General features: G+C 43.7%; 6 protein-coding genes across 8 annotated transcripts; 3 read left to right on the top strand and 3 right to left on the bottom strand.

Moving 5' to 3' along the window:
• Positions 1 to 251: 251 nt before the first annotated feature.
• Positions 252 to 19,297, bottom strand: TFAP2A (transcription factor AP-2 alpha). Of its 3 annotated transcripts, none has more exons than XM_041413193.1 (7): positions 15,993 to 16,054; positions 10,790 to 11,224; positions 7,865 to 7,916; positions 5,986 to 6,217; positions 4,955 to 5,073; positions 2,505 to 2,646; positions 252 to 954 (listed from the first exon to the last, which is right to left on the bottom strand). In XM_041413193.1, the coding sequence occupies exons 1-7, from the start codon at positions 16,041 to 16,043 to the stop codon at positions 666 to 668; spliced, it is 1,320 nt and encodes a 439-aa protein (XP_041269127.1). In that variant the 5' UTR covers positions 16,044 to 16,054; the 3' UTR covers positions 252 to 665. The 3 variants fall into 3 exon arrangements, with proteins under 3 accessions (XP_041269127.1, XP_041269129.1, XP_041269128.1); XM_041413195.1 differs by lacking the exon at positions 15,993 to 16,054 and adding an exon at positions 19,265 to 19,297 and having other exon boundaries at positions 666 to 954; XM_041413194.1 differs by lacking the exon at positions 15,993 to 16,054 and adding an exon at positions 12,519 to 12,545 and having other exon boundaries at positions 666 to 954.
• A 22,608-nt stretch (positions 19,298 to 41,905) lies between these two features.
• GCNT2 (glucosaminyl (N-acetyl) transferase 2 (I blood group)) lies at positions 41,906 to 42,766 on the top strand. Its single transcript, XM_041413142.1, is given in 5 exon segments — positions 41,906 to 42,096; positions 42,098 to 42,306; positions 42,309 to 42,524; positions 42,527 to 42,629; positions 42,631 to 42,766. Coding segments are annotated over 5 exon segments (855 nt in total).
• Positions 42,767 to 59,715: 16,949 nt separating this feature from the next.
• On the top strand, positions 59,716 to 63,506 carry LOC121340489 (transmembrane protein 14C-like). Its single transcript, XM_041413294.1, has 4 exons — positions 59,716 to 59,879; positions 60,183 to 60,284; positions 62,411 to 62,495; positions 62,717 to 63,506. The coding sequence occupies exons 1-4, from the start codon at positions 59,804 to 59,806 to the stop codon at positions 62,772 to 62,774; spliced, it is 321 nt and encodes a 106-aa protein (XP_041269228.1). The 5' UTR covers positions 59,716 to 59,803; the 3' UTR covers positions 62,775 to 63,506.
• A 2,471-nt stretch (positions 63,507 to 65,977) lies between these two features.
• On the bottom strand, positions 65,978 to 95,638 carry MAK (male germ cell associated kinase). The gene is made up of 15 exons (XM_041413183.1): positions 95,517 to 95,638; positions 90,317 to 90,655; positions 88,609 to 88,663; positions 87,556 to 87,677; positions 86,444 to 86,523; positions 84,503 to 84,635; positions 84,239 to 84,410; positions 79,830 to 79,997; positions 77,780 to 78,094; positions 76,571 to 76,761; positions 75,908 to 76,038; positions 73,837 to 73,965; positions 71,909 to 71,983; positions 70,225 to 70,353; positions 65,978 to 67,480 (listed from the first exon to the last, which is right to left on the bottom strand). The coding sequence occupies exons 2-15, from the start codon at positions 90,415 to 90,417 to the stop codon at positions 67,332 to 67,334; spliced, it is 1,950 nt and encodes a 649-aa protein (XP_041269117.1). The 5' UTR covers positions 90,418 to 90,655; positions 95,517 to 95,638; the 3' UTR covers positions 65,978 to 67,331.
• Positions 95,639 to 103,541: 7,903 nt separating this feature from the next.
• GCM2 (glial cells missing transcription factor 2) lies at positions 103,542 to 108,292 on the bottom strand. Its single transcript, XM_041413141.1, has 5 exons — positions 108,251 to 108,292; positions 106,742 to 106,994; positions 106,261 to 106,373; positions 104,677 to 104,802; positions 103,542 to 104,423 (listed from the first exon to the last, which is right to left on the bottom strand). The coding sequence occupies exons 1-5, from the start codon at positions 108,290 to 108,292 to the stop codon at positions 103,542 to 103,544; spliced, it is 1,416 nt and encodes a 471-aa protein (XP_041269075.1).
• Positions 108,293 to 112,187: 3,895 nt separating this feature from the next.
• Positions 112,188 to 137,168, top strand: SYCP2L (synaptonemal complex protein 2 like). The gene is made up of 32 exons (XM_041413296.1): positions 112,188 to 112,223; positions 113,514 to 113,538; positions 114,547 to 114,632; positions 114,766 to 114,854; positions 114,956 to 114,990; positions 115,694 to 115,836; positions 116,330 to 116,382; positions 116,742 to 116,787; positions 117,558 to 117,650; positions 117,740 to 117,800; positions 118,210 to 118,358; positions 119,191 to 119,251; positions 121,541 to 121,659; positions 122,048 to 122,117; positions 122,277 to 122,322; positions 122,974 to 123,019; positions 123,984 to 124,045; positions 125,569 to 125,617; positions 126,728 to 126,783; positions 127,400 to 127,454; positions 127,999 to 128,155; positions 129,221 to 129,270; positions 129,898 to 129,994; positions 130,430 to 130,521; positions 130,680 to 130,743; positions 132,328 to 132,459; positions 133,168 to 133,292; positions 133,781 to 133,875; positions 135,162 to 135,261; positions 135,341 to 135,399; positions 135,886 to 135,955; positions 137,112 to 137,168. Exons 1-32 carry the CDS (start codon positions 112,188 to 112,190, stop codon positions 137,166 to 137,168), a joined length of 2,478 nt encoding a protein of 825 aa, XP_041269230.1.
• Positions 137,169 to 141,877: the final 4,709 nt, after the last annotated feature.

The raw sequence follows: 141,877 nt of genomic DNA, 5'->3' as shown, positions 1-141,877 counted from the left end.
GAAGATATGACATGGAACTGCTTGTGTTTTGTGTTCAAGTTTATTCACAATACTGATAAAATGTCATCAGTCCTCTTTGCCTTTTGTCTGTCTGTCTGCTGCTGTTGTACTTTTTCACTTTTTTTTTTCATTTTTAGTATGGCTACAATCTTAACTGAAGTTTATGTAAGGGAAGGTGGTGATTCAGTCCGGTGAAGCTCATAGAATTTTAAAGTATTATTTCTTTCTTTTTGTTTGGTTTTTTTTTTTAATTTTTTAATATATTTTTAGAAAAAAAAGTCCTTTTTTGTTTTATTTTTGTTGGGTTTTTTTTTCTCCTTTTGTTTTATTTAAAAAAAAGTTCACAAACTCAAGACAGAACTTTTTTTTCTTTGCTGGCTCCGTCCCCCTGTTCTGTTCTCTTAGGCTCCAAACTGGGGTAGAACGATGGTGGCAGTGGGAAGAGGGGGGAATTTAAGCAGGAGCAAATGGAATTGTGGATGCTGGGAAGGGGTGTGGAGAGAGGGCAGAGCAGTCCTGCAGAGTCAGAGAACAGGACTGGCAGAAGGACGCTCATTCTGTTGCTGTAGCCTGGGGTGCTGGGTGCCGGGGAGAGGGAGGAGGGAGATGAATGGATCGATGGGCTATGAGGGGGAAGGGAGAGGAGCGTGTGTAGGGGGGGATCCTCACTTTCGGTGCTTCTCCTCTTTGTCGCCGCTTTTGGTGCTGTTGTCTGTGTGGCTGTTGGGGTTGTTGCTGAGGTACATTTTGTCCATGGCCTTAAGCGCCTCGGTGAGATAGTTCTGCAGGGCGGTGACGGCAGCACACACCGCCGGGCTCCCAAAGCCGTGCGAGATGAGGTTGAAGTGGGTCAGGCAGCTCTGGATGCCCGGCTCCAAAATGGGGTTGGGCCGCGAGTTCCCCAGGGGAGATCGGTCCTGAGCCAGCAGGTCGGTGAACTCTTTACAGATCTGTCTGTAGCACAAATGGAGCAGAGAGACACAGGGAGGGAGGGAGGGAAGGGAAGAGAGAGGGAGAGAAATGAACCATCACTGGCGGCAGCAAAGCCCATGCATTCTCCCTGCTAGATTGCACAAGCCCCTGGATCAAGGAGGCTCCTGCTCCTGAGCACACACACTCTCCTTTCTTCCTCTCCTCTCTATGCAGCCTTCCCCAATTCTCACACTTTCCCAGCATGCACAAACCTCTTCCCTTCACCTTGCGTGCACACATGACAGCACACTACACATCACACCCCAGCCCCATCCGACACAATGGCAGGCAACAGGAACATGGAGACACATGCCTCTTGCCCCACTGCTCTCTTTCTCAGCCCCCAATGCTCTCCACAAACACACATCCCTGCCCAGCTGGGATTTGGAGCACAGACACAGTTTAAAGTTCCTGAGCATGCTTAATAGACAGGCTATGATATTCCAAAGGTAAGCTAAAGGATTTATCCATATCTTAGAAGATTCCTTTTTTGGGGGGAACCAGAGAGAGATATGGGCCTCTTCCTTCACAAGGCAAAAACACACACCTGTGTGTCAGGAAGAATGAGTGAGGGCAGATCTGGCAACTGAGGATTTAAATTGGGGTATTCTGAAACACTCATATGTGAATCTCTGTCTCCAAATCCAAAGGGACCTTTCCACAGAGGGGAAGGCTGACGCTAACCAGCGCCTGGAAATTTCCTTCCAGGGAGGTGAGAAGGGAGGATACGAGGGCATGGTGCAGAAGATAGGTTATATCACCCACTCACTGCACAAATGGTTGCAGAAACAACACACCTTACAGCCAGAGAGCTCAGAGGCGTGTGGAAACAGTTTGTATTCTAAAACCCACGTTAATGTCTTCCAGCCATAAAGCAGCTCCCATCTCCTGCTTGTGTCCTCTGGCACTGTGCCCTTTGGTGACACCTCCATTGGTAATTAAGGGCTACTAAACAACCCTTTTAATTTCCAGCAAACATACCAAAACAATAATTTTCTTTTCACACATCACCTGGAAGCCTAGGCAGCCTCACCAACGATAAACTCTGCTAGCATTTTAACTGCATACAGATTGTCATTTAAAATATATTTTTAATATCCCTGTATTAGCTAAGTAACAGAACTGCTTAGGCAGGAAGAACCATTCCCGATTTTAATGAACTGAAATCGGTTTAATGTGCCAGTTTTATTTTACTGTCAATGGGAACACTTCCCCTTCTACTTAAATTGATAAGCTAAGTGAATAGGCCCAGAAGATGTTTTGCTTTGAAGAATTACTGCTTTTGCTGTAACTAACCATCCACTCTCAATTTGCACAATTCGCATTCAAGGTAATCTGCACAAACTAATTTGGAGGAAACCAAGCTGGTCTGTAGAGTTCTCCTATACCAGGAGGGCCAACACTCACAACCTACAAAGCCAGCAGCCACTGGTTATGCAGCAAACAGATATCTTCACAAATAAAAGCCCCAAACTCGAGTTTGTCCCCCTCCCTTATTTCTAAGCAACATGCCAGAAAGTTAAATGTCTTACTTTGTAGCTAGGAGCATGTTTTTTCTTGTGACTTGCTCATTTGGATCGGAATGTTGTCGGTTGAGAAATTCAGCTACTGCTTTGGCAGGAAATTCTGTTTCACAAACGTACCCAAAATCTCTAGCTAGATGTACTGCTTCTCCTGAATAGGGAGGCATGGGTGGGGATGGAAAGAAACACAGCTCATCAGTACACATCAAACAGAGGTAAAAATCCATTTTAAAAAATCAAAAAAACCCACTACATTCTACTTGAACTTTTCTTCTCAAAAGCTTGGACATTTCCTCTTTGAAAAAGTTAGGGCCAGAAATGTTAATTACATGTTATCTTGCAGTTTTTTTGCTTCAGTTGAAGGTAATGCAAATGCGTATTTTCATAACAACTGTTGTGAGTGAAATCTCACATAAGAATTTTTAAAAGTCCACATTGACTAAGAGACGCTTTTAGATAGGCAGGTTCCATTCACCTAGAATGTGTGCTTCGATTTACATCTCCATACCTATAGAGAGCCATTTATGTACATTTTATTCACAGCTATTTACTCTGAAAATGTGTTTGCCTCAGCCACATTTCTATATTCTTTTGCAATGCATCAATGATTAATATTGATCATAATTACTCCTAGAGCTCTTCTAAATAAAATGCATTAAACAGCTAAGTGTTTAAAATTTAACTTGATCGCATATAATTATATGTTCACCCCCAAACGATTAACCATGAGAATTTTAGGGTCATTCCACCGAGTCTGTCTGTTTTGTTGATTTTCAAATCTTTGGTTTTAATTTCCTGAACCAGTTGGTTTTTACTGCAGGGCTTCCTGCCATTAGCTCTAGCTCCGGAAGAACGCATGCGCCAATTAGAGCTTCAAAGCCTCAGTCCAGTGAGCTTGTTTCCATAAAATGGAGCGGATCATAAACAATAACAGTACTCTAGAAACTGCCTCATCGCTACGGGACTCAAAGCCCCAGCAATGTTTATACTATCATCTCCCCAAAATTAGCCACCATCACTAAGTTATCTGAAGATCAGACCTCTGGTTTTGTTTTTTTAAAAAATCATTCTTTTCAAAGCCATTGTACGTGAAAGCCAAACAGAACAATGGATTACCATAAAACCTTCTCCATATTCATTAACATCACAAATAATGTTAAGCGTCTACCAAATCTAGACTTTTTACAAGTTTTCCCCTTGTGATTTTTTTTTACCACAGCATGTCGATGCAAGTGCAAAGCCTTTTCAGAAACATGAAGACGCGGTAATTTTCACGCAGTATAAATAGTTTTTTCACTAATCCTGATGTTTAAAAAAATGACACCGCTCATCATCGCACAGCGCTTCTTTCCCCGTCTCTTTCAACATGAAACATTTCTCGCAGAATGTGAAGCGACAACAAAACAAATTCCCGCCTACACAACCAAACTTAAGCTGAACCTGGACAGCTCAGGCTGAGTTTAAAAGCACTTTACAAACGGAACCAGTCTAAAACGCAGCCAAACTCTTAAGTAAGGGGAAAGGAGAGGGGTCTATCTGCAGGCCTCAGACATACTTTGTGTCAGCCAGCGTGACACAGCCACTGCTTCAAAACTAAATGACTGCAAACTCTTGAGCTTTCCACCTCCCCATACAGACAGCATAGGACATCCCAAGGCATTAAAGCAAGTTGCACCTTTTCCAGCCAAAGCAGAGGAGACTCATATAGCCAAGGGAACATGTGTTCTGAAAATGAGAACCAAAAGGGAGTGGGGGCTGGCAGTGGTGCAACTTTGAGGCTTTCAGGACACCATTAATTCATGGCTGAGGTCAAGGATTCCCAAATTAATTCAGGAAGTAATGGTCACGCATTTCTCAAATGCAGATGTCAGAAAAGTTAAATGATTTACTGTTATGTGGCTGCAGGCTGGGAGGGAGAACAAACTTAAAGTAGCTGCAGCTTCTGACATTTACAATTGCTTGGTTGTCCACCTGTGGCAGAAGAACAACAATGAAGTATTAGAGGCTCTGCTACCCCTAACTTTCAACTCCATACCCATGGGTCTCTTATGGGGCTCATAAGTCCACAATCCCCCTTCACAGGGATCCTTCCCGTGCTGCTCCCAATGAGATCTCCTTACCCCACAGAGGGATTACTCATTTGAATGAGCGAGCAAGATGGGGCCCTGAAAACGTCTAGCTCAGAAACTTAAAAGCAAATAAATAATAGAACGCTTTGCTGAGTCTGCAGGACTCGCACAAACCCGTTTCAGGTTATAACAAAAAGCAAAGGCACACAATTAGCCTGATCTTTTTTTAAGACACAGAAAATAACGCCCTTCCAAAATGCCAATGACCAGCACCAACTCTGGGAAAGAAGAAAGAAAACCCAAGTGACCCAACAGCAAGTCTTCTCCCATTTGGCAAAAGCAACAGGCACATTTTCCAAACGAGCCCTCACAGCTCTTTGAGTCACTTACCCTCCACGAGCGATGTGAGCAAGGTAACGTTAGCAGCTTTACGCCTCCCGGCTGGCAGGTTTAGTCCTATTTTGTCCAGTTTCTCCCTCAGGGATCTCCCTCCGTTTTTAGACTTTGCCCTGCTCCACAGAGAAAGGCGTTGAGAAATGGGGCTTGGAGGAACATCTGCTCCTACTTTGGCCCCCACCCACACATGCCCCCAACACATCCTTTTCCAGGGAAGGGAATAAAGGGTTTAGGCAGAAGGGATGGATACACGGCTGTGGGAGGTTCAAGACCAACTGTTGCTGAAAGCTGAATCCCGCATATAGGAGTGGTGCTTTGGATGTTTCCACATCTAGAGGACAGCAGCTCTCGCTAAGGTCTAGATCAGCCTCAGAGCTGATGTGGAGCTCTGAGGTGTCTCCCTGAGCTCCCAAGGTGCCAAGGACATGGGGGCAGCTTCTCCCAGGCGTGGAGAGGAGGTCGATTTGCAAGGCCGGCAGCCCCAGAGCATCACTGCCCTCACACCAAACTCTACGTGGCCCATCTGTGGCTTCACAGCAGAGCTGGGCTAAGCAGGGCTGCAGAGATGGAAGCTGCCTTAATTAATCCTGGATGTTATTCCCTGCCTAGGCACTGCCTAATTGCCTGGGTGAGGCGATCATGGGGTGGGAGCCCATGGCAGGGTGCCCGCCACTAAGCCGGTCCTGGGGGTGTGTATATGTGTGCCCGCGGGGGTGTTCATGGCCACGAGAGGGGCAGGGACACGCAGGGGCCCCCACGGCGGGGCTTCGGGGGTGGCGCAAGGCCGCGCGTTGCCATGGCGACAGCGCCCGGGGCCCCCTCCCGCCGCCCGGCCGCGCTGCCCGCCAGCCGCGCGCGCCCCGCCCCCTAGCGGCGGCCGCCGCACTCCCCCCGCACCGCCGCCCCGCGTGGGCGCTCGTCCTCCTCCTTGCCTGCCTCCATCCCTCCCTCCCTGCCTGCCTGCCTGCCTCCCGCCCGCACGGCACGGCCCGGCACCCCGCCTCCCGCGTCCCCCCGCCCCTCACCTCCGGAGCACTCCGCCCAGCAGGGAGGCGTTGAGGCACTCGGGCGGCGACAGGCGTCTCTGCACTTCCGCCACCGTGACCTTGTACTTGGAGGTGGAGCTGAGCAGCGAGAGGCGGCCCGGCACCGAGCAGAAGACCTCGTTGGGGTTCACCACCCCGCCGAAGAGCGCATCCTTGTTGATGGGGATGGAGGAGACGGCGTTGTTGTTAGACTTGGAGAGGGACACGGGGCCTGCAGGGAGGGAGGAGCAGGGAGGTGAGGGTGAGGAGCGGGCGGGGAGCCGGGGAGGGAGGTTCCGGGAAGCACCCGAGCCGCTCTCTGCGGCCAGCCCCGGCCCCGCACCGCCTGCGGGGCAGCGGGGACGCAGCGAGGGCACCCCTCCCCTTTCTCGCCGGGAGGCGCAGGGAGAGAGCCGGACATCCCGCAGCGGGGAAATCGAAACGACCCCGCAGCCCCTGTCGGGCGCCGAGGCCGCCGGGTGCCGCACGTCGGTACCGCCGTGTCGGGCGGGCAGTGCCCGGGCAGCGGCGCGGCCGGCAGGATGTGTGGCAGCCCCGGGGCCCCGCCAGCGCACAAATCTAGGCGTGGAAAACCCGTAACGCGGCGGAGGACCGGCACCCCAAAATACAGCGTGGTGCCTGCCCGGCGGCGGGGAGGTGCCGGGCCGTGCCGCCGTTCGGTGCCTCGGGTCCCGGCCGCCTTCCCTTTCTCCTCTGCCTTAGCCCGCTCCGCTTGGCGGGCGCAGTCCAACCAGGCGGGGGGCTCTCTCCGTTTTGGATAGATCACTTGTGACATTAATAGCTCTGGGAAGGCTAATAGATACAACAGGAGTTAAACGAACTCTTGAGATTACTAATAAAAGAGCCAATTATCATGTCGACTTGGAAAGAGCATCTCTTAAGATTTATCCCTTGCACATCTAATTTGACGTGACAAAGGCTTTACAGGCGGGGGGTGGGGGGGGGATGAAACTTCAGGTTCGCTGGCTGTACAGCAATTAGGGTTAGAGAGGAGAGTGCCTCTGCTCAGCCCCTCTCTCCTGTGGTGGCCTGGGTACCCAAATTCCCGGTGGCCATGCAGCCATAGCACCCCTCAGAGAAGGCAGGAGCTAGCTGCGCCTTCCACCCTGCCAGTTTTACTCCAACAGTGTTCTCACTACACAGCATCCAAACACAAAACCCATCACTTTCCACCAATAACCTGATTTGCAAAATGCCCAGTGCCAACCTTTCCCAATCCTTTGGTTGTCCAAAGAATGACGGGAAATGAAAATCGAGCGAAAATTTGCAATAAATATTTAGCACGATTTGGGTACCAGCTTCCAAGCAATTCAGTTCAATTCCAAGTGAAGCAAGGGCACAAAGTCAACGAAAACCAAACCACCCTAACCACCGACAGACATCACTTTCCAGAAACTCGCTCCTTGTTCTCCACCAGTCCACTTCATCACCGGCGTGATTTAAATAAGAAAACCCGAAGAAGGGGGAACAACGATTTCACATTCACAGCTCCAGTTTACCAACAACTATTCAAGCCCTCCGCTCAGCCAGATGCATGGGGCAAACCATGAAACCCAATTGTTCGCTAATGCACTAAAAGACCGGCTCGGATTTTCTAGATCATCTGCTAACATTTTTCCTCGTTAACGACAATAATAATTAAAATACCCGGCAAACGTGGCCATTTAAGAGGGCGGATTTCAACCCACATCGCCCGTCTTTCTTTGCTTCCAACCTTTCTCGGCCAACAGTACATGCCAGAGGAAGGAGCCCGGGGCCGGGGGACTAGGGGGGAGAGGGGGGAGGCCGGGTAAGTCCTCCCAGCGAGCAGTCCCCAGCCTGTGACGACATGTTTGGTATGCGCAAGGAAACAGCTTACCTTTCTTAATTACAGTTTGATCTGGGATGTTAATACCGGGGTCTTCTACGTGCTGCAACAAAAGGGACAAGCAGGGATGTCAGTACACGACCACAACAAAAGGCAGGGAGGGCCGATGTGGGATGGGGTGAAGGAGAAGTTTTGTGCTCCCCCCATTCCTGGGCATGTTATGGGGAGGGAAAAAACAGATCCTCCACGGAAAGGGGTGATGGGGGGAGCAGGGAGGAGGTTTGGGGGAGGTTTCCTTTATCGAGAGGAATCCTGCATCCCTCCCAGCTCTTCCCCCGATCCCCAAGAAAAATATAATAAATCACTCACACACCCCCGGGGCCCGAGTGGCCTTAAGCTTCTGAGGGTTCCCTCCTCCCCGTCCCTTCCCTCCTCCCCGGGAAGCAGCCCCGGCCCGGCCCAACCCTCCCCGCCGCTGCTCTCCCGCGCCCGCGGGAGGGAAAGCACAAAGGAGCGCGGAGCGGCGCGGGCCGGGGGGCCCCGCACCCCCGGGCTCCCCACTATTGTCCCCTCGCAGGTTCCGCGGTCGCGGCTACAGCTGGGGTTCGCGCGGCGGAGTCACGACGTGATTAGAAAGTCAAATGAAATCATGTTTTCTAATTCCAAAAACTGACAGGCAATATAATGTCTGGCTGTGTTTACAAATTAACACCAGTGCTGCTGAGATAGAAGATTTCGCAATCGTTACAAAACCCAGGCATTACCATTTAAAAAACTATTACTTCCTTCTCTAGTCTTTGTCCAACAATAATACTGATTCTAACATTTTCCATTCTGTCTTGGATTTATGCTCCTGTTAATTGTGCCTGATCTCAATGATTCCGGGTGGATGGTACTAAGTTGCTTTATTACAGGTTTTATTATACTCAATGCTCTCATTTGTAACTTGCCTAAAGTGCTTCTGGATTTAAGTATAATTAAATTGAGAAATGTTCAGAAATGACTACTGCTGCAGTTCTTGTGTTTTAACTATATGGGGAAATATGATCCCTTTATGCATGCACCCTAAACCCATAAAGTAAATGTAGTGTGGCATAATACTTTTATTTGTGTTATTTCTACACATATTCCGTACAGGGAGGACTGTTAAGTTTAAAATCCCACAGAGATATTTATGGTTAAATAATTTTAACCATCTACTTTACTTTCTTAAATATTTAGCAGTCGTTTTTATTAAAGATTAACTGTTGCAGCAACAGAAAAATTCAAAAATTAGCCTCCCAACTCAAATTTCTGTAACAGATTTTTTTTTTTTTAACCAGATAAAATACACCTAAAAGATGCACCCTCTTATTTTATACTCTCCTTCATGAAGCCTGCTGATTCAGCCTTACAGAGAAAAAAAATGGCCAGACTGGCTCAAGGATTTAAACCAGATGGCATTTGGTTTTCACGAAGTATAGCAATGCTATTAATTCATAGATCTGAAGAGGAGGCTTCCTGAATCAGCCCACTGCCATGAAGCAAAACTGAGGAGAGGGAGAATTCAAGAGAACATTTTAGGTCATGTTTTCCTACAGCAATCAGGGGCTTGCAGTCAACAAATTAGTTTATTCATACGATTGCCTCCATGTTATTTTATATCAAGTTTAAAGAGTCGACCTGCTTTTAACGGATCCAAATTGCTTACTAAATCCTCCACTTTGGAAAACGTATGCGTTTATTGCAAAACTGCTAAACACAAGCAGCAATTTTCTGTGGCTAATTTAGCCAGATGAGGGCTGTAATAAATTCACTATTTTCTCTGAGTATAATTTACAAAAGATTTCAAAATGACCCCCAAAAATAGGTAAGTTCATCTGAACATTATCCTTGCAACACGAAACTGTACTCATTAAACTGTCAGCGAATATATTGTTGTAATATTTGATCCTGTAATTTGGGATGGCATTTCAGCAAAAATCACATCCAGATACCACAGGTCCCTCCTCCTTTTTCCTCCTGCAAGTCGAGCAGCTTCAGTCCCTCAGCATGAGCTCTGTGGGTTTTAATAAATTTATTGCCATGTTCTAATTCCATTTTCAGGGAGAAACCCAGAAAGATGAACTTTGATCACAACCTATCATGTTGCATAAGGCCACTTTCCTAACTGAAAAATAGCCCTGGCTTGCTTTGTAAGTAGCCTGTGCACTAATGTCATGCTTAATCAGAAATAATTTTTAAGGACTGTACTCATCGATAATAGAATTAGGTCCCCCAAATAATGCATCCTCCAATAGGCTCCCAACATTTGATTTAATATAGGGTGTAGCAGGTCTGACTCAAATTCGATAACCTATAGGTAATGATTTATGAGGTCATCCCTTTGCACCGCTACTAAAAGAAGGCGGCAGCATTTTAGTATACCTCTTCCCTGATTTGTCAATTAATTCCTTTAGAGAAGAGGATCTGCCCATACCCTCTTATAACTTCGGATGTGGTTATTACATATGCCAATCCTGTAATCATAGGAAAACAATTTTTCCTTCTTAGGCCACTTTCACCTACTTCCCCCACCCCCCCTTTACATTTTTGAGATCTCGTTAAATGTCCTCACAGGCATTTCAGACTCGTGTCTTTCCCAAGGCAGTAAGAAATCCCCAAATGCACGGCCCTGTGGTGATATTATATATTCTTCCAATCGTAACAGCTTATTGTCATTGAGAAGGAAAGATATTGTTAACGATGACAGTAATTTGATTTATTTATATTTTAGTGGGCAAGTTAGCGGGGAGACGCCGCTCAGGGACGAGCTGCGAGAACCTTTTGTTCTAGGTCCGGGGGGGGGGGGGGGGGGGGGGAGCAGTTCTCTTCTTCCCTTCCCTTTTTTTTCGGGGGAGGGGGCGGGGGGTTCCCCTCGCTCCCTCCCTCTCCCCCCGACTTTGAGCTCCCTCGGTAAAAGGGACGAGTGGGCCCCGGGGCGACCCCTTGGCTTACCGGCACGTCCTCGATGGCGTGGGGGATGGAGTGGAGGGGCAGGTCGGCCAGCCCCGAGCCCAGCCCGTGCGGGGCGTGCAGCAGGTCGTCGTGCCGCCGGTAGTCCCTGCGCGGGTCGAGCCCCGAGAGCTGGTGGGGCAAACCCCGGTGCGTGTGGAGCAGCCCCGTCTCCTGGCTCTGCCTCTGTCCCGGCCATCCTGGGTGCTGGGGCTGTGGCTGGGCATGGAGGGGGTTGAGGCTGTACGGGTCGTTCACGTGGGAGTAGGGGTCCTGAGACTGGGGGTAGATGGGCTGGTAAGGGGGGGGGAAGTAAGGGGGCTGGAAGTCGGCGTTGGGGGTGTGGGAGAGCGGTGGGGCGCTGGTGTAGGGAGACTGACCCACGGTCCCCAACTGGGGTAACCGGGCTGTCCCGTTGCTGGTACTGTCGTGGCGCTCCTGAGATGGGGAGCGGGAATGTGGGGAGGGGGCACAGGAGGGGGAGGAGGGGGAGGGGAAAGGAGAAAAGAAAAACAAAGATAATATCAAACTGATTTTCCTCAAAATCGCCTTGAAAATTTCATCTACAGGGCAATGAGGGGCAAATCATCGCCTCCGAGGCGGAGAAAAGCAGATCTGGAGATCTCTCTGCCTCTGATTTCCCTTCCCAAATTATCAAGAGGCAGTCTCGCTTTTTTAAAAACCAATAATAACGGCAATAATGATAACAGCAATAATAGCAATAATTACAACAGGACAGCTTATAATAATTAATAAAACATTGCGGCGATACAGCGTGGAATCACAACAGATCGTGCCCCGGCATTTCAGGAGTAGGTATTTCCCACAAATAAAAATAATAATTCACAAGCTAGCATTATTGAAATAATAATTCTGCCACAATCCAAAATCCTTCCTCCGGCCCTTAACAGAGCCGAGATAAATACTGTCGCTGACATTACCGATCGCGTCCCAAGAAAACCCTGGAAAATCCAAGCCCACTGCCATTTTGTTACCAGAAAACGCCGAAATAGGCTCCAAACAAAACGGTAGTTCCCCCTTAGAGTTTCAGAAATATTTCGGGGGGAAAGCACTGCCATGGTCCCCCACCTACGGGGAGAGCCAAACCCCGGGTGCCCGGCCGAACCCCGGGCTCGCCAGGGAGCGATTTGGGAGCGGAGCGGGCAGCGGCGGCCCGGCCGCCGGGGAAGCGGAGGAATGCGGCAGGCAGCCGGGGGAAGCGCCGCCGCCCCGACGGGCGAGCGGCACCGAAAGGAGCCCGGACGCTTCGGCACGGCTCTGCCGGCTCTCGAAACAGGGCAGATGAGCCCGCATGAATGTCTGGGGCAAAAGGAATGGCCTCCACGGAGGAGGATTCGAAGGAAAGAACCACGGTTGCGAAACAGAGAAACGAGAAAGCGAAAATACTACGTTTGCAGGTGGCAAGGTTAAGGAATCGAAGCGGTAAGGTCCAAGCAAAGCCTTTTGCCGTTCTCTCGAAGCAGACCAAAAAAAAAAAAAAAAAAAAAAAAAAAAAAAAAAAAAAAAGGGGGGGGGAGGGAGGGGGAGGGAAGAAAAGAAAAATAAAGAGAGAAGGGGCAAAATATAAACCACCGAATTTATAAAAATGCAGAAAAGGAAAAAAAGCCCTCTTCGGAAAGCTGGGTGCGAAACCCCCACTGCCACCACCGACAACAATAGCAACACCCAGCGCGCACCGAACCCCCTCCGAGAGAAACGTGAAGCAACTCACCATAGCCGAAAAACTGTGCACTAACATCTGCGAAGAGTCGGGGGGTTACAAGTCAAGGTAGAAAAAAATAACAAAAAGGCAGAGGAAAGGGACCGGCGAAGCGCGCAGCCCCCGGCGGAGCCCCGCGGGTGCGGGCGCGGCGCGGGCGCGGAGGGAGCGCGGCCGGAGCCCGGCGCTAGGCGCGGGCGGCAGGACCGGGGCGCCGGGGCTGCTCCTGCACCGCGGGCGCGCCACGATAATCCATCAGAACTTGCACCGATCTCTGCTGCCCTTCATCGGGTGTTCCCAAGGCGAGCTCTCTATCCTGGCGCGGTGTGAGGAGTCAAAGTTGGTTGCTTTTTTTCTTTTTTTTTTTTTTTTTTTTGGTTTTTTTTTTTTTTTTTTTTAGCGTGTGTGTTTGTTTCTTAATCCTTTTTTTTTCCTCTGACTCTTTCTTTTTCTCCTTTGACTTAGCTGCTGCTTCACTTGAGCTCCTAATAACAGATCTGCTGCCTTCCTGGAGACTCCTAATAGCAGATATTCATGACTATTAATATTACACGAACACTTAATAAGGGAAGAATGGCTGGAAATCGAGCGTGAAGCGAGAAGGCAACTCAAGGCAGAGCCTGTTCTAAATGACGTCCATTGAATGAAGAATCAGTGTATCTAATCAGAGATGGGGGAGAGGGAGAGAGAGACAAAAAGGGAGAGAGAGGGAGCGGGAGAGAGAGAGGGGGCACATGCTGCTGCGTCTGACGAATCACAGGAAAGGGGCAACATTTTAAAAGGTTGCAGGGCATGCAAAAGTGAAAGAGAAAGAGATCCGGAGAGAGGGAGAGAGGGTGGGAGCCAGGAGGGGGGTGCAGAAAGAGGGGGGGGCGGGGAGGGAGTGGGAGAGACGGGCAGGAGGAGAGAGGGGAGGGGGCGCGGGATCCCCCCCTCATCCTTCCTCACCTTCGCTTCGCTTCCCTTCCCTTCCCCCCGGCTGCCGCTTCCCCATGTCCCCAGCCCCGCAGTCCTCCGCGGGCGCACCTCGGGCTGCGGCTGCTGCGCGTAGCCGGCCTCAAAGCCCAGGGAGAAGAGCGGCTGCTCGCTTCCCGCTTGGTTCTTGCTGCCCTCGGCCGCACCGCCGCCGCCTTTGCGCGGGGTGGGCTCCGCGGGACCGCCCGCCGCCGCCGCCCCGTCCATGCCTCGACGGCGCCCCGCCGAGGGGCTCCCCTCGCCGCTGCCCCCGCGGCGGCCGCCCCGCGCCGCTGAGCAGGCTCGCCTCCGTGCCCCACGTCCCGGAAACCGGCTGGGAAAGTTTTTTTGGGTGTCTCCCCCTCTGGGTGTCAGCCCTCCTCCTCCTTCTCCTCCTCTTCCTCCGGTTCGAGCCCAACGCCGAGACCAGCGGGCGCCCGGGGCGGGGGGGGCGCCGGCGCCCGGCCCCACGCTCCGCCCGCCCGCCACGACCCCCCGGCGCTCCGGCCGCCCCGGGCGCTGAGCGAGGCTCCTCCTCCTTCTCCTCCTCTTCCTCCGGTTCGAGCCCAACGCCGAGACCAGCGGGCGCCCGGGGCGGGGGGGGGCTGGGGAGCCCAAGGAGCATCCGCCGGGCTCCCCGCGGCCCCCCTCTCGGAGGATCCGGGAAGAGACGGAGGAAAAAGGCAGGAGGCAGCAAGGCGGGGAGGGAAGGAGGGCGGGAGGGACGTGGGGGGGAGCGGGAGCCGAGAAAAGAGGCAAGGCGAGCGCTTCTCCCGGCCCAGACAAGCCGGGGCTCCGGCGCAACCCGTCGGACTGGCTGTGCAACTCCCAAACAACTCCCTTAAAACAGGCACCGCTCCGCTCGCCGCCGCCGCTGCCCCGTTTTTTCTTTTTTCTTTTTTTTCTTTTTAATTTTAAGGCAGGTTCTATTCCCGGCAGGGTACAGCCACTCTCTTTTCTATCCTCTCTTAAAAGTGTTCTCGCACCCGCTCCCGAGGTAAACACGGAGAGCCAACCGCACAAGTACGCACAAGATCCGGCCGGTTCGCGGAGCGGCTTGCTGCTCCCTCCGTGTTTGGTAACACCTCGGTGCGAAGTCCCATTAACGCAAGGCAACAAAAGCCATTTGCGATGAAATCCACACGCTCGCACGTGTGCAAACTGGAAGACCGCTCCTGAGGGGAAGGAGGGGGAAGAGGCACGCTTTCCGCCCGAAATGCAGCTGCGGAGTATGTGTCTTTTTTTTCCGGGTTGAAAAAAAATTTTTAAAATCCAAACCACCAAAAAAAAACCAACTCAGCCAACTAAAAAAATAATTAAAAAAACATTACACAACCCACAAACCCCAACACCCGACGCCTCATTCATAGAAATCAAACACCCGCCAACGAGTGGATCTAAAGCTCAGCTCCCGCATCGGGAGACAGCTTCATCCCAAGCTCCTCGATCACCAAATCACTTAGTCGGCGCTGAGCCTGCCGAATCCTCGGTCCCTTTCCTAAACTACAACATCGCCCAAAACAGCGTCAGGGTCGGATGGGAGAGTGCCCCCTTCGACCCAGAGATGCATGTCGGCAAGGCTCCGCCGAGGCTGAGGAGATCTTCCCGCGTGGGTCACGACCAAAAAACAGCGTTCACTTGCAAAGTAGACTCTTTTATTGAGCGGTTTGTACCCACTGCACAGGCAACTTTTCGAAACGGGTGACAATAGTATTCGTTGGTTTGAGACTAGGCATGGGTTCTGGGCATCACTCTTCTTTTTCCTCTTCTTCTCCTTTTTGTCAGATTAAAAGACACTCGCCTCTTTGTAAAAATATGGATGCACATAGAGGCACAGAGAGAGATGCACGCACACAATCTGTGCTGAACGGCTCCAAAACCGAATGAGGTGGATTTTATTTCTTTTTTTCTCAAGCGGTTAAATTGCTATGTCTCAAACCCGTGGGAATGTGGCCCTGAAAATTAGGAGGCTGGGGGAACACTGCTCCCAAAACTCGTGATTTCATTTAGGCAGCTGACCCCTGTAAATTTGTGCAGCTCGGTATAATGAACCCGCAGATATATCGAAAAAGCTGCATTTAAGCGTCGGTCCTGAGCCAATTTATTTGGATGCCTCGGGTACCTAGAGTGCAAGAATAATTTTCTTCCCTTTGTCTCTTGGCCCTCTCATTCATTCATCTGTCCATTCATTCAGCCAGCCGCCTATCCATCCATCCATCTATCCATCCATCCATCCATATGGATGAGTGTAGCATCCTACAAGAGCCTTATCTACGGAAGATCTACCTATAGACCAGGCTGCTTCTGGATCCTGTTTGCCTTTCCTCATACACTTCCGACAAAGCCGTGTTTCCACAAGCCCCGAAGTTCCTGGGGAAGGACCCCAGCCCCTCTCCGGCTGCAGGACCGCAAGGAAGCCTGACGACGGAGCAGAAGTTTTCCTAAACGAAATTGAGAGACGGAGGGATCCTGAAGGCTCCCGCTTGTAGCTGCGGGGCCGGGGCTCTGCCCGGGCCCGGGGGAAGAGCTTACCTCACATTCCTCATACTTGATATTATCCGTCAGTTTCCAAAGCATTTTCATGGATTGGCGTGAGAGAGAGGATTTGGTTCTCCCTGCCTTGCCTCTCCCTACGGTGGCGGTGCCGGGCGGCGTGGGGAGCGCGGCTGGCGGAGGCTCGGCAGCGCTCCCGTCCGCGCTCGGAGATCTCCCTCTAATGGTGGAAACTTTTCCCTTTTCCAGCTCTTTACCCACAGCCTAATCGCCTCATTAGCATATCAACAACAGCCCAATTGCTCGCCAGCACAACAACCTGCAGCGATGGACACAGGTAGAAGGGACCCACGAGCAAGAAAAAAAAAAAAAAAAAAAAAAAAAAAAATTAACGACAAAAAAAAGCTTTCTTCGACTTGCCGAACCCCGGCGCGGGGGGGGCAGTGGGCCCTGCCTGTCTGCCTGCGGGCCGCTGCTGGCCCCCGTGCCTCTCTCTGCCTGCCAGCGGGGAGGAAAGTGGCCAGTGAAATCAAAGAGGCTGCCGTCCGATCCGCTGAAAGTTTGGGGCTAGCCATGAAGCCACCCCATGGGATTTATCTCTCCCCCTACCCACTTTTTTTTTTTTTATTTTTTTTTCCTACAGAGGCTAAAGGAAGCAAAGCGAGGTGAAAGGAGACTCGTGTCCTGCTCCAACGAGGTTATTGTCTGCGGAGGTTTCTGTTGCCCTCTGAATTTGGTCTTTTTTGGTGGATATTTTAAAAGCTTCTTTGCTTCGCAAACTACTCTTTTTTTTTTTTTTTCCCTCGGCTCTGTTGGCTATTGGTCTTCAAAAAAAAACACCACCCCAAACAAATCCAACATTATCTCCCAAATAGAAGTGGGCGAGTGGTAAATTGACTGTAGTAGGAGCCAAAGTCTTTTGCAAGTACTTGAGAAAAAGGACAAAACAATGACCACAATAAAACTTTGGTACTTTCTTAGGTGGAGCGCTTCGTTTGCTTAACAATGTGCCGCTAAGGGAGCGCTCAGGCTGCCCTCCTCGGGGGCTTGCTTCTCCACCCTTCTCCTCTTTTATTTCCCCGGGTGCCCAGCCTTGATACATCCACCGCAAGGCTTGGTTTTTCCCGTTTTTCTTCTTCTTTTTTTTTTTTTTTTTTTTTTTCTCCCATCTCTGGGTGATCCCTCGCTTCACCGAAGGGCAAGGCATTCCCCTCTCCTCGGGGCTGGCGTGTCGGGCCTGGCGCAGCTCGCCACGCTAGCCATGTCCCCAGGCGTCCCCAGGAGCCGGGCATCCCCACGGCTGCCCGTGCACCTGGCTGCCCTGCTGCTCACCGAAACTTCCTTTTGCCGACGGCAAAACCTGCCTTGTCGGCCTGGAAGACCCTCCCGGGGCCACCCACCCCCCGCCCTCGACTTCGGAGGAAAATTTACTGCCTCTAGGAGCAAATGGCCCCTGCGCTCCGATGGGGAGCCGCAGTGGGCCCTCGGGGGCCTGGCCCACGTGTCGCCACGCCGGGTAGGGTGGCAAAGCCTCCGGGCTCCCGGGACTGCTCCTTCACACACACAAACATCCATGTCCCCTAAAAGGATTTTTTTTTTTTCTTTCCCCTTCCCCCCTCCTCCACCATACTCCCACCCCCGATGCTCTTTTTCACCAGCGCTTTTGTCTACCACTGGCAGGAGAGTAAATTGTTGTTTTTACTCCCATTGAGGTTCAAATGGAGCTGGCAGATTAAGCCTAGTTAATGCCCCGGGGGGGTGCTGGAGATGAGAAAAAGAGGAGGGAAGGGGGTTGACGAAGGGGCCCATCGCCCCTTAGCGCCGTCCTGTCTGAACCGGGGCGGTCGGGAAAGCCTCCCACCCGGGACAGCATCCCATCTGCGGCTGCTCGAGACTCCCGTGGGCCAAAGGCCTGACCCTTTTGCCTTCTCTCCCCGCGCCGGCGGAGCGCAGGGCTGCGAGGGGAGGGGGCGGTTTTCCCCGAAAGATCCACACGGGGCAGCGGGAGGCGAGTCCGCGCGGCCCTGCCCCTCCGGCCAGGCGGGGCGAGGGGGACCCCGCAGCGCCGGGGAGAAGGAGCAAGGAAGGCCGGGGTGCAAGTCAAAGTCGGGAATAGATTTCAAGGCAGATAAGCCGTAAATAAGATTGCGCAAGAATTGATTTCAGTGAAAGAAAAGAAAAATCTTCTTTTGATCGCTTTTTTGCACCGGTCTGATAAAAAGATGTTAGCCGATGTAAAAATAATTTAAATAACTTTTGTTTAGTTATTTTTATCCCTCACACTTATGGTTTTTGTGTTTTGTTTTTTTTTTTTTTCTTTTCTTTTGTAGAAGACTTGCTGCTACCCTAAATAAATAAAAAATAATTAAGGTCGTCTAAGGAAAGACTTAGTCGAGAGATTCTAAAAGTTGGGAGCAGAAAAAGAAATTAGGCTTCCACCTGGAACTGGACTGTCCTGGGGAAGAAATAAATTCTTAAAAAATCCTTTTCTCTAAGAAAATCCCGTGTGCTTGAACAGGACGGTGCATCTTCCCTTTCAGTAGTCAGCGAAATGCTGTCATCCGGCCCGAGCGGACGGTCATCAAGGCGCTCCAGGGTTTTTCCAAGAGTCTCCCGGTTCGTGAGCCTCCGTAACTCTCTCTACACGTGTAGTCTCGCCCGTGGTGCGTGCGGGTCCCCTCGGGTCCGTGGCGCCGGCCGAGGCCCCGCGGGCCGCGTGTTGCCGGCCCGGCCTCTTTCGCCCATGGGTTCTGCTTTTCCCTTCAGCTCATCCCGCGGGAGTGCTTTCCACGGGCGCCCCCGGCGCATCTACTACCGGGTGGGACCCGGCAGCGTTATTTTTCCATGGGACAGGCGGGGTGGGAGCTCGTGGGGAGGTTTCAGCTCCCGCGGCACGTCCCCGATGCGCGGCGGCTCACGCCGGCGGCTGCGGGCCCTGCCCCGCGTGGGTCCCGCCGCGTCCCGGGGCAGCCCCAGGGCTCCGCGGCGGGCCGGCCGCCGCCAGCCCCGGGCACAGGGACGCCGGGCGGGCACTCGCCGCCCTCGGCCAGCCCACGCTGCCGGGATCGTGCCACTCGCGGCGGCGGCGGAGCAGCCCTCGCCCCTGTCGACCCCAGTCCACCGCTCTCTACCTGTTGCACTCGGGCCTCACGAGTGGCCGCGGGCAGCCCCAGCGCCGAGGGCCGCAAAACACCCAACCCCAGCGTCAGGCTCGCCCCCAGCTCCCTCCGGGCCCGTCGCCTTTCTCGCTCCAGCCCTGCCTCCCGTCCCAAAGTAACAATAAACCCCCCCAGGGCAGAGGGTCACCTTACCTGCCAGTCCCCCATCTTGGCAAGGATAGACATCCTGGCTGCGGGCTCCGAGTCCCCAGGTCCCTGCTGGTCATGGACTGCGAGGGCAAGCCACTCGCCTGGGACGCCTGTGGGTAAATCCTCCCCTTACCTGAGCCGGGACTCTCTCACCTGGCCATAAAGAGCTGGCTGCTCCCTGCCCGCGCCTGCGCGCTGCCTCCGCGCTGCCTGCGCGCTGCCCCCCGCCACCGCGCTCCCACCGCGCCCGCCCGGCCCCGCCGCTCCCGGGGCACCGGCCGCGCTGCCCCCCGGGATGCTCCCGAGCGTGCCCCGGGCGTCCTGCAGCCGCCGGACCCCTGCCCGCTTCGCCACGGTGTCGCGTCCCGGCCCTCCCCCAGCCGGGTGAGCGTCCCGGTGTTCCCGGGCAGCTCTGTCCGCCCGGGTGCCCGCCCGCGGCCGGGGTTGGGGCGGGAGAGCCCCCCAGGCTTCACCTTCCCCCGGGGGGCCGGTGGAAGGTTATCTCGGGGGGCAAGTTGTCAAGGACTACATGGACGCAGTAGTAATAATAATAACAATAATAATAATAACAACAACAAGATCAGTAGCCCAGAAAGGCAAAGCACCGGGATGGTTGAACTAGTCCAGATGGGTGACGGAAGCACTGCAAATTGCCTGGGGAGTTCAGGGAAAAACAAAGACATCCCCCCCAGTACAGACAGCCTTTCCAGCCCCTGGTACGGGGGCCAGGAGGGGGCGGGCGGCAGCAGCCGGCGCACCAGGCTGGCCGGGGTCTGTCCCGCCGGGCTGCGCGGGAGCGCCGTGCCGTGAGGGATGCTGCCTTCCCCCGGGGGAAGCTGGCCTGCGACAGCCTGTGGCACTTGGGCCTCTCCACGTCCGTACCCCTTGTCCCCGCCCACGTTTTGTTGTTGTTTTTTTCCCCTCGGGGATTCAAGTGCCGAAGTGCCCTGGAAGCTCGCCAGTGCGTCGCGCAGCCCTGATTTCACACCCCGAAAAAGCGAGGAAGCACGGACTCTGCCTCATTTCTAGGGGTAGGGCACTGGGGGCGTGGGGAGAAGCAGTACTCCAGCTGCAGGATTTTGGGGAGGGATGCAAACAACTTCCACTTCTCAGTTGCACAGCAAGCCCTTTCACATTTCAGAGACAGGTGAATGGGGCATCATGTCCCAGGTATGGGACAGTTTGAGGCTTCCTGGATGTCGGGGTGCATTGTCACCCACCAGTGAGGCTGTGTTGGGTTGGGTCCTGGGCTGACCCCAGTCTCCAGTAGCAGGAAGGGGATCACTCCCTCGCCCCACCATAAGGGCTTGGATACGATGACCTTACAGAAAGGAGTTCCTGCCCTGTCTCCAGGCAGGTGGGAAGAGGGAAGCAAGAGCTGGCACCCGCAGCCATTGGATCCCGGCGGAACGCCGGGGCCGCGGGCAGTCGAATCGTCGGCTCCTGCGGGGCTTCGCTTCTCATCCCAGCGAGCCGGGGTCGGCGGAGACCGGGCACCCTCGGCCGGGACCGGCGGCTCCTGCGCGTCGGCGGGGCGGGGCGCGGTCAATGGGCCGTGCGAGGCGCGCTCCGCACCGCCGCTCCCAGCGCCGGCCCGCGGTGTACAGTTAGCGTCAAATTACAGCAATTAACCGGGCACCGGAATTTAATTACACAGCCCTGCCCCTTTCCCACCCCCCTCGGTCCTGGGGAACCTCCTGCTCGGGGACGACGCGGAGCAAGGACGGCCCCGTGCAAAACGGGAAAGGGATGGGGAAGGTGCACAGAGATTTCGTGATTCCGGAACCCTGCCGCCTCTCCTTTCTCCGCTTGCTACTCGCCCTGCCCTCTCGAATCCTCTCCAGGGGGCGGCAATTTTGGCTCCGTAACGATTATTTAAAATGCCAGTTTTCATTACTGTTTTGCCGAGAGGGTTGGGGAGTTAATTCGATTTTAAGTTGGTCTTCCCAGTAAACTTTGGTGCCACACTTATCCCGATAGGATCTTTCCCTTCTGCCTAACTCCAGCGCTCCCCACACAGGGTTAAATCTCCGGGCTCAGGACCCGGCTCCCGCAGCCCGGCTCTGCCCCGCGGCACTTGGCAGCGAGGCGGCCCGAACGCAGCCGGCCCGCGGGGCTATGGGCAGCCCTGGCTCGCACCGGGCTCACCCGTGCTCTTTTTTTTTTTTTAGCCTAGGGGAAGAGGGCACGGGCTTGGCGTGCAGCAGAGCCCGGTGTTGTGGGGTGCTCCTTTTCCCCTCCCTGGGGCATTTGGTGACCGCACTTCGGGGGTGAATTCGACTTTCCTGGCCCGGGCATTTAGAGGACGCCTTTCTCTCGCAGCCTTGAGGGCACACCCGACCCGTGTAGGGGACTGAAATCGCCGCACCCTGAACTACTGTCATCCCTGAAGTGCCAGCTCTGTCTCGCCCTGCCGCCTGCCTCTTCCCTGTGCAAAGGGAAGCTGAAGCTGAGGCACCTCCTCTCCTCAGACAAAACTGTCTTCTAGCGCAAAGACGTGTCCTCGCTCCTCTGTGTCACACAGTCTGGTTCACAGCTCGGTAGTGATTTTGGCAGGTGGCTTCGAGGGAGTCATCGCGGAGCCCTGTGCGCCCTGAATTATTTCCGATGGACGCGCCGAGTCCCTCCCCGTGTGTCACAGCGCGGGTAGCACACGGGGCAAAGCCCTACCCGCTCTCCTTTCCCTCCACCGGCAGCTTTCTTATGGCTAAACCTCGCCACGGATCTCTTCCCAACGAGAAAATAGGGAAGAGATGGTCCTGGGGGTCATTCACCTTCCCGGCGTCGAGGTTTCCCAGCCGGTCTGAGTTACCGAGCTCATCCCTGAGTGTCCCCTCCAGCCCGGCTCCCAGATGCCTGACGGATCTTTCCTACTCCCTCCTGCCTGTTCTGCCGTCCCGCAAGGCGAGCCGCAAGAACATTTAGATAAATCCGGCTTCTGATTCTCTGCGGGGAGTTTAGGCTTGGTTATTCTTCTCACTGCTGCTTTCCAGTTCTCCCTGCCCAAGTGCCGCCCGGCTGGGGAGAAGCTCAACGCGGCTGATTTCTGCCGACTCACTGACACATAAATAGCTTTTTTTTTTTTTTTTTTTTTTTTTTTCTTTCCCTTCTTTCTTTAAAGTAATTTTTGGCAGTGGCCGGCCTGGGCCCGTGGGGCCACTTGCAGCTCAGGCGCCCCAGCAGGGCCGGCAGAGGCGGCGCTCCGCGCCGTCCGGGACAGACACGCCGCGGAGGACGCGCGGGATGGGAGGAAGCGCCCCCCGCCCCGTCCTCTGCCCGGGCTGAACTGCCGGAATCGGTATTTTCAGAAGGAGAAAGGAGAGATTCAGGTTGGTGTGGGTCCCACCTCGGCTTTTACGAGCTGAGGGGAAGCGCGATGGCCGCTGTCCCCGGGATAAGGGCTGACTTCACGATGCGCACGGGGTGTCTTCCTGGGCCCTCCTTACAGCCAGAGGGGGGCAGAAAGAAAGAGGCAAAACGCGGCAGGACATAAAAATACCCCAAACACCGCAAACCCTACAAAACAGAGACAAAAAAGGAGAAAAAAAAAAAATACAGATACTCCCCGCCCTTTTTCACTCGCACTTTGCGGTCCAACATGATTCAATTACTTTTGGGAGGCCGGTGCCGGAGAAGGGGAGGTGCTGTGCCTCCGATGTTAGCGGAGAGGTTTTTCCTCTGTTGATTTTGGGGGTTGTGTTTTGTTTTTATGCCCTGTTGTGGGGGAGACGGGTCCCGGAGCAGAGCAGTCTCAACCCTCCAGCCAGTGGATCCGGGAGAACCATTCCGACCAGCGGTTTGGGATGTTGCAAAGGAGAGAAAAGAAAGGATAAGAGAAGAAATCCATATGTGACCGCCTTGTCCACTGTGCTGTCTCCCAGCTATTCAGTCTGGCAGAGTCTGGGTTTTTTCCAAGCCCGCTTCCCACAGGAGAGAAGCTCACCGAGTGCAACAGGTCGCTTCAGCTGCTCCCGGGACCTCATGAAACCAAGTGCCCTTTCCCTGTCCTTCCTCCTCCGGCTCCCCGCGTCGCGACTTTGCTCTGGGATATGGTTTGAAGGGAGATGCGGGACGTCCCGCTTGGACAAGACGCGGAGCCGTCGCCCCTGTGCAGCCTCTGCAGAGGAGCAGGAGGAGAAGGATGAGGATGCTGTGTCCCTGAGTTACGGCTCTGTGGTACCTTTCGGCGCGTCTCTGCCATTCCCCCTCAAACCCCACACCCCCTTCTGAGACCCCTTTGCCCCCGGCCCGGTGTGTGAATCCCGAAATCCCGAGTGTTGTCAGGAGGCTGATCAGTTTGGAAGTCAGCAAATAAATACTTAAAAATGCATACAAATAGCAACTTTTTTCAATGCCCAATGACGGTGTGGGAGAGGTGGTTGAGTGCAATTTTTTGGAAGCGAGTTGAAAACTTTTTTTTGGAGGGGGGAGAAAAGAGAAATTTTTTCCAAGGAGCACGTGGGTCTCACCTGCTTCTTTAATATTTATTTGCCAAACTAACTGCACTAAACCAACAAAACAAGCAAAACCGGCAAGAGATCAGGAGTTAATACTGAGCACACGCTGCAGTGCCAATGCAATCCAGTTACCGACGACTGGCCGGTGTTTGCATGAGCAGACACCACCAGGACAAATTCCCATGCTCTGGACCTCGTAGGGAAAGGTAACCGGTACATTCTGCTTCACCTTTGTCAACCTAGGCCCTTAGGGGCTAGCTACTGTCATTGCTACATCCAGAAAATGAGCTCGGAAAAAGATTATCCCTATGAGAAAAGCATCGGTGGAGTAAAACTCCGGGCTTCGTCTTTTTTTGGATTCCCCAGGGAGTAGTTGCATGGTCTCGAGTACAAATGTGGTGAGGGTGGTGTGGGTTTTTTTTTTTTTTCCCCTTGCAAAGCACAATAAATTTATGCTAGAGATACCAAGCACTTTTGTCTTTAGAAAAATAGATCTATCCACTATATGCAGGTCAAGACCTGGTTATTTGTTCATTCCAAACTGGATGCTTTCTTCTGTTGTACATTTCATTTTCTAAATGGACAAAACCCATTTGGTTTTAAGAAAAACATTGCATTTGCAGCTAGGATATAAAATTGGAGTATTTTCTGGGCAATTCTGGCTGCTCACGTGTCCTTCAAAAAGCTTTGCATTTGAAACACAGGCAACTATTTTGCCAACAACCTCATAGCTGCAGTAGATTGCAGTTTTACTGATCATGCAACCCCTAAATAATTGCAAATAAGTTCTATTTTACATTTACTTTCAATTTTTCATCAATAACATTGTCAGATGAAATCCAGAAAAGGATATGCTGCCTAAGGTCCTTCAACACGTTGTGTTTGATGAAAGGGTTATTGCTAATTATAAATATTCCAGGAAGGGCTGCTTTTCTCTAGGCAAAGCTTCACTGCCTTTGTTATCCCCTTGCCCTAAAATCCACTGATGCAACAGCACATATCCTGAGTACAAAACACAGTTACACTCCAGCATTAAGTCTCCACATGGGGAGTTTTGCTTGGATTAAGATTTCGAAACTGAGCCCATAATAAGATATGCTATAAAACCTCAAACAACCCTCCTCCCCCAGGGATATTTATCTTACACATTTAATTGCCCAGTAAAATAAATTCTGTATGTGTACACTTATATGGGAAGGATTTTGATCTGGTAATTTCAGTGTATCTTCTGATCTGTAGCAGCTTAGAATGACATCCTTGAAAACTGTGGAGAAGCAGAAACTGTGCCCTGCTAAATAATGCCTATTCAGCTGCTAAATATTTACACATAGGCAGGAATGAGCTTTCCTTGTAACGCTATCTCTTAACTCTATATTAGCATTCAAGAAGAAAAACAAATGCAAGTTATTTAAGCACAGGCCAAATCCCTGCTTCTGCTAAAGCAAATAACAGAGCTCCACTGACTTGCACAGAGCAGAATGGGGCTCCTTCATGTTACCTGCATGTCATATTAGCACTGTCATTTTTGTAATGACTTCCCTCTTACAGTTCTCACTGCTGTATAATAAGCTTCAACAAACCCTCGAGAAGTGCAGTGTTATTAGTTTATCTGCTTTACAGATAAGTAAACTGATGCAAGGGGAAGATAAGGAATTTCCCCAAGGTCTTGCAGCTGGTTTGCTTGAGATCAAGGAAAGGAAAAGAAACCAAGAACAGGGACGGAACTAACCACCAGAACGTGTCCCATAGCCAGGAAAGCTATATGAAGAGGAGGGGCAGGCAACTGGAAACTCCATAAAACAGGCCATTTCCAGTCTGATAGCTCACTACTCTTTGGTGGCTAAGCTTGGGCACTCATGTTTGAAACTCAGCTTCTCCAATGACACTTTGGTGTTGCATTCATCCTGGCATGGCATGATATAATGGAAGTGGAATTTCATTTTCAGAGCATTGAATAAAACACCCTAATAAGACATGTTTAGAAAACAAAGCTTGGTATTTCCCACAGCAGAGTTTTAATAAAATCTACTTTGATATTTCTATGCTAACCCTGGAACTGCTGTCTGCAAGGCATATATTTTAAAGTGTCAAATAATTACAATAAGACATGTTACTGGAAAATGACTGTTGGAGGCTCTGACGTCCAAACCAAAATTATTCTGCACAAAAAAAAAAAATCTCTTAAATGACTTTTTTTTTAAACAAGAAACTTCCAGAGCTCTAGTCTTTAATTTAACCCGGCTTGTATGCAGCTGCAATACATTTAGCCTTTAACATTAGTTCTAGCCATTGTCCTAGGACATGTCTACACCCCATGACACTTTATGGTATTAAAAGAATTGCTGTGTGGCTACAGCAACTTGTCATTAAGATATATCACTCAGTGGAGAGCAAGACAAAAAAAACCTAGTGAACAACATGGCTTTTTTTTTTTTTTTTCCATGGCAGCTTATGCTATGATTATAGTTTTCTTGGCTCAGTTGGGTTTATGTGGTGTTTCATACCAAAATGTCCTGCCTGCCTGAAAACTATGGAGTAAAACTTGTGGAGGTGAGTGAAAGAGCAGGCTGTGCACTGGACAATCTGGTGTAATTGTTCCATATAGCCATTGAAGGGATACCAACCCGCTACATGTACAGTCTGATTGCAGCCAGGAGCTGATGAAATAGCTCTTGCGCCAGCCTCCTCCCTCTGTCAAAGGGAAAGGAGGGTGCGGTTGGAGGTTATGGCTGAGGAGCACCCACGTTACAGCTCTCCTGGGGATTTTCACCTCGGTCTCCACTCCAGCAGCTGCAGGCACTACCACACCAGGTTCAGCTCATGGGGACAAACTGACCAGACAGAGGTTTAGACCATCATCTTCACACCCAGGAACGCAAACACTTGGACCCTGGACAAACAAACTTTTTATTGTCCCAAGCGTGGTATTACTATACTGGTGCAACGGCAGTTTTCCAAATTCATCTGGCAACTTTGTCCAGAACAAATTTGAGGCCATGCTTGCAAGAGTGCCGTGCCAGAAGGACGAAGAGATGCTCCAGCCTCCCACGGGAATCAGACCCACCCCCCACACCTGGGCGCATCCCATCTCTCCCCAGGACTGCCCTTGGGAGAGGCACAGCGCTGTTAGCAGCCAGCAGCCTGTTTGCACCTCGCAAGTGTGAGCGATTGCGAAGCCCCGGTGCGTTTGCAAGTGAAATCAGTCTAGAGCCGATGAGCTGCTCCCTTAACGCTGCTCTCTCCGGAGCGGGAGCGCAGCCCTCCGACCGCACCGGCTGAGGAGCCTGCCAGAGAAGCGATAAAGGAAAAAGGCTAAAGCTTGGGTTTCTTTTCCTAAGACTTTGGCGCCCCTGTGCGTCTTCTTTTTGGGAAATTCAGCTGAAGAACAACCCCAAGGTTTTCTCCCTTTAACCCAGCACCAGAAACACTGCACTCGAAACTAGGAGAGCTCTGCCAGGACAGTCTGGATAATGCTACCCAGGGCCTGACTCTAATTTGAGCTGCGCCATTTCCGCTCCTTACCTCTCGTTTTTTAGATGCTGGAGGATTGCTGGAGTTGCCTTCTTTGGCAACTTTATCCGAAGTGACTAATGTCCTTAGAACACCACTTCCTGGAGTCAAGACATTTATCATTCGCTTTTCTACATCCCTTTATCTCCCAGTATGTCTGAGGTCCAGACTGGAAAGAGCCTTAAAGACAACAGGTTAAAAAGAAAGTATATAATGTTTCTTAAATGATCAAAGTGTCACATTTACAAACTACGTGGACAATACATGCAAAATACTTGCCTATATCTCTGCATCACAATTGCACTACAATCAATTTTTGTTCAAAGGTGAAGGCAGAGGTAGAAGAAATTTGACACAAAAATTTAGCAAAATCCTAAGATGAACTGTAAATATTTTATTTTTTTCCTGTGAGGTAGTTGGCATTATTTACTCATTCCATATCTTCAAAATAACTGTGACACAGAGGAAAGAAGTGAGTGGCCTAAGGGTACAGGAATGCGACAGGCAGCTGGACATAGAGGAAGGAAATCCAGCCAGCCTGAGTCCTGGCAAGATTTACTCTGTTGGAGGTCCTGGTACAAATGGGCTCTGCAGAAATGAGTCTCATAAGTCTTTGTCCCCTTTCCTGCCTTCCAGCTGTCAGTCCTTATTTCAAAACAAGTAAGAGATGGGCATGTCTGAGGGGTGTGGTGTTTATTTGGGGCTATTTAGAAAACACACAGACACACACTCTGCAAAGTGTCACTGGAAAAAATATGGCATGCAAACACAGGCAGGCTATCACTTGCCCCAGAGTCGGCATCACCTGTTTCACACCCAACCTCGCTAACCTGGAAAAGGCCCTCCTTTCCTGACACCCGTGCCTGCCTTTAGACAGATGGCCCCAGCTGAAGGCAATGTAGATGTAGGCCTACCCTGCCTATATTTATGGGTGGGTGGTTATCCTGCCTTCCTTTCCCACCTGGAGAGCTTATTACTCCTTTCACCAGCTCTTCCACTGTAGCCTTCCTTGTCAGAGGTAAATCTGCTCCCTAAGGCAATCACACCAGGGGAAATTATCCCAAAAGGCTTCTCCCACCTGCTTTCCCCACCCCATTTCTTTTTTTGTTTCTGCCCTTTCTTCGTGCAGTATCAAGTTGCCCTGCCAAAGTTTTTGGTAATGCACACTGCTGAATTCAGGTAGCCAGCCTAAAAATAACCCTGAAGGAAAAATTAAGGCACTGCTTAATTCAGGGGACTTGTCCTGTATTAGGACTTAGGTCATCTACCTTGATGCCTGCTCCCCTGCTGGATATTGGTATGCCTTATCTGGTCTTGCATGTTGTGGGCTGAATTTCAAAACCCAAGAACAAGCTGCTCTTTAATCTTCTTTTAAACCCATTAAAGAACCCAAGCTTTACTAACAGTCTAGTCTTTATGTGGAACCTTCCCAAAAGTAAAAGCCTTCCCCTGTGTTCCTGGGAATCCTGCTCCTGGCAACACAACCAGTGGGGTGATACTCCTTTTCTTGCCTCAATTTTCTGCTCTCCCCTCACAGAGGTGTGTGGTGCTTCTTTATTTTGCAAAGCCGGCAGCATTGGTCACAAAAGTTGCTAGGTGAGTGTGAGGTCAAACTCATCCTGGGATTGTATGGAATTGATTTCCAGGGCAGGAAAAGAGTTTCTATGTTTTTCCCCTATGACGGGGCCCATTGACTAAATAGAAGTTATATCCCACTTGTGAGGGAGCACAGCACAAACACTGCTCCTAAGGGCTTAAGCCCCAAATGCCTGCACTAATGGGCAACAACTAATGTGTTGGTTTGACCAGGTTTACAGGCTGTTGATTGTGCATAAGAATTTAGAGAACGAACAAAAAATTGTCCCATAAATGGGCTGGCTGCATTTTAAACTAAATTATCCCCACAGTGAATGGCCTCCTCTACTGTGTTACAGCATGGCTGAGCCTGCACTGGGGATTGAAAGGGATCCATGTGGCTGGTTAAGAGCAACGTTATTAAGATTATTATTGGGGGCTGGACCAGCCCCAATAGGAATGCAATTATTCAGGACCTTTGAGCTACAATTATGTGTGACAGAAGAAACCTAAGTATGATGGCAGAGAGTATTTGGGCCCTTATGGCTAAGTAACTCACGAGCAGACAGTGCTTAGGGCTCTGACAGACAGGTTGTGGCGAAGCTTGCTGTACTGGTTGAAGATGTTTCCATCTCCAGCCACTCACTCCAATAAAAAAGCTGGCACAAGGGAATTGGTTCCTCAGCCTCAGTTGCTCTTGGTAGGATCTCAGCACCTCAGGCTGTGGTTTCACACCACGGAGAGTTCAATGACAATAGCAGCCTTAAGGGATTCACACCCTCTTCCTCAGACTCTTGACAACTTTTTGCCGACCTGCTGGACTGATTCAGATTGTTACAGGAAAAGAAAAAGGAAAAAGAAAGAGGGAAGGACTACTGTTCCCTTCAAATTTAGGCAGACCAAGGCCTGAAACTACTTACACTCTGCTCCAATCTCTCCAGGCAGCTGAAGGCATAGAATGGGAACAGTCACCAGTTTGGAAAACAGGGCCTTACCTTAAACTGTTGCCGAGGATAATTTTTTCCTGCCTCCCTTTCATTCCTGTGCCCTGAAAGTGGCTTTCTTGCAGCCTCTGGGAGGACGGGAGCGCCAGTCCTTACAGGCAATCTCTCCTGGCTGGACTGTGCCCTGCCAGCAAGGAGACAGAAGGTATGTATGATATTGGAATGGAAGCAGTGTTTGGGACAGCACGAAATTTTACTGATGTGTTCCTCTCCGGGTTCGTCCCAGCCGGTTTACACGCGGCAGGAAAAAACTATCCCTTTGTAATGGGTGACTACCTACAATTTATTGGAACAGAGCTGTTGCTAAACACATGGAGTAGCGATGTATTAACACATTGTAAAAGGCTGTTTGATCACCATGGGATTCCAGATGAGCTAACAACAGAAAATAAGCCATGATTCACAAATGACTCATTTCAGCATTTCTCTTTGATGCAGCAGTTCAAGCAAGCCCTGTCTATGCACATTCAAATGAGTTCACTGAATAGTCATTGAGCCCAGCCATGCCGTGCTTGCAAAGTCTTTTTTTTTTTTTTTTTTTTTTTTTTTTTTTTTTTTACAAAGTGTAAGTAGAGTTTTTAAGTATAAAAATTGGGCAATTTCTAGCAAGCCGCGCCAATGCATGACTCCAGTCACTCCTCCCGACAGCCCCTTCCGACGCTTAAAAACTCATCACCAAATATTAGTTTTCCGTGATTCGAGCCTTCCTTCCAAGTGCGGGGCTCCTCAGAAATCACGCCCCGAGGTTCGGCCATCTCTTTTCAGGCTGAAAATTACAGCCAAGGGTGTGCGATCCCAGCGGGACGCTCTTCCCACGGGCTCGCCACGGCAGTGCCAGCTCCTGCCCTGCGTTGTCCATACCCCGTCCGTCTGCCGGCGCTGCGAGCCCTCCTCCTGCTGCTGCTCCTCCTGCTCTCCCCGCTGCGGGCTGCGATGCTTTATCCAGCATTGCCATCCAGTGGCACCGGCGACAAACGACAGCGCAGCCTGCGGATGGCAGCGGGGACCTTCCGCACTCGAAGCGCTCCCTCCGGCGGGGAGGCGGCTGGGCAGGCTGGCCCCACTCGGGCAGCAACTTCTGGCTGGATGGAGCAAGCCATTGATTTACTGCCAGCCTGCAGCGCCGCTGCTCGGAGCCAGCCGGCTGTAACCGGGATGTCGCGGAAAAGCCGGCGAGCATTTCATGTAGGCAGGGAGGGAATGGAATACTGAGTCAAAGGTACTCGGCCCCTTTCAGAGAATGCCTGCCAGTGGATCCTGCTTTTAGTTGACGTTTTCTGTTGTGCTCTGGTTTGTTTGGTACTATTATTATTATTATTATTATTATTATTATTATTATTGTTTTATTTCTGGTTTGGTTTTTTTCCCCCCCCTGCTGTATATTCGTAGTGCTTTAACAGTCAGAAGTCTGCTTTAGTATTCCCCTATGGATTGCAGAACGTAGTAGATCTTAGCAGATTATAAATGGTCACTCTAATGCACGCATCTAGCCATGTTTCTTTTTCTTTTCTCTGAGATGTTGCTAGCCAGGTTGCTCCCCAAAACCTCAAGCATTACATAACAGGCCCAGAAGACTACTTGTAAAAATTATCTGCAAAAATACGGGATCATTTTTTTCCCCAAGAAGACTTGCAATATTTATATTGATCTAGTCTTTGGAACACATCTATCACCAACCCACTCTTCAGGGCATAGCCAGGTGCCATTTCTTGCTGCCCAGAGAGAAATCCTCTGAATCAGAAGGGTTGCAAAGGACCAAAGCCCAACCCAAAGGAGACACTGACAGCCATTTTTCACTACTCTTTGAATGGCAAAAAACTGAAACCCAACTGCTTGTGTTTAAATTATAACATTTATCATTAGTCCTGGCAAATTGGGGAGGTACAAGAGACTGGAGGTTAGTCAATGAAAAGCCCATCCCCAAGAAGGGTTGGAAGGAGGATCAGAGGACATACAGGCCTGTCAGCCTGTCCTTGGTGCTGGGAAATGTTATGGAACAGATCATCTTGGGTGCAATCACATGGTACACACAGGACAATCAGGAAGGGAATCAGGCCTAGCTAGCATGGGTTTATGAAAGGCAGGTCCAGCTCAACCAACCTGATCTCCTTTTATGGCCAGGTGGATGAGGGAAACATTGAGGATGTTTTCTACCTGGACTTCTACGGCACAGTTCTGGACAAGCTGGCAGCCCACAGCGTGCTTAGGGGCACTCTCTGCTGGGTTAAAACCTGTCTGGATGGTCACCCACTGTGGTGGTGGATGGTGCCACATCCCCTTGATGGCCTGTCACTAGCAGGGTTTCCCCCAGCTCAGTAGTGGGGACAGTTCTGTTCAATATCTTTATCCACAACCTGGATGAGGGGATGGAGTGTACCCTCAGTAAATTCATGGATGACACTTAGTTCAGCAGGAGCATTGATCTGCTGAGAGGCAGGAAGGCTTTGCAGAAGATCTGGACAGGCTGGACTGAAGGGTCAAGGCCAATGAAATGAAATTCAGCATGACCAGGTGCTAGGTCTTGCACTTTGGCCACAGCCCCGTGCAGCTCTACAGGATGGGGAACAGAAGTGGCTGGAAAGCTGCCCACTGGAAAAGGACCTGGGGATGCAGATCGACAGTGCCTGGGTGTGAGACAGCATGTGCCCCTGTGGCCAGGAAGGCCAAGGGCATCCTGACCTGTATCAGGGACAATGTGGCCAGCAGGAGCAGAGCAGTGATTGTCCTGCTGGACTTGGCACTGGTGAGGCTACACCTGGAATCCTGCATTCAGCTGTGGGCCCTTCACCACAAGGACACAGAGGGGCTGGAGCTTGTCCAGACAAGGGCAGTGGAGATTAGAGAGTAGCATGAGGAGCAGCTGAGGGATCTGTGGATGCTTAGCCTGGGGAAAAGGAGTGCCAGGGATGACTCTATCACTCTTTACAGCCACCTGAATGGAGGCTGCAATCAGGTGGAGGTTGACCTCTTCTCCCAGTTAACAAGTGAAGGCTCAAGAGGAAATGACCTTAACTTAGATAGGGTAGGTTCAGGTCGAACATCAGGAAGAATTTTTCCCCTGAAGAGGTGGTAAAGCATTGGAATAGGCTGCCCAGGGAAGTGGTGGAGTCACCATCCCTAAAGTGTTCAAGAACTGACTGGATGTGGCATTTAGGGCTATGGTTTAGTTGGCATGGTAGTGTTTGGTCAAAGGTTGGACTTGATCCTGGAGGACTTTTCCAACTGATTCTTTGAATATATGATTCTATGGTAAGTAGTGGCACAAGAGGAGTCCAAAGGGCTGTTTACCTTTTGCAAAAGCTGGGTAAAAGGGACAGCACAGAGGTTACTCTGCAAGTCCCAATGCAGCTGCTGGCCCCCATCACAAGGCAGGTCCTGCAGCAGAGAGTATCCCTGCAGATCAGAAGGTGCTGGTTGGTGAACACCAGGGGCAGACTGCTTGGGGACACCATGGTGGCCTGCAACAGATTTGCCACAGAGCTGATAAAAACCCTGTCTGTCTATGCAACTGAAACCAGGGTGGACTATGTGATACTCAAGCCCAGGCAGCCAGCAGGGAGAAGACCACACTCCTGGTGTTCCCATGAAAGCAGTCAGGTCCCAGAAGAACCTGGGAACAAGCAGAAGCTTCAGCTAGCTCCCCATAAGGCTATGTAGTTTTTCATGTTAGGTGGCAACAGTAGGGCTGGCTGGAGGAAAAGAGAGTAAGAAGCCACCTTTGAAAGAGAAAGGTAAGGCAGGGGGGCATCAACAGACATGATGCGCTTTAAGACTCAATCAAATAGGATGTAAAACACCACAAATTTCATTCTGTACACACAGCAGCATCACCAGAGCTTAGTCCCCGAGCAGGTTGGATATTAAATTGATCAAACTGGTAATGAAAGTGGGAATTGTTCCATCTCAGCTGACACAAGGCAGGTGACCTTATTAAAAAATATGCCAGTGTATTTAATGGGGTAGGGCAGTTTCTTGGGGAATTAATGATTAATGTGGCTATAACTCTGTAGATCCCACAGCTAATGCCCCTGGAAAAAGTCTTACTTCCGCTATGAGATGGCCCAGCTGAAATTTTTAATATGGTACGGTACAAATACAGGCACATAAATCCACCAGTGTTTTCTGTCAGAGATGCCAAGTTACTCCAGAACTGCTGTATTGATTAGAGGACATGATGGCCTCATGCTGGACACAGCCAGCTGGTGTGCAAGAAACCTCAGAGCCTGCTCTGAGGGGTGCAGTGTCTCTCTGTGGTCTGCTCAGGCTGACCACCAGGAGCAACTCAGACTCTTGCACTGTTTAGTCACAACAGAAGCCACCATCTAGGACACTGAGCTCATGGAATGTCCTGAGCAAGACCTGACCTGGAGAAATCTCAGAAGCTACTGACAGCCAATGGCTGGAGCAGGGCAGTGGTTGCAGCTGAGCTCTGTGTGTGTGTGTGAAAAGGGTCTGAGAGTGAGAAAAGCAATCTTTTGTGCATCCCTGAGATGGAGCAGGCACTCAGGAGGGTCATAACATCCCAGATGGGTATTTTGTCCCCAGTAGGTGCTGAGGCCTTTGGAAGAGCAAAGAAGATGTGCAAGCAAATGTGGCACTTTTCTGCCACTCTTCCAGCCTACAACCATTTATAGACCAGGATCTTCTGAGAAGGACGTAACTGCCAAGCATCCAAAAATGGTTCTCTGTCATGAACCTGCCCAGAAGCGTAACAGAGCCCACAGAGATGGAATAAGCAGGGGCTTAGGGATAAAGCTGCCTGTTTTCTTCTGATTGCTGTAGGTACAGGGGAAAGTGTACATTCTTTGCAAATAAAAAGTAGTATAGCAAAACCTAAACCTAAATAAAGGCTTGGGATTCAGGCCAAGGAGCATTCTCAGTGTGAGCGACAGCCAAGAAGCTGTAAGTAGTTCCCAAACTGAAATTGAGCTGAACTGGAAGAAAAGAAACAAACACTTGCAGAATTTTGACTGCAGAGTACAATTGTAATTCAAAGCAGGATCCAGATGTGCTGCAAAAGAAAGGTTCCAGAAAGCACCATGAAATAACCTGTCTCAGGACAGAAAACAGATGTTAGGATACCAGCTGCCAGGTGTGTATAGTAACTGGGCAATCCAGTAAGAAAACCTCGGCCTGGGAAAAGCTGCTTAGCAGGAAAGGACCAGACAAGACAAGGCTGCAGGAGCTGAGGAATGCGATGTTGTGCAAGGCAGGAAATTTCCAGTAGTTTTCTGGCCTCTTTGCCCCTTTGTAACTGTCTTGGCGACTTTCCAATATGGGAAGACAAGATTGTCCCAGCTTCACTAATGCTATCAGGGTCTATCTTCAGCCCCATGAGGAAAGGTGATTGCAGCCACTCCCCTTCCCATAAGACAGCCATAAAAGGTTTTTGTGTAAGCAGTTGAACAAGGGACCAAAACATAAACATGAGCCTCCACCCTAAGCAAAAGCAAACAGGAAGGTGCTTGGCAATTTGAAACACTCAGGAGTGAAGTTTGAGACTTTTGCTGAGCAGTTTTGGGTGTAAGCTCATCAACAACTCCAGAAGATAACCAGGAAAAAGATGTGGAGAAGATGTGAAAACTTGATAGAGCCTAAAGCAGGGCTCCTTCTAATAAGGGTGATACAGGCTTCCATATGTCTGTGGATAGCAAAGACAGGGGGAAAAAATCCCGTCTTCACATTAGAACTGTGGTAACTTTTAGTGCAAGTTTGGGGCTCACACAGTGAGGTGGAGGGCTCAGCAGCACAGCCTGCTTTGCCCAGACTCCTGGTTATGCACTGAGGAGACCCTGGCACACAGTAAAGCCTCCAAAGGGAAAACAAGGCAACAGAAGTCGAAAATCTTAGGCTAAATCTTAAGAAAAAACTTTGGGCTACAAATGGTGGCGTTTCCCCTGGTGGGAAGAAAACTGCAGCTGTGCAGCACGGGTCAGCTTCCTTCCCAGACAGCCGGGGTTTGTACTGCTGCCAGTGGGTTCTCAAAGCCACAAAGAACCTGGCAGGCTCCAGCAGCCAAGGATGTCTAACACCCTCTCCCCAGCAGACTTGCAGTGCAGTGTGATGGGGTTGCTTTCAATCCTAGAGCTCTCTGGGAGATTCCAGAGTCCCAAAAGCCAGATGGCACCCCACAGAAGCTGATGGTGAGGAGAAAAATGCTTTTCCAAAGCAAGTCCTGGCTTGGTTCTACCTAAATCTACTGAAAAATCTCTCCTAGGTAGGAAGGTGTTAATGACAGCAGACACCTACTACAGCCCTCTGAAAAAGAATCCTGAGAATTCAGTGAAGGAAAAGAAAAAAAAATGGAACAGTGATCAAGCTAATTTGTGTTAGGATGAGAAAACATATGAGACGTGAAATACCTGTCAATAGGTAAACTGTTAGACTTAGCATTTATTAAGTTATTTTTCTTTATGCTTCGGATGAATCGCAAAATATCACAAATGTTTTTTCTTCATGAATGGTCCACGACTATCCTGATTTTAACCAAACTGCAATGTTAATAGCAATTAGCAGAGATCATGAGCATATTTCCAAATGATGACAAACTCCTCTTGTTACCTTTGCTGAGTGTAACAAGATCCCCAGCCCAGCTACAGCTAAGTTATGGTACTGTAATATAGACCATCAGAGGAAAGAAGCTGGAAAAGACCTAGAAAATTACCAGGTCTGAACCAGTATGACCCGTAAAACTGTTGAAAAAGCTATGCCTAACCTGCCAATGAAAACCATCATTAGGAAAATTCCAGCCTCTCCAGACAATCTAATCCACATTTAACTGTTTATCACTACAAAGCTTCCACTGTGTCTGATCTTCACCTCTTCTGATGCTATCTAAGTTGATTAGTTCTTGTCCTATGCACTGAGAACAGAGAGAATCAGCTACTCCCTTCCGTTTGAACCAGAATTTGCTTCTGGTTTACCTTTTTTACATATTTGAAGACTTCCTTTTTAACTTCTTCCCCCCCCCCCCCCCCTTTTTTTTTTTTTTTTTTTTTTCTAATGCCATAATAAACACTTATATTTTTCAGTCATTCTTGACAGTAGGTGTTTTCTAGATCCCTACGAGTTCTCTGCTCATGTTGTACCTGGCAACAAGTTATATTGTCAGAATAAAGAGCATGATAAAGCTACATGTTTAGTGGAGGCATTGAAAATAACAACAGTGATCTGATCCATATACCTGTTCCCTCTGACACAGCCAGTCACCTGTACCAGCAGTGGTACAGAGCTGTCAGACTTGCTTGGCAGAGCAGGTGACTCCCAACCTGCAAATGGAGCTGCTTTGCTCCTCTATCTGCTCACACACCTGCAGCTGGGAGCAGACCCTTGGCCATGCAGACACCGGGCTGCAGGGACGCTGCCCTGCCCTGACACCTCCCTGAGGGTCTAACACCCTCTGCCTCTCTTCACACACCGAGGGGAACACCTTGAGTTCATGCTCATAAAGCTGTCAAGTGCCCAAATGTTTGCAAAACCCATTGTAAGTTGCCTTCGGACACTCCTCCATGGCAAATGGTAGCTGCACATGTACAATTTTACTTTACTGTACACTCATGTGGATTTTAATCTGCAGGGAGAAAACAGATCTCTATCTGTGCCTTGACTACACCAGTGTCAGCTATAAAATCTAGTCATATTTACAGGAGAAAACCAGCTTCACCACCACAGCCTGCCTGTCCTCTATTAGGAGGTGTTTAATTATGTCTTGCTTTCCCTGTGCAGGAGGATAAATGAGCAGGGAAGAGGATGCCGTGCTGTTGCTCCTGAGCAGGTGATGAGGAGCAGTTTGCACAGAGGTGAATACATGTCCCTGTTGGAAATTAATTGGAGGAGGGAGCTGTCGAGTGCTCTGCTTTGGAGCAGAGTAAGTCTGACTTGCAAAATGCGCTCTGCTAAGAGGCTAGGCAGCTTACCTATTCCCAAAACCTTTGTACTGAGAGTCTGCTGCAAATGCAGGCAAGCGGTGAAGCTGCTGCAGGGTAGGAGGCTCTGTGTCTGCAGCTCCAGACGGCAGCAAGACAAAGGCAGATGAGATGGATGCATTGTCTGGCCCCTGCTGTTTGTGCAGCCAGATGTGCTCACTGACTGGGTGCAATTAGATTACTCGATGGTTTTTCTGGCCCGTGTGAGCTGAGCTGGCACTTGCCTCAATGTGTCATTCCATCTCTCCTCCGGTTTGCTGCCTGTGCTGCTGCGTTGTGACCGTCCGGTGCCAGTGTGCCTGCCTGGGATCTCCTGCTCCAGGTAGGTTTGAATTTTCTTCTCTTTCTACAGTCAGATTTTGGTGGCTTGGAAAGTGCAGGAATGGCAGGGACTGCTATGAACAAGGAAAAAGGGAAGGCAGAGGAGAGATAGGAATAAAGTTTGACTGCTTTTGTGCTCAGAGTCTGCTTTCACTTCCCCTGTGCTGATAGCGTCCAGCTCAGACAGGGCATGTGAGTAAGGCATGTGTTAGAGAAGACCCTTGCCAGGCAGGGCTGCTTCAAGGGGAGAGTTTTAGAGAGGCCATGCACACTGTAGGGCATCCCAAACCAACACAAGACCAAAGCAGTTTCATCTCATTGAGTTCAGAAGGCATGAAGGATGAAGAGATCCTTTACTTGGGCATGAAACAGCAAACTGTGGCTACGTGCTCTTCCAAACCAGAAAAACCACACTGAGGAAAAATTGTTTGCTCCCTACAGGCTCACTGTGAGTTTAACAGTGGTGCCAGTTCAAACTGACAGCTTTGCGTGAAAGGGCCAGGAAAAGGAATAACATGATGGTTTTGTCCTAACAACAGAATAAAAAAAGCCAAGGGACTCCAAATGAACATGAAATGCATCACATTTGTCGCTACTGACTGAGGCCAAACAGGAACTCAAAACCAATGTGCAAAACTTGTGCATCTTGCTTTTTAAATTAGCTAACAAATTAGCTGAAACCAAGTACCTATATTTGTTAAGGCCAAGAGCAGTTGACTGAGTACTAACCCTATTCCTAAGATAATATCCTCACTGTCTGGAAAGGTCTATTCCCATTCATCCACATAGAAGACATTTCAGTCCCCAATCCTACTGGGGAGTATGTTTCTACTACAAGAGCCACACCAAAAACTCTTCTCAGGGTAATGAAAATTGCTTCAGTGCAGGTCCAGGGAACAATAGGAAGGAGTGGCACTGCAAATCTCAGTCAGCAGCAGTTTTAGTTCCACCAGCACAGAACCATTTTACACAGCCTATTTGTTAAATTGCATGGTAAATTCAATAATCTTTTTTTTTTTTTTTTGTCCCATAACTCTGTTCTTGCACCCAGGATATGCAGAGGTCCAATACAATGTTCAACAGAAGAAGCCAGGACTCTCATGATGTTTCCTCACACCTTGCTGATGACAGGTTCTGTAATATGGTTCAGATGTACATCTAGATTTGGCCGCTTCTTGCATCTGAACTTTGGATGAGTCTGTAAATCAGCAACACCAATATGTAAAAAATACTTTTTCCATTGAGGCCACTCATGTGACTTGTATTTTTTTGTTTGTTTGTTTGGCTGGCTTTGGTTTGTTTTTTTTTGTTTGGTTTTTTGGTTTGTGTGTTGGCTTTTTTTTTTTTTTTTCCTGGGGTGGGGGCGGGTGGTTAGTTTTGTTTGGTGAATATTGCCTATAATTCAAGCATGGGCCTATTTCACACAGAGCAGCAAAAGGCAGAACCAGAGCTAAAAAAGAAACCCAAAAAAGTCGCTCAAAACCCCAAAGGTTTTGACAGCTTGATTTCCCACAGCAATTATTTATATGCATGTTTTCAGGTATCTAAATATTAACTGTGCCAGCCAATGAAGGCACTGAGATTAAGAAGCAGCACCAAGCATGCAGCCTTCTTTCACCCAAGGTTATTGGTACCAAAGGATCACAGTGACTCTGGATTTCTGCAAAGGTTCTGCACCAATGTCTGTGCAAGAAAAAACCTCAAACCAACAACAAAAGACACCAAGGAAAAATTAAATCTTGCATTGCACTCCTGTGAAGAGCAGACTCATCTCATTTTCTGCATGTAGCTTTACTTGTTTCATATGGACCATGCTAGTAATACAGGCTTCAACAACTAAGAATCTCCTTTCATATATATATATATATAATGTATGTATTTTGAGATCCTAGAGGCTTTCCTACCTGTGTAGCAGATTACACTGTTTTGAAATATTACTGCAGTTTTAAAAATCTGACACTTTCCAAGGCATCCAAATGCCTTGAAAGATCTCAGCCTTTGTACTTCAGAAAAGCTACCTGTGCTCTCTACCCCCAGCTGAGACCCCCCTTAATGAAACCCTGACTCCTGCAAGAATGCTACCATCTTTCCCCTGCTTTTCTCCTTCCACACCCTCCTAACTCCAGCTGGATGGAGATCTTATGTTAAGATTATGGCAGAAGGGGAGATATGGTATTGCAGCCAGCTGATGCAGTGAGGAGGTGGGAAGGCTGAACTCCACAGTCTGTGGAATGCACAGAGGACAGCGAGAGGCTGCTGGCCTTATAGTCACCAGCTGCCATGGCAATTTGCCTTTCTGAGGTGTCACACAGGGGAGTGGGTATAATACAGCCTAACAATCAAATTAGGAATGAGTTGGAAGCACTCTGGGCAGGTCTGTATTCCCTTGGACAGCATTCACCAGTGCCTGAGCTAGGACATGTTTTCCCTCATGGTGGTGTTTGCTGTGCATTTCTTTGCTAGACTTGGATAGTAGTGTCAGCTCAGGATCTGTGCAGCTTTAACAAGCTGTACTGTTGGCCTGCAGCAGCATTTCTCCCTCTGTAGCACAATGCACTGCCCACTCAGAACATTTACTGGCAAAATCTCAGATCAACAGGTTTTGCCTCAGCATTGCTTTACATTGGAGCAAAAGAATGTGATGTTGAGAAAAGTTTGCATGCCCCAAACTTGCTCTGTCATGGCAGGAGATCCACATGAACAGATTCACAGCTCAACAAGGAGACTTACCAAGGATTTCACTTTAGTCAGAGCTATGTCAAGCTCTCATTGCATAAGCATGTTATACCAGATGCATACACAGCTCTTAGAAATACAAATGTCTTATCAGAAAGCTAGGGTTAATTTAAATAGTTTAAATAGCACATTTTGCTAACCTAGTCCCTTGTGATGGATGTAAGCCTGGAACTCATCACAACACATCCATGACTCTTAGTAGAAACTGTTTGTCAGATTTCAAATGTGCAAATGAAAATATTGCTGAAAAAAACTGATACTGTGACATAGTTTGACACAGGGGCAAAAATTCTCCTGCTTCTTATATGTGAATGTTGGTGGCCTTACATGAGAAATGAAGAATAGTGAAGACAGGAATATAGAGGTAGAGGGTGGATGAGTGGTTCTTCTTCAGCCTGTGCTCTTTCGCTGGGAAATGGTATGTATTGAACTGGGTTTCTGATTATTGCCTTCTATAAATTGTATTTATCTGGAATATCAAAGAGCAGAAAGGACAAAATAGCTTACATATATGTTGATCTAGTAGTGTAATTGTCACTGAGACATGTTGAATTAGTATTTATTTCATGTCAAAAGTCTTTCACAATTCAGAAGCACCCCAAAGTGTGACTGATGACTGACACATTGGGGTGGTTAAAAAAATCCTTTAAGTGAAAAAAAAAAAAAAAAAAAAAAAAAGAAAAAAAAAAGAAAAAAAAAAAGAATGGCATAAGATAAATATGAGGTTTTCCTGTCAGGCTACATGGACAGAAATTTTAACAGCTATATGATACATGCAGGGAGAGTGGGGAGGAAGCAGTTGAGAACATATCCATACATTGAATTTGGGGACACTCTGAAATATGTGCCAGCTGCTCATTGGCACAACAGTAATTATGCAATATGCCTGTTTAATCTTCAGGGTGCTGTGGAGCAGCTTGCATCTGCAAGTTGTTCTTCACTTACGCTGCTTCTACATCAGTGACTGTGCAACTATTAATATTGAAAGTAAGGGCAGCAGCTGCATGCTCTGCATCAGATGGATTCACAAGTTCTCCAGCAGGAAGCAAGGACAGCCATCAAAACAAGCTGTTGGTGGTGTCTGATGTTGTATTTCAAGACTTTTTCTGAGGAGCAATGAATCACAACATCAGATATTGCCTTTTTGCAGTTCTGCGTCACAGTGTTTCACTTCCATTTGTTTTCTACGCTGTTAATTTGCAAGCACAAAAACCTCTTTGGAGGTTGAACTTCTCAGCGAGTTTGATTTTAGCAGAAGCCTGTAAAGCATTTATTGAAGACAAGGCGTCTTTCTGAAGGAAGAGAACCCAACTGCAGGGGGTATGTCACACAGAACCACCGCATCACCTGTGCCCTCGCAGCCGAGGAGGCTGCCTGCACCCTCGCCTACCTCATGACATTGCACAAAGAGTTAGAGCCCTTTGAGCTTTTCTTCAGGGAGCTGTTCGTGCTCCAGAATGTCTACTGTGCTCATGTGGATGTCATTCAAGGAGCCATTTCCCTTCCAGCAGGCAGAGCTTCTTTCTCGGCGCCTCCCTCATTTCCTGGGCAAAGAGGGTGGTCTAGGGCAGCACCTCCCATCTGTGGGCTGACCTCCACTGCATGAGAGACCTGCTTGGCCTTGGCCATGCCCTGGTGCTCCTACTCAACACCTGTGGCCAGGACCTCTCCTTGAAGCACAACAGGGAGATCATCCAGCTGCTGAAGGGCCTTGGGGGCAAGAACATCACACCAGGGAGCTGCCACCTCCCCAGGTCACCACCTGCACCAAATATATGCACAGGGAGAAATTTTAGTCTTCCTTTTCTTTCACGCTGTGGACATTTGTGTGCAAATGGCCATCTGACCATCTGTTTTGGCTCTGTGTCCATGGCCATCACCTGGCCCTTTGTGGGGTTCTTGCTGTAGGACCAGCGTGCTCTCCATCTGCTGGCATGATCCTAGGACACCAACAGCCCTGAGGGCACTCCTGGGTGATGCCCTCCAGGATCCCAGGTGAGCATGCTTTCTTTAACTTGTTTTTCTTGTAGATACACACACCTGTGCTTGTTTCACTCATGGGCAAAGCTGGAGAGGGACTTCTTACAAGAGTACACAGTGATAGGATGGGGAGAATGGCCTTAAATTTAAGAAGGGTGGGTTTGAATTATATGTAAGGAAGAAATTTTTTGCTGTGGTGGTGATGAGGCAAAGGAACAGGCTACCCAGGGAAGTGGTGAATGGCTCATCCCTGTAAGTGTTCAAGGCCAGGCTGGATGGGGCTTTGAGGTCCCTGGTCTAGTGGCAAGTGTCCCTGCCTGTAGAAAGTGGTTTGGAACCACAAAATCTTTAAGATCTTTTTCCAACCCAAACCATTTTATAATTCTATTTCATAGGTGCGTATGCACATGTAGAAACATTATCTGAAGTTGATTTTGTCAAAATCTAGATGAAAAATTGAATTGTAATATAAGGCTGATCTATCAAATAATCTTACTGACCCTTTTTGAGCATTGAAGGAAAGGTGACTGTGCTGTCCAGAATGCGCACTGCTGTTCCATGTCTGAGCAGAAAGATGCCTGGGGGTCTAAGTCCAAACAGAAATCCTAGGACATTTAAGCTGCTTCACCTGTAAAATCCAAGATGATGAAAAGAAAAGTAATAAAGATTAAAATATGCAATCTATGCAAGCATTGTAGTGAAGAAATTTTATACAAGATATTCATTTTGGTGTGAGAAATTCTGTTTTTCAACAAATTGAAGTCAGCTCCCCCCAGAAAATCTGTATTCAGGCTGGAGTTGACTTCTAGTCTTCACATGTTTTTCTATGGGATCACATACATCAGCTGTCCCATAGCAATTGCAAAAAATCCATGTAACTCATAAGTACTGCCTAAACTCTGTTGCACAAGGTCAAGAATTTATGCAGAGAAACAGAATGAGTATTTTCATCTTTACTATGTGTATTTACTATTGCTTTCAACTTGTTTGCATCCTGGGAAAGGACTGGAAGATGACCAGGATTTCACCCTTGTACATGCTGCTTTTACAAGCACCTGCTAGGGCTCTACTACTCCCAACTGCCTGGAGCTTCCCAGCAGCCCAAAGCAGGAATATCAGCCCAAAGCAGGGATACGAGGAATGGAAGTACAGGTAAATTTTTCCTCTGTCTTTTTCTTTCTCTTCACCTCTTCCCTACTGTAACTTGTGGGGAATAAACACAGGGAGCAGTAACAGAGGCAGAACATGTTTACTTTAACTTTCAAATTATCACATAACTTTATGAGCACAGTGCTTGCTCTTCTGTTAACTGTATTTTACAGCTAGCCTGCACAAGAAGCACAAGTGACTACTGATTGAGATATTTGTAGTATAATTATGAGCATGTATTATTTGTAGCTAGATCACTTTTCCAGGAAGCTGGTTGCTGTGATCTTATTACAGTCCGTTGCCTCAGAAGCCATAAACCTGGGACTAGATATGTTCTCCACAGTCAGAAAGCTTTAGGTGGTTGACATATGTTGACTGCACTGTGTAGCTCACATAGCCTGCATATTTCATTGCTATTTCTATGATAACCACTGTATGTTTTCCAGTATGGGCATAACATTTTTCTGTGATTGTTCTTTTTGCATCTGAAAGATGTAACACTTCTACAGTACATTTGTTTCTTTTCCTCTTCCTTTTTTTCCTTGCCATCACATTAGATTGCCTGTCCAAAAGTGGCCATGTGGCTCTGACAGATGTGCTCAGAGGCTGTGGTTGTACAGGATGTTGAACCCAAACTTACAAGGATAACACTCCGTCAGACACTCACCTGAATGTGTTCAAGTCAGATCCAAGAGTGCTGGGCAGCTCTGGGCTGAGAACTCATCCCTCTCAACGTGTGGGATGTTAGCCTTCGACTCAGTTCCAGGTTCTAACAAAAAACTCCTGTCCAAGTTTGACCAAGCCACTTCCTTTAAGTTTCCAGGTACATCACAGGGAGATAATGATTTCAGGACGTGGTCCAGCTGTTAGAACAAAAAGTTGCAGGCCTCCAGGCAAGCAGAGGAGTCATTTAAGGACCAGTTTGGATGGATAGCATACCATGAAACCACTAAACCTAACAGTTATTTGCAGTATCAGTATCAGCCATGATAATCTCAGTCCAGATAAAAGATAAAACAAGACTTGCCCACAAATCTTAAAATAGCATGCTTGTTGCCTAGAGTAATGTAATGAAGACCAAGACTTTTTCTTACCCCCTTAAAGGCTAAAGACTTTCAATCCTATTCAGCTGGTTTTCAGATAACAGCTTTAACTTATCTTTGGTATTTATCTCAGGTATTTATCTCTGCTTATCTTGCACATGACTCCTGCATGACAAAATTCTTGAAAGTCACCTTTCAGATATGAAAGAGAAGCATGGAGGAATTAAGAGAAAGTATTTCCAAGGTATGTAGGTCTGAAATGGCCCTTAATGACTTTCCCCAGGACTGTGGAGACACACACACTGCCACAGTGCAGGTCAGTGGCCACGTCACAGGCCAGCCATGGTACCACTGGGACACCTTTCCTCCCTCTGCTCATATAAAGCAGAAAGTGAGTTCTTGCCGGGGTACCTGTTGCCCATTCTCTGGCTTCTGGGTCACAGGCTGGGCCCTCCCAGGAGGCTCCCCTTTCGGGGGAGACCGTCCTGGAGTGGTTTTGTGTCAGGAGAGATGCACTGGATTTTTTTGGTCTTCAGGTTCTTGTTTATTATTATCTTATCTAAAGTCTTGCAAGCTGTCCACACCAGGCTCAGCGGACTGGAAAAGCACCGCAAAAATGGCTAACAATCTCTTGTTACAAGGTCTTTCAAAACTAAACTATGCAATTAAGAACTGGCACCTAGATTATTTCCCCTTTTAACACAATAACTGATCCCAAAGAGTCTGCAATGCAGATTTTTCCACCCAATTACAAAATGCCACCCAAACCCATGAAGAAGGAGGAAGAAGAAGCACGAAGAAGAAAGCCAGGATGATACCCTGTGCCCTCCATCTTGCTTCCACCCACAACATACTAAAAATCCCAAAACCTAAATTTCTCACCTAAGTGATACACCTACACTACTCGCTAAGATCTACTTCACAATTTAGTGGATCCTAGTCTATCTTGAAGTTTAGGAAACTTCTCCATGAATGAGGGTCAAAGTCAGTGCTCCCCCAGAGGTCAGAGCACCCCAGGGTAGACAAAGAAATATTCCTGGTGCCCTGGATTTCCACAGGTGCTGATGGCCATGGGAGAGGTGTACATCCCCAGGCCACACTATTGAGCCCCCTTAGTTCTTCCAGACCAAATTCCTGCCCTCATTTCATGCAATATCACCACAGCATGTGAATAAATTGTGACACAAGGAGTCTCAGTGCAAACAGTTGCTCGGGGTCTGCAGGGATGTGTCCACTGACATACATCTCTGCTGGTCACCAGCAATTTGCACCTTGTTCAGTAAATAAATAAATAAAGGGAAAATAAAGGTCATTCTTGCTATTACAAGAAAGTAATAGCAGCACTTTTCATTCAGAAACACCAGCATGCTTTTACAAGGGAGATCAGTGCTTTTATTATCCATTCACAGAAGTGGGCAGAAAATGGTGAAATTATATTCTCATTTCTGCTTTCCAGAACTGGTTCACCTCTGGAATAACAGAATGTTGTTCCACTGTCACCTCTGTTCTCTTTGCTAAGGGTGAGTGTGCACAAGATGCCTGAGAACCAGAAGCTCTTTGTTGCCAAAATAACCCTTCCTGCACTCCCTCTTGACAGCTTCTGGGCAAGTTGGCCTCTGTCCTCTCTGCACTGTTAGAAAGACACCAGAGCTGTTACTGCAGCCTGGGAAACATATCAGAGGCACTGTCTCCTACCTACTTTAATAGGATGTGTGCAACAGCTGCTGCTGCTGTGGGGACCAGTGCTCTCCTTTCCTGTTGCTTTCCTTCCCTGATGACAATGTAAGGGACAGCAGGGTCTGGCACTTGTCCATGTTCTTTGTTCCTGATTACCACAAAAAACCCCCCAAAAATCCTGCATGAGAACATTCACACCCAGGCATTGATTTTCCCATCTCACCCTAAGCCCAGCATCAATAACCTCATCCCACTACTCATATCTCCTCGGATGCACTTATTGCAGGAGGTGTGGGAACACACTAAGCTGCTGTGGCAGTTCAGTGAGTATTACCAATCGAAATATAAGAGCTGCTAAATGCTTAGCAATCCCCTCAGGCTGCAAGAGAAGGTTTGCCTGTAACAACTGGCTGGCACAGCAATCACCCATTCACTCCCTTCCCTGGGGGAGTGCCCAGCTCTGTCCTGGCTACTGAACATGGCTCCAGGCCCATCCCGACATGCTGGAGCAGCCCTTCCGAGCTTCCAGGCAAGAAAAGACACTCATGTGTGGTTGCTCTCTCTTCCCCAAAATGTGGGGCGTCTGTCCCAGGGAAAGGGGGTGGGAAAGGAGCACCGTGTCATGGCTGCTCTTGTGCCAGCTCAAAAGGGGCATGGGGAACACAGCATGCCATCGCTGCCTGCTGCAAGCCTGACAAACTTTTGCATCAGTGTGAATAGGAGGTTGATTACTAGAGCAGGTATCCCACAGTGTCCTGTGCAAGCCCACAAGCCCAGACCCAGATTCACAACCTGAAAGGGTAGGTCACATTAACACAGGGCTGCTTTCCATCAGATAGAGACATCTGAGAAATCAGTAGTCTAAACCTGCAATCTTTCAGTGTATTTTTTGTTGCTGTTAATGTGACACCAAAACTGGGAATCAATGGAAGATGATGTTGCATTCTACCTTGTGCTTACTTTTCCAAGGATTCACACAGCTATGTGCCAGCCACAATTCCAAGTGGCTTTGACGCAGTTGCTTATTGTGTCTGTCTAAACTCAAAGAATCAGCTCTCTCCAGGAAGGAAGAAGGTTGCTAATATAGCCATAAATTTTGTCTATTATTGCAAAGGAATGAAAATGGTGGATAGTTCTGTTTGTGGGTGGAGTGTTCAATCACTCCTAGACTTTGAAAGCACATCTGCATCATCCTGGTGTCAATTCCTCAGTTGGGAGCTGAATGGTATACAGAAAAACAAGAAAACTAAGAAAAATGGCCACAGGAATGTCTCCAGTAGCGGCAGTAGGATCACAGGGGAGATGGGAGTTGTCCTTCACTGCAGTTTTTCTGATGCAGTAGCCTTACTGCCCAAATAGAGCTGTTAGCTGTCAAAGAACACCTCATTCACCTCATGGATGTGAGTGTGAGATGAAAGAAATACCAGAAGTTTCTGAGTAGCACTGTTTGTATGCTAATCTACCACGTTAGCCATTTCATTGTTTTAAAGTTTTTACGTGGCCAGTTGCTTGAACAGACAGATCTGCGGGTTTTTTTTTCAGATGCTTTAGCTTGCACTGAACTTTTCACCACGGCAACTTAATAATTCAAAATCATTTTGGTACCTCTCCATTCCACTGTCATTTGTAGATGGGCTCTTGGAAAACAACCTTCCCTGCAACGTACACGTCATACTAATATACACTAATGTGGCTCTCTTCTGCCTGGTATAATTGCTAATTTTCCTTAGCTTAGTCCCCACCCTTCAAAAGTCAGACAGACAGAGACATACAGGTTTTTTTAAATATGATTCCAGACAATGATGCTGGCTGAATAAGCCATGCTCTAGAAAAAAGGTATTTTGTACCTATGTCTTCATCATTACTCATATAACTAATCCTCATTCTTTTGTTCCTCTTCTCCATTATTTTAATGAGACTTCCTGATTGAGCAAGAACTTCTCATAGAAATAAAGTATTAAAAAAAATAGGGATTTTCCTGTGACTGTTTTTGAGTCTCATGCCCACAAAGTTGTTGTAATCTCACCATCAAAACCTTCCTCTTTTGAAAAACCTGCTCAAGGGAAAGTGTTGCAACACCATTGCAGCAATCACAAAAACACCTTGATTGCAGAAATTCTGAAAAATTATTACTGTCCTCTAGCCCCCATGCAGATATTATAGTTCACCTGAGAAGATATAACTTAAAGCAGGTTTTGGTCAATATGCAATTCACAGTCGTTGGCATTTAAGTACTGGAAAGGAATAATCCTTTTTTTTCACAACCAACTGTTTGCTTCTCACTGAAACAGCACTTAGTGATGATGGGATAAGGATGGGTATGTCTTCAGTAAGACTTGCTGGAAAAGCACAGCTACTCACTGGGCTTGTGCTCCCTCACCTTGTTCTCCTTTACCTTTTCAACTATCAGACATCGGTGTAAGAGGCTTCAAAGAACACAGCTCCTTGAAGAGCAGAATTAGATGAGAGTGATTTAAGGAAGATTTGTTTTTCTCTCTAAACACTAGCATCAGGTAATGTGTGTGATAACTCATGCATGTAACTAAAGAAACTTCAGTCCAGCAGTAACAGAGACTTTTCTTCACATTCCCAGATGCTGAGTTGCCAACAGCCCTGGGTTTTTTTTAGGGTGAAGATCCAGCCAGTCCAACTGAGCCTATCCCCTCCTTTCACCTATGAGCAAATTCATCTGACCACACCTAAAGCAGTGTTGCACACATTGAAGTACAAACCCTGATGCCAGCACACAGCCAGGGTGGAAATTGGCAGAACCATGCCTAAATGGGCACTGGGGTGGGCACTGGCAATTCCTGCAGAGCAGCTCTCCTGTGCCTGCCTTTGCATGTCCCCACAAGTCCAGCTCACTCCCACTGGGAGAAGCAAGTGTTTCCTGAACCACCCTCTAGAATTCAGCTCCTCAAAACCAGGACTGCAACACTCCCATATACACTAGAATTAATTTATGGGTCAAAAACAGCACAGAAAAGCTTTCTCCAAAACATATCAGATGAAGGTACTAGAACTGAGACCTTTTCCTTATTATCCATCAGATGTTTAAACACAGGAGGTGCAGCTTAGTGCTTATGACTGTCAGCAGCCTAACAGCTCAAGAAGATGACATGCATTGCCTTAAATCAGAACACTTTTTAAAAAATAAGCTTTTTGTCTTCTTCTGAGTTCAATTCTTTCTTTCCAGCTTCTGAGGTCTGCTTTGAAGCTCAACTATCTTGAGTTTATTTTAGTTAAACCTTCACCCTGCCATACACACACTTTTGTTTTTGCATACCCCACTGAAATGAAAATTTCTGGCGGCAAAATATGAAATTGAGCCTTTGGACATATTTAAGGAGGGGTGTTGGTTTTCTTTTTCCTCCATTGTTGCAAACTCATCTTGAAAGAAAATATTTTCTTCTGAGGACTGCCCCCCCATCTTTACCAGCTACCTCCCTTCCCTGGTCAGGTGAGATTACTTGTCAAACAAGAAGACAGACAAACCAGAATTCCAGAGCAAATCATTCTTGCATGCCATCTTAAGCACCTGGTCAGACAAATTCTTATTGCTGTACAGGGTTAAGAGGTCACCCTTTTCATCCTACCCACAACTGCTCATCAGCTTCTCTCCACCTTCCTAAACACTGGATCGGGGCTGGATTGTGGATGGTGGGGAGACTGCCCTTCCCTGTAGTGGGAGGTGGCTCCTGGCATTGGTTTCAGGAACGGGATCATGCAGGAGGTGCTGGCCAGCCCAGGGCTGTGCCAAGGCTGGTAGTGTGGCACAGTGGACGGAGGTGGGTGAAGGGGCTGGTGGTGGCCACCTTGGTGCTGCTGGTCACCGCTGTGCTGCTGAGGCACACTGGGGATGAGTGGTGGCAGTGGGGGCTCTCTGAAAGCCACGGGGCTGGAGTGGGCATGTGGCACGCTGCTGGCAAGGCAGGCACCCTGCCTGAGGGGCAGGCAGCACTGGGGCACGGGCCTGCCAATTGTAAGTGTCCTGCAGCCCACTCATATGTGACCCAACTCAAGCCCTGCACGTTTCCCAGACATAAATATATAGCTCCAGTGTCCAACAAAAGTTACTGTTGATTTCAGTCATGTCTTGCAGAATAACATTCCCAAGGATGGGAAGAGTTCAGGCAGATTTCTAAAGGGCAAACTCCCGTGCCTCAGCTTGTGAAGTGCAGGAGAAAAGCTCAGATCAGTTGGTGGTATAGGAGTGTAAAGAAATTGTCCCTTTGCCTAGAGAAAAATGCTGAAGGAGAAGCACAGGCTGTTTCAGGGGGCTGCTGGAGATTAGCCTGTTGGTAGATAGGTTTGATCCTGGAATCACTAGTATGGCATTTGGAAAGTCAAGGCAAATCAGGCAGCCTTTTATGCTGCAAGATTTCCAGCCTAATGTTGGTTTAAGTGTGCATGTTACAGAAAGGGGGGTGCAGTGGCTCATGTTGTGTAAGCTGCCTGCGTTTGTCTTCATAATCTGTGGTGGTGATGCAAGGAGGAAAGGGAAGGGAAGGTGCCAGGCTGCCTCTTGGAGTCAACACATGCAGAACAGCTCACACTGGAATTGTAATGGCAAAAAAGCTGAAGGGAAGGGCTTAGAGGGGATGTTGCCTTTGGGGTTGTGTTGTCTTTGTCCTGTGAGAGAGGTCCAGGCTCTGAAGCAATGCTTTTCCTTCCTCCAAACTTCCACCACTAAGAAGAAGCATGAAATTAAATGCATCAGAGGGACTGACCCATCTCTCTCGTGGCTGTCTCCATACCTGAGCAGTGCAGTGCTGCTGGGGGCTGCTCTTAAGGCCTGGTGGCACCAAACTTGTTTCCAGAGCAGTGCTCAGTATTGCTGCCCACGAAGTGACTCTTTGCTGTTCCTGGTTTTCAAGGACAAAACTCTCCTAACCATGATGGAATGGGAGAAAAGAGGTGAACAAAAGTAGAGTGAGCAGCTCATGACAAAATTTATTTTAACTTTTATAAGCAGCACCACTTCTCAGACAAACTGTCCTTTTAAGAACAGCACCCCAGGAAAATTCTGAATCTGAAATCAGTCGCTCAACCAACTATTTAAAGAAAAATATGATAAATTATTTTTTCCCCATATTGAGCTACACTTTACCCTACTTTTTAATTAACTTACAAAGATGCCTAGTTTCCTCAATTTGGGAGATGGTGAATAATGTGAAGTCAGTAGTTTTGTATTCCTGGAAGGCAGTGCCTTCCAGTATTTTTGTGGATGTCCTGGGGTCATTCCTGTTTTGTCAGATATCTTCCTGCTTTGCTATTGTATCAGCATTTTCCAAAACTTCCCCCACACTACATTTATTGCCATCTGTTATGAACAGATTTTTAATTGGGATGGTAATGCACATCCCAGGCTATTTACAGCATTTATTCCCTGCCATCACTTTCTCTTTTTCATAAAGTGTTATCTTTACCTTAATGCTTTCTGTGAAAAAGTAATATTTTAATGATTTTTCCCTGGGACAAAACCATACTTTTTGGCATGTTGCTTTGTTTGATAAATGCAATATACAGAAGGGGAAAAATAAAGTTATTAAGTTCTGGTTATAGCTGACACACACTGCTATTTATGGCAAAGTGCTATGGTAGTTCTGCAGTTGGATCATACAGCTGTTTTTCATTTGTTTTAAAAGTCATGAGTCAGTTTTTGTGGCATGGCACTTGATATGAGTGGCATTCCCCAGGGGCTGGTATTGGGACTGGCACTGTTTAACATCTCTGTCAGCAACATGGACAGTGGGATTGCATGTACCCCAGCAAGTTTGCTGGTGACACCAAGCTGTGTGGTGCAGTCAGCACGCTGGAGGGAAGGGATGGCATCCAGGGGGACCTGCACAGGCTGGAGAGATGGAAACCTCATGGAGTTCAACAAGGTCAACTGCAAGGTCTTGCGTGTGGGTTGCAAGGACAAAAACAGGCTTGGGGGAAAATGGATTGAGAGCAGCCCTGAGGAGAAGGACTTGGGAGGGTTGGTTGCTCAGCATGACCCAGCAGTGTGTGCCTGCAGCCCAGAAACACAAATGTATCCTGGGCTACACCTAAAGCAGCGTGGCCAGCAGGCTGGGAGAGGTGGTACTTCTCTCTACTCTACCCTCATGAGAACCTGCTGGGACTGCTGCATCCAGCTCTAGGTCCCCCAGCATGAGGAGGACATGGATCTGCTGGAGCAAGGCCAGAAGAGGACTATAAAGATGATCAAAGTCTGGAGCGCCTCTCCTATGAAGACAGGCTGAGAGAGCTGGGGCTGTTCAGCCTGGAGGAAAGAAGGCTCTCAGCTGACCTTAGAGCATCTTTCCAGTACCTAAAGAGAGCCTGTAAGAAAGCTGGAGAGGGACCTTCTACATGGGCACGTAGGGATAAGACATGGGGGTGTGGATTGACACTGTAAGAAGATGGTTTTAGATTGGATATATGGAAGAAATTCTTTACTGTGATGGTGGTGAGGCACTGGACAGGTTTTCAAGAGGAGTTGTGGATACCCCTTCCCTGGGACATGGAAGTGTTAAAGACCAGGTTGGATGGGACTTTGAGAAACCTGGGCTAGTAGAAGGTGTTTTTAGAGACAAGTAGAAGGTGATAATTAGTGACAAGCACAGGATAAACTGTAACCTGTTTATATCCTGGGTAGATCCTGTGATCTGCCTAAATCTATATATTATATAACATCATGGGCTATAATTGAGTTTCAATTACTCCTTCCAATTATATCATGCTTGAATTTGTTCTGTTAGTCTCTTTCCTTAAACCAACCAACCAACAAACAAACAACAAAAACCAAAGCAAAAATCCAGTACTTACCACTAAATTCATGTGAAGGTTCTGTGTGTTAATGGTCCAGTGTTCAAATAGCACTTGGAGGGCAGTGCTGGTTGGGAAGGTTACATGAATGATCACGTGCAGTATCATACTGAGGCTGCTGCAGAAGAGGGATTTTATTTCTCAAATGAAATATTTAGGTCTTTTGTGCTGACATCTTGTCTGTGTCATGAAAGCTGCTCTCAGTGAAGAAACTCAACAACCGTGTTAGCAGCCAGGCATCTGTTGATGTGCATTCCAAAGCATTTTACCCTTGTTCTGTAGAGAAAGGTCCCAGAGAGTGCAAATAAACCTGAACACAAAGCTCTTAAAAGGACTAACTAACTATTTGATTTTCTGTTACCAGGTTTCACATGTCCCAGGATCCATGGCCAGCACAAGATGGGGAGGTGGAAGTGGTGAAGTGGATTTATATGGAAGCAAGCCATAGAGGTTGTCATGGTAATGTGTCTGTTTTTCTCCATTTTTTCTTCCTGTGCTAGCAACAAATATTTGATTTCAAGAATCGTAATCCATAACATAGTTATGTGTACTGATGAGAAAAATAAATTGAGAACTTCAGTCAGCTTCAATGACAGCAATTTCACATCAACATAACTATATTAAAATGAGTGAAAATACCCAAATAGCACCCAGAATTAGTTTGTGGAATATTTTGTGTGGGTAAAAGTATTGGTTTCTCTTCACTGACAGAGGAAATTCAACTGGTATTTTCAGGTGACAATAACCCAGCCTACAACATCACTAAAAGCACTCAGGAGAACAGTAGTAGCAATTTTAATTTCTGCTGTGTCAGAGCATAAACTTATGAGACAGGATTTTTAGGGATGTTCTGTAAATGCAGCTTGGGTTGGGTTGTCTCATACTGCCTGCTAATCACTTAACACTTGGAGACCAAAGTATGAGAGATCCAAAAGGAGACACAAGGGCAAAGCTCCTCTTGCAGCTGCAGGAGCTTTTAATTTTTGTCATTTTTAATGGGATATTTTCTAGCTCCAATTTTTGTCTTGCTACCCTGTCATTGCTATCTTTTTCTACAAAAATACAAACACAGCATTCCTGGCACTTTTTGTGTCTAAAAGACAAGTGTTAACAAATCCCAATCAGCAAGATCTTAAACACAGGAATACAACTCCTGGCTATACATTTTCAAACACAGCATTCCTGGCACTTTTTGTGTCTAAAAGACAAGTGTAACAAATCCCAACCAGCAAGATCTTAAACACAGGAATACAGCTCCTGGCTATACATTTCGATATGGTTTTGTCAAATATACTGATATTTGCTACAGAAAATAATAGAAAACTACTGGAAATGGAATAAAGACACTGCATTTCCCAGATCATACCTGTTCTTTAAATATCTGTTGGGACAAGGTTTGTAATAGCAAACAGGATCTTTCACTAGACCAATGTGCCTGGTTAGAAAAATAAGATAGCCTTTCAGGCACAGGAGTCCATGTGTGAAAAACAGGGGCTTGCATCTTTGTCTTACTTGGCTGATTAACTGAACTAGAAAAAAAATTTTTAAAATTATTTCCATGCAGATTTTGGTTCATCAGTGTCCTTAGACTGTCCTGTGTAAGGACACAGAGGGAGAGATGGACAGTGGGGAAGATAAGTATTTTCAGGACTGAAAAAGCAGAAAAAAAGCTTTGGCAATAGCATAGTGGTTTTGTTTTGTATCTTGATGTGGCATAAGACTTCTTCCCAAGTTTATTCACTTTCGTGGCATAGAGTGGTTGATGCAAACACAGCTTTGGGCTCGGTAGATCACAGCCCTATTTTAATTCCACAGTAGCAGCCACTAGAGGGAGGCCATCCAACGTCTGAGCAGATTTTCCCTTCAAACTCTTTGTAAAGTACACAAAATCTCAACCGACCAAGTGTGCTGCAGAGGAAAAAAAAAAAAACAAACCGAAAAAAACCCGGGGCTTGGTAATATTTTAGTGTGGCAAACAGAAGACAAAAGTCATGGTTATCAGACATCACGTCCTAAAAAACAAAGCAAGGAAGCAAACCTATGGATGCTTATTCCTCTAGCTGTTTTAGTTGTATTCACATGGCATGTTAGCACCACTGTTGAGTGACCCAGTCAGCTGCACAAAAGTGGTAAAAATTAGGATGCCTGAATCTAGGGAATCTAGACTGTGTGCTGCTCTCCTGCCTTTCTTCTGAGCAAGCAGTGATGGCTCAAAGAATAACTCTAGAATAACAGCAGTTTACCACCAACTTTATGAAAATATTGCTAATTTCAGGGTCTTTTAGCAAACTGGATTGAAAACTGCAGCAGTTCTGTAACAGGAACACAAGACATTTAGATGTCCTGGAGGGTGGCTGGTAACCTGCAGGGAAGGTTCTGAACAGACAGGATCTGCCTCAGTCAGCTTATTCTGCTTTTAGAGCTGCCAACACCTAATGATGCAGATTCCGGCAGAGAGGCACCAAAAGTTTACCTTCAGAGAAGAAATTCTGTTTAGCATTTTGAAGAGGGGAGAAGAAAGCTTTGCTATCTTGCTGTCATGGAGGAAGCTGAAGAGAGAAGTATTGCAGAGTTGGTAATTATTTAAATAGGGAGTTTTAGGAAGGTCTAGAGACTAAAGAACTTAAGAGAGGTCTAGGACCAGCCCATCCCCTCCTTGGTCTGACAAGCTGAATATCACCAAAAAATCCCAAATAAAATAAAGCTGTGCTCACCATGTTGTGTGAGTATTTAAAATAGCCAAGTGTACAAAAAGCATCACATTTCATTGTTCAGACTCCAGAGGTGAATAGCAAAATGTCACTCAGCAGCAGAAGCAATGAGCTTGGCAGTTTGAAATTTATAGACATAATGGCATGTAGCACTCTGAACCTGAAGAAAAACAGATATTTTATGGGTATACAGATACATTATGGGTTATATTACCTGTTCCAGTAAGAATCCAGAAAAACATCACAGATTTCTCTCCATATGTTATTTAAGGAGGCTTTAAAAATTTTGTTTTGTTTTGCTTTGCTTTGTTTTCATGAATGCTACTCCAGGTTATGCTTATTTGTAAGTAAGTAAATTAATCTGCTTTCACTGTGTGACTGATTTTTGAGTGCAACACCTAAAAAAAAAAAACCTCTTCTTTTTTTTCTTTTTTTTTTTTTTTTTTTTTTTTTTGTGGAAAGAACAATACAGTTATTCACTGTAGAAGAGATAAATCGATGATTGCTGGCAGCCAAACTGAAGAACTGCATCAAAACCAGTGAGACCTCACCATACTGGTGTTACTTTGAAATGCAGTACAAGACAGGGAAAGATGGAAAACTGGAGGGATGTCTGGTAGGAAGGATGCTGAGGAAGGTTAGACTCCGCTGCACAACAGTGACAGCAGGGATTCAGTTCAGCAGCTGTGGTGCACTTCCCCAGAGAGAGCTTGGGCTCCTGTATCTGTACCTCCTTGTCTTTCAACTTCACTTAAGTCATGAAAGCAATGTGTATGTGGAATCATAGTATTATAGAATTGTTTAGGTTGGAAGGGACCTTAAAGATCACCTAGTTTCAAAATCCCTGTCATGGGCAGGAATTTCATTCACTAGATCAGGCCCCCACCCAGCCTGACCTGGAACACTTCCAGGGGCACCCACAGATGCAGAACAAAGAAAAATTCAAGCACACTTTAATGAACCTGTTGTCTGCTTTGGTTTTCTCTCTTGCATATCCCATTCCTCTGTTGGCTGCATCAATTCCTCTGCCTTATCCTTCAGACCTTGTCTCACTTAATTTGTGAGCACACAGCTACCACAAACCCATCATGTTGAAAGCCACAAATGCAAGGCTGACGCATTGGCACCCATGAATAAATCATAGCATAGCCACAAGAGGCATAAAACTGAACTAGCCAGAAGGATTGTCTGCTCACTGGCTTCTGAGTCCATCACTGCCTTCTAATTCAGTTAAAGCATCAAAGATTCTGACTTCTGTGAGCTGTGAGGTCAGCAGTGACATCAGCAGCACAAAACGATGAATGAAAGTGCTGCAAACAAAATGAAGGATGGTCTCAAAATCAACCCATTAGGACACATGGATTCAGAGGTCACAATAAAGTGTTACATTGTGATGTGCAAGAATAGATCAACACCCTCAGCTTTCACCAGGAACCAGCCTGTGATCACACAAACATGTAATTAACAGCTTGACATAATGCTTAAAAAAAGTTTTACTGGCATTACTCTGGGGGGGGGGGGGGGGGTTTAGAATATAAGAAAATAAAAATAGTGCAGAAAGTAATCCTACCCCTAAGGAGTTGCAGCTGGGCCAATTACCAAATATTAGGAACAGGCCTGACTTTAACAGGCCACAGCTGTGACCAGTGAGAAGAAGAGTGCTATAAAAGAGTGGGTTGGGTGGTAGAGATGGGGTTGCTTGGTGAGGAGGAAGGAGTTAGTGCTCTGAAGAGCTGCCCAGAAGTAAAACACCAAGAAGGGATGAAGCTTTTGTGATAAGGAGACTACAGCATGGAACTTCTGCAATATGATGACAACAGCACTCCACAGTAGCGTGGGACTTTTGAAGACCCTCTGCAAATCCTTCTCAATGGATTTAAACAAAGACTAATTTTCGTTGCTCCAGATTCGCAGTGCCACCCTCTAGCTATGGCTTTGCTTTCCATCTCCATCCTCTCCTCACACTAGGAATCCAGGGAAGATTCAGTCCTTTGGTAACAGAGGGTCATCCAAGAAAAGGTCTTTGCCTAGCAAATCCTGCTGCCTCTTGGCTGGTGACCGCCAGCACGGTGGTGGTTTGCTATGTGGGCATGGGGGCTCACTAGTAAGGATGACTAACAATTGGCTGGTGTGTGAATGTCATTCTTGTGAGGGGCACGTGAAGAGGCTGGAAAGAGGCATTAAAAATAGGCCTAGAAATAAGCGCTCAAGGCAAAACAATGGTATTGAGTAGGTAACACCAAATTTTCTATATGATTTGATTAGGTACTTAAACAAAAATGGAGAGAACTGCACCTGTGGACTGATTAGCATGAGAAGCAAGAGCTATAACTAGCAAATAAGACAGGGGATGAAGTACCAATTATAGAAAAGTTATGTTACCAATGAATTCTTCTGCCTTAGTTTGTTAAAAAGTATAAACAGTGCAATCAGTTTGTTAAAATGTATACATAGTGTAAAGTATTGGCAATTAAGCGAGCGGCCCAAACGCTCTACTTCATGCAAGCTAGGATGAAAAATGGAATTTTTCAGTGAGTGAATTGGCACTGGGCAAGCTTGCCTTCAGGACAAAGACCTGCATCCAGTGCAGTGTTGGGCAGATTGCTCCACGTGGTGCTGGGGATTGTGCCCTGGGGTAGAACACCACCATTGTTCCACACGTGTGTGGCATCCTCAGCAGAGCTGCCAAGGAATCCAGATGCCTTCTTTTGACATCTGGTTTGGGCTTCCAGGGCAAGGTGGGTTTCTGAGAGGAGTCACCAGGACCTACCCTCATGATGGGCAGTCAGCCAGCTCCAGGACAGACCCGCTGCTGGCCAAGGCTGAACTCATGAGACAGTGGTGGCATCTCTGTGATAAGGTATTTAAGAAGCGGAAAGAACTTACTGCACAACACCATCAGCAGCTGGAGAGAAGAATGAGAACCTTTTGGGAGGAACAGCCCTGCAGACAGCAAGGTCAGTGAAGAAGGAGGACAGGAGGTGTTCCAGGTGCACGAGCAGAGGTTCCCGTGCAGCCCACGGAGCAGAGATCCTCCTGCGGCCCGAGGAGGACCCCACACTGCAGTAGGTGGACGTGCCCCGGGGGAAGCCGAAGCTGCAGCCCACGGAGAGAGGAGCCCACCCCAGAGCAAGTGTGCTGGCAGGGCTTGCGGCCACGCAGAAGATCCACGGTGGAGCAGCCTGTTCCCAAAGGACTGCACCCCATGGAACGACCTACGCTGTGGCAGGTTGTGCAGAACTGTCTCCCGTGGGAGGGAGCCCACGCTAGGGCACGGCAGGAGTGCGCGGAGGGAGCAGCAGCGCGGAAAAGGCGCTATGGACCGACCGCAACCTCCCTTCCTGCCCCCGGCAGTGCGGGGCGATGTCGAGCCTGGGGAGAAGAGGGGAGGCGGCTGTTTTCTGCTTCATTTCTGACTTCCCAACTGCGTTACTGATGCGCAGCCAAACTAGCAAATCCGCCCGGAGCCGAGGCAGCCAGGGCACCGCGCTGCCGCCGGCGCGGCCCTCCCCGGGCGCCGTCACGGGCGGCGGGCGGGACCTCCGGGAGGCGGCCCCGGGGAGGGAGGGAGGGACGGACGGAGGGCGGCAGGGCGGCCCAAGGTCGGCGCTGCCTGCGCGGCTCTCCGCGGCTGCCCGCAGATGGAGTACGACTGGCTGGGCTTCGGCTACGCGGCGCTGGTGGCGGCGGGCGGTGTGGTGGGCTACGCCAAGGCAGGTGGGTGCTGCTCGCCCTGGCTGTCCCTGTCCCGGTCGTGCCCGCAGGCAGCCCCCGCTCAGCTCCCTTCCGCCCCGGGGCCGCTGCCGGCGGTGACACCGCAAGTCCCGCTCAGTCCTTGCTGCCACCAAACAAGTGCAACGAAACGGTGCTCGCGGAGGTCTGCGAAGTGTGTTAAAAAAGCTCCCCAAAGCCCTCAGCCTAATGCTGTGGTTAGATTGGCTTGGTGGATTTGCTAGTACGGGAAAGTGCGGGCTGGCGCTGTGTGTGTTCTTCCGCTGACTGCTTTATTTTCTATTCAAGGCAGCGTCCCGTCGCTAGCTGCCGGTCTTCTCTTCGGCGGCTTAGCGGGACTAGGCGCGTACCAGCAATCCAAAGATCCAAAGAATGTGTGGCTTTCCCTCGGTAAGTTTGCTCGGCAGCCGAGTACTGAGTGTTACTGCTAGCGGGGGGAACAGTGACTTTTTTTTTTTTTTTTTCCCCTCGGATGTTTCAGCTGCCCTGTGCCGTTGTACCTATAAAAATGTTGCAAGTGGTGGCAGGACCCCCTGCCCACAGCCAGGAGATGTTTGTGTAAGAGCATGACACCTGGGTCAAAGACCTGGATTGTCCTGTGTGAATCCAGAGTTGGTGAGAAATACCTGTCTCCTCTGCCAGATTAGATAATGTGTTGCACCAACACATTAGGTGCAGGAAACATAGGTGGAAAACGTTTGGTTGTGAAGCAGCGTTTTTAGCCTGTGGTGGTGGAATAAGCACTATTTTTGCAATAGTGACAGCAGTGTGACAGGTGGTATGTGGCCTTAGGGAACCCTGGTTTGCACAAGCATCTCAGAGGAGCAGTACATGTACTAATGCTAATCATACACTCTGGAAGAAACAGTATGATAAAGAAAAGAGGCAGTGATCTATTCTGCTTGCTTTCAGTAGAGCTTACAAGAAGTTGTGGGTGTTAAGCTTGCAGTTAAATCTTCAGGGGAAGAAGAAGGATGAAATCACTGTGATAAGTATTATGAAGCAGTCAGGTGAACCTCAGCGAGTTCCTTTGCTGCAGGAGTGTAATATCTGGTTAAACCACTATCAGGAACTGATTGTGCCTTTAGGCACTAGGGTGTCCTAGATGACTTCCTGAGGATCCTGCTAGTTCTGTAACTACTCCATAGTGTTACTAGTGCTATGATACTTTAGCTTTACAGTGATTTAAGACTATTTTAAACCAATAGGACTAATGTGCTGAAAGGCTCTATCAAGCCACTGTAGAGGACCAACCTTGTCAGTAAGGAATGAAATGTAAAATGCAGCTCAATGTAAAGCACAATTTCCATTTGTGAACTGTCCTTCCACTCTGGCATGCTATGGGAGTGGCTGTGCATCTCTGGCACAGGTTTTAGGCAGTGTCATGGAAGAGTGATGAGCAGCTTTTGTATATTCTGATGTGGTGCATAGAGTGTTTTCATATGGACCTCGTGGATCTCTTGAATGTGTCACAGACTAGTAGAGTTCATCCATCCATCCATTCATCCCTCTCTCTCTCCCTCCCTCCTCAGCCGTCCTTGCAGTGGTGCATAGAGTGTTTTCATATGGACCTCGTGGATCTCTTGAATGTGTCACAGACTAGTAGAGTTCATCCATCATCCATCCATCCATTCGTCCCTCTCTCCCTCCCTCCCTCCTCAGCCGTCCTTGCGGTGTGCAGCTGTGGCTCCTGCAGAGCTGTCAATTGGTCCCAGAACATCAGGGGTAGAAATGCAGAAATAGAACCTTGACAGATTATCTCTAGAATACCTTTTACCCTCTCTGATACTAACAAACTTGAGGCTTTGGAAAAAGGTATACCACACTTTCACCTGCCTTTCTTCTTCGAAGAAACACAATGGCCCTGTAAATTTCATGTGAATGTTGATGGGATTCCTTTTCTACGTTTAGAGATAAAATAATTTGTAGTAATGTCTAAGATTGTGGGTTATATTGTTTCAAAAGTTAATTGCTCTTTCAGTTTGAGCCTTTGGATTGTTTTCTGTTTTCTAATAATATTTTCAAGTGGAGTTGTTTTCTTTCCACTTTTAGTATTTACTGCCACTTTCCAGTTCAGAATGTCACAGAGAAATGGGAAGTGTAAATAATGTTTACCTCCCACATAGTGAATACTATCCACACCCCAGCTTTCTGGAAGTTTTGAGCCTGCCTGTGTTTGAGGGAATAATCATTCATCATCCTTTTGCAAGTAAGGGTTGAGGGAGAGCTAGTGACCTGTTCAGGGGATTAGAGTTTGTGGGTGATCGGACCGTGGTCTCAGCAGCGCTGAGATCTCCTCGCTTCTGCTGAGCAGTGGAGTGTGCTCCCCAAAGCTGCTGAGAAGCTTGTAATGACAGCTTTGATGCTGAAGAGAATCAAGTTGTTTACTCGCAGAGGGAGGCATTCCTGTCTGTACGTGTAGGTCTGTTTGGTTGGTGCTGCTCAGTGTCCAAGTGTGGCAGTACTGCAGTGGCATTTCTGTATCAAATGGTTCTGACTGGGCTTCTTTTCAACAGTGGCATCTGGCACCTTGTCTGCTGTTATGGGAATGAGATTTTACAACTCCAAAAAGGCGATGCCCGGGATAATTGCCGGTGCCAGGTAACCACAGTCCTGTGTTCTTGTCTATGTTATTGAATAAACATGTTATTTAGCTTATTTGTGGGTTATATTGTTTCAAAAGTGTAACATGGTAAATTCTGTGAAAAATGAAATTTTGTGGTGGTACTCAGCTAAATGAAATTATGTCAGTGTTTTTTTCCTTCTTTATGGGATTTTTGCCTCCACCTCCCTCTTTTTATAACAACTGTTCTGTTCCACAGTTTATTGATGGTCGGCCGGCTTGGATTGCAGATGATGGAAAAACCTATTCAGCCATAACTCTGCATCAAGTGACTTGAAGACACATGACTGAGAAGCCCAAAAATGCAACTGCCTAAATGAGCTACACATAAGTGGAAAAGGCACTGCTACTTGTGCGTTGTATTTTTCATATCCTAATGCACATGGGTTGTGTTTTTAAAGGACCGACACAGAGAGCCCTTGTCATGGTATTTGTCTTAACGTTTTCTGCACTAAAAGCAAGCAAGAAAAGATGAGTGTAACATTAGTTTAGCTTCTGGTCCTGCAGCTTAGTGTCAGCAAAGACTTCCTGGCCCTTGCATTCAGATAGTTGCAGGATTGAAGCTTAAATGCACATCTGACTTGTCCTTCTAAAATCATGTGTACCTCTAAAACCAGGGGAGAGGAGTTGCCAATTTGTTACTAGTAATTAATACAATAAACATGCTCATGATGTTCCATCTCCCTTTCCATGCCAGTTTATCTGTTCACAGTGTTTCTCAGTCAGGGAGTTTGTTCTCCCAGCATTGCATGTTAGAACCTGGTCCCACAAAACACAATCACGGAGCCAGCTGTCGAGGCTCTGCTGTAATGCAATAAATGCATACCCATGCCTTGCAATCACTTGTAAGTGCAGCTGTATGTAATTCGTTTCACTTTTACAGATTACTACTAATAAACCAAAAATATGCTTTATTAGGTAATGCCGAATTGTAGGCACAGCTTTATTAAAATGTTATTTTAAATAAACTAAGGAATTATTATTGCAAACCTTTGTGTTCTACACAGCTTATTTTGTCTCTAATTGTTCATCTGGATTGATACAGTTTGGTACCTTTCCTGCAGGGTGTCAAGATATATTTGTGAGCATGAATTGTATAAATAATCTATCCCTGAATCTAGTAACTTGTAAATATAAAAATCTGTACTGAGAGAGAGGTGGAGAGAACAAAATCATACAGACCACATAATGAGACAAGTATTATATTGAAGTTTTTTAGTTTGGGGTTTTGGGTTTTTTTTTTTTTGGTTTGTTGTTGTTTTGTTTTTTGTTATTGGTTTTTTTTTTTTTCTGAGGGGATAATCTATTTTAGATTTAGAAAGTACTGTATGAAAGTTTATTTAAAGACTGAAGGGCTTATTTGATCAGTCTTTGTCCTCAGTTGATTCTCTTAATGCCTGAAATCATTCTAAATATAAACCTTCCATAGAGAAATATCCTGGGAGATACACATGGATGGTTATGTATCCCTCTTCTGGTCCCATTTAACTTACGTCCCTTTTTGCACAGATCCTGAGCTTTGGTTTCTTCAACTTTTTTTCCTTGGTGCCTGGTACTGAGAGAGATGGAAGGAAGAGGGCTGGTCCATTAGACTGGTGAGACTCTGGGGTTGCTCAGAATTCTCTGAGTATCAGAGTAGTACCTTGGCAGGAGGGTCACATCCTGTGGTTTTCCTTCCCTCCTCCCTTGTCGCAGCAGAACAGGTAGGGCAGTGACCTTGTGCTGTGTGAGCCGGAGGCGCAGAGCTGGGCCAGTGGCCACAGCCAGGCTCTGCCAGCAGGGATGTGGTTTGCCAGGCAAGTCACAGGGATGAGGCAGGGCTGAGGTCAAACCAGGATGCCAGGTCAGTCAGACTGGGTTCCAGATCTGCAGGAACGTGGCCAGGAATGGGTGCAGCTCCAGCAAGAGTTGCAGCAGCCTGGTCCCAGCCAGCTTGGGTCAGAGCTGGCTTGAGCAGAGACAGATCTGCATGGAGAACTGTGCTCAGAGCATCTTCTTAGAACCCTTATTCGTCATCCTGCAGAGTTCAGCTTCAGGTGTTCACCTGTATTTACATTTCTTTCCTACCTCCCTGCACAGAAATAAGGGGTGTGCAGGACAGCAGATGGTTTGTTAACATGTCATCCTTTTAAGTGCCTAATTCCAGCCCAGGACCCAGCACTGGTAGGCAGGTGTCCCCATATCTTTGATCTTATCTGAAAAAGTTACTAAGCCAGACATTAGTATTTAAGACACTTCTCCCTAAACTGCTTTATGGGTGGGGTTTTTTGCCTCTTCATATTATTGCTGAAGCAGTTTTCTTCCGTAGGAGTAGGATGAAAACATAAATGCATCTCCTGCAATAAACTGACAACAGCCATGACCCAGCAGTTTTGTAATTGTATAATCTGGTCTCAAGGTAACTTGTGAATTTGAATTGCAGTTGTCTTTACCAGAATAAAGACAATAGAAACCAAAAACCTGGACTGGCAAGCTTTTATACTTTTAGATCAAAGTGTGAACCCCGGCTGCTGTTTCCTGAGCTTTGGAAAGCAATAGGTGGAATTGAGAACTGCTGGTAGAAGTCATTTAGGACTTGTGGTAGAATTCTCATCCTCAGGATAAACAGCAGTAATACAGGCAAAGGGACATGAGAAAAGTTTTGGCCTTACATACTTTTTATCCCTTTGAAATTTTATTAGCATATAATTATTTTTTTAAGCATTTCTGCACTAGCAGTCCAATGTGAACCAATGGATCAGTTAAATGACTGTACAAAGCCTGTTGGCCTTTGCTTGCTGCTTGCAAAAAGAATTCTTCAACACTTGTCATACTTTGCTTGTGGACAAGTAAAGACTGGTCTGCTTATGTCAAAGCCCTTTAAAGGTTCATTAGCATGTGATAAGGACAGTATGTTTCTTCTAACCATATTTAGTGCCATAAACAGTAGCTGTTTTATTTTTCTGCTCTAAGGTGACTGACTCACTGACACGTGAGCTATTGGCACATTATTAGTTAATTCCTTGACTAGGCTGTGATTTTAACTGTCATTGGCATTTGTATGAGAGAAGAGTAATTAATTTTGGTTTTTTAATTATAAAATAATAGCCTTTATGGCTGTTACAAACTGTCTGAGGGTGTCCTTCATTGCCATAACAAGTTACAGGTATGTTCTACAGTTAAATTAAGATGCATTTAAGTAGCACAGGGACATCTCTTAGTACTAAGGGAATGGCAAATACTTAATCCTAGGCCAGTGGCAATTGAATTAAACTTGCTAATGCATTACTAACCAGACAGCCCTATCCTTGCATAGCTCTGACAGTATTAAAAAAAAGCAGCATCTTCTGTAGGTGCAATTTTCCTAACAAAATATTTGACTTTTTGGTACAACCGTTTTAGATTAAATTGCTTTCCAGGAAGTTAATGTAACCCATATATTATGACACATTGGGTCAACAAAAGGAGTTTAAATTTAATATCCATTTATAAAAGCCATATGAATAAATTTATTTTTAAAAAATGCTTGAAGTCATCATTAACAACTTTACATCTTTAAAGAGCATACTCAGTTTTTACTTTGAAAGGGCAAGTTTAATGTTACTATAAAGTCTAAAGCATTTATTCTAAATGTGGTTATTAATAGAAGTAGCCCAGCTCAAGATCCTAATAAAAATTCACTCTCTATTGCAAAGTCCTTTGGGCAATATTATTATAAAATTTAGCATAAAAACTGGAGAAAGTACTGAATGAACATATAAACATTGACATACTGAATTACTAAGTTTTGTCTGTGTTGTCAGGTACCTAAGTTGGCCTTTAAAATCTAAAACAGAAAGCAATATCTTTGAAGAACAGTCTTACTCATGCAGCCTATTCAAACTCTGTAGTTTAGTCTGATCACCCAATAAAGACATGTAGGAACATGAGTTTAGTGATAATTTAGGAATTTTGGCTAATTCACTCTTAAAATGACTGACAGACTGCAGTGATTTAGGCTCTTTAAAAGATCACTGTGACACTTCCTTGACAGGACAGAGATAAATCTCTGCAGATCTTTGACCAAAAATGGCAATAAGTTAATTAAAACAGCAGAATCTGATTGTTAGGCTTCACTTGGTGAGTAGTATTGGTAAGCTTGGTAAGTAGTATTCAGTACTTGTTTAGCTATTTTCCAATATTGCTGTATTATTCAACAGCCCTCTGTCAGCTAGACTTCTAGACCTTCCTTGTGTATCTATGAGTGGATTGCCTATGTCCTACTACAAGGGTTTCAGTTCTCATTGCTACATGAATATTTGTACCTTACAGACCCTGAGTAACTCTTAGTTATAAGTGAGTTCTGAAATCCTTGAAATCCTGAAGCAGGAGACTGATGCTCTTCACAAAGCCAGATCTATGTTTTCACTCTTGCCTTCCTGCTAAGGAACCAGCCTAACATCTGGAAGCCTGGTGCTGCTCTGCTTCAGCCCTTCTTTGTGCTGCCTGCGTGCTTCAAGCACAGCCCAGCAGCAGATGTTGCACTGGATGAACAATCCTAACCCTAGTTGTTCCAAAAAATATGAGAACAGGAGATCTTTCTATAGAAAACATCAGGTGAAATCTACATCTCAGTTTTGGCAATATGTGTTGTACAATACTTCATTACACCCTACTTTACGGCCAGTATTTTACATGGTGTTATAGTACTATACAAACAATAGAACACAAAGTCTTTTTTTCCTTCTTTACTGTTGCATAGTCTTAGGAGAAGCTGGAGCAAATAGGCTTTTCACGTTCTCAAGAGCAGGAGAACTGAACACAGAGCATGTAATATCCACACAGGATGGTATTTTCTATCTGTTTCCTCCATATTTGGCCACCCAGTCTGTTCTCCCATGTACTCGCTGAATTGTTGCAGGGTGAGTAAAGATACTCATGTTTTTTGCATTGAAAGTAGGACCTGGTAATGGAGGACGAGCAGCTTTGTTTTTCCAGGAATAATCTGAAAGGAATAAGAACTCAGAATTAATTATGACTAAAAAGGTATTTTACTCCTCTACAGAGAAGAGAATGAGAGCTTACAGAGAACTTATGGTCTTCAAGGATGCTAATGTAGCAGGATGCTTTGGTCTCCTCTATGACATAAAACATCCCGAGTTGGAAGGGAACCACTAGGATTATAGAGTCCAGCTCCTGGCCCCACACAGGACAACCCCAAGAATCACACCATGTGCCTAAGACCATGCTGGCTATGCTTGTTTTCAGATAAGATTATTTTTTCCAATAGTTTGTGTGTATTATCCTCACCTACTAAATAGTTGTTTTGCAGCAATCCCTCAAGAAAACGCTGAGAATTCAACGGGAAAAATTGATGCAAATACCTTCAACTCTGTATCTCCTATTACAAAACTATCTGCTATTACAAAACAGTATGGCAGTGTTCTCTCTTCTATCTCAAATATTTTAAAAAGCCTGTAATTATAATACTGGTAAACTGATTAAGATTGAAATAGCTGAGCCTGAAGAACAGCTTCTGGAGGCTCCCTTGTTCCTTTTGAGATTTTATGCCTTTTACTCCCCTCTTGCTTAGCTCAGAACTCCTGGTGTACTTGGTGGCAAGTCTTCTTTGCTCCATTTCCCATTTCTCTATTGATTTCATAGGATTTTTTCCATGTTTGAAGGCTTTCTTTCTCTCTTAATATTGGCACCCACCTGATCTCAGGCACTAGCAGTAGCACACTGCTGTATTCCTGGCCTTCCTATTCAGATTTCCCTTTTTGACATTTCAGGTAGTGGCTACTTCCTCGAGTTTTATGTGATTAAAGCAATTGCCCTGCTGCAGGGGCTGACATTTCTTCATGTTCTTGACCAATTCAACCATTTTCCCAAGTCTTTAACATCAGCTAGCCAGGACTCTTTTATCCAGACTCTTGCTATACCTTATCCTTGTTTTCTTAGCATTACTAAGGTAGTTCCTACCCCTTCCATTCCTACTTTTCTATTTTAGTCTTATTATGTACTGATACTCTTTAAAACAAAACTTAAAATTTAACTTGAATGGGGGTTTTGGTGCCTAGGTATCATTCTGCTTCTTAGAGAAAACCACCTAGTTTTGGTAGCATTTTCCAGCAGTGGATTGAACCTGTTAAGAAACAGGTGAGGATCAAGACATTTAAAAAAGAGGAACATCAAGGAGCTGAAATTTGGGGTCAGGTCTCCACCTCTTTGAAAACAGTTTCTTTTTACTGTACGCTGCCATTCCCTGTCTTTCATCAGCAGTATGATTCCAGTCTATACTATCTTGGCAATAAAGGCCACTTTTCCTGGTATTTTCCTCAGAAAAATGGATCTTGTATACTATATTATTTAAATTATGGCATAAAAAAATGTAACCAAAAAATTAAAAGAGCAAAAAACAATTGAGAGCATAACTTACTACATTTTGGATAATATAAAGCAAAGGGTCACCAAAAAATGTTAATGTTCAAATACTGACATCTAGGAGATAAAACCTGCCATTTGCTTTGTCCTTATCTCTCTTCCCTTACAACTCTGAAGACTTTAAGCTAAATATGAGTAGTTTAAGTGATAGGATTCTTGTTCTTCTCCAGGACATGTAAGAGTATCTTAACTGACCTCCATCTGCCAGCCATTCTGACGTCTACTACTCATATTCCATTTCATATTCCAATTACAGATAACAGTAAATTTTATTTTCTTTGGGACACCACATGTGCACATGTGGTGTCACATGGGACACCACATGTGATTTTTTTTTCACTATTTACAGCAATGTAGAGAGAATTGCAGACTTTGTCCTCCTGTGAACCTCCTGATCCGTGCATTGGGACAAATCAACTCTTGCAGTTTTGTTTCAGCAGTGGATCAGTAAGATAATGAAGTGAAGCTTCAGCCTTTCTTGGTGGGTTCTGATCAAGTCAGACACATTATATGCATACATCCAAGCATATTTTATATAAATATATGTGTGTGTGTGCACCATCTCCTTCCTTCCATCCTCCTCCAGTTCTCTGAAGCCAGTTGCAAGTTCTTAAGGAGAAGAGGTAACTCAAAGGAGCATGTCAGCAAAAAGACAACATTATCAAGCAGAACTGTATGAGATTGGTCTGCCATGGACCCTTTGGTTAAACAATTCACCATTGGTTTAAGGCCTTGCTATTTCCTCTGAAGTAACCAGAGAAGTGGGCTGCTGGGTGTGGACAACAGCTCTAAATCTTCACTCGCAAACCAGTTTCTCCTGCATCCTGAGCACTGCTGTTCATCTTCTCTGCATCAGAAACATGACAATAAAGAACGTGCTCAGAATGTCACCAACACTGCAGGGGATCCAAGGCAACAGTTACATTCAGAAGAGATTTTGCATTGTTTTTAACAAATTAATGTTAAAAACATGACCCTTTACTATAGAGTTGTGGAGTTACATGTTTTTACAATTCTGCTTAGCCCATCAACACTAATGAACAGTAGTTTAACAAATGGTCTAAATCTTTTTTGCACCTTTTGTAATTATTTTCTCTTTTATGTAACAAATACTAGTAGCAGTAGTTTAACTATCAGGACAGTCTCTAGGCACCTACATGCAGTTCACTTGTATAAAGAATTTATGTCCTACAATTTTATTTACAAAACTTGAGGAAAACCACGGGCTAACACATCCCTTAGGAAGCACGGAAAATGAACATTTCTCTTTGTCTTGGATATGAGTAGTAAAAGAATATTTCTTACCTGATACAGGTGCACCAAGAGGTGCTAGCTGTATCCGTTGTCCAGCTGATCCAACTTCTTTTTTATGGAAGGAAGAGGTGTATAGTCCCAATGGGTTGTAAGCACCACTACTTACAAAGCCAGGATTTCCTGTTAACATTACAGAATTTTAGAATTTTCAGCTGCATTCAGAAAACTCTGCCTACTTTTTATACCTGCTTCAAATTATATTTGCAGTACTACAAGAGTACCAAGTATGAGTGTTGTTTAAAAACTCCCTAGTGCTCATTTCTTGATAAACAAACATTCTTTCATTGAATTCATTCTTTGGTTTGTATATTAGCACTTTTCAGCATTAGCAGACAGAAATTCAGCAGGAATAAAGACAAAGAGCAGGATGAATACTTCATTAGTACTTCCACTAAACTTAAGACCATATAGAAGGGTTTGCACTGAGTTCCAGAGAAATGTAGGATCTTACCTTTTGTTTACATCTACTTGCTTTACTGGAAGCTGATTTAACTAGTGCTCAGTATTATTCTTGTGCTCAACGTGTTTGGCCTAAATCTATTGAAAATAATGGAATCCAAGGTCTCTTGTGCAAAGTGGTACACCCTTTGAAGTTGACTTTGACAGTTCCCACAGTTAAAGGCCTGCTATAAAAGTCAGACCCAATTATCCTCTCTCTTTAACCCTGGTTATAATTCTGTTTATGCCTAGTTTTAGTCCATATCTTTCTTTAACCAGCACTACCCTGGGAAGGCTGACATAACCATCCTCATTTGGAAGCTAGGAAGCATTGTGCATGTACACACAAAATTAGTACTGGAATTAGTGACCAGTGGAAGAGTGATCTGTTAAAATACTTACTCCCTGATCCAAGAAAAACCCTGACCATCTTCATGTCTGTCATCACTTGGGACAATGTTAAGACTGTGCTGGCACAATGTCCAGAGTGAAATGCTTTGCTCTAGTGGTAAGGCTCTGTGTTCAGTAGTATTAAGTTTATTTTGACCTTTATCATGTGTGAGCATATTCATCACGGCTTCAGTGGTAGTTACAGTAAAACACAGTATCTGCATTGCCAGTTTTTCTGTATCCTAAATCTTTGGCCTTGGGCAATCCCATAATGTTCCTCTTCACACAAATACTCCCAGACCTCTGTGATAATTTCAGAGCAGTGGAACTATAAAGCAGAAACTAGGCAGCCTGGAATCCTGAGTTTCCTCCCTTTTAGTCTAAGGTAACTCCACTAAAACCTGTGCAAGCACAGCATGGTAAGAGCAGTGTAATGAGCAGAGAACCCAAATGCACAAAAAGGTGCAAGTCCTGAGTGCTGTCAGGAACAAGCCATCCCTGAGGGGACATATATGTGCTACATCAGGATCACTTTCTCACCATCATCCAGTGACCTGCTGTGGGTTATGATTAGGGTAATAAAAAATTCACTGCCTTTTAAAGCACAGTAAGAAAAAGAAGAATCCAGAAGAAGCCTTTACATCACTTTTATAAAAGCCTCACATGCAAAACCACCACACTGCCATAATGATGAAAGCAAAGTTTGACAAAACAGATTGCAACTGAAAATGAGAATATACAATCATCAGGAACCTGCATTACCAGTGTAATTTTTTTTTTTTACAAGAAACTGTAAAACATAAATAGGAAATGTACAAAGAACCAGGTTATAATTGCTATAAATTACCTTTTGGATCTTCTAATTTTTCATTCAACCTTTCTTTGCATGATAGCTTTTCAATAGGTGTAATTAAGTTCTCATCTGTAGACAAGGAAAATTAAAGGAAGAAAAAGATAGAACAGAACTTCAGAAGAAGGGTATGAAGAACCAATTTAGGTGATGTACAAGAAACGAGGAAGGAAAAAAGCAAGTGAGAATGAGGCTCTGACACATTAGTAACTATAATGTCTTATCCTTGTTTTCTTAAGCAGAAAGTGTTACTCCAAAAGGTTACTTTACAAGGTCCATTCTAATTATGTACTAACAATAAGATTTACCAACAATGCAATTACATTCCATTTACAATTTTAAAGACTTGGTCATACCTTCAGAGTTGATTGATCATAAACTTACAATCCTTCATAAATAAAACATTTGGAACTATTTGCTCTTATCTTATTTTGCCTTAGAGCAATGTTGTGGCTGATTTAAAAAAAAAAAGCCCACTTAAATAAACTGTAAATAGTTATTTAAACACAGCAGTGTTGACTTTCAGACTGTCAACATGAAAAGATAAGAGATATAGTTTATTTTCTGTGATCCATCTATCCTGATTCCATGTGTGTCTTAAATGTTGCCCTCTTCCCAGTATATCCAACATCACATGCAATTTAAGATACTGATGGAAATAATACCAAGTATTTTCAAACAAAAAATAATCAGTTTTAGTGTTTATTTTCTTTAAATTCTTGGTAGTAAGACAAATGCAGGATTTCTACCATTAGCATTCATCCAAATTTTATCTTCACTGCAATTCAGTAGGTAGATGTTCTAGGTGTTGATGAAAACTTTTGGAAGCAGGTATTTACTTTTCTGTGCCTGATTCCCCTGCAAGATTATTTATAAATAATTTATTTCTGAGGAACATAGATACTCTGTTTCAGAAAACAAAAAATATCTATAAGATGATACAAAAAACCTCTTCTATTCCACAAAAAGAAACTCTGATAGGTGCTGTTGTTTTTCCACTTTCTAAAATCTTGCACCTTAATTCAAATGAAAAACTTCAGCTTGTCTGACTTTCAGAGGGGAAAATGAGGTTTGTTGACACTGCAGAATGGCTATCAAAGTTCTATTAAAAAGGGATGCAGCATCTGCATGTAAACAAATCTTCTGAAGTTCTTGCTGTACAAACATGTAAAGCTGGGTGGTTTATTGGCACTAAAGTATTTGGAGAGTGACTCTTGCCAGCTGGACAATGGCTGCAGAGTTGTTAACCAGGTAACCTCCCATAACAGGGACAGTGTACCTGAGGTACAGGGCTTGGGGGTGAGAAGACAGATTTCAGTCCAGATTCTGATGCTTTTCTCAGTGAAATCTTAGATAAAGTGTTTACTAGTGTTGGACTTCACTCTACAGAATGCTGATAATAGTGTTCTTCACGAAACATAGTCTCACTGGAAGTTCCTTCCTGAAAATAAGGGGACTTTTCTTGCAGCAAAGGATTTAGGACAAGTAAATTGATAAAAGACATGTCTAAAATATTAGGCAGCACTTCTCACATGAGCACATCACCCACCCTTTTGTTTTCATGGGTGAGATTGCTGTTTGATAGTGTTCTATAGCATAGGGAGTAGGCAGTAATGAGGCCAAACTACTCGCTTAAATACAGTAAAATAATGGTCTCAGTGGATTATATACAAAATTTATTTTGACAGAACTTTATAAATAGGGGCTGCTCTATATCTTCTTAATGTTCTGAAAGCAAAATACATCATACCACATATGAAAAAGTTGTTTTTTTAAGAGTCTTTCACTAAAACAAGAGAAAAAAAAAGAGTCTAGAACCTAATTGCAGAAGTTAAACTAACTGCAGAAGTTAAACCAGATGGTCTTAACTAAATTAATTAAAGTATGAGAAGGTATAATGTGACCATTTTCAATTACACTTTTACCTGTAGTATTTCTGCTGTAAGTCAATCCTCCCCCAGCATTTGCCAGTGATTTAGCAAACAATTGGTTGTTCCAGGTCCCATGTGATCCTTTATTAACTGCTGCTAATGAGACGTTCTTTGGATTTACACCTTAGAAAAGAAATGACAGAAAATGTTATAAGTACTAAATTTCAAACTTAATTCAGCCAATAAATGACATTTCTAGAACAGAAAATCAACACCGAATCATTTGTCTTATAATGCAAAACAGCACTAATGTAAATTAATGATGTCTATTGATTAGATTTTTAAGCCAAACCATGAAAACCAGTGACGCTAATTTAAGAACAATTCTCTTCATGCTTTCAAGAGAACTTTTAAAAGACTTTTCAGAATAGGTACTTGGTTTCTATAAGACCATAAACTCATAATTGATATTTTTGTCTGTCAAAAAAGGAACACACAAATTAAAAATACCTATCAAAAACTGGAGTTCCTGAGGCTGAAAATAAACTATTTATTAGAGGGTTAACTTAAAAAGTAGGACAAAGAGTCTTGTGACTTCAGCATGTTAGAAGCATTTACAAGAGTTAATGGGATTACAATACATGAAAGCAGCTCCCAGATTTAGTGGTTGTAGAACTAAAGCAATATGGATAAATAACAACTATGTTCCTTGGACCTATTATTCCTCTAAATGTTGAAATTAATTATTTTTTACATCTATCCTTTCTCATTGGAAACCATGAATACATTAGAACTGTGCTTAACAAAATATAAGAAATACAGATGACTCTTCCATTTGTGTTACCTTTAGATAGGGAGGTTCCTTGCTCTTTATTTTTCTTTTTTTCTTTTTGGACTTACTTAAACTGTTGATTCTCTGAGCATCCTATTTAAAATTCTAGAATTGATTTCATATTCAGAAGTCATCACTGCCCTAATGAGTTCCTGACAAATTAATCATATGTTGTATCAAAACAACTTGCCTGAAAATGGGGAATTTCTCTGTGAGCCACCTAAATTCTCAAACCTGGATTACAGAAGTCATGGCATGATTACTGTAATTGTACAAACCACCATAGTAACAAAAGATACTGAGGCACCAAGAAAATAATTTGATTGTAGAATATACTCAGAATACTAACTAAAGGAAACATTCTCTTTGCTTTCTCCTTTCCATTCTCATTCCCAGTAATTAAATAATATCATAGTGTTTTCCTGACAAAATCACCCAGATTTAGACTAAGATATCTATTTCTAAAGAAAGATGACTGCCTTGAGAAAGGAAGTGAGTGTGTGAATTCCTACCAATGCCAGTAGATGGATATTTCTAAACACTTTGTACAAGGAAGGGGATTATGTTTATCAGAACTTGTATGTTCAGAAAACCCCAAACATCCTGACAATGCAAAATTGGTAAATACTCACTATATAAACTCATAGAATGGTTTGGGTTGGAAGAGACCTTAAAGATCATCTGGTTCCAATTGCCCTGCCACGGGCAGGGACACCTTCCACTAGACCAGGTTGCTCAGTGTTCCATCAAACCTGGCCTTGAACACTGCCAGGGATGGAGCATCCACAGGTCCTCTGGACAATCTGTCCAGTGCCTCACAACTCTCACAGTAAAGAATTTCTTCTGTATATCCTTTCTAAATTTCTCTTCTTTCCATTTGAATCCATTACTCCTAGTCCTATCACTACAGTCCTGATGAAAAACGTGTACATGTTTTTACATGTAGTTCTTTAGTCCTCACATACACCTGCTTATAGATTAATCAAGATATATTCCAAGTAATTCAAGAGATGTTGGATTTATATTACTGAGGATTTTTTATGTTACAGGTCATAAGAGGGCCCATGAACTTTTATAGTGTACAAGCAGTATTGAGATCCTGCCATGTTTATATAGCCAGGAATTGCTGCATCAATTGTGATATCTTCTGGAAAAAGCATTTAGTCCAAAACATGAAAATTTCGTTTGGTTAAGAAAGATAAAATTATCCCCTAAGAAATCTGAAGCTTAAATGTATTGTATGTAGATTGTGCACAGCTTGTATTTTCCATATGTATTGACTTTTAACCTTACCAGGCAGATATCTTGATTGGTTTATATAGTAATCTTTTGCTGATGTATTTGATCTTTCAGAATCATTTCTCACCAGACTCTTGTTTTCCCCTCCTGGCTGGATACAGCATGAAGCTTTTGATTCTGGCACACTGAAAAATCAAAATTTTCAAACCACGTGACCAACAACTCCAGCTCAGAATACCACAAGCTGACCTTAGCCTGAAGAATACAGTGCTCTTTGCTTATCCTACTTTTCACAGTAGAGCCTGTTTCCACAAAGTAACAGTCAAACCTAACACCTCATCAGAGCCTGACCTGTGATTTGAAGAAAGAAATGTATCCAACACTATGGAATAAAAGCAAATGTGGCCAAATGGCAGAACATAGTACCATTTTACTGACAAATGAAGTAATGCTAGTATGTCAATTTTTAGTAAAACAGTTTCTTAAATACACAACAAACACCTGAACCATATAGTGCCTGAAAACAAATTTCATTCTGTTTGGATATTACTGGCACTATAACAACATAACACACAAAGCTGATCTCATGCAATTCTTGGCGTTCTTGCAGAATTTTGATGACTTGAATTTTAATAGACTTGTCTTAATCACTCTATAAATCTACTTCTGGACACTGTTTACTAAAAGAAATTGTGATTTTATAATCGCAGGACCTACCTAAAAAGAAATTCCTTGTTTTTCTTTTCTTTTAACAGTGCAATGCTAGGCTTCTTTGAAGATGACATTCCAAATTCAGGGTCATCCAAGTCATCCCAGCTATCCACAGCTTTTACCAAAGTCTGACCCCACCGTCTTCTGCAGTTTTTAGGACCTAGTACACCATTCAGAGGGCCACTAGCTGCTTGTTTCTATTTTAAATTAAAAAAATATTAAAATAATAAAAATTTAAAATAATAATAAAAAGCACTTCAATTCTAAAATTTTGTATTTTGTATCTAGTATAACTCCTGACTACTGCTTACAGACTTTGAGGGAATTTTTCCCAGTGTGTTGTATCTGTTTTGGTCATGGTCTCATTATGACTTTAAGTACAAAACATAATGATGCCAGCATGTATTTGAAGTGTAGCTCTTTTGGACTGCCATCCTTGAATTGCTCAAGTCTACCTGAACTAGTGAGGGTAACATTCTGTTTGCAAATCCAGTTCAGTGCTCAACCACTATTTCCGGCATCTTGCTGAACTCATGCTCTAAACGGTGCTAGGTGAGCTGTCAAGAAAATAGAGCACAGGGGTGCAGAACACTGCTGTGCCCCCAAAGTAAATACAGCAAATAAAAGAAACTATTCTTTAACATTCTGTTCCAATGAAATGACTAAGTTTTAAAACTGTCCTTCTATCTGACTATCATTTGCTTTCCAGTATTCTCTGAATACCTGTTATTTTTAACATATTTTGTATTGCAGTTCAGTGAGTCCAAGCAGAAAGCAAAATGGAAGTTACAAACCAAAGTTTAATAGTAAACTTCCTAAAAATCACAATTGCTAATTTCTTACGAGGTTAGGAGGTGGATAAACCTTTTTTTGGATATTTTCCTGCATGAGGCAAGTGAAGTTCTCCCATTTCACTTCTCTGTTGTGTACTGACAGTATTGTTTCTCAAAGGTCAATAAGTAACAGTTGTTTCAACTCCATTACTGCATAAGCACGTCACTGAGGGCTATTATAATGAACATTGTTGTTACAAGCAATCTATTCTTCCGACTTGCTAGAAAATTTTAATAAGTAGACAGTTATAGCCTCACTTATTCCCTAGTTATCTATCTGTATCTCCTCTAATAAAAAACGAAAATTTACAAGGGATCACCTGGCTGAACATACTAGGAACTTTTAATAAAACCATCTATGTAGTTATTGAAGACAACTTACAGGCGATGAGTTTTTATTGATAACTGGAAAAAGTGGTTGTGCCTGTGGCTGCTGCTGCTTTGGTACTTGCTGGTTAGCTGTATTCTGAGGCAACTGAATTTGCTGGAGAGGCTGGTGGTTAATCTTTGGCAAGGACTGTGGCTGTGTTTTGTCAGGTAAATCAGGTGAAGACAGAGGTTCTGGCTTAGCTTCCAATTTAGGTAAAGATGGCTTTGGCTCTGTTGGCTGAACTGGTTTAATAGGAGTCTGCTTCTCCAAATGCTGTGGAGGAGGTCCTAAAATTTGGCCAACTTGAAAGTAAGGGTACTTCAAAGCCTGCAGAAGAAGATATAACACAATAATTTTAATTTCAAAAAGTTGACTTTGGTAACCTCACCAAAGATCTAAGCAGGTTTCTGAAGCATTTGAGCAAGCTTTACAGAACAGATGGACGATGGATGCGTAATGAGATAATATGTAAAGTGTATATTAAGAACTGGCAGCTCTGTATTTCAAACTCTTACAAAACTTAGTAAGACTGATCCACTTGTACATATAACAGCAGTCACATCCTTTTGTTCCCTTCTTTATTGCTAGGTGGAGTCTGTATTTTGAGGTGCATTATACATTTAACACCATTCTATATTTATGCAGCAACAAATTTCTCTTTAAAAGGAGGTAGTTCCCACTACCTTTACCACATGCTTTATTTACATGTCTGCACTGCTGACTGTGTTTTGGCAACTCAGTGAATAGCCTGAGGTTTTTTAATTAAAAACAAAACAAAACCAACAAAAACCCCAGAAGTGAGATGGTTGCCATGTATGGCTTCTACAATTAGAGGATGTTAATGAGCAAGATTACTCCCCCATTTTTCTTATCACCTGCTTTTGCTTTTCTTTGAAATACATTCACTGGGCCTGCTGTGCCTTCATGGTGTTTATTAACAAAATACAGCATCTGTCTTCAGGCAGATGTTCATTTGATCCTTTCCCTGTCCTCTGCTAGAAGCAGAGCATGGACACACCTTAGTAATGCACCTCCTCCTGTATCAAAACAACCCACTCTGTTAATCCTTCTGGGCAGGATCCTACTATTTGTTAGTTCTCAAATGCATATTTTGCCTCAGCTGCACTCAAGAGCAGCTGTCTTTGAACACACTGCCATGTACATGCATTAAGCTCTTCTTTTTGACTGTGGATTACACAACTGCTGCAGCTGTTTCCTCGATAACTCACCTAGGTAAAAGCTGGTTATTTGCTTTTATAAAGCCCCATAGAGTATTTTGTGTAGTGGTACATAGTACTGGACTACAGATAGCCCATCACTGTACAATAGACATGCTTCATAAAGTGGAGAGGAATGATTGCTTTATTTGGGACCATCTGCTTAACTGCTTCTGAATCACTTACACTACATCCACCTAGGGTAACTTGCAATATGTCCTTTCTTTCCCAATTGTATTCCTCTTTTATACATTCTAAATAGGATTACATTAGGTATGAATAATATAAAAAAAATCCACAGAATGTAACCATCTTTGGTCCTTGAAATATGTTTTATGAAAATTAACTTGGAGAAAAATTGTGACCTTTGTGAGCTATTGTCATGTTCTTCACAAGATTCTTTCTTTATCACTTTGTACAATTTACATTCCAAGTAAAAATAAGCCTTAGCTCTTCCATACTGCATTCCATCTGTGGCTTCACAAAAACCAAAGTTTTCAGACTTTTCGGTACCTCCCTTTGTACAGATGGAAAGGAAAACCAAAGTGGCAAAGTGATGACAGACACAATTGAAACATTTGCAAATCACCTATTTCTCTGTTCTGTACAGAGAGAATTTTAAGATACACAGTACGGAAGACAACATTGCAGAAATAACTAAAGATTTTCTGATGTCTGCTGAGCCAGGTTTAGAACTACCATTTAGTCTCATTCCCACCAAAGTGTTCAAAATGAGGAGATATTTGTGGCCATCACTATTATGACAATCAATTGGTCTCTGTATCTACAATTTTTAACAATGCAAGAAAATTCAGTCTTATACTTAATCATTCATGTGCTCTGACCTGACTTGCTGTAGGTCTCTTCTTTGGATTCCAGTTCAACATATCACTCATAAGCTGTATTGCTTCATTGCTTGCATTTGGGATGAGAGTTTTTAGGCTTATAGGGACACATTGTGGGAAACGGAAATTCATGGCAGAAGCAAGGTGGTATCCCTCTGTCCAGTCACTCTGTTTCAAAGGAAAGAAAAATGAGCACCAGAAAAGAACAAAGATGTATTCAAGGCAGCTTGAGTCATGCTTGGTCTGCATGGCTCCTTCCTATATAGGAGAAAACAAGCATGCCTGTTTTCCGTGACAGTTATTATAACACTAGTGAACACAGCATCAGTCTCCAATGGCAGTCCTCCCAAGGTCTCCTGTAGCTACAGGTGGAACCATTACCATGAATAACACACTTGGACACATTCTATCCGAAGGAGACCTGAGTGCAGCAGTACCAGGAATGGTACTGAACATCCCATCTGCCACAGAAATGAGCCCAGCAGCTGACTTCAACATGCCCTCTTTATGGAAATAGCAGAGGCGAGGCCCCTCCATTCACCACGACACAGTTGTATAACCATGATGCAGCCTATGCAATATAGCACTGATCCCACCATTATGACAGTCAATGATTAAGTTACAACAAGACAGTATTGCAACAATAAAAAAACACGATCACCATAGAAGAACTTTTCAAAAAAGTGTTTAACTTTCTAAAAGTAAACTGTGAAGTCCTTCATTGCTTGATAACTGCATTCTTGGAATACAGAACTATAGGATTATCAAAGCGCTCAAGAGACCATTTACTCCATACACTTGTCCCTTCCTGACAGGTGTTAAGTCTCAAAAAGCTTCCAATTTCTGGCAATACACAGCCAGACTATATTGATTACTCCAGAGAGTAATCTCCTCAAGATTAGGAAAGTGGAGGTTTCTCGTACAAAAATAAATGACCATTGTTGAGTGTTCTGTCATCCATAGATACCAAAAAAGAACTATCTAATTCTTCCCTCTAGAGTGGCCTTTTTATACATTGGTAGGTGTATTTCTTTTCCTTTCTTCCAGTCTTTGTACAGGCTAAAGAAACTCAAACAATTTCTAAGATGCAGGCTTTTTAAGTTTTATTTCCTCTCTAGACTCTTGATTTTTTTTTCTCTTGAAAACGCTAAACTGGATATAATATAGCAAGCCAAACAGAAAGATTAGTTCACATGTTAATAGGCAATAATCTTTTTTCCACAAACTGGTATGGTATTTGTCTTTAGACATACAATACACTACATAGCACCTACGGCCTCTCTCCTACAGATGTTTTAGCTGGATGGTTATCCACAGCTATTGGTGTAGCTGATTATTCCTGCCTAGATACAGCATTCTGTGCACTACTGGAAAAGTTTCTTTAAAGCTACATCTCTAATTCTATACATAAGAAAACCCTTCTAAATTCTAATATTTTCTAACATAATTCTTCTCTGCCTGCCATCTACTAGCTTAAGTAGCAAAAGCTACTCCACCAGACAGCCTTCAATACAATTAAAAAAATTTCATCAGAGGCAGAACCACTCGAGTTCTATTCAAATAATCTTTTGAGTAAGAGCCAGTGAAGCTTGTTACTCTCTGGGTAACTCCTTCCAAACAGGTATGCTCTTATCATGCAATTTGTATAGAAACACACTGCTGAGAATGTTATCAGGGACAGCATTAGAAACCCTGCTGAAGACAAGGTATGACACTTGCGCTCTTCCTCTATCCACCAAGCTTGTTGCACGGCTACAGGACAAACTGGACTGATTTCATACAATTTGGTCTTAAGGCACCCTGATAGGCATTACTCATCTTTTTATGTAGAACAGTTTTAGCTCTGTTAGCACAGTCCATAGTAACAAAAAACCTCAAACATAATTATAAACCACATCTGCTTAAAATAAGGCTCAAGATTTCAAGTGACTTCCTCTTTCACCTTAGAGAACAGTTTGTTCCTTTAAATCAGTGGAGAAAAACTTCCCTCCTTCACTGCATTGCCCTTCTTTATTGAGTTTGGTGGCATTCTGTCTGCTAGAAATAAAGGAACAGTTTACAACCAAGACTGCATGTTGAACTGATGAAGCATAAGGATAAGGTGAAAACAGTACAAGAGAAAAAATGATAAATACTTTTATATTTATTAAAAGAAATTAATTTGCACTAATTTAAAGTGTCATTGCCAACCTTCAGCTAATGAAAATGAATTTCATTCATCTCTGCTACTGAGGTTGTAATAAATTTTTGCACTAAATTCACATAGTACAAGTGCACCACCACTGCCAATACTTGAATGGTACAATTTAATTTATTCATAAAATAAATAAAGCAACTTACTTTATAAAATAAAATAGTTGCCTGTCACTATTTAAAACCCAGATTCACAGAAGTCATTGGTATGTTGTTATGGACTTAAGCACAGGAAGGTAAACTGGAATGAAGATAGATTCTGAGCATAATTCCTGTAATTCATTATTGCAGGGTAATAGAATAAATGAAAATGCATGTCTGAAAAAAATAATATTTGTAAAACTATCCACAAAATCAGACTATTAAAATAACTACTTATATTTTTCAAAATGTAACAAGTACTTGTAATAAGTGCATTATTTGTTGTGCTAATTCCTATCATACTATTTAAGTACTCCTTTTACACAGCAATCTCCCTGAAGAATGCCTTAGCATTGTCGTAAGGAGAGAAAATTCCCAAGTCTGCCCAGCAGATGACAGGGGCACAAAGTAATTAATTACAGTTTCCTGATTCTAGAGGGCTGACTTACAATGTCCTTAACTCTTAGGGCCTTTAAGGGATGCTACAATTTTTTCTGGATGATTCAGCTGGTAATGCTCCCTGCTTTCCCAAGAAATAAGCTTTCCAGTCAGGGAATGACAGACACTAAACAGTCAGAATTTACTTCTGTTAGCTCCTTGTAAGGTTAGAGAAAAAATACAGCAATCAGCTCAGTGCTGCTCTGCAACTGCACACAGTGAAAACCTCTCTCTGATCTTCCTGCACTTCAGAGCTTGTTTATGCTGTACATTGAAAATGTTCCAGAAGCCAGCATGGTGCTGTCTTTCAGTCTTCTTATACATCAAAATGTTCCTCTTACTATCCCATATTTGTGATCTGCTTAAGAAAGTTCACATCTGCATTTGAAAACTCAAGTGTTAACATACTGCTCCTATTTGCACATTATTCCTGAGGCACAACTGTGTCATGGCAAGCACTGTTTTACACATCATACCAATTTTCACTGTGTCCTCCTGACTCAATTTTCACTTCCACAACATATCATCTATAACTCTCCACCTGACCTTTTCCTCTTTGCTCTGTCATGAGTTTGCACTTGTTTCTCAGAATGTTCTCTTGGATGTTTTCCCACCACTTCAAGCTCTGCATGTTCCTAGCTAAGCTTAATCTATTTCTGCTTTAAGTTTTCTGTTCCTTACTTCTCTATTGAAAACAGCCCCTTTACAGGACAAGAATTATACTGCATTTTATACAGGTAGAACATTTATGAAACTGATGTATCTCTCTCCACCCTTAGGTTATTCAGATCTAGGTGGACTGTGTTTGATCAGTTAGTCCACCAAATTCTATTTGCACCCATAAAATACTGATATGTATCTGCCATTTCTTACTTTAGTCTACAAAAACATTTAATAGCATATGGTCTTTTTTTTCAGTTAATTCAAAATTTTGAAGGTAACCTTATTCTTTTCTTGCATATTCTTCCAGCCATTTAGTAAAACAACTTTGAAACTGAATATAAGTGCATTTTATATGCACTACCCAAACCTTCCTTGTAATTTTAAATAGTATTTAGCTCATCCAGAAAATAAGCAAAAATAACTGTTTCCTAAAATACTGCACATATTCCTTCAATTACTTCTTATTGCTAATAATATTTATGAGACATCTGTGTTTGAGATGAAATGTTTATTTTATGCTTTAAAAATCAGAAAAGCATAGTTTGTGTTATTTGTGGTAACTTTTACAAGCTCCGAATTCTGTGTACCAGCACAGAAGAATTAGACTTGTGGGAAGGGAAAGCAAACTGGCTCTGGTAAATTAAATCCTGGGAGACTTCTGATTTGCTTTCCATTATGAATAGCTTTAAATAACTAAATTAAACAATTTTATCTGGTTTTCATCACAGGAGTGCAAGGCTTCATATAATGGTATGATATACAACAGATGCTAATCTACAACAAAAGACTAGCATTACATGCCTTAATGGAAGCTGAAAAGAAATACAGTTGAGCAAACACTAAGTGTTCAGGAAATTTATTGAAACAATAATTCAATATGTATGTTCTGAAAGATAACACAGAATATTTTGTAATAATTAGATCTAATTTTTTTTTTTTTGTAATAAAATTGTGTGAGGTTTTTTAAGCCTTACCTTCTTTGGAGTCCCTAGGACTTGGCAAATTTTGAAGATTTCATCTACTTCACTTGTGCCTGGGAAAAGAGGTCTGAGTGTGTATACCTCAGCCATTATGCTGCCAACTGCCCATATATCAATAGGTGAGCTATAGACAGAAGATCTCAGCAAAACTTCAGGAGCACGGTACCTGTGAGGATGGAAGGAAATAATAAATAAGTCAAAATGGTCATAAGGAGGTTAATTAGTTAAGCTAATGTATTAAATTCTTGATATACTTACCACCTGGTAGAAACATAATCTGTGTAAGGTGGCTGAGATCTTAGTTCTCTAGCCAACCCAAAATCTGCAATTTTCACAAGTTCTGGTCCACTACAGAGAAGGTTTTCAGGCTTCATATCCCTATGAAAAAATCCTGTAGAAGACCAAACAGAAAAGAATTGCAAATTATCACAGAATCACTTCCTAAACAGCAATTTCTAATAGGAGTACTCTAATATTTACTTTGGGATGTTTTGGAGTAATATAGTGGTTTTCAACCTTTTTCCTTTTATATTTTTTAAAAATTCTACATAAAATAATAGGAACACTCCCCCAAGAAATGCACACATTTTCCCCTCTAGTGATTATTACACCAAGTGTTCTCAAATTAACAAATGCAAATTGTCATTAGCACAGTAAGGAAAATGAATTGGCTGGCAGCAAAATCAAGTAAAAAAACACTTTCAGAATGAAATCTTTTGCAAAAATTACAACTGCTTTGTCAGTCTTGGATAACTGAAAATTGAGCATCTGACACACTTACTTGATTCATAAAATTGCTTGAATGATTTTTAGCTAGTTATTTATCATTGTGACAACAATTTGGAGATACAGACATATAAAGGATATCCAAATGCTGCTCAGAAATGTTTATATTAGTAATGCAGGCACATAAAGCTTCTTCATTGCTTGCTGTTGGCTTGAGGACCTCTATACTTGGACAGTGGTTAAGTCACTAAGCAAATTAATTTTGTTGTTTAATTGGAACACAATTTTTTATGTTATCCAATAATTCAATTTAAATCCACTTGCTAGAATAAAGCACTGAATTTCTGCATGCATAAATTGAAAATGACTGTAAGAAATTGGCTAAAATTATTACAGTGAAATGTAAATGTTCAAATTTATCATACCTGGTATTCCCTTATACACTTATGGTCAAATCAAGATATTAATATTGTAACTTAAAGTTGGAAGTTTTTCTTAAAATCTAATTTTCTAATTTATTTCACAGAGAAATGAGGGAGGAAAGGAGGATGCTAACAGAGAACAGTATATGGATGATCCTGATTAGAAGGACAAGAAAATGTCAATTTCTGGGTATTTGATAATGCCAAATAAAACTGATTATTCATTTAATTCACCAAGAGGCCTCTTCAGGGTACATTGAAAGCAAATCAAATCTCACTAGGAACACTGTTTCTTAATTTATTTTCAGCTAATGATTTATTGTCTTTGGGAAGTTCTAAGGATAACAATGTGATGTGAAGAAGAACTATAAAATCAAAAAGTTGAGCATGACAGTAAATTACTACCTTTTTAAATGCAAAGGAATTTGATACCAGTATTTCAGAATACAGTTTGCAGACAGATATTAAACATGAGCTTTAGGAGTTTTGCAGACATTGTGAAACTTTTTGTTGTTGTGAGCACACCTCACCTCTTTAGACCGTGCCTGTAATTCCTAGAAATATCCCACCTACTAAAATATTTGAATCCATGTTGTATTTGATAAGGATACTCTTTGAATTTCTTAGTGAACAAGTTATTTTAGTATTTTTTATATGTAGAATATCATCTTAGTTATGGTATCTCAGCAAGAGTACTGATGTATTAATGCTTCTCAATTAGATATTTTTGAGGATGCGATTGTGATTAGTACAGCACAGCATACAACATTTATTTAGTTGGTTTATTAATCTGCCAACAAAAGTAGAAAAACTACTGCAGTGTATTAACAACATCCAGTGCTTTCCAAGAGAAAGAGGAAAATCCAGTTATAGGAAAACAAAGAAAACTTCAGGCAAAGTTTAAAACTGCACCACACTAGAAACAGGTAACCATTATTTTATCAGAGATGATTAATAGCCCTTGCTAGGTTATTTTATTCATGTTATTTCTGTGTATCATCTTATTTTCTAAAAAAAGTGCTACACAGTTAAACTCTAGTAGGAAACCTACCGTGTTTGTGGATGAAAGCCAGCCCTTGCAATATCTGATACATCATGTTTCTGATGACTGACTCAGGGAAAAACTTGTTTCTGTGAAGAAACAGGGCAAAAACATACATAATTCAGAAAAATAATGTATCTTCAGAACACACGTGTCTCTTTATTTTGCCTAACACATCATGAACACATGAAAACAGACCCATCAAGTCAAGAAAGAGAGATGCAACTCCCATTTCAAAATTCTACTGGGCCTTAATCTCAACCACTTTAAGTGCAGTAGCAGAACTTCTGTGCTGGGATGTTCATGGTGCTATCTCTCTGTAGAAGCTGGCTGGCCAGCAGCGTGCTCGACCAGGTGAGTGTGCAATGCACAGTGATGCAGCAAGGCAGAGATGGCACAGTGCAGCACAGGTAGGTGCATTACCCAGTGGTGCCCTTAAGGAAGACCTGGTAAGAGCAACTCTGCTCAGCTGCAGAGTAACAATGTGCTCATGTCACCAGCAGCTACCTCGGGATGTCAACCCAAGGGCTTGGCACATTAGGAGATACATGTGCATGACAAAGTCTGAAGGAAACCCACACCAAAGGCAAAAAAATTCATCAAAATAAGGTGTTATTGAAAAGGCAGGTCCTGCTCTGAAGACCACCTTGCAAGCCTTGCTACGTACTGTTTGTCCAAGATTGCAACATCAGAGTTAGCCTATATTAGGCCATTCTTACAAAGATGCATCCATGTACCATCTCCACCTTAAGTAAAACCCATGAGCAAAAGTAGCACGAACCAGTGTTCACCCAATCCTTCATACATTAGAATGAAGGCTAATGAAGAAAAATAAACCAAAACACAACTGCTTGGAATTTCTCTCACAGCTCTACACAAAGGCATGGCAACACTCCTGTTAAGAAGAGAACAAACTTAGTCCAAAAGCTTTACAATATGCAGTGTCATAACAGAGCAATGCAGAACTATACCCTCAAATAAGCTGATGCAGCAAATCCCGTTCACATCAATGGGGCTTCAAGAGGAGCCAAAACCAGACATCTCAAACTGTTCTTCAAAGCAGTATGAGAATCATTAAATAAAGCATGATAGCACACTATTTTTCCATGAAAAAGACATACCTGTCCTTCATTAGCTGATAGAGATTTTCCTTCATGTACTCAAATACAAAATAAAGGTGGTCATTTTCTCGTATGACTTCCTTCAATTTTATTACATTGGCATGGTTTAGCTTCTTCAGAGACTGCAACAGAGCAAAATGCAGCTTCAGATAATCCCACAGTGACCTTGATTCCTTACCATAGCTAAATTTTTAACATGTAAATTTCTAGCACAGAATCCACACAACATATTCATATGATACTCCATTATTTATCTTGTAATCTGTTCTAAAGAACAACCCAGAAATTTGAATGAATTTCAAATTAAAAGCAACAACTATATGAATAGAAGTTTAAACCTATTTCTAGGGATTACCTCAGGGCTGGAGTAAAGATTAGCACAAAAACCTAATTCCCTACAAGAAAAGACAAATCTGAAGCTGTAAGAGCTCTTGCTCACTGTACTGAATAAGAAAACTTGCATTTTTTTTCCCCCTTCTTTTTGGCATGAAACTTTCATGAAGAAGGATTCTATTACAGATGCTCATTTTGGACATACTGATTTGCGTGAAATCTCCAATAAGTTAAATCAAAAGCCCTTTAGTAGGGAGTTCTGTATATACAGAAAATCAGATGCCCAAAACATGGAATTATTTGGAATTTACGCCCAGGTTTTCAGGTGTTATTCTATCACTTGGCTAGCCAAAACTCCCAGTGCTTTCTACAGATGCCCCAAACACAAGATATATGGAATGGACACACAGCTAGAAATCTGGAAGTAAAATGAAAGAGGAGGATGGTAAACCACAGAAATACACACATGCAAAATTAATTTATTTTCCTTTCTCAAAGATAAGAGGCTTGGCTATGACATGGCCACAGCTTGAGAGTAGCGGAATATTCCACAAATCAGCAGGCCCTCTAAGAGTGCCAGCACCCCACAGTTTTGTGAAATCTGTCAGCATTTAAGGAGTTCATAGAGTTTGGCCTCGCTTGGACACAGTAGCTGCCCTTTTCCTTCATGCAAGCCTAACCAGACACTTATTTTTAAATGTGTCATGTTCACCACTTTACCTTGACTTCTCTCAAATTCATACATTCATCCCATGAATAGAACTTTCTTTTCATTCTGAAATAAAGTCCAAGATAAAGTATTTTCAGTGGACAGTACAGAATGCTTTTAGAATTAGAAAATCTAAATTATATTTTCTAAGACTAGCATTATCTATATTTTGAACTCAATTTAAAACATTTTAGCATACCCATCAGCAAAACAATCAAAGTCAGCACTTAGAATTGCTAAAAATTTACAGTGATTAATCATCAAACACCAAAACTGAAATATCTTTAGAACAGTACAGCCACAGACCACATTACTCTGAAGTAAAAGGGACATAAAATACCCCTTTGTATCATCTGAATTGTGCTTTTAATAATAAAGCAAGCAACAATGATAATGCACCTACAACATGGAAAATCGCATCCTTATGCGTAAGTTGCATATTCTAGGAACACAAGCAAAAAAATTTTTAAATCTGCAAAATATCTGGACTGTTTTCTATTGTAATTAAGCATCTGACTTGATTGGTCATTTAAAAAAATCTGTTCCAAGACATTAATTTCAAAAAAAAAGGTTTAATTTTTTTTTCAAGCAACATCATAGCCTCTAAACTAATTGTTATACATAACAGTGTAACACATTTATTTGTAAGTAAGTCCTGCATAAATCCAAATGTGGACATTTGGTGTTGCTCAGATCTTGGGATGAAGTTGTGAACGTCACTGCTGCATTTTGGTAAAGTTTTAGCATCTAAAGTGAAGAGATTTAAACCCATAATTTTCATTTAAAATAAAAGTATCTTCAAGCAAAACTGTACCCTCTCAAGTTCCAAATTTAAAAATGATACAACAGATTTTCAAATCTTGAAATCACAAAATGAACCACTTTCCACAAAATGTTGCTCCTTTTGTTAAAAATAATTAAAATAATTATTGGAGATTCTTTCTTTAGCTTAGATTAATATTAACTTCAGTAACAGTACCACCAAGATACGGTGAAACTCTGAGAAATTCTTAAATAAAAAGTCAGTCAAGCATATTACAATTATCTTACTGAGCAAGTTACAATTTCTAGCATTTCAACTTATATCCTGCTTGCAATTCTCTAGGAATACAAGGGGAATTTCCTCCATGCCTTGAGTAGAATTTTTCTCATTTCGTAATCATCTTTTAAGGCAAGCATGACAATACTCTTGATTACACAGAACACAAGTTTATTAGAGCCAGGGAGACAGCCTTTATTTACCTGACCAGATTGTTAGTGTTACTTATCACTACAGCAACACCTGAAACTTAATGCAGTACTTACAAAGATTTGGGGTGCTGGGATGGAATTTCAAATCTACCTGTTAAGGTTGCTATTCCTGCAATTCATATAAATAAACTCCCTAATTAATACCATTCACTTTTGCTTCTCCTTTGGTGCTGGCCTAACAACATTTTTAGAAGGAAGCATGTTCAAACTGAACAGAAGCAGCATGCAATTTTACAAGCCGGCGTAAACCAGTAAACTAAACTGAGGTGTTTCTCTATTGATCAGTTACCAGAAATCTGACTCACAATCACCTTGTTAGACATCTTAATTTAAAAAAAAATTTTTTTTGTTAATTTCCTTTTAAAAGGGGACTTTTTTCAATTCTACATAAACGGAAAACAAAAACAAAGCCAAAATTGAAAATCTAAGATTTTGCAAGCACCTTTATTGAATTGAGATGCTACATACCTTTTGATAGCCACAAGTTCTCCTGACTCATTGCTCCTCCCCATCAACACACTGCCATAGGTGCCATCACCCAGTTGTTTCATAATTGTGTAACGATTCATTTTTTTTACAACTCAGACAGCCAAAAGCTCACGAAATGCTTAATATATTCTGTTTTATTAAAGGGTTCTGTGCTCTTTGATTTTCTTAAGAGAAATCTTCTTCCAGACTGTTTTATGCTGGTGAATGTTTCTCATAACTAAGCAGGATATTCACTGTTCTCTTCCAAACTATAGCTGCTTTGAGATCCAGTTATGAAGAACGGGAGACAGAAGAACATGGTCATTCTCACACAGATCCCTAAAAAAAAAACCCAAAAAATAAAAAAAAAAAAAGACTCAGTAGTTTTACAGTATTTTAGGAAAGAGACACTCTACTACTTGTATCAAACAATAACACCCTCCAGAACCATATGTGCTTTTTAAATGGATGTAAATGCAATTAGCTCCTTTAAACTTCTCAAACCACAGAAGGTGCTTACTCTACAATTAGGCTTAGAGTAAGCAGAAACTGGAGAGTCATAATTCCCTAGAACCAGTGAAGTGTTTTTAAAGCTGGTGTATTCTGATAGAAGCCCTTACTCTGAATTTGTAGACAGTAGCAGCTTCCTGAACTACAACAAAGGCATGGTTGAAGTTATGGAAAACATAAGGACACAAATTTTGCACAGGGTGCCACGGCAAACTTAAGTTTTGAACACTGTGTTTTGGATTGGTAATGCAAGTAGGCTTTCCATGCTTAAAAGTCAGTGAGGAAGGGAGGTGGAGCAGCAAGATAAGCACTGCACTTTTCACCCATCTATAGTGATTTATTATAAACGAACATCTTGCTCTGAAGTTCACATAATTCTTAGGCATGGTAATGTCTAAAGAGTTAAGTTTATTCTTCAGTTTTACAAGGCTTGCAGAGAGAAACATAGAGCTTACATGCACTGCTATGGAAGATTAAATCTGAACTGTCATTTGGAAAAGAATTTATACTGAACAATGTTGAAACATCACCATGTCTGAATCCATGCAAATATTATTTGAATCCCCATCCAAGTTTGAATTTGAACCCCAGCTTCCATTACACACAATACTATCTGTCACCAGTGCTCCAGATGAAAGCAGTTGTCTGACGTTAAACACACAAACTCATAAGAGTCACCCTCTTATTTATGCATGACTAGGAAAATCTAACAACCTCTCATTGTACTATTTACTCACTGTAACCCAAATATTAACACACAAACACTGAATATTAACTGAATATTAGCATACAAAAATAAAAACTCAAAACCAATATATATACAGAATAAAACTCAAATCAATGAGAACACACCACCAGTCCATCTTTATAGGAGATTGAGAACTTAGCATGCAACTCTCTAGTCCTTATCCTTATGCCAAAATTAGCTACAGTCTGGTCTGTTCAAATAGATTAAGAAACTATGATTCAGCTGATAACAAGACTCAGGCTTGAGATTTACAGGCCTGGCAAAATAACAATAAAATTAGCCTCTCAAGGAGTGTGATATATACAGTCTCAAGCAGACTAACCTGCTATTGGTTGATAGGGTATTCTGAAACAAAGATAAAAATCAGATTTAACAAAAAGTAACACAGACATCTCAAATTATCATAAGATTTTAAATTGGACTTTCATATATTTAAGCAAATTATTTTTCTCAGAGTTCAGCTTTATATCTTATTCCCCAGAATGCCTGCATGCACTCTAGTCATTAATACCATCAATAGTGCCTTTTTACTCAAGGCTATTTGTTGACTCTGGTACTAAGCAGATGATCAAATGTATTTTTTCCAAGTTAAGATACATTCTGCATACACATTTTGCAAGTTGTCAATGGTTAGCTCTAGGTATATATTAAAAAAACAAACCAACACAAAAACCTTGAGGGTATCCTTACACCCATTTTAACACACAGCATCACATCTGAAGAGTCAGCAATGATAAACTGTGTATGCATTTTGTGTATAGGTGTACACAGGTGTATTATGTGAAGTGAAATGTAACAGTTTTGTGTGCTTGTGTTTCTCTGTTTCAACAAATATCATTGTGAATTTTTTAAGGTGTTTTTTTTTTTTTTTTTTTTTGAGGGGATTCAGCAATATCTGCTACAGACGGCCCTAGCTTGAACTCCTAGAGTTACATTAAGAAGTTGGAGAATCTGCATGCATTTCATGCTCAAATTTTTGCTCTCTAACAAAGTGTACCAAAAACAACATGAGAAAAACTTGTATTTGCAATAAACAGAAAAAGATCTAGAGACAACCTCAAGTTTTGACCTTTAAATCCTCTCATTTTGTGCCTAAATCCTATCAGATTTCCAAGTAATTTTCACTGGAGTATATATTAATCACATGCTTTAACAATTATCCAATTCTAATATTTTGGCATGTGCAATCAAAACAACCTCATATAAATTGTTCCTTCCCTCCAGAAATTCCATGTAATACAACACAACACAGACCCAATTATTCATTTTGTCTGTTCTGTAATATATTTTATTGCCTTACCCCTCTTCTGCTGTATGCTTTAATTTTTAGGGTACAAAACCAGCTGATCAAGTAAAGTACAGAAAAGTCAGTGCATTCCTTCAATGATCAAGTGGAAGTGTCAAATCCATTCCATGGTAATGCATGAAACAAGGTGTGAAAACCACATACCCTGATAAAAGTGTCTGTGTACCATCACACCTACCTCACACTGACACGTACTGGAATTACAGAGCATGATGATTGGAACATAAATGCTCCAGAGAGTCACATTTCACTCCAACAGACTTCTGCAGACCTTGTAATTTTCACTACTCATACCCAGCTAAGATATGCAATTTTTTCCTCAGTGGTCAATCTGCATTTTCTTTTCCAAATCTGCAGTTCAGTTTTGTATTTTGTACCAATCTGAGGAAAAGCAAGGGCCCAATCTAGTTTTTCTGATTAAAACATGCCTTTGGAGTGTCCTTTTCCATACTAATGCTTATATGATATTACTTCAGTGATGCAAAGCTCCAATATGTAAAATTTTCTTAACAAGTACCAAACAGACAAGAGAAATCCTAGTCTAAACAACAGCTTGTTGTTACTCTTAATGACATACTGCACATAATCTCTTTACAGAGGATTAAGGAAAGATTAAAGCCAGGGACAAATAGAGGACAAAATAAAACAGCTTGACAGAATCTTTAATTTGTGTAAATTTAGCAAACCTGAACAAGTACTAGCGAATTGACACAAATCATCATTTTACTGTATTACTGACATCTTAAGCACTAGCAGCAATTTTATACTATTTTAGATGTCTGAATTACATTTCAAAATGTAATAAATAGCAACAAATCACCTACATTTCTTATATACAAGAACTAGGCTTTACCAAGAGTTCTACATTTGCATCCTAAACAAACTACTCTCAAATAATTAGAAACTAGGACATATGACCCAATAAGACCTCCCACCCAGAAAAGCAAAACACCCACAACCAAATTTTACCAACCTGTTTACAGTAACTGATGAAATCACCAAACTGTTTGTGTGGCACAGCACTGTTCTCAATGATCAGAACTGGCAGTATTGCACAGCACTGAATGTATGCTGATACTGATTTTAAAAGTAAAAAACCAAAACAAACTAAAAACCAAATCCAACCACAAAACAAACAAATCTTGCTACAAGAACCTTCTTGGTAGTGAATGTATATTACTAAAGCTGCCAGTAATCAGGTCCCATGACAGCTGGATCCAGTTATTGAGATTAACCTCAAATCCATTACTCTAATCAATTACCAGCAGTTATTTAAAAACACGACACTCAGCTGCAAGAAAGAAGTCAGTAACATTGACAATAAATACTGGTGCTTTGAAACAGACTGCCTTAATTTTTTTTTTTTTAAGTCCCTTACAAATCTAATATATTATTCCACTTGTGTGTATCAGGCATTCAGGATGGGGTATATCAAATTAAGAACTCCAGTTTGCTCTAAGTATTTTCCCCTGTTTTGTTCCAAACTAGCTTTGGTTTCAAACCAAAATTATTCACACCAACTCTTTCAGCAGATTACCACCATGCCAGCAAGCCTACCAGTTCCTACCCGCATGAAACCCCTTCCCACAACACAGTACAACAAGTTTCAGGATAACAGTGGTTTCAGTGCTGCTGGAACTTCAAGTCTCCAGTCTTGGGCAGCATTCGGAAGGAATATGAACCACTCATCTTTCAGCACCTGCACCACTCTAAGTTTCAATAAAACACCTTATGGTTGAAGGGACCATAGGGTCAAAGAATCATTATGGTTGGAAGGGACCTCTGGAGATCACTAATCCAAACTCCCTGCCAAGGCAGGGTGACCTAGAGCAGGCGACACAGGAACACATCCAGGTGGGTTTTGAATGTCTCCAGAGAGGGAGACCCCACAACTTCCCTGGGCAGCCTGTTCCAGTGCTCTGCCACCCTCTTTGTAAAAAAGTTCTTCCTCATGTTGAGGCAGAACTTCCTGTGTTTCAGTTTATGGCCATTGCTCCTCATCCTGTAACTAAGCACCACTGAAAAGACTCCGGCACCATCCTCTCGGCACCTGCGTTTGAGATAATTATACGCACTAATGAGATCCCCTCTCCGTCTTGAGAATGGAAACAAATGCTCGTTTCCACTTCGGTTCCACCTGGTGACATTCAGGTGCTCCCGAGTGCGCCAAGTACCTTCCTTGGCGCTCACAGCGCCGAGGGGAGCACGGCGCTCCTGCCGCTCACTCCGGCTGTGAAACGCGGCACCGCCCGGCCTGCCAGTTTCACCCCGCTTCTCCTAAATAAAGCTTCATCTCCTCTCGTTAACCGCGGACCTCTCAGACCGCCAAGGCCGGGACTACCCTACCCAAGCCAAAGCGGGCAGGGTCCCTGTCCCCGCTGCCGCTCCCACAGCCCAGCACTGCAGCGGGGCAGCTCCCCCACACGCGAGTTCACCGCGCCACCGACCCAAGCCCCCCGAACCACGCTGCAGGAGCCCTCCCCTTCAGCAGCGGAGCTCTGAGCGCTCCCGCTCAGCCCAAACCCGCACCTCCTCCGTGCTGGGAGGGCCCCAGAGAGGCCCAGCCCCCGGGACACGGGAGCTCACCAGCCCGGCCCGAGGGGGACTCGCCGCCGTCCCCGCCGCCCCTCACTCACCGCGGCGCTGCGGGCGGAGCCAGCTCGATGCCGCCGAGCCCCCGGCCGGGCCCGCCCGCCGCCTCCCTCGGCCGGGCCGCTCTGCCCCGTCACCCGGGCGACGGGCGCGGGGCCGGGCCCCGGGCTGGGGCGGGCCCCGCCGAGGGCACCGCCCTCCCGGCCGCGGGCACGGCTGCCCGGGAGTCCCCGGTGGAGCGGAGGAGTTGGGAGGCGGTGGATAAACAGCTGTGCGGGGAGCGGGGGGAGCACCCCTTTGGAAAGGGAGTGGTGCGCAAAGGGAGCTGAGCCTGATGGCGAGAGCCGTGTCACAGGCTCCCTGAAGATGGCCCCATGATAGGCGAGATCGTCTTTAGACAGTCCTTATTGTAATTACTGCTAACAGTAATTATATATTGAATATATATTTGGTGCTCTGGTGAGACCCCACCTGCAGTGCTGCATCCAGCTCTGGAGTCCCCAGCACAGGAAGGACATGGAGCTACTGGAGCGAGTCCAGAGCTGGATGCTTTGTGATGCTCAGCGGGCTGGAGCACCTCTCCTGTGAACCCAGGCTGAGAGAGTTGGAGCTGTTCAGCCTGGAGAAGGCTCCAGGCTGACCTTAAAGCAGCGTTCCACTACCTAAAGGGAGCTTTCAGGAGAGATGGATAGAGTCTGTTTACAAGAGCATGGACAAAGGGAAATGGCTTCAAATGGAAAGATATTAGATGTTAGGGAAAAAAAAATCTTTTCTGTGATGCTGGTGAGGCACTGGACAGGTTGCCACTGGACAGGATGCCCCATCCCTGGAGGCGTTCAAAGCCAGGTTGAATGGGAAAGGTGTCCCTGGCCATGGCAAGGGGGTTGGAACTAGATGATCTTCAAGGTCCCCTTCCAATCCAAACCATTCCACGACCTTATGAAATAAAACTGCCAGCTAAGCCACAGTGTACTTAGGATTTGTACAGAAATTCCCACCAGTATTATTCTCAGCTGTAGTGAAACCTGAGGGATTTTTCCCCCCTAGTATTTAAAAAAATTATTTATTGTAAGCAATTTATTAAAATGCAAGTTGCTAATACTAATGCAGGGGAGAAACTTTGAGTGCTCTATGCATTGTAAAATATATGTATTTCTATTACAAAAATAATAATGAACTTTCTCCTTGGTCCTTTGTAATCTTACGTTTCTCCTTGGAGAAATATAAGATTACAGAAGGCACAGTTAATAAAAATGGCATACTTAGTGTCTGAGCCAGAGGTGCTTTGGGCAGCAAAGTCTCATTTTAAGCTTCTATTCTCAACATTAGCTTGAGCTTCCTATAGTTTAATGTTTTTGAGAGTGATGGGCAAGAAAAGGAGATAATTTCAACACAATAACTACTAGAAGCACCATGGAGGGAAAGGCAGAATATAGTTTTAGAAATTCAGATTCCTATCAGCTTCGCCATGCTGGCAGCTCAGGTTTACTGAGCAAAAATGGGAAGCTGTCTTCATTTTACCTTTTTTTTTTTCTCTCCCCTCCCTGTTTCTCATTAATTGGTGTGGTAACTTTGTGATGGTTTAAGAACTGTTGACAGATTAATTGATTCTACCTCAAGTCAACTGGGTGGAACGTGGGGCTATGGGAATCGGTTTTCTGGAATTCAAAGGATTTGACCACTTGCACATAGCTTGCTGAAATGAAAGTACTAGAAAACAACATTATATTTTCTGAAACAAAATATGCCTGTTTCCTTTACTGAAATAAAACATCAGAGGTGACTGCCAGGTGACTGCCAGGTAAAATAAAGTTCAAAGGTGAGACTTGGACATGAGAAGGCAGAAAGTACCGTAACCCACACAGCAGAATTCAGGCAGAGATTCAGCAGAAGCTGACTGTACATAGCAAAGGATTTAACCATGCATTAACCTCTAAGAATATGTTTGATCACTACTACATGGACACATCCCTACCTTAAATATGTGAAAACAGCTCTCCACTGTCAGTGGAAATGACGCAGCACTTACCCTATGATGTCCCCTCTCTGCCCTTGTGTCCTTTCCTCTCTCGACAGTTTAGCCATGCCCCTGACTGTCCTTTCCCAGTGATGGGCTCCATCCTCTTCCTCTGGTGCTGCCAGTTTAATAAGATCATAGAATGGTTTGGGCTGGCTGGAATGAACCTTAAAATGAACCTTAAAACTCATCTAGTTCCAACCTCCCTGCCATGGTTAGGGACACCTTCCACTAGACCAGAAGTCTCAGACCCTGATCCAAACCTGGCCTTGAACACTTCCAGGGCATCCATAACTTTTCTAGGCAACATGTTCCAGTGCCTCACCACCCCCACAGTAAAGAATTTCTGCCTAATATCTAATCTAAACCCACCCTGTCCCAGTGTACAGCCATTCCCCCTTGTCCTATCCCTACATGCCCATGTAAAAAGTCCTTCTCCACCTCTCTTGCAGGCCCCGTTTAGCTACTGGAAGGATGCTACAAGGTCAGCCAGGAACCCTTTTTTATCCAGGCTGAACAACCCCAGCTCTCTCAGCCTGTGCTGAGGGGTGCTCCAGCCCTCTGAGCATTTTTGTGGCCTCCTTTGGACTTTCTACAACAAGTTGGGGGGCCCAGAGCTGGATGCAGCACTACAGGTGGGTTGTCATCAGAGCAGGGCAGAGAGGCAAAACCACCTCTCCCAGCCTGCTGGCCACGCTGCTTTAGGTGTAGCCCAGGATACATTTGTGTTTCTGGGCTGCAGGCACACACTGCTGGGTCATGCTGAGCAACCAACACTCCCAAGTCCTTCTCCTCAGGGCTGCTCTCAATCCATTTTCCCTCAAGCTGTATTTGTCCTTGGGGTTGCCCCAGCCCACATGCAAGACCTTGCAGTTGACCTTGTTGAACTCCATGAGGTTTGCACATTCCCATCTCTCCAGCCTGTGCAGGTCCCCCTGGCTGCCATCCCTTCCCTCCAGCGTGCTGACTGCACCACACAGCTTGGTGTCACCAGCAAACTTGCTGAGAGTACATTCAATCCCACTGTCCATGTTGGTGAACAAGATGAAAATGCTCTTAGTTGCTAGTGGGACATTTCCAGTCTAATTACAGTCACTTATAAGAGATCTGGCATAAGAAAGGGGAGTTGATGTTTAAATAATTTCTGTATTAGTTTTGCACAAGAGAAATGTTTAAGTCTAAATTCTGTTACCAGGATCTCCTGTCTGTCAGTTGTTGGTGCTTTTTGTGATGGTCTCCAACATTTCACACACGTGAAGACAGACAGGCTGTACACAGGACTTCCCAGTGTTTGAGCCAGGCTGCAACATGCTGTGGAGTTGCAGTACAAGCACTGCAAGCCAGTCACTTAACACTTCATTTTGTCATAAAGACAGGAGAGAAATGCTGTCCTGTGCTTTTGCTATGAACCAGGAAGCTGAAGTAAAGGCAACAGGTTGGAACAAAGAGATCCAGGATGTTTGTGAGCCCTGCTAAAGGACCTCTGAGGACATCCTTATGCACCTGCTTCCCTGCTTATTTTACAAAACAACACATGCAGACCCACTGAGTAATTTTCTGTTGAAAGGACCTCCTTTGGTTGTGGTCCTTGAAGGTGTTGATGCTATGCTCAAGTGCCAGCCAAAATACCTAAAACTGCCTTCTCCCAAACACCGCCACAAGTACCAGCATGCATGTTGAAGCTTATAGGGATTGTATAAACTTCATTTTTCTGTTTGTTTGAATAAGGTTGAACCAAACTAACAATGTTTCCCTGTGATATGTACTTGCACCTGTGTCATCCCACTGATTTTCGTGTCTCATGTGGATTCTTGCAAATCTGGAGAGGTACTGTGCTGAAATGCACTCTATTTTGCACAATCCCAGGTGTAGCACCACATGAACACTATCTGGTTCGCCTTCCCTTTGCTCATGAGTGACAGACAGGCACTTAACTTTAGGCAGCTAGAACACTAAAGGCAGTAATCCTGGCATGGATAACCACTGTACCCCACTCTTGTTATTTCTCAGGCAGAGGGATTTTAACAGGCCTGGATTAACTTTTCACTCTGTGTATTGGGAGGAACCACTCCAACACTAAATTCCTCAATTCTCCACTTTTTGTCTGCATATGACTTCTACTGATAAGGGTGGGAATGACATGAATTTTCCTAAATGCATCCCTAGAGCTGCATTGTGCATTCTGCTAAATGATGTCTCTCAGGAAACACGCTCTACTTTGGTGAAAGCTCTCTCCGTTGTATTAGACAGCTTTCCCCCAAAAAGACACCAAGAAAAACTCCAATAATCCGGAAGAAATCTCAGAAAATCCCCAGGAAGGAAAAAGTGTCAAATCATATTCAACTCTGTTACACTGCTGGTTTCCACTCATGGAACTCAGGGAAAAGCTTGTCTCTGCCTTTAAGGTGATAGTTTGTATTCCCAAATAAAGAGATCAACTACTTCAGGCTCAATAAGCCCAAAACAGCCAAGTTCCTGCATGCCCTGTTTGCAGCATTTAGCACATCTGGAAAACCCAGAGATAACCTTGTTCCAGAAGAGGAGCAAGGGCTAAGCAGATTGCTCAGACTCTCACAGGAGTTCTTTAGCAGGACTGGGTGGATACAGGTGGTCATGGAGCAGGACAGTATGCCAGGCTCTGTCTGCCCTCCATGAGGTGTGACCATGAAGTGATGCTCACAGGTATTTGCATCTGTCACGTGTGTGACACATGCCTACATTTCGTGGGTATGTGAGTCAAAAACACTGTCACAGGGCCTCTTGTCTCTGGAAGGCATCCATTAAACACTTGGGCTTTTAACATTTGCCATTCTGGGGCTGCTGTTTTGGTATAAAGCAGCATGGGGACAGGTGGTGCTTTACCTCAGTAGGGCCCTTGTAACCCATTTGAAGCCAGAGCCACAGGAGACTGAGATTTGAAAGTACCTTCTCATCCATTCCCTCTGTGAATGTGCCATAACAACTGGAGTTTGTTAGATGCAGATGCCTGTCAGAGTAGATGGTACAGGCTGGTGAAGGGTTCCTCTCAGGTGCTCAATGCAGGTCCAGAAACCACACTTGAAAGGGACAATTAATGGAAGAGAAGGTGCTTACTCAGAGACCATCTTGCTTCAGGATGCTGCTTTGCCTTGAGGAACATGCTTTTAAAGTCAATGCTGCAGCTGTATAAACCTACAATGAGGCTTTCAATTTCAGCTTTTTTTTTTCTTTTGTTACAGAAGCTCCCATTGCCTTTACATTTATGTATTTTGAAGAGAAAAACTGTCTACAGCTCTAGACTTTCTCCATCTGATTTTTTATCTCTAAAAGGTCATATACAGCTGATCTCATCCCAGGCACTTGTACATGAGAGGAATCAAGGTTAAGAAAGAATGTAACAACCTTTAGAGTGGTTTTATTTGTTGTACTGCTCAGATGATGCAGCAAGGTAACACTACCATAGCTTTCCACTGTGCTTGAACAGCTGTGATGTTTATTATAAATAAATCCACACCTTAAAAGTAGCATCTTAACACAATTGGCCACATTTTCTTTACTGATGTACAAAGTTCTGCTTTAAAAGCTATGTTTAATTGGATAGCATAATGATTTAAGCATACAACTACAATGACAAGTTTAATACCAGTGATGTGAACAGCACACAACCCTCACAGCTTGTCTGTTTTAATAGCAAGTAGTAATTTAATAACTTGTGCTTGAGTTGTGGTTGGCTAACTCCTCTAAAATCACCTCTAAAATCTAAAATATCCTCTAAAATCTAAAATAAAATACAGCAATTTACAGCTTTAATATTTTCCTTGATTTTCCCATCTGCAGTGAATCTTTCCAGCTTTCTTAGTAATTTTGTTTTGCCTTATTCTCCTCTTATACTTTTTTTTCCCCCCTTTGAACTTACAATGCTGTAAGCCTTGGTTATTATTCTACATGTCAAATGCCCCAATATGATTTGGCATACAGCTGAGAAATCCCAGTTCTGTAAACAGGCATAGTGTTATATATTCATAAACCCTAAAATTTTGCATTAGTCTTTCTGGGTAATAACTCACTAACCACCTTTTTATTTTCTTTTTAAAAGTTTTAAAGTATGTGGGCTAATTATCTAATTGATGTTGTTCACCTGAATCTCTTCTTATCAGTAATTTAAAACACTTGGTAGAAGAATTACTGTAAGAGTTTAACAAAAGCCAAGGGAGATATACTGAAAGAACACTAGAGCTAAAAGACAAGGTAAGCTTCTTGCAGGTGAATTAATTTAGTCTTTTTGTGAATTCCATCTTTGTCTGGCTTGAATTTTTAAAATGCTGAACAATCCACTGCTGAAACAGGATACTATTAATTAAATTCCTGTGTGGCTCAGTTTCACATCTTAGACTGATCATGTTGGTTTTCATAAAAATATAAAAAGAAAGAAAATATACTACATCAGAAATAACTATTTTTAAATAATTGTTTAACTGTTCTTTGAAAATACAATTTGTTTACCAGTTTAATGACAGCTCCTGTGCACAGAACCTTATAATTCTAACAAGCCAGCTACTTACATTACTTTACATGGTGCCTTGCTTTTAACTGTGATTTCACATTTATTGAAAAACTACAGTAGTATGCTGCTTCTCAAAACACAGCAAAAATATAGATAAGACAGAGACAAAAAAAAAAAAAAGTGTTCAAAAAGTTAAAGATACTTGGTACCTCAATAATAATGATATCAAAAGAAATTTTTTTACCCTGATCAATCCCCTGTGTCTACTTAGCTCCCTTGCTTGGCACACACATTTTGGGTGAGCACTATTCCCCAGTACTAGGCGGCTTTCAAAATATTTTTGGTTTTAAACCAGCACTGCTCTGTTTTTCCTTCTTTCCAGATGAAAGAAGAATTAGTTGTTTTAGGGATGAATTTGGAATGCATTTCTTTATGATTCCTTTGCTTAGCTCAGTTTGGGGATTTTGTTTTGTAACCTCTCTGTTGGCTGGTTGTTTAATTTCCAAAGTAGTGCTGTCATGGGGAGTATGTTTACAGAGAGAAAAATCACTAGAAGTCCCTTGGGAGACGGAGAAAGACCTGATGGAGATGGAGTGCAGAGAGGCAGCCAGGAAAGGTTCATTCAACACTGACCTTTACTAAGCAGCTGGGATGTTGCGTTCTTAGACAGGACCGGTTGTATTCATGTGTAAAGAGAATTCTGCGCCAATAAACAATCGGCCTGACCAGCTTGCCAGGCCCCTTTAAGCAAAAGCTAGTTTCACTGTAAATGGTTTTCAGGACCACATAAGTTCACTCTGGCAGCCATGTGATGCTGAACAGGTTTGGTGGGGGTCCCTCAGCCTTCCTGCCTCCAGGCTAAGTGTTACAGGGCATCATTTCCTGGCTGTGCTGGGTTGTCCTTCTTACAAAGAAAGGCTGGGTCATCTTTACTTTTGATACAGGGGATCAAAAAGCAACATGAATTTAACTTGTTTAATTTCTTAGGTTTCAGGTTTTTCATTTCTCATTTCAGACAAACTTAGCTGATCTTTTCATTCATCAAGAGGATCATTGCAGGTGAATGAACTGCTCAGGTGAATTATTCTGCAAATTGCCTTTCTTTCACATTTCTCTTATTTCTTTCTTTCCCTGCCATTTCCTTCAGCTGACTATAATCTATAGCCACCTTCCTTCATTTTTTTCCATTACCTGATTAGTCTTTTCTTTTTTACTGGTGGAGCATTTTCTCTCAAAGCTTGAGGCAGGAGTTGTAGCTGTAAGTAGATTGCACTTGCTGTCAGAGGAGGCTGTTGACTTCCAGAAGAGTCGTGCCTTCATATTACCTTCTCCCAGGTGTGTCTTGGGCTCAGTTCCTTGTGCCATTTTAGAGATCGTGTGGGGTTTCTTTGAAATTAGATGCAAAATATAATCAGTCAGCACACAGCTCCAGAAAGGTATATTTGGGAAAAAGCTGTCTTGATGTTCTGCTTCCTTATGTCTCCACAAATACCAAACCACTTGGCTTAGCACTCATGTAGTCAGCACTATTCTCCCATCTGCAGGTATTTGCCATTTAGGCACATTTAGTCAACATTCAGCACTCTCAAACCTTAGGGCCTGTCCTTCATGCTCAGCAAAGCTGTTCCCCGGAGGGAGCCCATACCGATAGCTCTCCATGCTCTCAGCTGGTTTGGATTTTGTGGGGATGGAGTCGTGCTGGTAGAGCAACGCTGACTTTATCATCCCAAAGTCTTCCTGAATCTTCATCCCTGAATAGACAGCACCCGAGATGTTTTCTGCCACATGGGTATAGCTCTGGAGGTTTTTCACGTCGCAGAGGTTGTCGCTGTATTTCAGCGCGGGTGGCTTGTAGGCCTGGTAGGACACCTTGGTGGTGGTGGTGATGACGGTCTGCAGCGGCGGGGCCATGGGAGCGGGGCTGGGGCTGTACCTGCAGGCATAGTCCCCACTGTAGTAAGCATGGGGAGCACTTGTTGCCATCTGCCCGTAGTCACTCCGGTCTCCGCTGCCGGTTTTCCCCCATGCTGGTTTCAGTCCGTAATGTCTGCCAAGGTTATCAAAGCTCTTGTCGTGGGTGGTCACAGCGTTGTAGTGAGACCCGTTCAGACTGTGGGGGTCTGCATCAATGGCAGGACTGGGCAAATCTTTGTAAAACGTTGGGTAAGGACTCGAGCTTATAAAGGTAGGAACTCCAAACTCGTAGCTGCATGGCATGGGCATGTAGAGCCTTGGATTTGGGCATTTAGGGTATGGCGATAGCTGCTCCTCTTGGAAGCTGGCTGAGTCGTAAGGTGCCTTGTAGAGGTCTGTGTTCTGCAGCGAAGGGTAGGACTGGGCTGGAATTGAAAAACTGGTGTCTGTGAAGATACCAACTCTTTCTGGGCCATCCATGCCGTGAAAATTCTGTAGGTTATTGGTGTAACCACTGCTGTCAGGGTACCTTCCTGCCTGACAAGGAGAAGTAGATCTTTAAGACATAGGAATCAATACTGCCCACACACATATGTCTCAATACTTGTGCTATTGCTAGTTTCAGCCCCAAGTTAACAGATGTTAATTTGTAATTAACACATGTTAATACCATGGTGTAAAGCTTTGTTTTGCCCTGGGATCCACAGTACATGCTTATCACGTCTTTTTAATGGACAAAAAATGTCTTCATTTATCTCACCTTTTTATTTCACTAATGACTTTGACTTACCTCTGAATTTAGAGATCTCTTTTTCTGGGAGTGGTGATAAGAGGACATTTGCTTCTTAATTGCACTTCTTCTTGCCTCTGCCTCCAGTTTGCTCTCTGGCCGGGGGTGGTCATGGACTCCTTTAGCCTAAATTAGGATTAACTGAGAATTAGGTGCATACCTAGAAGGGAGTAAGATTAGAGAAAATGCTCTAAGTAGCAGGAGGGGTATTCACAGCATGGTCTGTGGTTTGGCACAAGAAAAAAGGAAGGAGAGACTAAACAAGGACAAATTCATTGTGAAAATATGCAAATAGCGTAAATCATGATTTGGATGTAGATAGAAGGAAAAAGTGAGGGAGAAGTCAGTGAGGACTGCAGAGCTGATGAAGGAGCAAAAGTGCTACCTAAGTTTGTGACATTCAGGAGTAGATAATTAGAACCAAGGGGTTGGGAGTGGGGAGTGAAATTTAGTTTGGTTGGTTTTCTGCAGTCCAGTTCTGCCTTATAAGCACATCTATAAAGAGTGTAAATAGGCTTTAAAGAGGTTTCATGCCACAAGATGAAAAATATTCTCTTAAAAATATTCTCTTAAAGCAATACACCTTCTTGACCAAGACTGAAAATTATATCCTGGAAAACCTGGAAAATCTGAAGATGCTCTGGTATTGAAACATCAGTGGGTATGCAGATCTACATAACCAAAGTTACACAGGCATATGATGAAGTCATGGACACCACATTTTCTTACTCATTTGTCTGAGCAGAGTTACATACAGTCCCTAATACAAAATAGGAAGCTAAAATTTGCTTTTAAAACAGTCCTTTCTCAAGCAGAAATTAACTTCTAAGCAAGGATTTATCAACTTTTTTGATAGTAAATTCTTCCAGATTTGCATGTCTGTAAGTGAACATTTGAAAAAGAATAATATAGGAGTGAATCTGGGAATATGGCCAGTTTTGTTCCATTTACTGACTCTAGAACAGAATTTACTGCTGTGAGAGTCAGAGGAAAAAATTATCCAGAAAAAAAATGTAATCTCATAGAACAGGAACTTTTTGTTTAGTTTTGTTCCAATGTTGCTAAAAAAGAAAAATGAAATTTTGAATTTCAGCTAAGACTCTTCTTTTTTTCCTGTCAAGATTTTAAATCCTTCAAAATTCAAAGGCTAGTTTCACATGAAGTAGAATTTTTATGTTTCAACTCATGTAAATTAAGTGAGAACTTCTTTTCCTATTTATTTTAGTAGGAAATAAATATTTGGAAATAACATTGGAGAGATCCAGCTGTCACATACACCAGGGTGCAAGACAGCCTTTTTGTTCATATTTGTGTTCTGTAAACAGGAGAATTTTAGCCATCAGTGATATTGTAGTTAAAACTGAATATTGCCAACCCATAAGTACTGCTTTCAGAGAGACAGCCAAGTGCTACTGTTTTATTTGTTCTTATGTTCATACTCAAGAGAAATTCATTTGTGGACTAGACCTCTGTCATGCTCAGGGTCTGTGTTACATAAAAAGAGGGGGGGCAGAGGAAGAAATCTCTCTCTTTACAGGTATTTTTTTAATATAATGTGCATAAATACATACAGTTGCTTTCTACCTGGAAAAATATTGCTTTTCCATCAAGCCTCCAGAAGTTCGTGACCGGATAGCCACTGTGTCCTCGGCAAGGAATCAACTCGAGGGCAGAGTTACAGTTGGGGCAGGCTTTCTCTGTGAACAGACAGAAACTACTGAAGAGACTGGTTAAGAGGAATAAACAGAGCTTAAGAGCAACATGATCAGACTTCTCCAAAATTCAGATTAAAATGTAAATTCAAGGAAATGTGACATAGACTACCCAGCATAGCTAAGTGGTATGAACAAGAACTGCCCACTAGATGTATACGCTAATAATTTAAAGGATTTAAATCCATATCCCCCTAAATATTTGCAAACAGACATTGATGAAATTTTGAATTAGCCATTGCAATTGTGCCTTAGTCTGCACGCAAGTAAGAGCGACTCCAGCTTGGAAATCAAGCCCAGAAGTAAGAAAAGGGGTCCCTTGAGCATCGCAGCTCTCTCTGGGTGCCTCTCACTTTGTTGCTTCTGCCGAGCCTTGTCGCAGATGGCGGGGCGGAGCTGCAGCCTGGCCCCGCCGGGCAGAGCGCAGCTCCGGGCACACACCACCACGCCCAGGCAGGACTTCTTGAGGATCTGGCAGTTGTGGTTGTTGGTGTTGCGCATGGCCCAGCCGCTGAGGTGCCGCTGCGCGTTCTTCTCCTCGCTCGAGTAGATGAGCCGCACGTAGCCATCGGGCCACTCCTGGAAGGCGTCGAAGTGCTTGGGCTCCTGCAGCAGGGCAGGTGGGGTGGGAGGGCAAGGCAGCAAGGAGAAGAGCAGGAGAACGTTATTAGTATATTAAACCTGATATTTTTGCCTTCTTATAAGACACATAACAGGGGGCAAAATGCTTTTTCTGTCGCCAGCCAAGCAGCAGAAAAAGAAATATTGAAAGAATAGCTTGTTCAGAAGTGCTCTCTAAAAGGGCTAGGGCAGTTTGAGATTCTGTATCTGAAAAGAAAGTCAGGATCATTTCCTTTTTTGCATCATGATCCATTGTAGCATAGTCTGCTGACACTTATACCTTTTACAGGGAAGTTAGCAGCTATAAGGCGTCAGCCTTACTCCCAGAATTTACTGACTAGTGTACTATCAGTGTGCCCAGATAGGACACAAGCCACCCTGGTCATGACTGCTATTAAGTTCTTTCTCCTTGTTGTGGGACAATGCAGCTGCAGGCAGGAAACTAGAAGTTTTAGCTATGGAATGGCTTCCTAAAGTGCATCTAATATAACATGAATAAGGCTTTTCCCAGAAAATAGAGATAAAATGATTTGTCATTGCAAATGTACTTCCAATATATGTATAGTGGCACTAACAAAGACTATTTCAGTTTGGGATTTCACGGCTTTCATTTTCATTCATTATGAAAACATAATTACTAGAGCTATGAATGAAGATTTTAAACTGCAAATATTTATAATGCAATACATATTTAACATACGTATGTACCACATGTGGGAGCAATCCCAGCAAACAGAAGGAAACTACCAGCATATACAGCATTAAGACATAACAGCATGGGTTCTGTAAACTTAAATAAACTCTAAGATAAAAAAAGTTACAAATGAAAAAACGCATTTGAAACTCACAACTGGACAAAAGTGGAGTGCTCATTGGCATTAAAGTGTTGCACCAATAAATCAAAGGAATAATTAGGTAACTTGTGTAATAGTAGTAAACAGTCAATTCAACCTCCGATTCAGCGTGTCTTGAACAAGGAACAGGAGGCAGAGGGAGAAGGAAACTGTCCAAATGGAGACACAGCTTGTTCTAGGAGTTGATATCCAGCTAGGCAAAGCTGTGCATCAAATCCATACTTTTATTATAAGTGACTTGATAAAGACTACAACACAAAGTGAAAAGGGAAGTAAAGCAGACGTAAAACAAAGCTTTGCTTAGGGTGAAGTTCGTTCCGCTGTTCCCCAGCTCCGCGTTAGAGCTGGACGGAGACTTTCCCCAGTACCTTCCCGACCCCCCGGTACCTGCGGCAGCTTGGGATCGTTGATGTCCCACGTGAGCTTCATGGCAGAGAGTGGCCGTGGGTGGCGGCTCCCGGCTTTTTATGCCGTCGGGGCGTCGCCGAGGTGTGTGTGTGTGGGATCGGAGCTCTCGGCCGGCCTCGTAGGCGGACCAGCAGCAGCATCCCCGAGCGCCACCGCCACCCTCGGGGCGTCGCCGAGGTGTGTGTGTGTGTGTGTGTGTGGGATCGGAGTTCTCGGCCGGCCTCGTAGGCGGACCAGCAGCAGCATCCCCGAGCGCCACCGCCACCCCGGGGTGCGGCAGGAGCTGCGCTCCCCCTCCACGCCACAGGCGGATTTCGCTGCCCTCACCTGAAGGTGTGTGACAGGGGATAGGTGCAGGGTTTGTGCACGAATCCACCCCCCAGCACTAGGGCCGCGACCTCGGCAAATTTGAGCCGGGTTTGGAAGTCTAACCCGGCAGCCGCTCGCTCCCGCGGGTGGCCGGGGAGATGAGAGGGGTGACGGGGAGATGGGGGACCCTTCTCTGCCCCACGGGGATGCTCCTGGTCTTGGATTTTGAGCGTGGCTCGGAGCTGTCCACAGCTTCCAAAGCATCCGGAGGGAGGCGAAGATGCTGAATAACTTGCTCTTTGAACGTAAACGAAACCAGCGTTACTTGGCAGGTTCCCCCTTCGCCCTGTGCTCTGCAGCACCTGGTTTAAAAAGCAAAGTTGGTGTTGGTGCTGTTGTATCGATAGGCACATTTTAACTTATTGAACAGTTACAGGTTTTTTGTTAAATTTTTCTTTTCGAAAGAAACAGCCGGTGGGATCTGAAGTTTGGAGATTTTTGTTTGGTTTTCATGTTTGTTTTTCTTTTTATAGTTTTTGTGGTTTGTTTGTTTGTTTGTTGGAGTGGGGGGAGATTATAGGAAGGAAGGAGGGAGGTTGATTTTCGGTGTGAAAAACAGAAAGAAAAAACTATCCACAACAGCATAGAGACCGAGCCGTTGAACTCCGAGTGCTGCTATCACCCTTTAAATGATCCCACCTGTTCGCAATGATTTTTCTCATTCGCTTCCATCCTCTCTGGTCCAACATTTACTGACCTTTACCCTCAGCTGAGCACGATAAAGCCCACCCGGCAGCAGCACACTTCGGTTGTGGCATCCCTCGGTCGAGAGCAGCCCCCAGGGAGGCTCTGAGTTCCTCCTTTGCACCCTGGGCTCGGCCGGGGCTCTGTCAGTGCTCGGTACCGCGATGCGAGGGGCCCGTCCCGGGTGCCGCACAGCTGCGGCTTTTTAGGGCGTGGTGCGAACCGCGCTGCTTTTCCTCCTTTTTTTTTCCTCCGCTGCTGGGGTGTAGAGTGAGGGCTTGCTGAGGAAAGGAGCGTGCTCGGAGCTGTGGGAGAGGCTGGCGGGGGTCACTCTCCGCGCTAAGCGCCGGTGTGTCCCGCAGCAGCGGGTCACGGTGGGGTGTGAAGCAGCGCCCGCGCCATGGCCCAGGTGAGCGGCGCTCCCCGCGGCGGGGACGCGGCCACGGACAGGGGACACCCCGCGCTCCCTCCGGGGGACACCCGCGGGGCTCCCCGCGGCCGCCAGAAACCTCGGGCTGGGAGGTGTGGGGGGGTTTTGCATTTAAGGTAATAACGAAGGAAAACTAGCTTTTTGGAAGTGAGGGGATGAGTAAGTGCTCTTCAGCTTTGAGGCGGAAAAAGTTGGTTGTTTTGGTTGGGTTTTCTTTTTTGCGGGGCGGGGGGGAGAGGGAAAGATTTTTTCTGTATTTTTCTATTCCTTTTTTTTTTTTTAAAGGAAGAAATAAGTGAAGAACGAAATAGAGATGTGAGTGGTAGTATGGCAGACAGAACAGAAGACTACGTAAGGATCTTTTAAATGCATCCTTATCTTTATCTTACAAGTTGTTACTTTTAAAATATGTATCTATTTACATGTACTTTTCTTAAGTGGATATGTCATGACCCAGAACTTTTAGTAATTTTATTTGAAGTGGGAAGTGCAGTAGTCCTCCTAATATTTTCTTTTCTAAGTGGGAAGAAATTATTGTAATAGCTGTGGGACTTAGAAACTGCGGGCTATACTAAACTGTCTATTTCCTTACTCGGTACCTTTTATGATTATTCCGTTTCAAGAGTTCTGTCTCTTTTGGACATTAAGACTGATGTTTCACTAAAGATGTAGTAGGAAAATTAAAGTAGAGAAACAATTTAAAACAAATAACCAGAAAATTGCAACTTTTAAAATGGCATTAGAAGTATTTTATCATAATTAGTGCTGCTACAGTTTCAATGCCTGCTTATTTTACTCACTAATTGTTTCCTTCCCTTCTGTCTACAGCTTGAATCATTGCTCATTGATGCCTTTAAAGGGAAGGGGTTTCAAAAAATACATGAACTGCTTCAAGAGAAGGAAGTAGAGCCTCCCCAGAAATACAGTGAATCTCTCTTTAACCAGCTGGACAAAGCACTGAGAAAGGCAAGTACCATAAATAATCTCAACTCTCCTAACAGCCAACTCAGAGGGTAGCAGGCTAATGATGGACAGCACTCTGTGTTTCTGTAGGAGCTGGACAAGAATGAATTCAAGAATGTTTCATTGCTGCTGAAATGTATTCAGCTCTACCTTAAAAGTGATCTTCAAGAAGGGAAGAGCTTGTTTATTGAGCAAGGACTGGTAGCAAAGATGAGTATAATACTATATACTATTTACTAATGTGATTTACGGTTGTTTGCATCAGAAAAATAACTCCAAGGAAGTGAAAACTAGAGGGTGGCTTCTTGGTCCCACAGAAACAAAATATTTTTTTAATATATTGCATGACCTGAGTGGGGAAAAAATACTGAATCTCCTATTGCTTTTGGTGTAGCAGCCAATTTTATGGCTCCACTTACTACCTGATTTAAAGGGTTGGGTTTTTGGGCTTTTTTTTAAGCTGATAGTAGAAGGAGAGAATTTCTAGAAGACCCATTAGTGAAATGATATAGACTTTCTAAAAGCATTTTAAATGCTCCAGCAAAATACATTTTACTAAAATACAATTTTAGTAGTAGAATGACTAAGTAGATGACTGCTTTGCGCTTTTATATTTTTAAAAACTGAGATATTCTTTATGAGGGTCCCTTTCTAGTTCTGTGCAAACCCCATGCATTTAATCTGCAGTTGTGTTTTTTCTTCTGGCCCTATATTGATTTCAGCTGGTAATAGTTGTAGTAGCAGAAAGGCAATTGTGCTGAAGATGAGTAACACCTGGATCTAACACAGTTGCCAGGAAACCTGTGCTGTCTGTTAGCAGAGAGCTAACTGAGGAGTCCTCAGTCCAAAATGTTGTATTCTTGCCTTGTTATGCTACCAGTTATGCTTTTCAGGGTTACAGTTGCTCAAAATTCCTGTATGGAGATAAATTAATAAATTTTTTCCAGTCTGAGCTCTGTACTTTCAGTGGAATGTAGATTTCTAGTTCACCATTTGTGTGTGATGCTATGTGATGTTTAAAACCATGAAGTATTGAAATATATACCTTGAAAAAGTTGTACAGTAGTTTGCTGTGAGTTGATGTCCTCTAGAAATGCCTATAGTAGTTTTGGTGCCACTAGCAGCATGTATTGTGTCCGAGCACCAGGAGTGCTCAGGTGCCTTTTTCTTGGACAAGAAAGGAGGATAAAAGGAGGGCTAGGGAGGGAAGGGGGGAAATGGCACTTTTCACGTCCTCCTAGCAAAATTTGAACTCCTTAAAGCCATGTAGCTTTTGACGCAAGTACATGACTCTAAAGTTTAAAGAGTAAAGAACCCTGTAGGGTTTCCTGCAGAGGTGTATAATTTAGGATTATTAATTCCTCTTCTCAATTTTTAACTCTTATTTTTTTTAACTTTTACCTGGTATCTTGGTTTGAAAGAGCAAGAGCATTTGTGACCGTCATCAACCCAAATGAGAATAAATTTTTGATGCTACTGCTTGAAGACTTCTTTGATTCTGCATTGGTATGTTTGTGCATTTAAGGGGACAGAAGGGTTGCCTTTATTGGATAAGATAAGCTGTTGTTTATAAACAATTTCCTGTTAGAAAATGAATAATTGCATGGACAGGGTGTCCTCGTGCTGAGCCTGGGAAGTAGCCTAGGTGGAATGGGTGGGCAGTGTCTAGGAGTCTGCTCCAGGCTGGGGTCTGGCTGAGATTTGACACACTTGGGAGAAGCATTTTTTCATTTTCTAACTTGAAGTATTTGTTTTTTACAAAAATTTGCAAAAAAAAAACCTGATGCATTTTGTAAATAAAGGCTTGTGAACTGAAGCTCTCTTTAAAACCCACAAGTTAGTGACACTGAGCTGCACTTCATGTGCAAACATGCTTGCTAAGCTGGTCCTGGCAATTTGTTCCTACTCTGTTTGAAACAGATTATTTAATTCTAAAAAATTATCTAACTTGCTTACAACTCTCATTAGGTTTCAACTTTAAATATTCATGGCTTTAAGTGTGTTAGAGGCCTAGTGATGTAACATTTGTAATAGGAAGAATGCTTTTCAGTTTTTTCCTCCAAGCTGTTGCTCCCAGTCTTGTTGTCTGTAGCTTACTGGAACAGTGTCACTTTGTGCATCAGAGTTCATATCAATACCTACGTCTCTTTTCAGGAGTTCTGCTAAAAGATATTTGAGCAAAATCAAGCTTCCTTCTTTCTGTGCTAGCCACTTTGAAATTATAAAACATCCATTTATTTTCCCAAAAATTGAATTTATTTTGAATTGTCTTCCTGCTACATTTCTTCCACATGATTTCACTGTGGAGGAGGAAGTGTTTTGTGTTATGGAGTTGTTTTTAATTTTCCTCAAGGGGCTTCAACACCCTTCAGATACACATTGTGATATCTAGTACTGTAGTGTATTACCATAAAATGTGCTTTCACATAGGCCCACATGTGTAACAAAAATAAGAGAACGATGTCATGATGTGGGTTTTCCAGGGAACCTGTAGGCACTGTGCTCTCAAGTGCTGCTGAAATCCCTGGGGGAAGTGGGTACTTGGCTACCTTTACCCTCCCTGCATATAGTGTGATCAGGGTGACCATATGTGGCACACCTGGATCAGGTGGCTTTTTCTGATGTGGGTACACTAGTGTTTTATGTTATTCTGATGTGAGTACATACTGTTTTATGTTATTTAGCATCTGAAAGTTGGGGAATGAGGAAGGTGTGCATGAACAGCTTGGCACTTGGTGTGCTGCTGTTCTTGGGTGGTGGTGTGCTAATGACAGCTTCTTTTACTCTTTCCATCAGGTGATTTGCAAATGCAGCAATGAAGGTCAGTAATTTTTTTTCCTTCCATTCCTCATTATCATGAATCTTAATCTTGGGAGCATATTTCTTACTTCTGCTTGAACTCTGTCCCCTTTCTCTTTTTTCTTCCGCTTCCTACTTCTACTTCTTCCTCTCTGCAATATATTTTGTAAAAATCCTCCAGCTGATTTCTCTTCAGTTAATTTTAATTAACATTTACATTGGAGCACAAAACCTTTCTCTATTTGTTTTCTTGCTATGTACATGCTGAAAAAATCTGTCTCTGTTATCTTGTTTGAATGGTCAACATCAAGCATTTCACTTGCTCAGAGTAAGTGGCTTCTGAAAGGGGCTCAGTCTGGACAGTCTGTTCTTGCACATGTGTTTGTTCTGGCATCAGATGTCCTTCTTTTGCTGAAGGCAACCATCTCCACAGAATAATATGGTAACTCCTTCAGCCTTCTGAACTCAACACAGGGATGTCTGTCTGTCTCTCATTCATTTCAGCAGCAAAATTTTGTTCTGTGGCTGCAGCTGGTTTTACATTAGGGTGGGAGGGAAGCAGGTACTTTCAGAAAATATCTGTGACCAGGCATCCAGGCTCACAATCCATGTGAAAATGAAGCATTGCACTGTGGGTCAGGTAATGTGTGCTTATTGTCCATGTACCTTATTCTAGTGGGAGCACAATGTCACAAGCATCTTCTGGTTAATACTTTATTGGTTTGCTCTGTTGACTTTGACAAAACCTGTATGTTCAGCTTTTCTCTGGTGGCTAGTAATTATCTTCCCCTTTCTGTGCCTCTTTAAATAGTTAACCAGGTTAGAAGTTAGTGTATCTGGAGCATTTTTTTTAGATGGAAGTTACCAGTTCCCCTTTCTATCTAGGATTAGATGGTTGGAACCTTTGTCTTAAAATGAATTTAGAGCTGGGATGTTTTTATTCCTTCAACACGACAAACTGTTGTTGCTTCAACTATTTTTATACGGACACCACCCAATTCTAGCTGTACCTTTCAAATTATTTTTCTAGGGAAGAAAGAGCTAGTGAATTTATTTTTGCCTGAACTAGGGCGCCTAGTGACAGAAGCAAATCTTTGCTGCGCTCTGCATCTGGAGGTAAGATCCTTACTAGGAGGAGAAAATTGGATATATTTGTGCGAACGTTTATGTAATTAGCTAAAAAGAGATGAAATGATGTTATTGATTTATTTCCATTCATTTTCTACCCTTCTCTTGTGGGAATGGAAAGGCCTTGAGGACCCTCAATTCTATCCTTGACAGTCTCCCACGGGAGGAGAGAAAGAAGTTCCCTTTGTCTGAGGAGATATGCTCGCTCACGTAAGTCTCTTTTTCTCTCCAGTTTCTGTGCCTAAATACCCTCTCCTTTGCATCAGAAGTTAGTTATTTCCATTTTAACTTGTGGCACTATGTCATTTCAGGAAAGACCTTGCAAAAACTATACTGGAGGTTGGTGGTAAGAAGTTCTCCAGCTTTATCTCATCTGCTTATTTATTATAGATGAGCTATAATTTAGATTTTATTTCCTTGTTAAGAGTTGATTTTTAGGGAAGCAAGTCAAATGTACTTTAACAAAATAAAAGAAGTTAAATACAGCAATGTAGTAGCTCTTTCTGGTTGGTATTAGTAATGCATATTGACTGATCAGGCAGGCTAAACTGGTTTATGTAGAAAAGTAATTAGATCGGCTTTATGTATGTGTTTACAGAACATGCTGGCTGTTAGTCTTGAAAAAATTAAATTTGCATTGCTTTGCCATGATGTGGACAAAATTTACTTAACAAGGTTAATGGCCACCTCAGTGAGATCTTTTTGTTTTGTCCTAATAATAACACTTTCTAAGTATTGCCATGGTATATGGAATGTGGCTTAATCCTAGTGGGTTAGTGATGAGTCTCTGCTCTCATCCCCTTCCCGAGCCCCAAGCACATCTCTCAGTCGTGTGTTGGGAGCACTGTGTACCTCGATCTCACTGATGGGAGGGAGCTGATGGGAGGGTGCCTGAGCCAACACTTGGCTGTTACCCTCCCCTGTTCTCCTAGGGGGAATGAGACTAGAGGATGGATGTGGCTACAATGAAATGGCAGCAGTAGCAATGCTGTAACCCTCTGTTGTGCCGGAGGGATGATATTTATCCTGTGCTTATGATTACCCGGCAGATTATGACCTTCAGGTTGCCCTTTCAGAAGCACTTTGTAGGTTAATGATAAAAAAATGGAGGGATGACCTTGTTCACCACTGGTTTGAAGATAACTATCTTGCTGAAGCTTTCAAAGAGATCAAGGATCGAGAATTTGAGACGGTGAGGGTCCTTATTTTGAAAATAACATACCTGACAAATGTGTATAGGGGCTAGATTTGGTTGAGTTAAGCCAGGGTGTCCTTCAAGAAGTTCCTACAAAACTGATTTCATAAATACACATAGTTATTTGTGGATGGCATGTTTTACCTATTTTTTCTTATTAATATGGTAAATATTAAATGAGACATTGTTAAAATAGCTCCTACTTTAAAGTTATTTTACCTATAAAAAAGTAAAATAAAAATATAAGTAATGCATAAATAAGTTAATTTTTGGGATTTATATTTGAGTTCTTACTCGTCTTAAGTTGGGTCTAACCTTTTGTAGTAAATTGAGGGTTTCTTCCCAGTGGTCTTTGGTGTTCCACAGCTTAAAGCTTTTAACTGGACATTAGAGGTTACACAGCAAATAGTTATTCTACACAATAGAATAACTCTTTGCAAAGAAAAAGTAGCCTGATTTTTTAGAAAATAATGTGTCATTTGTCTTGAAGGACTGCAGAAAATTTCTTAATCTACTAAATGAAAGGCTTGGAGATAAAAGGAGGTAAGCTGAGAACCAACAGAATAAATTTGTGCCGCCATTACTGCAGAGGGGAATAAGTGGAATTGTGAAAAGGGTTGGCTTAAACATAAAATATTTTACATCAGATGTAAAATTAAACTTTTTTTTTTAGAAGGAAATTTTATGGATTTTTATGGTGATTCTTTTGAAAGTAAAATTAATGAAGATAACGCACCACTACTAAAATACAGTATCCTCGAGCTTATCCAAGCTTAATTTACTTATAGAAAATTTTGAATTATTCTTTGAGCAATAAGATTAGCAACCAATCTTATTTTTAATAAAATCATTGAAGTCAGACTAATGTTGAATGTATCACGTGAAGTCTGCTTCTCTTCCAGGGTCTACTCATTTCCTTGCATATCTGCTTTTGCTGAAATGAATGAGGTAATAGCTCTTAAAGCTCTGACACCTTCCCTACTATGTTATGGCAGCTGAAATGTTGCTTTCTGTGCTAAATGTTTGGGGTTTTTTTCCTCCTGCCTCTTTTTCACTGAAGAGTTCATTTTCTTGGAGCATAGGGTGTAACCTTCTGCTCTAGCTGGAAAGTTTGTTTGTTTGTCACTTAGCTCCCAACTTACTACTGCTGACTTTGCTGTTGTATCAGCCGAGTGATAGAGGCAACGCTTCTCTTCATGGTGATGACAGAAGAGAGTCCTAAAAGGAAACAGGAGGACAGGACAACACTCAGTCCTCTGGCAGTCCTGTTTCCAGACTGCCAGAAAACAAATTAGCCTAATGCCCCTGGAGAAGAGTTGCAGATCCTGCAGTTTGCTTCACTGGTCTTCAGCTGAATAAACTGTGGCACCATTCCTGACAGTCATATTGAATCAAACCCATGTAGATGGAAGCTGATTCCACTGCTTCTACTTATTTCAAGTGCTCAGAAACAGAGCTTCCACAGCTTCTTTCCTGGCACAATCATGCATATTTGTGCATTTCTGCTCCTGTGGCTGAAGCAGAGGCATGTCTGATGTAGGTGTGGTTGGGTGAGCAGTGGGCTGGCACCCCACAGCGTGACTTGAGCTCTTGTTTCTGCAAGGTGTATGGATGTTTACGTAGGGTAACGCTTTCCAGTTTTCTCTTGTTAAAGAAAATTTTGACTGATACAGCAGTTGTGGGGCTTTTTGGGGAACAACAGTGCTGCTCTTCTGCAGGTGAAGAAGCCATCGGATGAGAAACTGGAGGAGTTTTGGATTGACTTTAATGCTGGCAGCCAGAGTGTGACTTTCTATGTGGATTGTGATGAGGTAACAGCAAAGCCCTGGTGACCCTGGGTTAGCCTAAGCCAGTGGGCACTCCCTCAGCCCTTCTGACACAATGGCTTTGGTTTTCAAAGGGAGCTCTTTGGGACTCTGTAAGGCTGTCAAAAGAAAATGTCAACAGTTACAGCGTGAGGGGTAAGATATTTACCAACAACATTATCCTGTTTGGCTGGGGATCCATGAGAGACACAGAGTAAACCTAAAATCCCACCATCACCAAGGTGTTCCTGTGTATTCTCCTCCCTCTCTCCCTTGTCCTTTTGGTCATCCTGCACTAACTCTGCTTGTTGGACTGTGTGTGGGCCCGTTCTGCACAATAACCCCCCCTCCCTACCCAACAGGACACCTTGAGGTGTCCTGAGGAACAGCATAACCAAGACTCAAGGGGAAAGAAATGAGCAGAGTAACTGGAAATGCACAGGCAAGATGTAAAAGACTGTTTTAAAAATCCAAACAAATACTCAGACTTTTTGGGATTAACAGAAGAATGTCTTGATCTAAAACAGATGTAATTGATTGTTTGTTTTGGTTTTTTTTTACACAGAGAAGGATAGACAAAAGATTGTTAAATTTTTTATGAAGGTACCCGCTGCTCTTAACAAAACAGAAGTAACAGAAGTCAAACTGGTTTTCAGTGCTGAGTTTGAAATATTAAGTGTACTTAGAAAAGTCCTGGGAGATGAAAGACTGATGGTAAGCTCTTATATGTGGGGTTTTTCTTAACTATATTTTACACTGGACACAACCATTCAGGTATGTGGGATTTGTGTTTTGTAGTTTTTGTATTTTCTCTGTGTCTCTTTACTATATATGTGTCTTCCCGCTATGGATTTATGACACTCTACATAGATGTTCTAAACTTTGGCCTGGAAGAGAAATTAGGTTTTTTAGGAAAGAAGTTTCAAGGTACTCAAATTTATGCTCTAAAAACTGGAAGGTTAAAATTATTTGTTAATTAATTTCTTGTGTTTTATACCTTTTCCTGAGTTTCTGAAGTAGAAAATAAAGCCTGTGGCATTTAATTACGTAACTTTAAGTAAGGACATGGTCTTATATATGGCTCCAAGTGTTACATTGCACAGGGTGAGCAAATTGTTATACAAAAACCTGGAGGTGTGCTGAAAACTACAAATCTTAGACTGACTTTGTAGTTAGGAGTCAAGAAAAAGATTAGAGTACTTCTAAAGCCTCAGCGTTTTTATTAGCTAGTATAAAAATGTAAATTGTGTATGATTTTTTTCTTTTTTCCACCCAAGTGTTAACATAGTTAATTTTTGATTTGTAATTCATCCACAGTATGTGGTGTTTGCAGAAAAGCTTACACGACAGTAAATAATCATAATTTATTGGCTGTCATTTGTCCTTAAAGGAGCTAAGACCTTTCCAAATGATCAACTCAATTAGTATCCACTGATTTGTTGCTGGCAATTAGCAACTGTTAGTTTTGTATTAAGTAGCTGACTTTACTAGATAAAGACTACTCTTTTTAAGATCACTCTCACATGAGATTAATTCATACCAACAGATAGTTGAGTCTGAAGATGAGATTGTCCATTCTGGGAAGGAAGCCATGCAGAATGAAGCAGGTGATTTTTTTTTTTTTTGTGTGTGTGTGTTTTTTCATTAAATTTAAATATCTGTTTTCATATTATCATTTTCACTTGTAGTCCACATTTTTGAGTTAACATCACTTAAAAAAACAAAAAAAAAAAAACAAAAAAATCCACAACAAAAAATATGAAGCCATGCCCAAGCTCAGTCTTCTACTGTTCCTGCCTTGTTAGCTTGGTAACTCTGACTGTGGCAGATGCTGAGTCCCTCTAGGCCAGGGAGTGAGGGCTGAGCACCATGGCCATGTGCTGCTGGGCTTGCATGAGCAGGGGAATACTCATGGAGACAGGATCTGTGTGCTGGCAGGTGGCCTGGCAAGGCACGTGTCAGCTGCTGGCTGACCTCTGATGTGCAGGGTGTGCAGAACTGTTTCTCCATCTGCAGGTGTGGTGGGATGCACCCTCCTGTCCTCCCCTTTGGCTTGCCTGGTTTCTGGTTTGGCCACGCCATGTGGTGGCCTCTGACCTCCTGAAAGCACAGGTTCTAGGCTGGGCCAGTGCTTGCACCTTGGCACTTAACGAGCTCTCCTCTGTGCAGTGGGGTATGTATGGTGGGACAACCTCTACTAAAGCTTCCTGCAGAGAGGTGACATCTGTTTTTTCTAACAAGGTGATGTGCTAGTGAATGATGTGCTCCTGTTCCCAAGTGCAGTGGATGATGCCTTGGAGATGCCTGGAGCTGTCATGGAAGAACAGCTGGGTGAGCAGCAGTGCTCACCTGCAATCCCTATTCATGGGTAAAGGTGAGCAGCAGCCCAGCTCCTCTGCAGGAGCTGACCTGCTGCTGAAAACACCTTGTGCTGCAGGGCTGTATCTGTGTGTGCCCCAGCTACAAAAGTAGCTGCCTTAAGGCAGGACATCTCTTAGCTGCACCTGAAATAGCATTTATTTCAATATTCTCATCACCCTACAGCCAACACTTTGTGTTTCTTTGAACTAGGCTCATTAAGTTTTCCATCATCAAATGGTGGTGCTTCCTGTGCTGCTGCCAATTAGCATCTTCTGCAAGGCATCTTCTTCCAGGATCATTTGGCAGAATTTTATTATGTTCTAAATTCAGTAGTTGTTGAAGTAACTTGGAGCTGGAAGTACAGATGTATCATTTCTGTGTCTGACCCAAAGGAAGGTCTAAGCACAGCACTTGTCAAGAAAAAGAGTATATCCTTTCTTTCAATCTCATGCTCTGAAATTCTTCTGTAAGTCCCCACAAACTGTAGCTCACAGCCTTAAGGAAAAGCTGCTTATATTGAAAAAGCAGGACGTGTGTGTGTGATCAAAATTGGTCTTAAACAGGAAAAACTTCCTCAGCTCAACTCTGGTATCAAATTTTTTGGAAGGTGGCTTTGTTTTTCTCTATGGTGATCTTTTAACTTTGAAGGCTGGGAATTGCTCTTGCTCCAAAACTGGCTGTGTTTCAGGTTTTAGATTGACTACATTTTGTGTGGGTCCTTTCTTAGTGTAACTTACTTGACAGTACTTCCATGTCTTCTAAGGGTGTGAAATCACAGCTCTTCCTACTGCTATGATCCACTGTCTTGAAAACAAACCAAGTTTGAAGAGCTCATAGGATAGCGGTCACATTCTTTCTGTGACAATATTAAAAATAAATGTTTAATTTCTTCTAAGTTCCTGTGCATTTGAGATTTCCCCATACTTGAAAGAGCTACTTCCACCTCTAAATGTCCGGGGTAGTAACTTCTTCAGTAGTCCTTTCCACTTTCCTCCAGTTACAGCCTAAAATAAGCTAGAATGGAAGTCGTCCAGCTCGTGGAGATGCAGATGAGCTAGGAGTTCCTTTATCAGTGCCCACCATGGAGCACACACAGGTGCAAGGTTGGCACTGCTACTTGAAGCAGTCTAGAAGTATAAAGGGCAGAAGGTAGTTAATCTGCAGTGAAACAAATTTTGCAGAGATTCAGTGGAGGAAAACATAGAACGTGGAAGATCCCTCTGCTTTAGTCAGACACAAGGGCGTGTTCCATGTCCTCCAGAGCTTAGGAGTCAATGTAGCAATATAAATAGTAAGATGATAAACTTGCATATATTTATCCAGTATTGATGAGCCTGTATGTTGTTTATTTAACATTGCAATTCTTTACTGGGTACTCTGAAGATACTTGGGTTTGTTCTGTTAAATGTGAGCTGAAGATGTGCCTAGAAGGTTGTACTGCTGAAATTTATGAATATGTGTGGGAATGGAAAGAAGGGGTAGTGAGTGTGTTCAACTGCTGCAATGGCATTCTCACCCTGGTTGCTGTTCTGCAGAAACACCTGTGCTCTCTAACACAGAGAGGAGGAAAGATCCTTCAAACTCTGACAATGTGGAGGCTCAAAAAGACAACTTAACCCCTCAACACAGACAGCAGTTAACAGGGACTGTAGCAGTAAGTGTTTGGTGTATGATGGAACAGTCCTTGTGCCCCTTTTCCCTTCCTCCAGTCTGCCTTTTTTACAGGTGTGACTAAAACCTTCAAAGAAAACTGGCTTGTGTATATTCAGCTCAAATACCTATTTCCAGAGCTGCAATTTTGGCAAAACTGCTTTTAAAAAAGAAAAAAAAATTACTTCCTCTTGTAAGAGGACAGTGGGATACTTTTAGTGAGAAACCCACAGTATCACTCACGCAGCTTAAAAGGTTTTTATGTGTGGACAATGATGAACCTGCCATGTAGTTCTTGCCACAAGCTACCACTAAAAAATCTGTTTGTGGAAACCCCCACGTTTTTATTGATCATATGTATGTTTTGTTCATGGTTTCATGTCTCCAAGCAGAAAATGGTCAGCTCTGGTGTTGTCATGGTTACAGTGAGCCAGCAGACTGACCTGGAAGATGCTAACCAAGGTCAGGCATGGCTCCCTTCAGTACCTTAAGTCTGACCCAGTTAAATGTCACCCAGGTGACATGCTGAAGGCTCTGATTTGGTGGGTCTTACAGCAAAAAATAGATAACGTTTCATAGTAGCTTCAGAGGGTAAAACTATAGTTTCCTTGCTTTCTTCAGGAAAAAACTCCAAAACTCCATCTTCAGGGATGAAAGCTAAGCGTAGGCTAAGTGTCTCGCAGACAGAGAAAGTTGCAAAGTGAGTTTTTCATGGCTCTTTTGTGTGTGCGTGTGTTTGGGTTTTTTTTTTTTCCCCTGGGGTTTTAGTGCCCATAACTTTGAGGTTATTCCATCAATTAAGTTGAGGATTCTGTTTTGTCATGTGGATATAAAGGGCATTGTTTGCCTGGAGTTACAATACTTTGGAGCTGCTGAACAGTTTGGTTACTAGATTGGCAGCTGCTTTGGTGTGACTTTTTTCTCAGCATGGATTTAGTCCAAATTTAAGGTGAGCCCACAGCTGATTTACAGACAGTTAAACTTCAGTTGTGAAACCTGAGCTTGCCAAATGTGAGATTGTTCATTACGGGCACCATGACTTGGGAAAAATGATGTGAATTTAAGTTCACCGTGGCTTGGATTCACCTTTTTTTTTTTTTTTTTTTTTTTTCTCCCAGACCATTGCAATACAGAATTTCTTTCAGTTAAGTAGCTGGACTTCTGTGGAGCGATTGATTTACCTTTCTTCCCTACGAGTTAAACTCTTGCTTTGGTGCTAATTGGTCCAAGTTTGGTTTTTTTTCTCCCCCCACTTAGTACTTCGCAAATGTTTTGGGCTTTAGATGAGCAGCTCTCTCACGTGTCCTCTTGTCCCCAGTGAGAAGCCCCTAGAAGAAGAACCCATGGACGAGCAGATACCAAAGGTATGTGTGCCTTGGGAGTCTCCCTGATTGAAGAGATAGGGAAGAGATTTTCTGGTGGAGCTGCAGGAGAAATCTGAGATGATTTGACCCACTGGTGCCTTTGAGCAGTGTTCTGAGCCCACAGAGTGTCACACCTGATGTGCTGTGCCATTTAGCACCAGGAGTGAGCTGCAGAGGCAACAGCTGCCGACCCCATCCGAGAGGGGCCTAGCCAAGTGATTCCAGCTCACTGGAGTTTATTCAGCGCATGCACAGCCCCAAAGCAATGTGCTGTGCCTGTGTCCCGGGGTGTGTGGGACACACTTGCGTGTCACAAGTCTTGCACACCCTCCTGAGGGTGTGCAAGAGGGAATGTTTGCTTCCTGAATGGAGGCAAGCCTTGGAAGTCTACAGATGTGTTTATTCAGTTTTGTATCTGGGCTCTAATGAGTCTCCCATGTAGGAACTTGCAGCCTGGGTAAATTACCAAGTAATTGAGAGTCATCTGCAGTTGCTCTTGAAAAGTTCTATTGGTGTGTCCATGTATTAAAACAAATAAGTAAATGCACTATGTGAGAAAAATTAAATTCCCAAAGCAATATTTTGAGTTTAGGTACTTATGTAAGAAATCACATTTTAGATGTGTTCTTGGGTTTATGTTTCCAGGTGCTACTTTAATTTTTTTTTTTAATATTTTTTCTGCCAGTTCAGTTGTTTTGTAGCACTTGCCCACTCTACAGTGAATTCAAAGATTTTGAACTACTTTCTCTCCCCCCACCTTCCTGACCCCCCAATTTCAGCTCTGTGAATCCCATACTTGGTGGTAGGAAAGTACCATAGGCAACAGCTGCAGCTGGAAAATTGTTTTAGAGGGAGGAGGGAAGATTCCTGGCACACCTTTTCTCTGCTTTTGGCAGGCTCTAGAATCAGAATGTGATTTGGGGTATTTTTGTTTCAGATTTTGCAACTCTCTCCTTTTCCAAAGGATGTTACCAGCAAAAAGAGAAACAGGAAAACGAGTTTGGCCAAGAAGAGGGCTGAAGGCAGGTATGACACACAAGCCCTGTGCCCATGCAGGAACTGGTGTACCAAATCATTTTAGACCTTTTCTAGCCCTCAGGGAGGAAGGGTGTCCCCATGGGGAGTGGCCTGACTCTACCTAGAACAGACAGAAAAACAAGTATGAGGCTATGAAGGGTCATAACTTGTCTCTGTAGGACCCCTTGGGTGTCCAAAGTGATAAAGATTTCAGAAGCTAACCCTAGCTTGCCAAAAATGCCCGCTACCCCTGTGACACTATGTCATGGCATGTTGGCATTTTACTTGCCCAATCATAATCCTCCAGTGAGCTCTGAGCTCTACCATTTTTCATAAATATTTACGTTTTCTCTAATATTGTCCCAATTCCTTGGCATCATGTGTCCTAGGGTTTCAGGGTGGCCTCTTTCTCAATTTGTCCCCTTCCCTTGCACCCCCACATCTGTCTGTTTGCATTCGAAGCTGGGGAAACTGCAGGAAGAAGCACTTGAGGTTTTGGGGGCTGTATGCAGCCTGTGGCACTGAAAGTCTGCCTTGTTGACCCCTCCTACACTCTGCCAAGTGTTGTGCTCAAGTTAATGCCTGCTGCTGGGCAGGAGGGCAAATGAACTGTGTGTGAGGATCTCTGCTCCTGTTCTGGGTCTTCCATGGGAGTCCTGCTTCAGCCCACTGTCCCTTAGCTCAGAAAATCTCCCAAAAGCTCAAGTGCTTAGATGATTTTTTTGACTGTTGGTAAGAATAGGAAAACTTGATGCATGGCTTTATAAGTTTTTTATTTTGTGTATTTTAAGACAATTTGATGTAGCAAATCCCGGTTTTAAAACAGGAGCATCAGTGTAGAAGTTAGGGATGTGGAACTTCTTAACTTGGTCATTCTACTCCCTCTAGTGTTTCGTCCGGAAATGAGTGCTTCCTTCCTTCGGGAAGCTTTGGCGAGGATCTCAGCTCTTCAGTCCTCCCATCCTTTTACTAGTAAAAAGATGATGTACTGTATATTGAGCAATTATTGCAGTATTTTTTTTTTAAATAGTTACGATTTGGAGAGAGCTATAAAACTACAGTTAAGTTTAAATGTTGGAGGACATGAAAACAAGATCTAGGTGTACACAAAGAAGAGATTAGGGAACAAATATTAAATACTAGAATTTTCAAAAGGTAATTAAAAGGAATTTTAAAAATGCTTCTGATGTTGTATTTCCACTCATTACTTCTTCCTACCATGTGCTACTATGGGCGATGTGAGAACAAAATATCCTCTATGTAAACAGGGATGGGTTAATTTCTATGTTTTGAATATTCCTGAAACAGTTACTATTTTTAAAAGTGAGAATCAAGACAGATAGCAAAAAGACTAAGTAGAAAAGGAGCAAGTATTTTTTAGAAGCTTAGAAAACAGTATTTTTAGACCTATAAGGTATTTGAGGAGAGGGGCTCAGAAAGAAACCACATTATCACCTCCCTATTCCTAATGGAATTCTACGGGGCGATTCATCACTATTGTATGTCACTGCCATATTTATGTTGTCTTGCAGGACGGAAGTCTATGACTTTGAAAACTCAGACTCCTCAAGTCGTGAAAAGGTAAATTTGAGACAGAAGCTCAGCACCTAAGGGTGTAGTAACTTGAAGCAGGGGGCTTCATTTACTGCAGAAATGCTGTAAGGATGGACACACTGTTCTAGCAAGACAGACAACTGGGAACCTGAGATTTTTTTCTTTGTGTGGTGGAAATGGATTTTTTGAGTGGAAAGGATGCTCATCACTATGTGAATTTTGTGGTGGATAATGCATAATACCACAGACATTTGTGCTCTTGCTTCAGTGAGGCCATGGGATGTCTCTGTGATTGAAGGCCAACCTGTGTGCTTTACTGAATATCAAAACCAGATTGCAAAGCATCCACTTTGTCATCCTAGGCTAAATAGAAGAGACTGAAATCCCCTTCAAGCTGTGCTTTGCAAGCTGGGAATCCCTGGTTAAAACTCGGTCCTCACAAAACTTTTGTTGGAAATTCTGCTTGACTTACATTTGCAGACTCTCAAAAAAAAAAAAAAAAGGAGGGGGAAATAAGAATTAATCACTTTGACTGCTTTGAAACTTTGCCCAGTGTGGGCTCTCCCAGGAAGCTGTGAACTTGCTCCTGATGGCTTCCATCAAGGTGGCTGTGCTGGACAAACCTTTTGGCTTTCAGCCTCTTCCCTGATGTGGGGGCTGTCACTGGCACCTGTTAACTGTGAGGCAATGGGTGCCGAATGCAACACCCCAAATTTCTCTATTGTAAACTGGACTTGGCCCGATCCTTGCTACTGCCACTGGGTGTCAGCATAAATCCCTGCTCCATGGCACCCAGCCCCGGTCCCAGCAGCCTTCCCAGGGCTGTCCAGGGCCCTGCACTGTGCTCACACTGCTGCTGCCAGCGCTGCTATTGATTCAAATGACGTGTCTTGTCATGTTAGTGCCTAAAATGGGCATTATTCATAAACCAAGGAAAAGAGAAAGGAACTGTTTAAGGCTCAGCTGTTTGTCTATTATAATTTATGACACTGTTTCATTCAACAAATCCTATTCCATTAAAAAGTGACATTTCTGAGCATGAATGGTAATCCATTTCCTTTCTGAATTCTGATCTATTTTCACTATATGGAGTATTTTATGAGGCAACTGGGCTCTAAGACAGCTCTCTGCTTTCAGGTTGCTGAAGCCAAAGGAAAGATTCTTGCCCAGAAAACTTCTTCACAAAGTCAGAGGTACAGTATTATACATTCAGTGTTTATGAACCTTTTGGTATGTGAATAAGGGTTCATAGCTTTGGTTGTGATCTTTTAAGTTAGGATCCAAAAGGCTGGGTGATTTTTTTAGTACAGTAGTTCCTTGGTTATCTACCATGTTATCTGTGAATATTATTGATACCAATATTTAAATTAGTACCTGAGAATATAAAGCTTACAGGAGAGACTAGTGACTCCTGTCAACTTTGACAATAATAAGATTTTAACTCTTCAACATCATCCTTTCCTGACCATATGCAAAAATGATTGATTTAATTTTTGGAAACTGCTTAAACTCCCTGCCTAGCTTTGGCTGCCTTCCAGTCATAGCAAGCTTCCAGGAATTTGCCACCTCTATGTATGCAGATTAATTTTTATTTTAAAAGATGCTGATTTCTAGATATTCCTGAATTGCTACTTTCAAAACCAGGCAAATAAAAATTTGGCTACTGTATGCTCTTTAACAGTTTGGTTTTTCTGCTGAGCTCTTAAGGGGCCTCCTGCCACCTCTACTTGTCTGTGCCCGTTCCACAGTGCTGTGGTGTGTTATTGCTGTGTTTGCTACTCTAATCTGGGTCTTTGTGTTACTTGGCAGAACTTATGAAACAAGAAGCAAGAGCAAGGAATCAAGCAGTCTTGGGAGAAGGCAGGTAGGTTGTCTATGCTTTTGCATCCCTAGAGCCTTTGATTGTTGCCTATTTCAATGCTGTGTATTTCTACCTGTATGAATCTGTTCCATCCATAAAGAAGCTGAAGTTTAAGGCCTACCCAGTGCAGAGCTGGAGGAATGTGATTCTGACAGCCTCTAAATACTGTCTGCATTTTGAAAGCAGTGATCAGGATGCACCATCACTGCCAGACCAGCTAGTGAATTGTCTGTGTTACCTGTCCCCCCGTGATGTGCCACTGGATGCAGCTCAGACACACTGAGCCTTTCCTCCTTGCAAAAGTGCTCTTATTTTAGGCACAGGAGAGAGAAAGAGACAAGGAAGGAGGATGCTGTAAAAACCCCATGTTGGCAAAAGGCAAACATCTGCATCTTGGTGTTTTTATACAGCTGACTGTGGCTGTTTTGGCAGATTTCACAGCTTTACATGTTGTATTGTGGGGAGCAAGAAATGGGATAACTTGGTAGTAGCTGAAATGGAATGGCTGAGAGGCTTCTGACTGAATAGGACTTAATTGTGTCTTTAGTCCAGTTACAGGAAACACCTTTTCTCTGAAAGTAACAATGAAAATACAAGCCCTGGTCAGAGTGAGAGAAGCTGGATCCTTGACTCTCAGATACAGTCAGTGCCAAAATCTGTTGAGTATACCCGAAAAAGACCCAGGGTGAGAAGTAAATTAAAAGGTAAGCTTAATCCCCTACTGACACTTAGCTATGCATGATGTACTGTGCTGCAGAAAAGTAAATGCTGGTGATGGTTTGAAAAAGGAGAGTTTGGCCAAATCCTGGCTTTCCTGAGATGTGGGAGAGAGCAGGCTTGAGGCCAGCAGCAAGGGGTGCCCTATGGAGGAGTTTCATTGCAAACCTTTCTGCTTGAACTGGGCTCCTGTCTCCTTCCCAAATTTGGGTTCAAATGTCCTGGTGGACATCTGGCACCTGAACAAATTGTGTGGGTGCAGCCCTCTCTGTGATGGTGCTGGAGAGCCCGTGAGGCCTGAGCTGATGGCTGTGTTGGTGCTCTTGACCACAAGAGGAGGAAGATCTCTCTGAAGCTACCACACCTCCTCCCTGCAACCTTCCCCTTCTCACCTCCCCAGAAACATCACTGACTTGGCAAGTAAACCTTGAAAATCCTCACAATTTGCAGACCGGGGCATTCTACTCCCCTGTTTATGCAGTAATAAGCCAATCTTGCTCTGAGTGTTAGATGTGATTATCTCTGATAGTATTCTCTGCTCGGGCCTGACTAGCAGCAGACCTCCCCTTCAGCCATGCTCCAGGGCTGTGTGCTGCTGTGACCACCAAATGGAAACCAAATTGTCTTCTATGAGATGGAATATTTCTCTCCCATTCCTTGAGAAATGGTGCTTAGGTAGCTGTTGGATTCTGCACAGATTAAAAAGCAAAAGAAAGTTGAGCTTTGAATTATTCTTTATATTGGGTTTCCAGTGTCAGCCCACATGTCTTGCCTGGGACTTGGGGACTGTCAGACAAGATGCTGAGCCTGTCTTTTGTTTTTTACGTTTTTGGCTGCTCTGGATGCAGTGAGTTGTGTATGTTTGCATCGTTGCATTTGTCTTTGTTAGAGTAAGGTGTTTATTTGAAAGTTATTGGAAGTGTTGTGAAGTTTTATCTTGTAAATGGCTAGAAAATGAAAACTGAAAAGGTTTGCATTGTGACTAACTCAATGAACTGGACAAAGTACACCCTTTATATTGCCAGTAACCAGGGAAGCTTTAATTCTTGCAGTGCTTCCAGTATCTTCTGCAAGTAGTGGCAGCGACTACGAGTCAAAGAAGGTAAGAAAGTGTCATGCTTTAGTGCCTCAGATTAAAAAACATTATTTACCAATGAGTGAGAATTAAATGAACTTGTGTTGTTTTCACAAGTTCACAATTGTTAATTCTCAAGTGTTCTGGTGGAGACATTTGTCTGCTAAGTGCACTTGAGACTCTATTGGTCTAATGGAGGAGATTTTAGGAAAATGTGGTAAACCATATAGAAATAACTGTTAAGTGCTGCATATCAAATATATGTGTGTGTGTATATATATATTTATATACATATTTGAAATACAGAAAGTCTGGGAAAAAATCCCTAGAACTAGTAGTCTTGCTAAAAGCTTCTATTTTCCCCTGAAATACTTTTCTTTCTTGACCACAATGCTTCTATTATGCTTATGAAAAACATCATCAAATGTACATCTCCAATGCCTAAAGGGAGACTTCTTGCATGCATTGAACTTCAGGGCACAGGTCTTCTTTGGTGCTGGATAGAGCCATCAGTATGTTAGGCATATTTTATGCATATATCTCCTCTTAGTGTATTAAAAAAAAAACAGTCATCCAAAACTCTCCATCCAAAACAACACCCCAACCCCTACTTCTGTAGTAATGTTTAAATAAGGCTTAGACTTTTTGTTTTAGGAGGGAGAATCAAGGCAAAGAACTTCAAAGGAGACGCTAAGGAGAAAAAGCACATTTAGCTCCAAGGGAGATGATTTACCCACAGTGAATCTTGCTGGTATTTTTATTTTGATCTTCTTCAGTGCATTAGAAGAGTTTTGATATGTGTGGGTCTGTACTTTTTGGATGAGCTTTTTTGGTGATGGATTTTTCTTTTTGATTTTGCCACTTTTCCGTCACGTTTTTTCCATAAATATTTGCCTAGTGACATTTCTTTGTGATGGCGCTGAGTGGTAGATACTGTGTAGATAGTCTCTTGTACAAGGAGAAGATAAGCTGGTGCTGCTGAGAGGTGAAGGAATGAACTTAACTGACAAGCACTAAGAAAACAGCCCTCGGACCGAGTCTGAGCCACCACATCTTCCTTGTGTGACAAGATAAAGGAGAGGGTAGCGGGGCTTGGGTTTTATTTTCTGTGTCATTAAATTGCGATTTCCAGCCAATACAGGATTTAAACTCAATTGCCTGTGTCATTTATTAATCTCTCACACAGATGAAACACTCTCAGATGGTCTTGGAGGGAGTCCACTGCAACTTGGTGTGCCTGCCAGGAGCCCTTCCAGTGATGTGGAGAAAGCCACACAGGTGCAGGATGCAGTGCTTAGCCTCCTCCCAGCCTGCTGTCAGGCCACCTCTCCTGAAACCAGTGATTCGTGTCCCTTTGCTTCCCCTAACAAGACTAGCCCCTGGCAGCTTGTCTGCAGGGTGGGTACCTTCTTATTTTGTGTCCTTTCTCTCCTTAGAAGTTTCATGGGACACCGGGTAATTTATCAAGAGAGGAAGAAAGTAGCAAGCGGAAGGACTCAGGTTTGTTACTTTTGATAACATGAAAAAGTTGGTGCCAGAAAGCAGAAAAAGGTGGTGCCAAAGCTGTTGTTTTCTTTCAAAGACAAATTAGCACTGAGTTTTTTGAGATTACTTTTTTTTTTTCCAAATTTTGTTTCTGTTTTGTATATCATGACAGACTGTGGTAAAATGCTTTTACATACATTCCTGAATTCATTGCTAACTCTTAAAACCTGTCATTGACTATAGGGGGGCTTGTAGTGTAGATTTACAAGCTAATGACCCAAGAGACACACAAAAGATAATTTTTAATGTTTTGAAAGTGAACTGCAACTTCTGATTAAACAAAACAAGCATCCCTTCAAGTTGCTGAATTTTTTTATACCTAAGAACATGGATGTAAACCATTGTTATAAGCATTTGTTAAATAGAGATTTGGATAATGCTTATTACTGCTGTAGCTTTTTTAATAGGTTAGTAGCACATCAGGATCTTTTTTTTTTAAATGAGACTGAACTTTCATAAACTAACTCAAAAGTGCAGCACAGTCTTTGTTGTTGGAAACAACTGCACTTCAAGCAAGTCAAGCAGCAGTGGGGTTGTTTTCATCCTAATAATTCTCAGTGCTGATGTAGTTCTAAGAGTCAGAGCTACTGTTGTGACTATGGAGTGAGTCACTGAAGTTTTGGTCTTGGACAAAAGCATCCCTTTTCTCATGAGATGGCTCTATTTGTGTTCCCAATGTATCTTTGTATCTTTTACCTGTCCAGCATTTTCTGAATGCACTTTCACTGCAACAACATATCTGTTTAATTCTGGGGGAAGATAGATGCTGAGGACTTTATTTTTATCACTGTTTGCTGTACAGCCTTACAGTTGGAGAGGAGTTGTTGCCAAGCAAAGGCACAAACAGAGTTATACCCAGAAGTTTCAGGTGTGGTCTCTGATTACATTTGGACTCTCTCTGTGAACTTTAAATCTACCCTAGGGTGCTTCTCTTGGTCTGACTGTCCCCCTTGTTCTGGCCCCCACCACTTTCCATTCTGCCCTGTGGAGACTCCGGGGAGATGATTTGTCAGACAACTTACTGAGTTCAGAAAAAGTGCACAGTGAGACAAAAGGATGGGGATCTAGTTTGTTTCTTTGGGTTTTAGCAAATTTTCCCTAAAGTAGAGGCTGCAAATCTCCTGCAGCTTTGATTTGGATTGTTTGGATTGATTCAATTTTATTTTCAAAAGTTTTCATCATAAGCAGTTTGAGAACTTGGGTTGGAAAAAGGAATGGGAAGAAACTGGGCACCAGAGGTTTTTGATGGTTAGAGTAGCAGGCCAAGAAAGGAAATTTCTTTATCTTTAGGATGGAGACATAGAAGCTTTCCAAGTACCTATATAACACTAGGCAGGCTAGTTCCCTGCTTTTGCAAGGGAAGATGCTTTCAGGTGAAGGCTTATCCTGTTCTGTGTGATGCCAGAGCATAAAATGAGGCCGTCTCCTTTTTCTGAAACATTGGTAATTCCAGTGGTGGTTTCTCCTTGAGCAGGCACTGTCATGTATCTAATGCAAAATTACATATTTCTTCTGAAACATCTTCTATTCTCTTTCCAGATATACTGAGTGGCACAATCATAAAAAAGCCAAAATTTTCTAGTTTGGAGAAAAATCACTTGCCCTCTGAGGTTAACCATACACCAAAGAAAATTTCTGATTCAGTAGAAGAGGAAGTGGAGATGCAGAAAGGTAAAATACAGTTGGTAATTAAGGTGAAGTGCTTAAAAGCTTTTAGCTTTTGTTTTCTTGTGGTAGAAATCATAGTCACATGGAAGCTTGAAGAGACATATTTGTAGAGAGGCCAACTTTAACAAAATCCAAAAGTGAATATTAGCAGGAGATGCAGCACTGCCAGTGGCAGTGGATACTGTGTATGTAGAGGTGTGAATAAGGAAATATGGGTTTCACTTGGTCAGCTGCTCCATAACATCCACCCTTTCTACTCTGAGTATGAATTTCCAGAGTTATTTAAAAACTAACAAAGACAGGAGCTGGAAAAAAAGCATGCAGGTAATGGATGAAGTAACTGCAAAATACTGCGAACTCTGAGCACAAGAGGATCAGGCTTTCCCTGCAATGCATAAGTAGAAGAAAGAAGCAGTGGTGCCCTGACTATTTTCTGTCTTTATTCTGTGCATTTACCTCAGTCTCTGTAGATAGCTCTTTGTGTTGCTCTATTGTGCCTGTCCTTCCCTGCTGCTCTATAACAAGTATTTCTCTGGGGATTATTGAGCCAGTTTCCCTCCTGCTTGTGAGTTCTAGAAGAACAAGCCCCAAATTCCAGCTCTCTAACAGAAGGTGTTGCTCATGTGAATGACAATCCCTTCAGTAGCAGGAAGGTTTCTATTCCAGGAAGTCTTCCAGCATGATGGTAACTGGGCATGTGCTTCCTCCTAGGTCAGGAAATGGATGATAGCCTAGATGATGTGTTTTATTCCAAGATGCTTCACGAAGACTTGAGTGATTCAGGAGTGATCTTTGCCTTTGAAAGCTTTATTGGCCAACTGAAGAAATTGTTCTGGGTAATGTGAGCTCTTTCAACATGTGTGGCAATTGATAATCTTATGTGAAATTACCTTTTTATCTCAGGGAGAGTTAGTGCAAATATCCCATCTTTAGTTTGTGTTCAGGAGTAGGGCTTTGGTGGCAGTGTCTGTTAGTCTGGAGCTCTTAGAAGTATTCTGCAGAACTTGTATATTCTGAGAAGTGTTTCAGGGAAGGCATAAAGAAAATTTTAATTAGGTTTTTCCTAACATAACACTGCCCTGAAGTCACGTAGGTTACATTGAATCTTATTGGTGTAACTACTGTGACTGAATTAAATCAGACTGTATCTGCAGCACTGATGTGTCATTTTACTGCAGATTAAATTTGATTTAAGATGGTTTCTGCAAAGATGAATGGCAAGTTCCTGCAGAGGAACAGGTCTTCCAGGGAAAGGTTTTGCAAGCTACACTTCTTGGTTTTGACTTGGGCCATTGCTGTCCTTAACTATGCATCCCATGGCTAGTCCCGGTACAAAAGGATTGAGATCAGCACACAGGATGCCCTGAGAACTTCCGAAAAGAACTTGTCTGCCCTGCTTAACCAGATACATAAGTGCAGGTAAGTGGTCTGGTGCTGGCTGAAAACAGCTTCAATTTTGTGTCAATTTTGGTTGACAGGGAAAGCCAACCTGAGAGCTGGATATTGTGCTTGTGGTTTGTACGGCAAAATAACTTGTGTGTTGTTTTTTTTTTTTTCCTATGTAAAAAGAGTTTCAGAAGTATAACTCCTGGGATTGGTCCTAATTTTTCTGTAAGAGGAGACGATGGGTTAATTGCAAAGCAAGCTTGAGTTACAAGCAGTTGATGGAGGAGTCCTTGGCCTGTCTTCTGGTTGTCATCAACTTAGTAGCTTCTATTTCTAAATCTTTCAAGAAAGAAGCCAGGCTGTGACTTGCTGAATGAAGTGGAGGAGAAGAAAAGTGATCTCTCAGATCCTGAATTTCTTAGATAGGAGCTAGATAAAAAAATCAATTCTAATATTTATGAATTTGGTGTAAGTGAGATACTTACATCCTATACTGTACTTGTAAGTGTATCAGGCCTCTGTGTCTATTGCACATTCATTTTTTAGGATTTAGATCAAATGTAGAATGAAATAATAACCTTTAAAGTCAAAAATCCCTAGTATCAATGGGACCTCTATGAGCAGAATTTGCTGTCATTAAGGTACATGGAGAAGTTTGAGTCCAAAAAGAAAAAAATTGGTTGTTTTGTGGTGGAAGAGAAGAGTAGATAGCAGTGAGGTGCTTCAATGCTTGGTTGCAAAGTAAGTGATCTAACCAGGATCACAGGATAGTGGATGCAGGGCTGTGCCAAAGTTTTCCTACCTCAATGCAGCTGGGAATGGTGGCAAACCCAAGTCAATGAGGATGTTGCAACCACAACCCTTCTTAAGGTTTATAAATTGCTGGCATCCTGTACATATCGAACATAAGGCAGGAAAATCCATGGAGGCTGTTTGTGTTAAGATAGAATCATAGAATGGTTTGGGTTGAAAGGGACCTTAAGGAGGTCTTCAGCACAGGAAATCTCTGCTGAACTCCTTAGAGGTTAGGAGAGCATGCAGTGCAAGTATGGCACTGGGAATTCATTTGTATGCTCTGTCCCAGTCCTCTGTTACTGGCTGCTGTTTGGAACAGGCTATTGAGCTGTATTTATCTGCAGTGTGCCTTTGGTGCAGCTATTCACATGCTCTGTGACATATCTGAGAACAAATCTGCCCTATGTAGCTCAGCACTGAAATTTTCCTCTGCCTTAAGGTAGGTTTGGTGCTGAAGGGCTTGTCGTCCACCTTGTGTGACTGCACATTGAAGTGGCAAAATTGTTTCTGCTTTCCATCACTAGGCTGAATAAATTTGAGACCTTCCAGAAGATTGTTGTTGAAGAGCTTGCCAACCTTGAGAAGGAAACTCACATGCTGGCAGTCATGGAGAAGGAGGCACTGGTGTGTACAGCTCCTTGTGTGCCAGCCCAAAAAGGTGCCCCTTCCCAGGTAACAGGGGGTTTCTTTGGGGTGTTTTTAGGATCTCTGGAATGCGCAGCTGATCAAACTGAATACGTTCTACAACCAGCAAAAGGAAAGGTACATCTCTGCCAGCTGTCCTGCGTGCTCACAAGTCCTCTGATGGTCACAGAGGGCACTGGTTAGGCTGGTGGTATCCTTGCTGATAGATGGGAAAGGATTCTAAACCTAGCATGGCATCTTCACTTGGTGAACGCTACTACACTTGGTGTTCACTGATGGAGCTTTTGCAGCCTTGTGAGGATTTTCAATTGGAATTAGAGTGTAATGAGGGAACCCTGTATGGGAAGTTGTGTGGGAGAGGAATCTTGCTCAGGAGAGCTGTACCAGGATCTGGAATAACGTGCAATGCACCCTCTCAATGTGGCTGTGTCTAGGGGTCAGAGGAGGTGAAAGGAGGTGATCATTTTCTGTATAAAAGATGCTGTTGGCATAAGTGCTGAGAAAAAAACTTGCCATTCTCCGGTTTATTTTTGGTGGCAAATAGATCTGTTCAAATTTCACCAGTGCTTCATGCAAAACCAGCTAAGATAATTTGTCTTTCAGAATTGAATCTGCTGACTCAGCCGTGGGTGAAACAGCAAAAAGTTTTTCCATCACTGTCCAGAATACAACGGTATGTGTGGTACAAAAGCAGCTCTCTATGGATGGGGGACTGAGCTCTGGCCTGACTGATTGGTGTCAGAAGTGGGAAAATGAAACTGAAGACCTGGGAGGTGAAGCCTTTGGTTGGCTGATTTGTGGGGCTTGTTCTTTGTGGGACCTCTGGCCCTGATGCATGGAAAGCATTGAGAAAGTAGTGTTTGACAAGGGGAAGAGGGGGAGAAGATAAAGACAAGGGCCATCAGGTAGTGATGTTTCTCCTGGGTTCCCAGTCTGGGGCAGTTTCTGTGTAGTTTGTGACCCTCAATGCATTTGCCCTTGGAGTTACACATCCATGACAACCTGTGGCTAAGGGCTCTGCAGTCTAACAACACCTTGCATGCTTTCTCTCATCTGCTCTTTGGGTCTGATAACCTCTAGCCTTGATGTAGTCAAGTCAGATTTTTTTTTTAAAACAATTTTTTTAAATTTAACTTACATCCTGGTTAAATATTCTGCTGAAGTCCTTAAGCTCTGCAGAGTCTAATCACTGCTTTATGCCCTTGTTTTAATTTGTAAATTAAGACAAATACTTTGCTAACTTGGATACAATGCTTAGTTTCCATCTGGTTCACCCCATCACATGGATGTGTATTTTTGCTACTGCTGGTGTTCCAGGTCTATGTGCAGATCTGATGGCTTTGGGAGTTTAGCATTTCTGCAGTAAGGTTGATGGATTACTGCCATGTGTGGGATGCCATGTGTCTGCACTTCACATGCAAAGCTCCTTGTTTTGAAGGAACAGCTATGCCTGTGGTCACCACAGTGGACTGAGCCTGGGTTTTTAGAAAATATGCTGAAAACCAAGGGCTTGTATATTTTAGCAGTTGTATTTGGAATCCTGAGCCTTTGCAAAGGGAAAATATTCCATTATGAGCATTGAGTTGCTGAGGGACACAGGTACTCCTGAATAAGGACCTTGAAAGAGCAGCAGGGTGGAGAAAAGAGTACTTGTGTCATGGGCCCTGCTCATCCTGCAGGGGTGTTCCAGGGTAGGTGCTTGAGAATTAAGAGCTGAGTCTAAACGTACTTCCAGGATCTTTGCAATTTCTTATCTTGAACGGTTTCAATGTTTGTATAAATTTTTGTTGTGCTTTCTCTCACCTTTTTTTTTTTGTTCTTCTCTGCAGTATGAACACTCAGTGAAGAAGGAAGAAGAAAACGTGTTCGTTGTTCCTTCTGACTAGCAAACCCCTGAACTCATTATTGCTCATGGCATTTAAGCACTTTGTGTGCAGCATAGAGAAGATGTTTCTGTGAAGGATGTTAGTCTATTTTAAATGAAAAGAAAAAAGAGGAGGAAAAAGCATAAGCATTATGTTAAGCCTTTTTTTGGCCTAAAAAGAATATATAGTGCTAAGTGGTCCAGTTGTGACCCCTGTGTTAATAGCACATTTTTTTCTGAAAAATTGCAAGGTTGGCTCCTTTATATATCAAATAAATTTAAAAAAAAATGAAATATAATGATATAGCCATCAAATTGATGGGTATATTGGCTTACTTTTACTGTTCTGCTAGCACCTTTATCAAATGTAAAAGCGATAAACAATTGATTCAAAGTAAAAAGTTGTTTGCATAGGATAACAATCTCACTCTTTCCTCCAAATTGATGCACTGTGAGTGTGTGGAAAGGCACTCTAGAGTTCTGCCTGCCATGCATAGGATGTGTTAGGTATAGCCTCTCCTGTGCACATAAGTGTGGGAGTTGCTGGCTTGACACCATTGCCACTCAATTCTGGATTGCAGAGCTCAAAGCAGAGAGAGATATACTGTCCAGATGCCTGAAGGCAAGCTGGAGACCGCAGAGGATAAGAAATTCGGAGAACTAAACAGAAAATGAGAAGTGAGGCAGGAGAAATTTTTTTTTTTTGCTGCCAGTGACTTTTGGCTCCAAGGAGAGTTCAGAATACAGTGAACAACGCTAGGATTAGACAAAACAGCATCAGAGGTCTCTGGAAAGTAAGCAGCAGACAACCCATGCTTATTAATATTGTCCTCTGCTGTGACAGTGTGTGACAGACTTCCCCAGAATAGAGCTGCTTTTCACAACAGAGTGTGTTCTTGCAAAAACAGCATTAATGCTAATGCACCTTAATGAATTTGTGGGAATGTGGCAGATTTCCAGGCTTTGGGTTTCTATCTCCTTAACTTAGAGAACCAGCCTCAGATGGCTGTATGGGTTAGAATTGAGGGAATCCTCTCCTGTGCAAAATGTACCTTCATAACAAAAGCCCAAACCCTGACAGAGTTTGTTTCATAACTGAAATAGGGTTGATGCTGCTCCTACTTTAGAAGGTCACACAGAGTAGTACCAGCACAGAGAACAGCAATAAGCTGCTATTGCCATTGTGTTACCATTTTATGCTTATTTCTTTATCTTAAGTAGTCCTGACTAGAGTTGGCATGAACTGAAGTTTTTTCATCCACATCAAGATGTGCTTGGTGCTTTCTTCCTGGGGTAGTTTAAAAGACAAGACTTCTTCAACCTTGCCCTTTCCAAAGGTTCAGCTCTACTGGTCTACCCCTGCTATTCCTAATGTGAAGGGCTGATGTGCTGGTTTTACAACCACTGGCTTGTGCTTGTTTCTTTGAGGGCTGGCCCTAGTGACCTGGCTACACTGCATCCTTCTGCTACTCTTCAGTGTCCTTACAGCTGCTGTTTGACTCTAGGCTCTCAAAGCACTCAGCTGAAGCAGCCATGACTTTTGGGAGATGAAGCTGTAACCTCTGCGAGCAGTAAAACTAGTTTTGCATCTTAGCAGCAGAGTTTTCAGCAGGCTCTGGTCCCACTAGCGTGGTGGCATACTATGACGGCCCCAGCAGTGTCATTAACCAAAACAGGCTTTAAGATACCAGCCTGAATAATCTGATCCCATCACTATCCTACTGCCTGGATGAGCCAGGTCCTATATTTGGGGCTTTCACTACTTGAGTAGTAACCTGAGGATCTGGCTGTAGGAGTGTGACAAGGCTTGGTCTGCACTGCTGCTTCTTATTGTGATCCAGAGCTCACACTTGTGAATGAAAAGGGATGCCTTGTGCCGTATTGCTCCCACTCCTAGTTCCAAGGTGAGCCTTCCAGTAATTCCTACGTAAATGCCTAAATTCCTTGCTTATATTCCCAACTACCTGGTCCAACATGATGATGCAACCTGGTCTACCAAGGTGCTTGATGTGAAGCAGACCCAAGAATAGAGATGAGCTGCCTGCACTGCAGTTGCTCCTGTGCACTGAATTCTGCAAAGCCACTGAAACAGCGCTGAGAAGCTCAGTGTGCTCCAGCTTGATAACCTGTGAACTGCCTAAGGTGGAAACTTTGGACTTTACTAATGGTTTTTCCATCTGTAGGCAGTAGAAGTGTTTGGAGACCACATCTGGGACAGAAATGACATTTTCTGACTTTGGACAGCCCATCTCCTGCCACTTCCTGCACTGCTGGGTCAATTAAACATGTTTGACCTTAAACCTCCTGGAGGTCTGAAGTCCATTTGGTTTCTGCAACAGATGTATAATTGGGTTATCCTAAAATTACTTTTTGGAAGGTAGGTAGCTGACCTTGGCAGGTTTCCTTTGCCCTTCCCACTTCATGTTTTTAAAGTGCTATTAATCCAGGTATTTATTTTCTTCCTTTCAGTGCAAATATATATAGCAAAATTTTCAATCTATTCGTTTCCTTGACACTTCTGAGCCAGAACAACAAAGATGTAGGTGCTGAGGTGCAAAAACCATGCATCAATACCCAGAAAAATAAATGGGAAATAAAGTTATGGTTAAGGACAATTGCTTTATGCATTTTAAGCTTTAAATGGGGTTTAATAAACTGACTATAATCCCTGCTATTTATACTGCATCTCTTTCAGAGGATGCTGCTGTGCCAAGTGCTTGTTTACCTGCACATTCTGTGCCAGTGCAGTGGCCCAACCAAGGGCTACAGCTAATTCATGTCAAGGCTGCGTAAAGCCAGAAAAAAGGATGTCCTTTGTGGGTAGAAATGGGCAGAGGAGCTGTGTGTGTTTACCCTGGCCTGGGGACAGCCCATCCTGCTATTGGTAAGGCGTGCTGAGGTTAGCTGGAGCACCCAGGGACAGGTCCCGCTTTTATAGGCAGTAGAAATGTGTCTAAGAGAGTAATGCACTGGAAAATAGACTAGAAAATTTATTTTTGAGATCCTGAGATTTGTTTTTGAGATTTTGATTTCTCTGTTGTCTCTCCCCTGTTTTTAACCATCATGTTCCAAGTGAAAACAAGTGAGTTCTCTACTTCAATATTAACTTTGTTCAAAAGCCCACTATTTTATAGATGGGGGGGGGGGGGGGGGGGTAAAAAAACTGCACGGAAACTTTACACCAATACCAGGGAAGGTGTTGTATAAAGTTATGGAGATTGTTTTTGAATCTGATGTGACTGCCCTAAAATGCTTCTGAAAAAGCTGGAGAACAAAAGCAGTCTCACATCACCAATTACCAGCCCAGTTTGATTCCTTAAGGAAAAATGGAGACAGCCTGATAGTAAAATTTGTTTATTTACAGTGTTATGTGTTACAGGAAAATCAGTTTAAAAAGTCAATACTTCTCTTTCTTAAAAGTTGCGGCATTTTGAAGATGTTAAGACATATCTGAAGAATTTTAAACATACCTGATTCCAGCCTTCCTGGCTGATCTGGATCTGCAAGGTCTGAGACCATCTGTTTTTTTCCTTTTTTTTTTTTTTTCTTTTTCTTTTTTTTTTTCCCCAGCCCTTTGAATTTCAAGTAAGGCATTTATTTATTTCCTTTTCTTTTGAATGAGGTTTCAACAGAACCAAAGACAGTATCTGTGGGTTTGATTGCCATAGTAAACCTTAACACTTAGCACAGCTGACGCTTTCCACCTTGATAGTCAAATGCATGCTTTGCCATCAAAAGATTATGGACTCCACTCGGCCTAAAATCCATGCTGGGCCACACAACCCTTGTGTTGCCAGCCTTAGATGAATGGTCCAGCTCATTGCCTTGTTCACTGTCTTGTCAGCTCTTTCAGATTCCTCTGCCTTTACCCTGGCTTCCAGTATTAAGCTGATTTCTACAGAGCTCTGAAGCTCTCCTTTTACTCAGGGCTGCGTAAAACACCTTCAGTCAAACCCTCTAATTTCTTACACTTTGGGATTTTTACGGTATCAATCAGAAATGCCTGTAAAGGTTCTGGAAGGGCCAGTGAGAAATAGCATATGCATACAGTGTCCAGGCTTTGTGAACGCAGGGTTCTTGGGTGTTTTTGTTTGGGTTTTTTCTTTTGGGTTGCTGCTTTCCCCTTTATTGAGTGTTAGAGAAAACAAAACACTGACTTTCAGCAAGTGACGCTTTGTGACCAACTTTATGAAGAGGGGAGCAAATGTGAATATGCACCAGTTAGATCTAGGTTGGTGTGGTGGTGTAAAAGTGTCTGAATATTGCAGTTGTTTTGGTCACCCGGCTCACGATGATGAAGTTCAGCAGTCAGGCTGCTAAGAGCTTCTGCTGTAGCTTTTTGGGAATTTGTTTTCTACTGGAGCAGAAAAGTTTTGTCCACATTGCACCATTGCAATGGAACTGGCTGGAAACAGATGGCATTCAATGGGACACTCAAGCACACAGTCAAGCAGAACTCTGACACAAGACACCCTTCTTCATGACATTTTCTCCTCTTGCTTTTGCTGGGCAACCCCATCTGCTCTTCTTCCCCTACTGTACCACTTCCTCAGCCTTTCCTTCCTATCCATGAGCCCTCAGGGCTGCGGTCTCTCGGGCTGCTCCTGGTGAGGCTGGCTGCTCTGTGTCCACACTGCTCCCTGGGATAAACCTTCCTCCTACCTTTATGCCTGCAGTCTTCAAGAGCCCCTGACGGCAGATCATCTAAATGGAGATATCTGGAGGAGATAA

The sequence above is a fragment of the Onychostruthus taczanowskii genome, unplaced genomic scaffold, assembly GCF_017590055.1.
Source record: "Onychostruthus taczanowskii isolate IOZ18803 unplaced genomic scaffold, ASM1759005v1 scaffold40, whole genome shotgun sequence".
Taxonomy (NCBI): domain Eukaryota; kingdom Metazoa; phylum Chordata; class Aves; order Passeriformes; family Passeridae; genus Onychostruthus; species Onychostruthus taczanowskii.
Note: the sequence above shows the minus strand (reverse complement) of the source record. Positions and strands in the feature narration are given on the sequence as shown.

Coding starts and splice junctions, on each gene's coding strand:
- GCM2 (XM_041413141.1), bottom strand. CDS start 108,292: ATGAAGCTCACGTGGGACATCAACGATCCCAAGCTGCCGCAG. Junction 106,374..106,741: donor GGCTCGGCAGAAGCAACAAA/GTGAGAGGCACC, acceptor GTCTGTTCACAG/AGAAAGCCTGCCCCAACTGT. Junction 104,803..106,260: donor GAAAAGCAATATTTTTCCAG/GTAGAAAGCAAC, acceptor ATCCTAATTTAG/GCTAAAGGAGTCCATGACCA.
- MAK (XM_041413183.1), bottom strand. CDS start 90,417: ATGAATCGTTACACAATTATGAAACAACTGGGTGATGGCACCTATGGC. Junction 79,998..84,238: donor TCCTAGGGACTCCAAAGAAG/GTAAGGCTTAAA, acceptor CCTTTGAAACAG/AGTGACTGGACAGAGGGATA. Junction 73,966..75,907: donor CCAATCAAGATATCTGCCTG/GTAAGGTTAAAA, acceptor TTCTTTTCTAAG/GTGTAAATCCAAAGAACGTC.
- TFAP2A (XM_041413193.1), bottom strand. CDS start 16,043: ATGAAAATGCTTTGGAAACTGACGGATAATATCAAGTATGAGGAATGT. Junction 7,917..10,789: donor ACGCCATCGAGGACGTGCCG/GTAAGCCAAGGG, acceptor CTTTTGTTGCAG/CACGTAGAAGACCCCGGTAT. Junction 5,074..5,985: donor CTGGGCGGAGTGCTCCGGAG/GTGAGGGGCGGG, acceptor TCTGTGGAGCAG/GGCAAAGTCTAAAAACGGAG.
- LOC121340489 (XM_041413294.1), top strand. CDS start 59,804: ATGGAGTACGACTGGCTGGGCTTCGGCTACGCGGCGCTGGTGGCGGCG. Junction 60,285..62,410: donor GAATGTGTGGCTTTCCCTCG/GTAAGTTTGCTC, acceptor TCTTTTCAACAG/TGGCATCTGGCACCTTGTCT. Junction 62,496..62,716: donor GGGATAATTGCCGGTGCCAG/GTAACCACAGTC, acceptor TCTGTTCCACAG/TTTATTGATGGTCGGCCGGC.
- SYCP2L (XM_041413296.1), top strand. CDS start 112,188: ATGCTACTGCTTGAAGACTTCTTTGATTCTGCATTG. Junction 129,271..129,897: donor GCGACTACGAGTCAAAGAAG/GTAAGAAAGTGT, acceptor TTTTTGTTTTAG/GAGGGAGAATCAAGGCAAAG. Junction 130,522..130,679: donor ATGTGGAGAAAGCCACACAG/GTGCAGGATGCA, acceptor TTCTCTCCTTAG/AAGTTTCATGGGACACCGGG.